The 127977-nt window shown below is 32.9% G+C and overlaps 21 protein-coding genes, 3 long non-coding RNA genes and 1 other non-coding gene across 32 annotated transcripts; 11 read left to right on the top strand and 14 right to left on the bottom strand.

Moving 5' to 3' along the window:
- Nucleotides 1–2097: 2097 nt before the first annotated feature.
- On the top strand, nucleotides 2098–2932 carry LOC108835964 (uncharacterized). Its single transcript, XR_001947041.2, has 2 exons — nucleotides 2098–2663; nucleotides 2746–2932. It is a non-coding gene; the product is annotated as an uncharacterized LOC108835964 (long non-coding RNA).
- Nucleotides 2933–7274: 4342 nt separating this feature from the next.
- On the top strand, nucleotides 7275–8606 carry LOC130507866 (uncharacterized). The gene is made up of 3 exons (XR_008942472.1): nucleotides 7275–7537; nucleotides 7736–7861; nucleotides 8325–8606. It is a non-coding gene; the product is annotated as an uncharacterized LOC130507866 (long non-coding RNA).
- A 1769-nt stretch (nucleotides 8607–10375) lies between these two features.
- LOC130507889 (pectinesterase inhibitor 2-like) lies at nucleotides 10376–11675 on the top strand. Its single transcript, XM_057002609.1, has 2 exons — nucleotides 10376–10712; nucleotides 11240–11675. Exons 1-2 carry the CDS (start codon nucleotides 10527–10529, stop codon nucleotides 11582–11584), a joined length of 531 nt encoding a protein of 176 aa, XP_056858589.1. The 5' UTR covers nucleotides 10376–10526; the 3' UTR covers nucleotides 11585–11675.
- A 2182-nt stretch (nucleotides 11676–13857) lies between these two features.
- Nucleotides 13858–15401, bottom strand: LOC108841332 (uncharacterized). Of its 3 annotated transcripts, XR_001948104.2 has the most exons (6): nucleotides 14906–15401; nucleotides 14683–14829; nucleotides 14424–14584; nucleotides 14256–14336; nucleotides 14106–14182; nucleotides 13858–14013 (listed from the first exon to the last, which is right to left on the bottom strand). It is a non-coding gene; the product is annotated as an uncharacterized LOC108841332 (long non-coding RNA). The 3 variants fall into 3 exon arrangements; XR_008937966.1 differs by having other exon boundaries at nucleotides 14308–14336; nucleotides 14424–14829; XR_008937964.1 differs by having other exon boundaries at nucleotides 14424–14829.
- A 15233-nt stretch (nucleotides 15402–30634) lies between these two features.
- Nucleotides 30635–31808, top strand: LOC130507888 (uncharacterized). The gene is made up of 2 exons (XM_057002608.1): nucleotides 30635–30863; nucleotides 31435–31808. Exons 1-2 carry the CDS (start codon nucleotides 30666–30668, stop codon nucleotides 31780–31782), a joined length of 546 nt encoding a protein of 181 aa, XP_056858588.1. The 5' UTR covers nucleotides 30635–30665; the 3' UTR covers nucleotides 31783–31808.
- Nucleotides 31809–33555: 1747 nt separating this feature from the next.
- LOC108840911 (uncharacterized) lies at nucleotides 33556–34455 on the bottom strand. The gene has a single exon (XM_018613713.2). It carries the CDS (start codon nucleotides 34123–34125, stop codon nucleotides 33841–33843), a length of 285 nt encoding a protein of 94 aa, XP_018469215.1. The 5' UTR covers nucleotides 34126–34455; the 3' UTR covers nucleotides 33556–33840.
- Nucleotides 34456–36868: 2413 nt separating this feature from the next.
- LOC108818421 (ACT domain-containing protein ACR4) lies at nucleotides 36869–39465 on the bottom strand. 2 transcript variants are annotated; one of them, XM_018591391.2, is made up of 7 exons: nucleotides 39231–39465; nucleotides 38817–38889; nucleotides 38668–38713; nucleotides 38457–38571; nucleotides 38317–38384; nucleotides 37523–38242; nucleotides 36869–37451 (listed from the first exon to the last, which is right to left on the bottom strand). In XM_018591391.2, exons 1-7 carry the CDS (start codon nucleotides 39232–39234, stop codon nucleotides 37095–37097), a joined length of 1383 nt encoding a protein of 460 aa, XP_018446893.1. In that variant the 5' UTR covers nucleotides 39235–39465; the 3' UTR covers nucleotides 36869–37094. The 2 variants fall into 2 exon arrangements, with proteins under 2 accessions (XP_018446893.1, XP_018446902.1); XM_018591400.2 differs by having other exon boundaries at nucleotides 39323–39454.
- Nucleotides 39466–43509: 4044 nt separating this feature from the next.
- On the bottom strand, nucleotides 43510–45932 carry LOC108832149 (uncharacterized). Its single transcript, XM_018605648.2, has 9 exons — nucleotides 45783–45932; nucleotides 45026–45299; nucleotides 44846–44936; nucleotides 44648–44772; nucleotides 44487–44568; nucleotides 44294–44399; nucleotides 44053–44210; nucleotides 43848–43962; nucleotides 43510–43764 (listed from the first exon to the last, which is right to left on the bottom strand). The coding sequence occupies exons 1-9, from the start codon at nucleotides 45930–45932 to the stop codon at nucleotides 43510–43512; spliced, it is 1356 nt and encodes a 451-aa protein (XP_018461150.2).
- A 9791-nt stretch (nucleotides 45933–55723) lies between these two features.
- LOC108843399 (uncharacterized) lies at nucleotides 55724–57877 on the top strand. Its single transcript, XM_018616591.2, has 6 exons — nucleotides 55724–56253; nucleotides 56614–56720; nucleotides 56812–56909; nucleotides 57245–57441; nucleotides 57527–57585; nucleotides 57663–57877. Exons 1-6 carry the CDS (start codon nucleotides 55794–55796, stop codon nucleotides 57705–57707), a joined length of 966 nt encoding a protein of 321 aa, XP_018472093.1. The 5' UTR covers nucleotides 55724–55793; the 3' UTR covers nucleotides 57708–57877.
- Nucleotides 57878–57932: 55 nt separating this feature from the next.
- LOC108843400 (transcription factor BIM2) lies at nucleotides 57933–59868 on the bottom strand. Of its 2 annotated transcripts, none has more exons than XM_018616592.2 (7): nucleotides 59676–59868; nucleotides 59441–59528; nucleotides 59164–59233; nucleotides 58984–59079; nucleotides 58498–58850; nucleotides 58293–58401; nucleotides 57933–58206 (listed from the first exon to the last, which is right to left on the bottom strand). In XM_018616592.2, the coding sequence occupies exons 1-7, from the start codon at nucleotides 59770–59772 to the stop codon at nucleotides 58093–58095; spliced, it is 927 nt and encodes a 308-aa protein (XP_018472094.1). In that variant the 5' UTR covers nucleotides 59773–59868; the 3' UTR covers nucleotides 57933–58092. The 2 variants fall into 2 exon arrangements, with proteins under 2 accessions (XP_018472094.1, XP_018472095.1); XM_018616593.2 differs by having other exon boundaries at nucleotides 59441–59525; nucleotides 59676–59867.
- A 517-nt stretch (nucleotides 59869–60385) lies between these two features.
- TRNAM-CAU (transfer RNA methionine (anticodon CAU)) lies at nucleotides 60386–60457 on the bottom strand. Its single transcript has one exon. It is a non-coding gene; the product is annotated as a tRNA-Met (tRNA).
- A 227-nt stretch (nucleotides 60458–60684) lies between these two features.
- LOC108835972 (pentatricopeptide repeat-containing protein At1g68980, mitochondrial) lies at nucleotides 60685–62773 on the bottom strand. Its single transcript, XM_018609185.2, has one exon. It carries the CDS (start codon nucleotides 62615–62617, stop codon nucleotides 60782–60784), a length of 1836 nt encoding a protein of 611 aa, XP_018464687.2. The 5' UTR covers nucleotides 62618–62773; the 3' UTR covers nucleotides 60685–60781.
- Nucleotides 62774–67576: 4803 nt separating this feature from the next.
- LOC108832160 (F-box protein At1g11270-like) lies at nucleotides 67577–68785 on the bottom strand. Its single transcript, XM_018605658.1, has one exon. It carries the CDS (start codon nucleotides 68783–68785, stop codon nucleotides 67577–67579), a length of 1209 nt encoding a protein of 402 aa, XP_018461160.1.
- A 512-nt stretch (nucleotides 68786–69297) lies between these two features.
- Nucleotides 69298–69992, top strand: LOC108832168 (uncharacterized). The gene is made up of 2 exons (XM_018605669.2): nucleotides 69298–69544; nucleotides 69734–69992. Exons 1-2 carry the CDS (start codon nucleotides 69428–69430, stop codon nucleotides 69869–69871), a joined length of 255 nt encoding a protein of 84 aa, XP_018461171.1. The 5' UTR covers nucleotides 69298–69427; the 3' UTR covers nucleotides 69872–69992.
- Nucleotides 69993–70758: 766 nt separating this feature from the next.
- Nucleotides 70759–71739, bottom strand: LOC108832177 (F-box/LRR-repeat/kelch-repeat protein At1g09650-like). Its single transcript, XM_018605677.2, has one exon. The coding sequence runs from the start codon at nucleotides 71737–71739 to the stop codon at nucleotides 70759–70761; it is 981 nt and encodes a 326-aa protein (XP_018461179.2).
- A 1026-nt stretch (nucleotides 71740–72765) lies between these two features.
- On the top strand, nucleotides 72766–74284 carry LOC108832186 (uncharacterized). Of its 2 annotated transcripts, none has more exons than XM_018605685.2 (2): nucleotides 72766–72882; nucleotides 73992–74284. In XM_018605685.2, exons 1-2 carry the CDS (start codon nucleotides 72766–72768, stop codon nucleotides 74127–74129), a joined length of 255 nt encoding a protein of 84 aa, XP_018461187.1. In that variant the 3' UTR covers nucleotides 74130–74284. The 2 variants fall into 2 exon arrangements, 1 of the variants encoding a protein (XP_018461187.1); XR_008942526.1 differs by lacking the exon at nucleotides 72766–72882 and adding an exon at nucleotides 73072–73899 and having other exon boundaries at nucleotides 73992–74108.
- Nucleotides 74285–75004: 720 nt separating this feature from the next.
- LOC108832198 (F-box/LRR-repeat/kelch-repeat protein At1g09650-like) lies at nucleotides 75005–76210 on the bottom strand. Its single transcript, XM_018605695.1, has one exon. The coding sequence runs from the start codon at nucleotides 76208–76210 to the stop codon at nucleotides 75005–75007; it is 1206 nt and encodes a 401-aa protein (XP_018461197.1).
- Nucleotides 76211–80938: 4728 nt separating this feature from the next.
- On the top strand, nucleotides 80939–84160 carry LOC130508485 (uncharacterized). Its single transcript, XM_057004022.1, has 6 exons — nucleotides 80939–80958; nucleotides 82574–82861; nucleotides 83311–83363; nucleotides 83524–83765; nucleotides 83871–83889; nucleotides 84075–84160. Exons 1-6 carry the CDS (start codon nucleotides 80939–80941, stop codon nucleotides 84158–84160), a joined length of 708 nt encoding a protein of 235 aa, XP_056860002.1.
- Nucleotides 82492–86407, top strand: LOC108841945 (cytochrome P450 71B26-like). Of its 2 annotated transcripts, none has more exons than XM_057003966.1 (5): nucleotides 82492–82856; nucleotides 83482–83765; nucleotides 84075–84325; nucleotides 84785–85365; nucleotides 85661–86407. In XM_057003966.1, exons 3-5 carry the CDS (start codon nucleotides 84214–84216, stop codon nucleotides 86273–86275), a joined length of 1308 nt encoding a protein of 435 aa, XP_056859946.1. In that variant the 5' UTR covers nucleotides 82492–82856; nucleotides 83482–83765; nucleotides 84075–84213; the 3' UTR covers nucleotides 86276–86407. The 2 variants fall into 2 exon arrangements, with proteins under 2 accessions (XP_056859946.1, XP_056859947.1); XM_057003967.1 differs by having other exon boundaries at nucleotides 83524–83765.
- A 401-nt stretch (nucleotides 86408–86808) lies between these two features.
- Nucleotides 86809–88023, bottom strand: LOC108841946 (protein BOBBER 2-like). The gene is made up of 2 exons (XM_018614732.2): nucleotides 87608–88023; nucleotides 86809–87462 (listed from the first exon to the last, which is right to left on the bottom strand). Exons 1-2 carry the CDS (start codon nucleotides 87936–87938, stop codon nucleotides 86951–86953), a joined length of 843 nt encoding a protein of 280 aa, XP_018470234.1. The 5' UTR covers nucleotides 87939–88023; the 3' UTR covers nucleotides 86809–86950.
- A 557-nt stretch (nucleotides 88024–88580) lies between these two features.
- Nucleotides 88581–90509, bottom strand: LOC108842001 (putative F-box protein At3g23950). The gene is made up of 2 exons (XM_018614801.2): nucleotides 90387–90509; nucleotides 88581–90056 (listed from the first exon to the last, which is right to left on the bottom strand). The coding sequence occupies exon 2, from the start codon at nucleotides 90020–90022 to the stop codon at nucleotides 88682–88684; it is 1341 nt and encodes a 446-aa protein (XP_018470303.1). The 5' UTR covers nucleotides 90023–90056; nucleotides 90387–90509; the 3' UTR covers nucleotides 88581–88681.
- Nucleotides 90510–96371: 5862 nt separating this feature from the next.
- On the top strand, nucleotides 96372–98838 carry LOC108832207 (exportin-2-like). Its single transcript, XM_018605703.1, has 2 exons — nucleotides 96372–98366; nucleotides 98611–98838. Exons 1-2 carry the CDS (start codon nucleotides 96372–96374, stop codon nucleotides 98836–98838), a joined length of 2223 nt encoding a protein of 740 aa, XP_018461205.1.
- A 181-nt stretch (nucleotides 98839–99019) lies between these two features.
- LOC108839794 (putative pentatricopeptide repeat-containing protein At1g68930) lies at nucleotides 99020–101867 on the bottom strand. The gene has a single exon (XM_018612567.2). It carries the CDS (start codon nucleotides 101834–101836, stop codon nucleotides 99602–99604), a length of 2235 nt encoding a protein of 744 aa, XP_018468069.1. The 5' UTR covers nucleotides 101837–101867; the 3' UTR covers nucleotides 99020–99601.
- Nucleotides 101868–102637: 770 nt separating this feature from the next.
- On the top strand, nucleotides 102638–103120 carry LOC108832408 (uncharacterized). The gene has a single exon (XM_018605896.2). It carries the CDS (start codon nucleotides 102638–102640, stop codon nucleotides 103118–103120), a length of 483 nt encoding a protein of 160 aa, XP_018461398.2.
- A 5166-nt stretch (nucleotides 103121–108286) lies between these two features.
- On the bottom strand, nucleotides 108287–110917 carry LOC108818265 (transcription factor bHLH49). Of its 2 annotated transcripts, XM_018591178.2 has the most exons (8): nucleotides 110584–110917; nucleotides 109628–110355; nucleotides 109367–109561; nucleotides 109210–109275; nucleotides 109079–109147; nucleotides 108738–108986; nucleotides 108548–108644; nucleotides 108287–108463 (listed from the first exon to the last, which is right to left on the bottom strand). In XM_018591178.2, the coding sequence occupies exons 2-8, from the start codon at nucleotides 110258–110260 to the stop codon at nucleotides 108426–108428; spliced, it is 1347 nt and encodes a 448-aa protein (XP_018446680.2). In that variant the 5' UTR covers nucleotides 110261–110355; nucleotides 110584–110917; the 3' UTR covers nucleotides 108287–108425. The 2 variants fall into 2 exon arrangements, with proteins under 2 accessions (XP_018446680.2, XP_056852015.1); XM_056996035.1 differs by having other exon boundaries at nucleotides 109628–110917.
- Nucleotides 110918–127977: the final 17060 nt, after the last annotated feature.

Consider the following 127977-nt stretch of genomic DNA (forward strand, 5'->3'; position numbering starts at 1 on the left):
GAAGTGGTTTTTAATCATATGAGAAAATATATTGATAAAGAAAATAATTATATAACTTAATATACATATTATGTTATTTAAGATTATATTTTAAAAGAAATAAATTATTTTTTAATCCAACATTATTTTTTTGGGAAATTTCCTTTTTATGAATACATAATATTAATTTTCGTTTTTAAAATAATAAATGTTTCTTTGATAAATGTTTTCTTTTATTATATATGTTATTTGGAAATAATATAAAAAGGAAAAAATATAAAAGTTGATAATAGAAATTAGTTTTTTTTTTTTCATTAATGGTAGCTATGTAATTAACCATCGTAAAAGTTAACGTGAACGCGACACATATGAAACTAACTTATCAAATAATATTATACAGATTTTAAAACAAAAATTTATTAGTACTGTAGATTTTATTTTTAACCATTATTTCAAAATAAATTTGATTTAATTAATATAAAATTAAGATGTTTTTAAAACATATTTAAAATATATGTATATATTTAAAATTATAATATTAGATATATTTTAATCTGTTTATTTTGGTTAAATATATTAAATCAATTATATATAATTAATAAAACTGATATAAAATTAATAATTATCAAAAATTAAAACTAAACAATATTTATAAAATTTGTAGATATATAAGAAACTAATGATTTTAAGTTTAAGTTTTTTAATTTTTTAAAAATTGTAGAAAATTATGAAAATTTAAAATAATAAAAAATTATAGTTATAAAATATAATTAAATAAGATTTCGAAATTAGTAATTTTCATGTTTGTATATATTCATTTTAATGAGGATCTATGTGTTATTATCATATTCTAAAAAGTTTACCAAAAATATAAATCAACATAAATGTAATGTATGAGTTATTGTCATATTTTAAAAAGTTTACCAAAAATAAAAATTAACATTAAATATAATTGTCCATGTCATATTAATCTATAAGAAATGTCATCAATTTTAGTAGCCATGCCATATTATTTTTGTGAGAATGATTATAGAGAAAACATGTGGCAAAATCACTTCTCAAATATAGTTTAGGGGATTTTGACATCCCCAATTGTAAGGATAATTATTTTCTTGTCGAATGAATTTTCTACTTTTCGAAGTATTCTAAAATTCCTAGAATGGGAAATCTAGACACTAGAACGTCTACATGAAGTAGAAATTGCATTCACGATATATTTTTCATGGTTCTACCCAAGGTGCTTTCTACATATAATTTTCTTTTTGCGAAATTTAAAGAAGGTTCAGTTAATAAAATATTCTAAAATTATTCCAACTTCCTAAAACGTGTTAATCGATTTGCCTTGTGAAAATATCAAAAATGTTTTTTCCTTTTAATTAAACATTTTTTTTTAAAAAAATCCTTTTTATTAAACTTTTTAATAAAACTTAAAACTTTTAATTTTAAAGTTTCTAAAACGTTTGTAAAAATAAAAATACTTTGTAAGATGTTTTTAATAAAAAAATAAAATTTTGTAAACTTTATAAAAATAAAATTTATGACATTTTTTAATAAAATACTAAATAAACTTTATAAAAAAATTACAAAGTTTTATTTGTTAAAAAGTTTAAATCGTTTGTAAATCTTTAGTTTTATTAAAAAAATATTAAAAATAAATTTAATTTTTTTTTTTTGCTTTTAATTAATCTTTTAAAAATTGAATTAAAATTTTAAGTTGTGTTTAATCTGTTTAATTTCATTAATCAAATGTTAGTTTTGGAATTATGGAAAAGTTATACTAAATGAACAACTCAAATATCTTTATATATAAAGTTTGGCTTTTTTTTCTCCTTGGAGGGATTAATCCCACGTGTCACTTTCATTTTACAAATTTATTGCTTTCTTTTTTTGTTTTCTAATGGGCTTAGACAAGATTCTTTTGGCCCGTGCCACCTTCATGTCGTTCGAGCTTCTCAACTGACTTCGAGGTCATGGCAGCGTAACGGTTGTCGATTTGATCCACTCAACAATCTGTTGGGTTCTTATTGTGTTTTCAATACAGGCCCAAAATTAATATGTTTCTCCATTTTCTATAAGAGAGATGCTGAACAGAACAGCCGTTAGCATCTAGACCTCACCGCCTCTGATTTACGTTAGCGTAACGGCAGCAGTTCTCATTCACTCACCCCATTAAACAAAGCATTTCGTCATTTACTCACCACTCCACCCACTCTGTCTCATTGAATCAGCCCACCCTCTTCCAAGGTAATGGATTGAAGCTCCACCTATAAATTATTTTGTTGTCTGCGATGAACAGCCTCATCCTTATGAAATCCGAAATAACAAGCTTTGTCAAGCACCAATTCAAACAATGGCAACTTCGTACATGCCCGTCTGATGGCAAAAGGCTGCGAGCTTATGGATGTCATCAAAGAGGCAGTGTAGTTGAATCCAACACTGTCCACTTAGTTGTTGTAGTCGTTAAGGCAGAGATCATCCGTGAGATCATCCGTTGATGGGTCTGCAATAAGTAGTGCCTCATCAAGAGAAGAAGAAAAGGAAAATGTAGATCATTCAGATGAGGTCTCAGTAAGTAATGCAAGTGACATGAACACAGAATAGGTAGAAGAGTACGAAGCCTGTGTTTACATCACAATCAAAGCTTTACCAGATGGGACTTGCGAGCTTAGACGCGGCAGCTTCAGGTAAAAGAAAGAAATAACATTACCCTTACTCTTGCTAAGAAAGGCTTTAAAACAAACAATTGACAACATTTGCATTTTGTAGTGGAGAGAGGTTTGGAGAGACGAATGCAACATTGTGGTGGGAAGAGAGCAAAGTTCGGATTTAGCAGCAGTACTTGTGATGCTATCTGCAAGAATCTTACTCAGCAAAACCAAACACTTTTTTAAACAAATGTTTTAGTTGGAGAGTATCTATACATTAGTGGAAATAACGGCTCTGAGATAATGAATGTGGTTTCTTAATAGGCTAGATCCCTTCTTTTCATCTTTCTTCGTTGTTTTGAGCTTTCTTCAAATCTTTGCATGAGTTGTCTGTAAATGATGTAGATAGGTCTAATTGCAAATGTTTTCTTAATAAGTTTAAATATTAATTTTTGGTGATAAAAAGTAGTATTTGATTTCTTAATAAGCCAACTTTATTAGTTAAGATTTACTACTTAACTACAGTTGCTTAATTGATCGTAGTTAAGACCCAAATAATTATCGCACCCTGCGTTACAAAACTAGAAACAATCAAACGAAAAAAATTTAACTCTTTAATTAAATTAACTAGATCTTGACCCGTGCGACCGCACGGGTATTAATTTTTAGTTTTAGTTTTTATTTATTTATACTAAATAGTATATTTGTAATATTTGATCGTTTTATATTGACTAAGGTAGGGGTGAATATTTGGGTCTCCACTCGAATTCGGTTAAAATTTATTCGGATTTGAGTTTTTTTTAGTTTAAAGATTCTAACTCTATTCGAGTATTTATAACCTTTGGTTCCGGTTTGATTCAGATCTTTGCGGATTTGATAACCCGTTTAAACTATTTTTAAATTTTCAAAATTTATATATCTTTAAATTTCTCTAAATCTAAAGCCAAAGTACCTAAATTAAAAATTAAAAATAGGTTTAACTTGAATATTTGGATGAAGAATAAATATATATTTTAAGTATTTTTGATGCTTTGATTATTGTTTATCTACTTTAAATGTTAACTTTTGATTATTTTTTATATTTCAAATATTTTAAACAACTTAAAATAGCTTATATCTTAGATATTAATTCGAAAAATAGCTAACATATTAAAGTATATAAATATGATTTAAATACATTCGAATATCCAAAATATTTCGTTCGGATAAGGTTTGGTTATGGTTCTCTAGATACCAAGTTTGGATATTATCTAGTTTCGGTTTAAATTTGCTACTACTTTTTTCGTTCAGATTTTTTAAATGAAAAATTGATATTATAATTTCCAGAATTGTTTGTCTAATAAAAACATTTTTTTTTGAATTTGACATTGATTTAATGGAGAAGTTAATGAAGTGTATTAAATTCAAATTCAATTTTGGAAAACACATTAATCTAAGTGGAAAAGACAAAACATTAAAATAGGAAGTGTCATTTAATTATGTATTTAATTTAAATATAATTTTGGAAAATACATTAATCTAAGTGGAAAAGACAGCATTAAAATAGGAAGTATTATTTAATGTCAGTGGCATACCATTGTAATTAAAAGTGAAAACTAAGGGGTATTTTATATGGGTACTTCTCTTTTAATAATATAGATGAATAACACAAAGTATTGGTACACAATAAATTAACTTAGTCAAAATTCCCTTTTAATTTCACATCCACGCCTGATATGTAACATTTGCATTTCCACGAGTATGAAAATTGAATCATCCCACACAATACTACAGTATTACAAATCAGATTAACCCACCAAGAACTCCCTCAAGACATGCAAAGTGATATCATCTCTAGAGTGACGCAATGGTCAAAAACCACCATCCTTCGTGTTATGTCAATACTGGCTGAAGCTGCAATTTTTTTACAAGAATATGACAAAACCATGGACTATCTATCGAAGTGCATCTCTAGCAACGTATGATGATCTAACAATAAAATTTTTGATAGCCAGGAACTAAAAAAGTACATTATGTCTAAGGCATTCAAAGATATTTTTTAAGAAAATGCAGCTGTGAGCTTCCATCATCTACAAAACTCAGCAAAAGGTTCATATGTTGATGCAATTTACCTATGCGGTATAACCATACTATACAAGGAAGAGAAAGGCGATATGAGTTAAAAAAACATCATTGCATGGAATACGATATGAGTTAAAAAAAACTCGAGTGTTACTTCACCACTCTACAAGCAACAAAGGCGACAATATCGTGGCATCCAAACAACGTTAACAAGAGATGTGACGAGTGCTATTAAATTCGTCTTCTTCATTTGAGATGCAACCCATAAATTTTATATCTTAAGATAATGCTTCTTTAGACTTCTTCATATATGTAATACACATAAAATATATTAGTGGATTTATGTTCGTCACAACAGAAAAGTATTATCAATCTGCTACCTTAACGATTTTTGTCTATGTCTGTTTTCTCAAATATATATATTTCGTAATTTTCACATTTCCACTGTATATCTATATTATTAAAACTGAAGTACAAAATCGGAGTGTTTGGAGACATGAATTACAGTTAAAAATAAGGTTTGTTTGGAAACATTGATAATAATATTAAATGAGAATTGTTTGGAAACAAAAATATCAGTATATTTACTTCCTTTTATTTACACTTTTAGTCATTGCATTTATAAAAAATTAGGTATTTTCTTTTTGTAATTTTTTATTTACAGATTTTACCACCACATTTAAAATCAATTTAAATTAATTAATTATAATTCCAAACTTATCTAAACAAATTGATGTCTCCATATATTAATCATTATTAATATGTAAAATTACTATTAAAAAATATTTCACTTATTTTGGCCAAACACATAAAATTATATATATTTTTATTTTTTACAAAATCAGTTAGGCATAAACATTCGGATACCCATTTAGGTACGAGTCGTTTCTTTCGGGTATAGATTTTTTGGGTTTTGAAATTTCCTTTTAGTACTTCCTTTTTGTGTTTTTTATTTATAGATTCTACCATTGCATTTAAAATCAATTTAAATTAATTAATTAAAATTTCAAAAATTATCTAAACAAATCGATATTCATCTATTGATCATTATTAATATTGTAAAAATATTAGTAAATAAAAAATTTCTATTTAACTTCATTTAGCCAAACACATAAAAATATTTTCTATTTGTTTACAAAATTAGTTAGGCATATACATTCATGTATCTATTTAGGTACGGGTCGTTTCTTTCGGGTATATATTTTTTGGGTTTTGATATTTCTTTTTAGGTACTTCCTTTTTGTATTTTTTATTTACAGATTCTACCACGGTATTTCAAATCAATTTAAATCCATTAATTACAATTCCAAAACTTATCGAAACAAATCGATATTCATATATTGATCATTATTAATATTTTACAAATATTACTGAATAAAATTTTATATTTCATTTAATTTAGCCAAACACATAAAATATTTTTTATTTGTTTACGGAATCCGTTAGAAATAAATATTTGGGTACCCATTTAGGTACTGGTCAATTTTTTCGGGTATGGATTTTTTTGGTTTTGATATTAGGCCACGTTTGGATATAAATTTATGTGTAAGTTTCAAATTGAATCCCCCGGGTCTGTATGAATTTTGTTCTGATATATAAGAAACTAAAAATATTCAAATAACGAAAGTATTTGAAAATGATTTATATTTGAACAAAAAATAATGGCTGCACATAACAAAAAATCAATATAAAAGTACTGTACTTTTTGCATTCAAAATCATTTTTTTAACAACAAACTACACAAATATGTTTATTTGTATAAAAAATGAATTACAATTTAAATATTTAATTAATATATAAATATGTCATATTGTTTAAATAAATTATCAATATAAAAGTATTATACATTTGTGTTCTAAAATTACTTATTTTAACAACAAGTCAAATAAATATATTTATTAGAGAGAGAATAAAACAAAGCCAAAAGCACATAGTTTACCAGAGAAACTCTATATGTCGAACTTATTATAAAGAAGATTTTAGTAAGATAAATACATTCAAAAATTACAAACAGATAATATATCTCATAAAAGTGAAATATAATATCCGCCCTTTCAAGGGCGGGTCAAAATCTAGTATGCTATTATTATTCATAATAGTTAAACTAGAAACTCAATACATGTCCACTACGAAGACTTTCTTCAACTTCCATGAAACGATCAATCACACTATCAAAAGATGGCCGCATTGACACAAATAGCAACAAAATCTCCAGAAAAAATTACAAAATGATTAAAACAAATGTCTAACGAGGAGAGATTGAAGAGTGGTATTTCGTTATTTATATCTCCATATGATCGATACATGTATTGCTTTCTAAGATACCGTTGAAAAAATGTTCTAGATTATAAAACTATAGCCACACCATATCAATATTGGCCAAACCCGTGCTACAACATTATAGCTCCTAGTCTTTATATATAAAAGAGCCTTTTAATCCCTCCTGGGGCGTTCACCTCAGCATCCACGTCACAAATTCGATTCACGTAGGTGCGACACGTGTCCTTTATCTCTCAACGCATCGTTTCATTTAATCGTCGGTTTGGGCTTTCATGGCGTAATTTCTCTGATTGGGCTCCGATGTCGTGATATCCGTTCGGCCTGCTAAGATGATGACGCCTCTGAATCGAATACGAGAAGATCAACGTCTTCGTGCGGCGGCGAGACGGTGACCTTTGTGCTTCTTCTCACAACCAGAAACTGTCTGATTTATGACATCCTCTTTAATCCCGTTGATTCTATCCCCCACGATCTGTCTTTAAAGCATTCTTTGAATTGAGAGGCGGTGTGGTTTCGGTATAAATATATGTAAAGACAAGCTAAAATTTTGAAACGCAGTGGCGAGCTAATGGGTATAGACAAGCTCGCTTTAGATTTCAGTTTTGTTTGTCGACTTTGTTTCAGTTTGTCTTTTTTATTACCAAAGTTTTAATTCTAAAGCTTTTGTTTATCTGATAAAGTTTATTTCAAAATCTTTCGTTTATGAGCGATGAATCGATTTTTCTGTCAATTTGTTGACCTGTTGATTATCAATCTTTTTTAATTTGCAGGGCTAATTATTTGACTTGTGTATTGTTCTCGGATAGACAAATCGCTTGATTTTAAGGAAGTTGGGAGAGTTGTAGTTCAGTTGGAAAGGGAGGATGTGACTTTACTCAATCCTGCCGTTGCTTCAAGTAAGATCACTTCACAGTTTTGTTCTTTCTTGGCATGTCTCCAACTTCTGTAGTTTGTGTTTCTTATTTTGTTACCATAACTGATCAGTTGAACTTAGCTTCTGGTTATGTGTATACCTGACTAAACGTAAGAAGTTAGTCTTCATCCACCCAGAAAATACTAACATGGATGGGACTTGCTTTCTGTTTTTTAGACTGGTTGTGTTGTTAATATATCTCTTAAGTGATCAATTTGTTGCTGTATCCATATTTCCTCTGAATGTTGTCTGCTATTTATCCGGTGTCTAATAGAACTAATAGGAACATGAGTTGGGAATTCTCTTCTGGTCTCTGATATGAACTTCCAAGGTCTAAAAAGGATTTGTGGCCATTAGTTAATCTCATCATTTTTTCGTTAAATGTTTTAAGATTTTTACCAAGCTTTTTAAAGTTCTCAAGATTTGTGGTGACCTCTTATTACAAGAAAGAAAAGCAAAGAAAACAGCATTACAAAAAACAGGAGGAGAAGGAAAAGTTGAGCTGAAAAGCAGAGATGGAGAAGAGGAAGGAGCCCGATAGGTGATAGAGAGAAGTTAATATCATCATTATCACTCAATATTTAAACTTTTTCAATCAATTATTACAAGTGCAATTATCCCCAGAGCTTGATATGCAAAAGAAGCTGTTAATTTATTTTGTACATGTTGATCTTACGCATTCGGAACGTGTGCAAGTTTTAGCATTTACAGTTTGCAAGATGTTAACATAGTTTGTACATATCGTTCTTATGCATTTAGAGCTTTCGGTTAGATGTGAGTTGTGGCACTTATCTGATTTCTGACACAACACAATTCTTTTATACTTTTTGGAATAACTGTTTTGAACAAAGCCAACTTTGCGAAAATATTACGACTATGATCATTGTTAGCCTTCTTAATATCTAAACTTTTTTTGGTATCAGTAACACCTAAACTTACTATTTTAATTAAAACACTTACTTTAAAAAACTATGTTCATTTTAATACCTGAATTATCCTCATTTTAATAATAAGTTTTAAACGAACCTAATAAATGTTTAAAACATAAATAAAAAATCTTTTAAAAAAATTATCTTTACTTTTAAGTTTGGATAATTTTAATTTTTATAATATTAGTTGCAGTTTTAGTTTTAGATTTTGTTTTTTTTTTGGATTTTAAAAATAATTTAATTATTCTATTCAGAGTTAAGAGTCAAGTTTTCTAAATGTTAAAATACTATCAGATATTTAGTTATTTTATTCTTAAACATGAAATAAATTTTTAAATTTAAGATTTTGTTTTGAATTTTAGAGATTTTTAAAGTTTTGCTTTAAGCTTATTAATATTTGATTAAAATTATCATAGTTTGAGAATTAAACTGAAAACGTTATAAAAGTAAGTTTATTCAAATGCAGCTTAGATTAAGTGATTAATTTGATTTTCAATATATTTAAAACTCAAACAAACATGTATAGTCTTAAATAATAATGATCACTTTTAAAAAATTATATAGTCAACCTAACTTAAATATAGATTTTCAGTTAGAATGGATCACTCCGCACTCCATATTACTTATAATTTCTCTAAAAACAATTTAAATATTAAATCTAACTGTTACTTTAGTTAAACTAAACTAAATATTAAAAAAACAATATAATAGTCTTCAATAATTTTTTTATAATTAATAAATTTGCAACTTTAAAATAAATAGTTAAATAATGGATAAGTTGTTTTAATAAAAAATATAAAAGTTAGTTTTAATGTCAGTTAAAATAAATTAACATTTTAATTAAATTCTATTATTTGCTATCCGCCCGTAGGGCGGGCCTTTTCTAGTGATATTATAAAATGGTATCCGTATTTAAAAGAAAAAAATATGATATTATACTAAAGGGAAAACCATACTGCTTTTTTGTTCTGTTTTGGAAAATTTCCCTAAATTCAATTACTTATCCTATGGAATCTCAAAAACATTAAACATTGTAATCTAAGAGTTTAACCGACTTTTAAAATAATTAATATCTGTTGGATTATAATTTTTGGGAAAACTATGACAGAGTACTTCGCGAAATAATTATGATGTTTAGGACAATGAATTTTTGTGGAATGATTCTCCTTTGAATGTTGAACATTGATTTTCTTAAAATAGAACTAAATATATGTAGATCATAAGATACCAATTACGGCTTGACCAAGATTGACCAAGAAAAACAATTAAAACAATCATTAGTACGCACAGATCCAAATCTTGATATATTTATAACTAATTAATTTAAAAACGTATCCTATGGAATCTCAAAACATTAAACACTGTAATCTGTTGGATTGATAATTTTTGGGAAAATTATAACAGAATCCTTTGCGAGTTAATTAGGATGTTTAAGACAATGCTTTTTTGTGGAATGATTCTTTTTGAATGCTGAAATTTAATTTTCTTAAAACAGAACAAAATATTTGCAAATCATAAAGATACCAATTACGGTTTGACCTTGACTAAGAAAAAGAGTAAAAATAATCAAGGTGATATCCAGCGAGATGACTAAAGTTCCTGAAATTTATATTGTTTCCTTCTATCCATAATTCTAATGTATATATAAAGACACTTAAGTAGAACAACAATATGAATCCTAACAATAGAGGTTGAGGGAAATAAATTCTCTAGCAAGTCATGACTTCTTCCTCTAATTGTTTCTTTTTTGTTTCATTGGTAGTCTTGTTACTATTTTTCTTGGGATCTACTTTGACCATGGCTTCAACAAAAGACATTGATTCCATATGCAACTCTGTCGGGAACAAAAACTTCTGCCAGCAAACGCTCACAGCGTATCCTCCCGCTGTCTCTGCAACTAACATAGTATTACTATTTAACCCCTCATTTTATTTTCTATCTTGATCCAACAATTCTATATATTGTTTGTTTCCGATTTAATATTACACCAATTTCATTTTCTGTCTAATTAATGGGTCCTATTGTTTCAACGGCAATCAGAACGAGAAAATCCTACAAATAAATCATAAAATGGGTAATTAACTGTTTTGCAGTCTTATGTTTTAGATTCCAGTTTTCTTTGTGTTGGGAGGAGATGAAAGGATGTTAGGCTTTACGATTCATGTTAATCTATGAGGATTCAAAATTTTAGTATTTGATAAATTCATTGATTTTACTGTTATGAAATCTAACATATTTGCTTATTTATTAAGTTAATTAATTTCTTAACAAGCGTATGGGAGCAAATGTGTATGGGAAAACGTTAAGAGATTTATTTTTTAAATAAAGCTATATAAATACATAATCAGTATTATGGAAAACAATTTGTAACATAATTATTATTCCTGAAAAACTACAATTCTCAGCAAAATTGTGTTTTTTTCTAAATATAGGCCAAACTTGTGAAAGCCACACTGGACCTTGGAATGACCGAGGCTAAAAAAAGGGCAGGTTTTGTTGCCGGATTGGAAAAAGAGCCTACATTTAAGAAATACTTTAAGATGTGCAATGAATCCTATACCTCAATAGTGCTGAATTTTAGAAGTGCTCGACTAGAAATCGAGGATAACGATTCAGAGACTGCAAGCTATGATATAGCTGTTAGTTATGACGATACAAATATTGTGAAGGATACAATCGGCAAGAACACTGACAAGGCCTCAAAGAGTCTCATGGAGATGACATTAGTTATGGAGGATTTCATTAATATAGCTTTTGTTGCCGTCGACAAAATATGACGCAATTATTGAAATTTTTATGGTACTCAAATCCCAAAATATGATATTTAAACTTGAAATATAAATATAAAGTTCAATTCTGATTAATAAAATGCAGCATATCAGCATTATTGGTATATATTGAATGTTTACGCGAAACTCATATAAACATGCATGTGTTATTTTCTTGCTTAGTTTTCTCTCTTGCGGTTTATCTTCAAACCTTAAAATTGACATAGCAGTTTAACGTTAACCCTACAACAGAGGTAAGAATCAATAGGGGATCCAAAGAAAGGAGTAACATAGAAATTAAGAAAAAATATATATGAACTGCTCCAAACAAAATAATGTGAAGGGGATACTTTTGACAAGAAAAAAATGTTACAAATAATCCAGTTGTTTCAGAAACCACTCATATCTATCACACACACTATGAGAGATCAACGGAAAGTGGCCAGTAAGTTACATCAAACAACACAAGGCTCGTTAATACAAAATACAAATATTTTTGGCTCAATTTTTTTTTGTTTCTTGCGAATTTATATGAATATTGGCCTCTTCACTGAAAAAAGCTAAATGCATCTATATATATATATATATATATACTAGGGGTTTGCAGGCGCTACGCGCCGGTTTTACTAATATTAATATGGTTTAACTATGGTTTTATATTTTAGAATATTTTTGTACAGTATTTTTATAAAGAAAATATGTCCCAATGATATTTAGAGGTATATTAATTTGATTGTGGTCTTTGCATAGTTATTATAAAATAAATTTAAGATTAAATACATGCATGACACTTTAAGTTTAAATATATGCATGACCATTTGAAAGTGTAATAGTCTAATTGTTTATCATTTATTTGAAAATTATAAATTTTAATTATGATATAAGATTAATTTATAAATGTGCATCATCATACAATAATCATTTGGAATCAGATGAACTCTTATTTTTCATACTTATCAGCTTTATATTTCTTAGCCACAACTAATTTCCTATCTTCTTCTTGTTTTTAATTTCATAATTTGTCTGCAACATATTAGACTATTAGCCTTATTTGGTCACAAAGTTTGTTGTGACATTGATTGTTTTCCAAATCATGGAATAAACAATAATACATCTTACTGTGAAGCAGGGGGGGTCTTGAAAGAAGTGGGGCTCCAAACAAATGAAAAAATGGGGACCTCTAGCATATTTGAAAATAGAAAAATTATGGGTAAACTAACCCTTTTTTTTAAACAAAATAGAAGAAGAAAAATATAATTCTCACACAAAAAGCTAAAAGGATCGTAAACGTGGGAAGATAAAAGGTTTCTAAATCTTAATTTTATGTAGCTCTCACTAAATTTTGGTCTCTAATACGATTTTTCTTACTGTCATTTTATTTTATTACATGTATATTTTTGATTTAAGAAAAAACTGGAGCCTTTAAATAACGGGGATCTAAGGTCCATGTTTCAAATGGCTCTCTTCAGGGACGCCCCTATTGTGAAGACATATAACCGATATTGAATACTATTTCCTTATTATTGGTTTTGATCACCAATTATCTCATTTTCTCTTCGCAATATGTCTTGCTTACGTTACAAAAGGAAAACATTTGCAAGTTAAGTAGCTTTGAAAATGGTTTATTATATTTGTGTGGGTGGATGGGTCACTTTTCAATGAAAACCAACACGCCTGCCACATTTTAGTTTCTTAAAATCGGAGTGAAAAGTGTTCTGGATAGTTATGTGGGTAAGGATACAATATGGTTTGATCGGATTAAACTCGATTCAATAATATAGAAATTTAAAAATAAAGATAGTAAATATAATACATAATTAACATATTATACATATCATATATAATAAATTATACATATAAACTATTTTTTATGTGGTTAGTTTATATATTTTTGATAGTTTTAATATTTTATAAAGTTCAATAACTTTGAGATCCAATCATACTACTTGACCGGTTCATCTTCTAACCAGTTATTAAATCTAACATTTTACATGATTGTTTATGGTTGAACTTGATATTACCATATGGTCGGTCCGGTTTTAAAACATTACAACTTTGCATATATCTAGGTATTTCTTTGGTTAAAGGATGATAAAATCTAACATGGAATCTAATTTAAGATCAAAATAAACATAAAAAGGATACTTTGATAAATACCCTATTTATTATTTAATTTTTGAAATTCCACCTTCCCTTTTCTTTTTGAAAAATACCCTTTTTAATATGTGCTAACTGGTAAGACATTTTAGTCCTAATTTTAATAACAATTAAAAACTATGAAGAGCTAAATTTTATATTTGAATATATTATTGTTTGAAATTGAAATATGTTTGAGATACATACAAAATAGTATATAATAGTTTCAACTGATCTGCCTAAAACTTCAACCACTGCATTGTAGACCACATCATCCTCCACAGAAACTTGATTCATGTAACCTGAGATCATCGATATAGAACATACAACTTATCATCTTTCATTATTTCAAACAGTCTTGTTTTTGTGAATGAATCAAGTAGAGAATTATTACTACTCCTTAATCTCAAGGTCATCATCAAACGGCAGAGAATTTGATGATGATGAGATGTTTTAATCTTTCTTCCCGCTCTGCAAGTCATTAGCAAAAGTCAGTAACTCAACACTTCTGTCTTGCTGCAGAAACATTCAATATTTAACTCACCAATTCTAAGGTGAAAAGGGGGTAAGAAGATAACTTTGATATTCTCACTTACTCTATATATTCTTCTTTGTCGATAAAAACCTGAAAGAAGTAACAAGTGACTGGAGGTAAGTAATAATTTGCAGAGGTGAAATGGTTTCATTTTGGACGTTAGCACATAGAAAAAACCTTGTGTTGTCCAGTTTCCAGTTAAGGAATTATTTTCTTCGTTCCTCTGTGTGCTGCCTCAAGCATGAGATAAGAACCAAACTCTGGTTTGACTTGTCTGACTCTGGTTGGTTCTCTGATCTAGTGTCCATGTAGATAGGTAAATGTGCCTTAAAAATGAGCTGCACATATCATAGTGAATTGCACAAAAAGTTAGAGTTTTGAAGTATGTATATGTTTAAAGGTTAAAACAGCAGAGAAATGCATAAGCATGACTGACTCAGCTTAGGATCTTTGGCTTGTGAGCCTAATGCTTGTCTTCTTGAGTCGGTGCTTCCAAGCTAGCTAATAAAGTTTCAGTCAATGGCTGTATGGAATCAGAGGCAACACGTTCTCTGTCAATCTCCAGATTTTTCAGCTTCTCCTTCTGTAAAGATCATTACCAATTGACCCAACAATGACTACTTAAAATTTATTGACTACTTACCAAAAAAAAAGCTTACATATTTTGAAAAGCTTTTAGCTTTTCTGCATAGCTTCATGCTACACACAAAATCATTCTCAATGATAAGAAGTGATCAGTATTGATCAGCAGGGGGCCGTAACACAAACAAACCCCGAAACCACCAAGTGATGTCCTCCCTCCAAGTGATTTCCTTCTGCTGCCATTAATGGCTGAAGCTGCGGCCATGGAAATTTTCTTATCTTCAACGGTGGCGTTTCTCTTATGCGTAATACCCATCAGCCCTCTGTTTTTTCTCTCCGCACTCGCCGATATGCTTCCTCTTATGGAAGAAGCTGACCGGAGGAAACAGAGGCGGTTTTTCTTACACGGCATTTTCGAGTTAGCTGACTGCCGATTTTCCTGACAAATTATGGTGAAAAAATCATGTACCAACTGAGCCAATGAAAAACACGACGAAAGTATCAGCGGATTAGGGTTCGTCTTCTTCTCAGGCGAAACTCTGATTCAATCGTAACGTAACGGAAAAATCTTGAACCGATGTGGGCCAGGTAATTGCATAAAGAGATTATCTTACCTCGTAATATCACTTGTTTCTATGGCCCTACAACAACCCATTAAGAATAGTTTTCGAAAGTATGTTTTTAATGATGGGACAGGTAAGATAAAAAAAGCCAACTTTTAATAAAGTAGGCTTTTTTTATCTCTTTGGGGGAAAAATGCCATGTGGCATTTTCTTTTTAATAATTAAAATATTTTTTCAACTTAAATTTAATGAATTTTGGTATTAATTGTGAAATAAATGGGGGGAGAGGAGGTTAAACTTTTCTTTTTAATAATTAAAATATTTTCTCAACTTAAATTTAATGAATTTTGGTATTAATTGTGAAATAAATGGGGAGGGAGAGAAGGTTAAACTTTTCTATATATATACTAATAAAGTAGGTTTTTTTATCTCTTTGGGGGAAAATGCCATGTGATATTTTCTTTTTAATAATTAAACTATTTTTTCAACTTAAATTTAATAAATTTTGGTATTAATTGTGAAATAAATGGGGAGAGAGGAGATTAAACTTTTCTTTTTAATAATTAAAATATTTTCTCAACTTAAATTTAATGAATTTTGGTATTAATTGTGAAATAAATAGGGGGGAGGGGAGGTTAAACTTTTCTTGATATTACATTGTACATCAAGAGTTTGAGTTAGATGACTCCAATATAAAAAGTCTAATATCAACAGATCATATTAGTATAGAATACTTAAAATATATTAAAATATCTTTTCATTCTCAATCCAACTATTCAAACAAAACTAATTTATATGTTAATTTTAAGTATTTTGATATATGCTATTCAAGTTTATATGTAATATATTATTTTATTTATTGATTTTGATAAATTTAAAAAGATTTGTGATTTAAAGTATACTACATGAATTTTAAAATTAAAAAAATAATTTAAATGGGTTATCTTAACCCGAACCAAACCTGTAAAGATCTGAACCGAACTCGAACCAAAATTTAAAAATACCCAAATGGATCAGAAATCTTTGAACCCAAAAACTCAAAACCCGAAAAAATCCGAACTGAACCCTGAATGGGTACCCGAACGTCCATCCCTACTGATGTTATATTTAATTTAGATGCTTTCCATCCAATTAATTATTCAAACCAGTATGTACTATGTAATATATTATTTTGTTTACTGATTTTGAAAAAATTAAAATAGGACAAATCTCTAAAATATCACTTTTTAAGTTTTTATCACAAAAATAGCATTCAAAAAATAAAATGACCAAAATAGCACCTTTTTGTTTTGAAAATTTTTATTTTTATTTTTTATTTTTAAAAATTTGAATACATTCCTAAAATCCAACCCCTTAACTCTAAACCTTAAGTCTTAGATTAATTAACCCAATGGTTATAAATGCATATTTACCCTTCAATAAAACTTCTTTTGGTCATTTTCTTCCTTGTGATGCTATTTTTGTGACAAAAATTGATTTTGTGCTATTTTTGTTTTTTTCTCTTAAATATACAACATCAATTTTAAAAATTTAAAAATAATTTAAAGGGGTTATCTTAACCTGAAGCAAAGATCCGAACCGAACTCGAAACGAAATTTAAAAATACTCAAATAGGTTAGAAATCTTTGAACCCAAAAATCTAAAACCCGAATAAATCCAAACGAACCCTGAATGGGTATCCGAACGTCCATCCCTACTGATATTATATTTAATTTACATGTTTGCCATCCAATTAATTATTCAAACCAGTATGATAAATAAAATACTTTTATAGGAATATTTATTTGATTTTTTTAGAATAATTAAAATAATCTTATAATATTAGATTCGACTGCTGTGTATTTAGTGGTTAAGTACGTTTAATAAGTTGCTCATCTTAATTTATTAAATCCAAAGTAATTTATGCTGGTTAGCTTAACTGGAAATTTAGGAGTATCTTCTATACTAATAAAGTAGGTTTTTTTATCTCTTTGGGGAAAAAAATGTCATGTGGCATTTTCTTTTTAATAATTAAAATATTTTTTCAACTTAAATTTAATGAATTTTGGTATTAATTGTGAAATAAATGGGGGGGGGGGGTGAGAGGAGGTTAAACTTTTCTTTTTAATAATTAAAATATTTTCTCAACTTAAATTTAATGAATTTTGGTATTAATTGTGAAATAAATGGGGGGAGGGGAGGTTAAACTTTTCTATACTAATAAAGTAGGTTTTTTTATCTCCTTGGAAGAAAAAATGCCATGTGACATTTTCTTTTTAATAATAAAATATTTTTTCAACTTAAATTTAATGAAATTTGGTATTAATTGTGAAATAAATGGGGGGAGAGGAGGTTAAACTTTTCTTTTTAATAATTAAAATATTTTCTCAACTTAAATTTAATGTATTTTGATATTAATTGTGAAATAAATGGGGGGAGGGGAGGTTAAACTTTTCTTGATACATGTCCAAGCGTTTATAAGAGTGTTTTGAATCTGACCTAGATCCGTAATTGAACTGATAAATCTGTGACCCAATAGAAATCCAGTTTGGGTTTTATTGCAGCACTGGTTGAACCAATAGATAATTTTTATTTTTACTATTTTTAGTTTAAATTATATTTTGAAATTATTTTTTATATTCTAAATTTCTAATTAAAATTTTGAAATTTCAGTTTTATTATCGTCTTCCTCTTCTTCTACACTATAATTTACGTTTGCAAAAAAAATGAGTCATGATTGTGCTTGAGCTGCACGTCTGTAAAACAGACTGAAGCACGATGAGACTTATTATTCTCCTACACTACAATTTACTTTGGCAAGAAAGGTGAGTAAATAATTTTTTTATTTAATTTAATTTAATACAAATCATTACATTTTTTATTTACAGATCAAAAAAAAAATCATATGATCATATGAATTACAAAACAGAGTTTGGATTGTTGAAGAAGAAAAACCTGGCGAGATTGATTATAATAACTTAGAGAATGCTCTTATTGAAAAATATCCCAAAAATGATGAAGTGACAAATTTAGAAAAAAAATTGTTGGTAAGTTTTAAAATTTAGAGAAAACCAAAATTAGTTGATGTGATCTAGTGTTAGTTTATTTTTGTTATTGACAATTTATTACAATAATGTTTTAATTCTGTTTTATTTTAGATTGGAAAAATATCTTGATTTTTAAGATGTCATAATTCTTATGTTACAACTTTTTTAAATAGTCTAAACTATTTCTTAATATTTTGTATGTACACTTAAAATTCTTAACTTTAGTTTTTATATATATTTGTTTTCATAGCTAATATATTATTATATAATAAAACTAATTTATTTATTAACCCGCAATTCATCTGCGGTTAATCCAATGATCCAGTGATTAAATAAATCATTTGATTCAGTGTCCGGATCGGGTTTCAAAACATTGGTTTATAGGATTTTTTTGTATTTGATGTTGACGATGGAGAATATAGCCTCTGCAATTCTCCTTCTTTAACGCAATCGACGTAATCATTCATATAATCAATCCAAAAATCACATTCATCTCACCATCTCCTATTGAATGCTTCTTTAGTTCCTACTTTCTCAGTTTCATTGTATATGTATAGATGGTGTGAGAGTTCGGACGTTACTCCCTTTACTTTTTCCAATTCAATCATTGTCGAATTTCCAGTTTCATTGCTCTGAGTTAAAGACAAATCAGTGTAGAGATGTTCAAACTAGGCTACAACAATTTTGGCAAGCTTGAGATGTTAAGAAAGGAGAAAGATATTGGGGTTGATATGTTGTTGATTAATAGGAAGGTACACCGATTTCTTATTTCAGTTTACCAGTTAATGATCGCTTATTTTTAAAGTAGCAGTTTTCTTATGCTTCATCTCCTTTTTCAGGTGGTCATTCTACATGTGTTAATCAACTTTTCCAGGTTTAACACTTTTAAATATTTCTTGAAATAAAACTCAGTCTATGACACGAGTTTTTAAGGTTCCAACTAAAAAAACTTTTTTACGACTATTAATTTTTATTCTATTTTTATTAAATCGATTATTAACAACTACTTATGCTATTTTACTTTGAACTACATAACTTCAAACAAAATAATATATTACGGTCGCTAATCATTATAAAAAAATCAGAAAATATTTTCATTTACATATTTTCTTTACTAAGACCATATAATAAATTATAAATTTAAGTAAGAAAAAAACATATAAATCCGGCGCGTAGCGTCGGAATATCACTAGTATGTTATAAAACTCATGCAGATATGTAGTAAGTCTCCAATAAAACTCAGGGTCTTTATACAAGAAATTATTTCCTTACTTATTTTCATTTATGTTGATGTTTTCTGTTGTGTATCTAATCTATTAAAACTGAAGTACAATTTAGAATTAACCCTAAATTTTCCTCAATATTTACCTCTTTATGCCACTGGTATTAAACACAGAGTTTTACCTTTTTTGTAAACCGGCATTAATGTTTTGACGTGTGCATGATTACAAACTAATTATAAACCACATAATATCATTACTAAAACCACGTGATTACAAACCAATTATAAACCACTTGATTAAAAAATTACAAAACCATTACTAAACAATTATTAAATTATAACATTACAATTCCAATTTCCTACGTATTGTTGTATGGCATTCCTAAAACACAAAACATCGAAGCTAAATTGTTACCTGACCTCTTAGTTCATATTCGTCTACTGAATGAATAGTCAATAGAGACACTCCTACAAAGCTTTACATATGAGCAAGACATTACCGGGTTAATGAAGCCTGAAAATATAAATAGTTAGATCATAAGTTATACCATTATTAATCAAAATTTTGCAATTCAAAATCAACTCTAACTAAAAAAAATACGATTCTATCACTTTGAATAATTTAATTCAAAAACAAAATCTATTCCTATCTATCTTATTAAAACAGAATCATTATGTTGGACCTAACATTTATTTTGTAAGTTTTTAAATTAAATACACCTTCATACTTTATAGTTAAACCTACATTAAATCACTAATGTTCCTTTCTTTATACTACTATCCATGTTTCAAAACAATATACTTATTTCTTTATACTACTATCAATGTTTCCAAACAATATATTTTTATACTACTATCAATGTTTCCAAACAATACAATAATTAATCTTAGTTATTTTATATCCATCATTTTCTCTTTAAAATTTTGTAGACACGTCATAATTTCATAAGTTACAAAATAATGAATTTTAAAATTTGGATTATAAGATTACAAATTATGAAACTGTTACAATTTAAATCAAATTAGATTACATATCGGTCATCCATCAGTTCAATCGGTTAGTCTCGGGTTTTAGTGATTTTTTAATATGAATATTTTAAAAACCTAAATTAGATTGTTAGATCTCCGGATTAACCGGTATAATCACAATCGGGTTGAATTTAAAAACACTGATTTAAATGCAAAAATATTTTAAATACACAATCTTTAAAAGTTACCAAAATATTTGTTAAGTTATTAATGAAATTTTCATCGTAAAATATTCCGCGCTTCAAAAGCGCGGGTCAAGATCTAGTGTTAATTAAAGAGTGTGTATTTAAAGAGTGTGTATTTAAAGAGTGTGTATTTAAAGAGTGTGTATTTAAAATATACTGGTACTGATTTTGGTAATTTTTAAAGAGTGTGTATTTAAAGAGTGTGTATTTAAAATACACCTTCAAATAGGACTCTATTTTAATAGAGTAGATACTTTAAAGCATCGATGGTTTTAATATATGATAACTGTTATTAGTAAATACTAAGGTATATATTTAATATTAGTAGATTAAGGATAAGTGGAAATAACAGAAATGTTAATTAATAGATAAGTCCCAACATTTTCAATAGGCCCAAAAAAATTATGCCAAGGTAATTTCAAATAGGACTCTATTTTAATAGAGTAGATTTCAACTTTCTGAACCAGCAAACATTCTTCAACCAGAGTAAACATCCAAAGCAGTTTGAAATCTGCAAAGGTCAACAGTTGAAATTATACTCTTTCAAAAATTAATGTGTGACTGTAAATATTTTAGGAGGATATGCGTAGAGTGATATGCTTTTCACATTATTGGGTAAGAGGTATATATAGGTAGTTAGTAAAGAGTAGGGTAAATTCCATATAATTATTTTTGATTAAGGTGTCGTGATTTGTTAGAATTAAAAGCGAATATACTATTTGATTTTACTCCAAAACTATTGTTTGTTATAAAGTTAACAATATCACATGAATTTACGTATTTAGTATTTACTGATTAGATATTAAACGTGATTTACAAGATAAGAAACCAAAAAGAATCTTGTGGTATTTGATTGGTACCCTAATGGTTATGATTATTCTTTAAATATAGGAATAGATTTTGGAAGGTAAAACCGATTAGGAAATTAATAAGATCGTATTTTTTTTTAGATTGTTATGATGTTATGGTGATTCCTTAAATACTAGATCTTGACCCGCGCTTTTGAAGCCCGGAATATTTTACGATGAAAAATTTCATTAATAACTTAACAAATATTTTGGTAACTTTTAAAGATTGTGTATTTAAAATATTTTTGCATTTAAATCAGTGTTTTAAATTCAACCCGATTGTGATTATACCGGTTAATCCGGAGATCTAACAATCTAATTTAGGTTTTTAAAATATACATATTAAAAAAATCACTAAAACCCGAGACTAACCGATTGAACTGATGGATGACCGATATGTAATCTAATTGGATTTAAATTGTAACAGTTTCATAATTTGTAATCTTATAATCCAAATTTTAAAATTCATTATTTTGTAACTTATGAAATTATAACGTTTCTACAAAATTTTAAAGAGAAAATGATGGATATAAAATAACTAAGATTAATTATTGTATTGTTTGGAAACATTGATAGTAGTATATAAAATATATTGTTTGGAAACATTGATAGTAGTATAAAGAAATAAGTATATTGTTTGGAAACATGGATAGTAATATAAAGAAAGGAACATTAGTGATTTAATGTAGGTTTAACTATAAAGTATAAAAGTGTATTTAATTTAAAAACTTACAAAATAAATATTAGGTCCAACAGAATGTTTCTGTTTTAATAAGATAGATTTCTGTTATTTCCACTTATCCTTAATCTACTAATATTAAATATATACCTTAGTATTTACTAATAACAGTTATCATATATTAAAACCATCGATGCTTTAAAGTAAGATTGATAATTTAGAACTATACTTGGCATATCTCATTTATTGGAGATATCAATACAATACTTCTTCTCGACATATGTTTCGCATTTGTCCTATGCGTTTCAAACTTTTTCCAACTATTGTTAATCATCTCAGCATCCATTGATAGACTTATACTTCTTCAACTAAGTCTTATTCAAAATCGACATAAGACTAACTTATTAATATTGATAGACATATTTCTTTAACTAATTGATGATGACACTATCAATAGACATATTTCTCTTTCCCATTTCTTTCCCCTTATGTTTATATGGTGATATACCTACATAAGATACCATGTTACTCGATCTATTTTTAAAAATAGAACATAAATCGATAGTAAAATTAAATCAAAATATAATAAATATTTCTAACTATATTCCATTGTAATTCAAAATAAATACAGATTTAAAAAATAGAAACAGAATTAAGAATGATTATTATGGCTAATTGATCGTATTAAATCGTTAAAAAGATAAAATTTAAACAATTATAATTGATGTCACCGGAAATTATGAAAATGTAAACAATTATATTGATTGATAATTACAGTTCTGAATATACTTGGAATCTCAAAAATTATACTAATTTGTTGTTACCAAATCTAAAATATATTCGGTTATGAAATCGTAAATCTAAACAAAACAAATCCAATTCAAATTTTCATATGTTAGATATTTTAAGAAAAATCCAATTCAAATCTCTTATTAATCATTTAAGAAAAATATTGTACAAATAAAAACATAAATATGACTAAAAACAAAAATAGAGAAATAAAATTTCTAAACAAATGTAAAACAAAAAACATATCCGCCCTTGAAAGGGCGGGTAATAATCTAGTTAAATTTATGCAAAGGATGTTTGATTTTTTTTATTTCTTTCCAGATATTCATTTCAATAAGATTGATATTCAGTTGATTTCTACAAGTCTATGCATTCTCTATTGTCATTTAAAACCATCTCGAATTTAAAATAAACTGATTTTGAGGCAAGTAAAACTCAAACATCTAAACTAAAGCCAGGGTTCTTCAATCTAATAACTTATTCTACATTGTCCTACTTTTCTTTTACATTACATATTAGTTATTGACAGAGATGGTTTAACTAACCGAATTATAAGTCTGTTTTCCCGTCAAGGTAGTTGTCTTCTAGAGCAGCTTGATACTGGTACTTGGTTTTCTCCACGTCCAATACCATGCCAGATGTTTAAAAGTGTTAGTAGCATAATATGATGATTGTATCAAAAAGATATCAGATTTATAAAACTTACGAGATAATAAGTGTGCCCTTCCTTTTCTATCTAATCTATTAACACTGTTTCACATAACTCTTTGCTTCACCATATCTCTGCTTCAGCTTTACTATATCTCACTTCTGTCCCCTGTCCCTCTGTTTCTTCATAAAGAATAGTTGGTCTCCTTTACTAATACAACATGTTTTTTCAAATATGTACCCAGTTAAAAATGATAAATATCAGGCCCAGTTTAATTTATCATTCTGGGCTTTGCTAATTTAATCACCAGTTTCTTGATTTTTGTTTTGTTTTTTGGATACCTTTTATTAGTTTTTATTATTATTGTTTAATAACTCTAAAATTATAACTTTAAAATGTACTTAAAATCACAAAAAAATTATTATAATTTTATAAAAAACACACTACTAAAATTTTATAAAAAAACACAATCTAAACTTAATACTCAAATATTTTCACATTTTAATGTTTATGTTACCAAGTAAAATTAAAGTTTTACAAAAACAAAAGAATACATCATCATTTTTAAAATATGACACTGAAGAAACTGACCAAGATAGATCAATCTCAAAATCAATTAACCATGAAACAGTGACATGAAAATGTTTAACATATATTCATTTAGAACATACACCCGCACAGGCGTGCGGGTCCAAAATCTAGTTTGCTATTATCTTTGTGAGTTAAAGTCGAGTTTAAACAAACTAGTGGGACACTAACTTTAGTTCATGGAAATTAATTCCTCAAAATAAAATGAAATAAAAAGCAAAAAAAGGATACCCAATTAGATTTTAATAAACTGTCGCGAATTGTAAACACGCAAAGTTCAAAAAGCAATGTTATAACAAACTTCAAAAACAACAACGACTTCTTAAACCACCTATTGAGACAATCAGCCTGATTATGTAGATGCTCCGTAACCTCCACAAGCCAAATCAACTATTTCAACTCAGTTGATGAATACGAGTACGTCGTCGTTGCAGAATCCATGTATGAAGGGAAATGTCAAATGTGTGAGGCGGTAGTTCACCGCATATATAGTTCACTTCCAAAATACAATGTGGATGTTGAACGGACGGTCACATTCCAAGAGAACTTTCCAACTCATGGAACTTTAGGGGCACTGCATCTTACGGATTAGTGCAACATTTTACGCACTACAATAAGAAGTTATCATCCTTTCTTACTTATTTTTTGTTTTTTTTTTACTTTGTTCCTCGAGAACTAACATATGATGATTAGTAAAGCAAATAGACCTTATGGTTCAAAACTCAATCATTGCAAGCCCTCATACTGAACAACGCTGGCTTTTGGCATATAGTTCATGCTATAATCCACCCCTAAAAGGGCAGAGACGACATGTGTACTCATGCTGCTCTTTATGCATTCCCATTTCAACGAGTGTGAAAGCCGTGGGGAAACTGAACTTTACATTTTGACATGCATGGAACCTTAAGCATATTCTCCTTGTGTAGCAAAAAAAGTTCCCTACATTACTGCAATTTTTGCTCGACAACGGCTTCTGAAGACTCTTTCACAATTTTGCGACGCTTTCAAGAAACCTGATTTGTGATGCTTCCATGGCCTGAACCAGTTCATGCTTCTATCTTTTTTTTTCCCTAACCAGTTCAGAAAGATTCTTGTAGAGGATGGATGCTGGCCTTCCTTGAAAACATTGTAGAGGATGGATGCTGGCTTTGACCCTGTGGATATTGTTGACGTATCTTATGCGCTGCCCCGTCTCCTCTGGTCTATTTACATTTTTCAGTTTTCTCATGCAAACAAAATTACTGTAGGTTTCTAAACAATCTAAGAAGTTTTGCCCTGAAGCCATACTATTTATCCGGACTCTTCTGATGGCTGCTTCAGAAAAAAAGTTATCACCATTTGAGGAATCTGAGGTACATTTGTTTTTATATTGTGCCTATGACAAGAATCTCAAGATGCACATAGGCAAGTGTTGTTACTAAGCTTCTGACGAGTTGTTGTGTATCGTGTTACAGTTTTATCATTTCATGGAGCTAAGAACTCTGACTCCATTCATGTGCATACAAGACGACGTAAAATGAGGTTGCGCCATTAAACTTCTTAAACATAATGGATCAGCCAGAAGACTCTCCATATTTCAGCTCTCAGGTCTATCGTCTCTTTTGTCGTTTGGTGATGAAATAAAAGATCCCACAAACTCTTAGGGAGAAGTTAGAAGATGCCGAGGAGCATCACAAGCAACGAACACCACTAGCTATGCGTAAACAAAAGCCAGTAGCCATCAGAATGGTCAATCCCAAATTTGAAGAGAAGTAAGTCTGACTCTCTCTTCCTCCCCGTTTCATTCACTTATCTCAATTAGTTTGTACTTACAGAGACCACGCTGGGATGATCATTATAATTGGTTTATATATATTTGTTGTTGCAGCTTTGCCAAAGGCAGGGATTACGATCCAGACAAGTACCGTTCAGACGAAAAAGTTGAAGAAGAAGCTAAATGAGCGATGTGAAAGCAAAAACAGCTACGTCATGAGTGATGTGAAAGCTATTGGACAAAATAAAGAGAACAAAATACATTTGAAAAACTTCTCTTTTATTATTGACACTTTTTACAGAAGATAATATTGTCACTTATATAGATTTCTAAAGTAACCGTAAGAAACTACTCATGACTTTTCCCACAAGTCACGACTTTACAAAGCACCCGTTAAGTTTACATAGACTCTATATTAATTATGTAAATTAGACTAAATTCAATTATAAACTAACAAAAGCAAAAGAAAAGGCTGTGCACGAGCAAGAGAGGGCAGAGAAACATGGCAAGAATTTGGCTTTCCTTCAAGAGCAAGAACATGCTTTCAAATCTGGACAACTTGGTAAAGGCAAGGGCAGCAAGAAGAGAAACCGTCAGATACCAGTCAGTATCAACTACCTATTTTGTTCTTCTATTTTTTATGTTTTTTTTTCTTTTTAGACGTACCTCGCAATATTGTGTTGGATAATTGAGAAAAACTAATCTACGTTCCTAAGAATTCAAGAAAAAGAAAAAGCTTGATGCTTAAAATAACATGGTTTTTGGGGAGTGTTAGGGTTAAAACTTGTCCTTAATGCGAGCAAATAAGCTTAAATTTTTCTAATTTTTGATTTCCTGAATGACTCTAACTTCTTGATGTTCCGTCCGGGGGGTGTGTATTTCAGAACAGCTCGTTTGTAAGCTGCCTGTACGGCTGTACCTCATGTGGCAGGATAGATAAACCGCGACTAAGAGCATCTCCATTGGTGAACTCCCTCTTGGGGTTCACCTTTTCAATTTTTAATTATTAAATTTTTTAATTTTTTTTTTTGATTTTTTTTCTTAAAAAAATTTAAAAAAAATAGACCAATTGTGGGCCACCACGATATGTGGGGCCCACGCTACAGTGATGAACCTCAGGAAAGAGGGGTTCACCGGGAAGAACTTTGCAAGAGAGAGGTTCACAAGATTTGCTTATTTTAATATATTTTTTTTTGGAAAACGTGTGAATGCCCCTTAAGAGTTCTCAATGCAGATACTCTAACAGACTAACAGGAATCCCTAAACCTCGAAGCAATGATGCCATGTCAATGCAATTTAGATATTTCTATAGGCTTTGATATTCGTTTTCGTTTTATTTCCGTTATTTGGTCCATATCCATCTTGAAAATCCAAGTACTCGTTATAAGTCGTCTGGAAGTCCTATAGCGCACGACTAACAGTAAGTCTTTTCATAAGTTTTCCAGATCTGAAAACTCTGCATATCCAAAAACGTTCAAATGACATAAAATAGAGAAAATGAATGGAAGATTAGATAAATCTACCTTTATAGAACACACAAAAATACATATCTAAAATTAATAGATCTACCTTTAAATGAGTGGAAGATGAGAACCATGTGATAAAAAACCTTCAAAACAAGATAAATTAGTGAGAAAGACATGAGACAAAAACAATAAATTGATATAAAGCTTGGTGTCTATAAGTTCAAAATGATTAGAGAGAGGTTGGAGAGTTTTAGAATGATGAACATTACATTTTTGTTGCAGCCATTTGAGAGGAGTAGAAAAAATGTGTAATTTTTTTTATATAGGGAGACAAAAAAATATAATTAAATTAAATATTTTCGATTCATAAGACTTTCAAGTAAGTCTTCTGAATAGAAGACTTCCTAGACGACTTCAATATTTTTAGCGGAAAACTAAAATATTTTAGGGCGAAAATATTTGGACGACTTACATATAAGTCATCTGGTTTAAATTATTCACCAAATTACTTACAAGTTAGCCGTCTAGACCCTAAACATAATCCCTAAAATTAACTAACTAACTAAACAATTCTTAAAATAAAATTAATCTTAAAAAGTGTTTATTATACCCAGAAATAGGTAAAACTTTAATTTTTCAAAAAAACATTCAAACTTTCCAAAATCTAACCCTAATAATACATAAAATACTGCAACATATGTTGTCAAACCCTATAATAAAAAATATTATGATTAACTATTTTCACTCATCTATGTTGAAAATAATTCACTTTTATTGTATCTTAATTTATATCACTTATAACATATATTAATTACATGATTTTAATTTTTCACTTATCAAAAATTGTTTTACAAAATTTATAAATTATTTTTAATCAACTATAACAGACGACTTTCAAGTTGTCTAACCAAGACTTACTAGGCTTATAAACATAAAAACAAATTCAGTTTTTTTGTTTGGTCACAAGGGGTTCGTTGTAATTTGAATAATCTTTTGGGTTACTTTTGCATTTGATTCACGTTTAGGTACACTTTTGCATTTGATATCAAGTTGAGAGTCATATTTGAAATATTTTCCTAAAAATAATAACAATAAACTAAAATAAAACAGTGAAAAAAATAACTTCTATAATATTATTCATAATTTATGTATTAAAAATCACAAATGTAAAATATTAAATACTAAATAAAAACCAACACATGAAAAAAAAAATTCCAACACCTAAAATATATTAAATTAAATTTTATAGATAACTTTTAAAAGTTTAATATCTATATTACTTATGTATATTTTACATTTTAATTTTGGAAGATAAATATGATTAATATAAAAATTATCTTTTAAGAAGATTTGGTTTGAAATTTTAATTTTAGAAGATAAATATGATAAATATAGAAAATATATTTTTACATAAGTGAAATAGAAGTTATCCAAATATATATATAATTGTAAGTGTAAAAATAAACAAGCTCATGAGTCAACTCATGTTTATCAAAGATCGTTCATATAACTCATGATCTAATTTAAGCTCGATCAATAAACTCATTTATTAAATGACTCTAAAATATAGAAATCATGTTAATGGAAAAACGAGTTGAGCTGAGTTAACTCATGAACTATAGCTAATTTTGACACCCCCAATTGTAAGGATAATTATTTTCTTGTCGAATGAAGTTTCTACTTTTACGAAGTATTCTAAAATTCATAGAATGCGAAATCTAAACACTACTCGAACGTCTACACGAGGTAGAAATTGCATTCACGATATATTTTTCATGGTTCTACACAAGGTGCTTTCTACATATAATTTTTTGCGAAAATTAAGGAAGTTTCAGTTAATAAAATATTCTAAAATTATTCTAACTTCCTAAAACGTATTAATCGATCTGCCTTGTGAAAATATCAAAAAATGTTTTTTCCTTTTAATTAAACTTTTTTAAAAAAAAAAATCCTTTTATTAAACTTTTTAATAAAACTCAAACCTTTTTATTTTAAAGTTTCTAAAACATTTGTAAAAATAAAAATACTTTGTAAGATGTTTTTAATAAAAATAAAACTTTGTAAACTTTATAAAAATAAAAATTTATGAATTTATTTTAATAAAATACTGAATAAACTTTATAAAAATTACAAAGTTTTATTTGTTAAAAAGTTTAATCGTTTGTAAGTCTTTAGTTTTATTAAAAAAATATTAAAAATAAATATAAATTTTTAATATTTAAATTATTTTTTGCTTTTTATTTAACTTTTAAATTTGAATTAAAGTTTTAAGTTGTTTTTAATCTGTTTAATTTCATTAATCAAATATTAGCTTTGAAATTATGGAAAAGTTATACTACATGAATAACTCAAATATGATATTATACTAAAGGAAAAACCATACTGTTTTTTGTTCCGTTTTGGGAAATTTCCCTAAATTCAATTACTTATCCTATGGAATCTCAAAACATTAAACATTGTATCTAAAAGTTTAACCGACTTTTAAAAAAATTAATATCTGTTGGATTATAATTTTTGGGAAAACTATGACAGAGAACTTCGCGAAATAATTATGATGTTTAGGACAATGAATTTTTGTGGAATAATTCTCCTTTGAATGTTGAACATTAATTTTCTTAAAATAGAACTAAATACTGTATATGTAGATCATAAGATACCAATTACGGCTTGACCAAGATTGACCAAGAAAGAAAATTAAAACAATCATTACTCATTAGTGCGGACGCACAGATCCAAATCTTGATATATTTATAACTAATTAATTTAAAATTATCCTATGGAATCTCAAAACATTAAACACTGTAATCTAAAATTTTAATTTAAAAATATTTGCAAATCATAAAGACCAATTACGGTTTGACCTTGACTAAGAAAAAGAGTAAAAATAATTAAGGTGATATCCACGAGATGACTAAAGTTCCTGAAATTTATATTGTTGCCTTATATCCACAATTTTAATGTATATATAAAGACACTTAAGTAGAACAACAATATGAATACTAACAATAGAGGTTAAGGCAAAAAAATTCTCTAGCAAGTCATGACTTCTTCCTCTAATTGTTTCTTTCTTATTTCATTGGTAGTCTCGTTACTATTTTTCTTAGAATCTACTTTGAGCATGGCCTCAACAAAAGACGTTATTGATTCCATATGCAATGATTCTTTTCTCCGCCACAACAAAACGTTTTGCGTGGAAACGCTCACAGCGTATCCTCCCGTTGTCTCTGCAACTAACACGGTATATTACCATCTAATCATTTATTTTCTATCTTGATCCAGCAATTATTTTGTTTTTAATTTGATATTTCACCAAAAAAATTAAATTCAAAATATTTAAATTTCTTTGTCTATAAGTTATGGGTCTTATTGTTTTAACCGGAAACAAATAAAAACTAAGAGAAAATCCTACCAACAAATCATAAAGTAGGTAATCAACTATTTTGCAGTCTTGTGTTTTAGATTCCAGTTATCCTTTTGTTGGGAGGATATGAAAATAATGTTATGGTTTAAGATTCATGTTAATATATGAGGGTTCAAAATTTTAGTATTGGATAAACACATTTATTTTACTGGTATGAAATCTGTCATATTTGCTTATTTATTAAGTAATAATTTTATTAACTAGCGTGTTGGATAAAAAGTGTACGGAACATCATTAAGAGTTTTATTTTGTAAATGAAGCAATGTAATTGTAAATATGTAATTACTATTTTGGCAAAAAAAATTGTAGCATAACTATTATTCCTAAAAAAAACTATTATTCCTGAAAAACTACAATTCTTAATAAAACTGTGTGTTTTAATATATAGGTCAAACTTGTGAAAGCTGCAGTCGACCTTGGAATGATCCATGCTAAAAAAACGGCAAGTTTCGTGGCCGGTTTGGAAAAAGAGCCTACATTTAAGAAATATTTTAAGATGTGCAATGAATCCTATATCTCAATAGTGGGAAATTTTAGAAGTGCTCGATTAGAACTTGACGACAGTGAATCAATAGACACTGCAAGCTCTGATATCTTGGTTAGTTTGGACAATACACAAATGGTGAAGGATACAATCGGCAAGAACACTGACAAGGCCTCAAAGAGGCTCATCGAGATGACATTAGTTATGGAGGAATTCATTGCTATAGGTTTTGGAGCCGTCAACCAAATATAAGGAAATTGTTGAACTTTTCATGTGCTCAAATCCAAAAATATAACGTTTAAATTTAAAATATAAATATAAATTCTGATTAGTAAATGCAGTATATCAGCATTATTGGTAATATTAATTGTTTATGTAAAACTCGTATAAACATGCCTGTGTTATTTCTTGCTTAGTTTGCTCTCTAGCGGTTTAACATCAACTCTACAACAGAGGTTCGAAACAATAGGGGATCCCAAAAAGGAGAAACATAGAAATTAAAAAATATATATAGTGAAATGCTCAAGAAAAAATAATGTGAAGGGAATACTTTGACAGGAAAAATGTTACAAATAGATACAAATAATCCGGTTGTTTCAAAATTCCATTGATATATATCACACAAAACTATGATAGATCACGGAAAGTGGTAAGTACGTTTCTTTGTCAAAAAAAAAAAAAGTGGTAAGTACGTTACATCAAACATAAGGCTCGTTAATATGAAATACAAATATTTCTGTTCAGAATTTCTTTTTTTGTGAATTTATATGAGTGTTGGCCTCTTTCACGTAAAAGCTAAACGCATTGGTTATAAAAGTCATGCAGATATGGTTTTTTTTTTTCTTTTGAAAAAGGGCTTTCTATTAAAAACTGAAAAAGAAAATACATAAGCCCAGCAGACAGTGTTTAGAGTTAACAATTAAACCCAATAAGAGACCCGAACCCATAAGGCACAGTTAGAGATAAGACTCATCAAGGAAAAGAGAGATGAAGCTAGTAACGCCGATGGAAGTGGGAGAGTCGGATGATTTACGCGTTCTAGAGAGCAAACATCTCCGTTGAGAGCTTCACTGATGTATCACGGATCGACGCTATCCTGTTCTTGATGGGTAGCTTTAACAGAGATTTGCAAGGAGTCGATTGAACGGAAGGAGTTCCTATGGAGGCGAGAATTGCGTTCCGACCAGAAAGTGTAAATCACACTTTGCCAGGAGAGGACGATGAGAGTTTTGCGCGCCCGGGAACCGTGCTGCTGCTGCATGTCCACAAGGGTTTGATTTCATGCAGATATGTTATACGTTTCCAAGAGCTATTTCATTGCTCATTTTCATTTATGTTGTCGTTTTCTGTTGTGTACTATCTTTGTGGTACCCAGTCCCTACTTACTTAGGTGTGATTTGCTATGCTGGTTCAAGAATATACAAAGAACATTGAGTTTAAGAACTCCTCATACTTTTTTATTATTGTACTATTGAGTTTAAGAACATTGAGTTTGATTTATTACATACCAGTGGTGGAATCAGAAATTTTTTATACCAAGGTAAAAAAAGAATTCTCAAAAACATAATTTACAGACCAATGAAAAATATAAATTGTAACTTTATTTTTCAATGTTTTGTAATAAATTTAGTGAAATTATATTTTTTATGGGGTCAAATTTTATATTTTAATTGGATCAATATTTTTTCTTAAACAAAACAAATATATTTTAAAAAATAGTGCCGTCAGCTGACTCCATTTCAATTTCACTACCTCCACCCCTGCATGTAACCCAGACGTTGGTGTCACAGACTCACATGCTTGTGGACACGATGATATGTGGTCCGTGCAACAAAGAAAAACAACAAAAACAGATACTTGATGTACAAGCCAATATAGCCTTCTATCTCCCCCCAATCAACCTAACTACTGTATAAGGGGACGGGGTCGTCTTGTTCTTCTTCTTGGTACTCACATGCTTTGTAAAATCCATGGATAAAAATAAACTTTGGGAAACATTGTGCGTCATTGGACAAGGATACTTGATGCTCAATAAGAAAATATTAAAACATATTAGTGTATGTGTACATATATATATTAATAAATGATGTTAAGAAAACCAAAAGGTCGAGAGAGGACATGACGAGATCCTCAGCACCTTTGTGAAAATGTAAATCTGAATAGAGACAAACGATGAGATTATTTGAATCTAGATGGTGAAGGATTCAAATAAAATCCACGTTATAAAAAGAAAGTAACGATGACTTGATTCCAAGAACATTGTCATTGCAAGAAATAAAATAAAGCCTAAGAGATTGGAAAGAGCAAGAGTCAGCGAGAGGTGGTGGTTGGATTAGGTTGAAGCACTGAAGTAGGGACGAGTGGGGACAATAGTGGGATTGGATCTGTGCTGTTTTGACATAACGCAGACGTGGAGACGCCGGTCGTAGAAGGAGGAGCTTCCTTAGAAGGAGGAGGTCTTGGTGGTAATAAGAGAGGACATGGAGCTCGTCTCTGCAGCCGACAGCTTAGAGATCGCCGGAAAACGCAGTCGTCGTTATGAACACTCATCTCAAAACCCGGAAACGGATCTCCTTTACGCCCTGCTTCCTCCATTTTGATTCTTGTTTCTTGTTTCTTGTTTCTTGGTTCTTGGTTCTTGGTTCTTGGTTCTTGGTTCTTGGTTCTTGATTCTTGATTTTTGACTCTTGTTTCTTGATTCTTGTTTCTTGATAATAACCAAGTTTTTTGGGTGTTTGGATTTGCGATATTGATATTGATATTGGTGTTTGTTTTTTTTGTTGGCTTTCAAAATCTCTTTTTAAAGAGGAAGAAGATTGGTTGCTTAGCTTAAGGATTTCTAAAGAGTAATAAGTTGAATGGATAACAATAACAACTGATAAAATCATTTTCCAAAATAAACAAAAAGGTAAAAAAAATAGAAATCGGGTGAAAGTGTGGTGGTTGTGTGCTGTGTATTGGCTCAATATGGCAAACAGCAAAGAATCAATTAGAACTGGTCAACGGTCAAGAGTTTGGATAGGTATGATATCTAATTATATAACATCATCTATTAATATTATGTTATGTTTAGTGTGTTTTCTTTTTTTTGTATACTAGATGATAACCCGCGCCATGCGCGGGGTGAGTTTTTTAAAATATGTTGTATTGAAATATTACAATTAGAATGCATGTTGTTATCAAGATTTTTTTTTACATTTGATTTGGGGTGAACATTTGGATACCATTTGGTTCAGTTTGGTTTGGTTCGGTTCACTTATGTTTCGATTTTTTGTGAGTTCGATCCGGTTCGGATCTGCAGGTTCGGTTTGGGTTTAGACTCAGATAACTCATTTTATTTTAAAAAAATAAAATTCGTATATACTTTAAATTTTTCAAAATATAAAAAAAAATTATTTATAACATATAAATGTGTATAATGCAAGCTAAAATTCTTAAACTTAACATAAAATTTGGTTAGCTTCAATATTCGGATAAAAAATCAATAGATATTTGAAGTATTGGTATTTTGAATATCATTTAACTATTTTAATCATGTATTTTTAACTATTTGTAAATATTTTTAAGTATTTTGGACAACTTAATAACATTTTATATATTTTATATATTCTTTTAGATATTAAATTCTAAAAATAATTAATATATTTAAGTATATAAATCTGGTTTCGATATATTCGATATCCCAAATATTTCGTTTCGGATCAGGTTCCGTTCTAAAAAATATCATCTTAATAACATCTTACAATTTTTGGTAATTTATAGACGTTTTAAAAAATTTAAAATATAACATATATGAAAAATCTATTTTTTTAAAATATGTTTAAGTGATTATTTTATAATATTAATTAAAATAAAATGTAGAGGATACAAATTTTTTTATCAAATATTTTGATTTGTAATCATTAATTATCATATATACGTTAATCATATTAGGTAATTTCGTAGCTTTTATTTAAGGAAATAAACTTACGTAGATTTTATTTAAGGAAAGAATTTAAGACTACTAATTAATATGATAATTAGTTTAATAAAAAGTATAATATATATTTATATGGACCAACATATTTTTCTAAGGATTTCTGAAAATCATCCTAGTGATGACACGTGGCTACAAAACATGTTGTAATGTTCCAGGATTAATATATAGGGGATGTTAAGTTTAGTCTTATAGATGATGATTAATATTAGCATTAGGAAGGCGTTATCGTCGCTGTTGTAAACATATGGCCGCGTAGGCTGTGTATTTCTTAGCTAATTCTTCTTAAGAATACTCATCGTGTTTTAGTTAAATATATCACGTAATTTTAGATGTTTTAATATTAAATCATTCATATTAAGCGTACAATACAAAAACCATAAGGCTTATTTTGTTGTTGGGAAGATCTTACAAGTACAGATGATAAAATGATTAAGTGTAACGCTTATAAAATTAAAAATCTGAAGACAATCACTGAAACTTAAAAGGATTTCCTCTGCGATGAAGTATCCTCCACCAACACAGAACAGAAAGCTATGTATCGAGATTGAGAACAAGGGAAGAGAGATGAGTCACATGATACTAATATGTTTGTTTAGTATTTATGCTATAGTGCAAATTAAAAAAGAAATGTAACATGTAAATTTAACAATGGATGTGAAAAAAAAAGTGCGGTGTTGACATATGGAAAAAAATATTGAGTCTCGTTTGTGGTGGGGAGGTTTCACTTTTTTTGTTTGGTCTCCTCTCCATGTGACTCACGAATCTTACTACACACACATCATCGACATAGTTTCAGTAAACACGCTCCCATAAAGTTTTCAGTGACAATATCTCCACAGTCCACACCCTCACATGCCCCTTTTCTTATATGTTTTTATATTTGTGTTTGTCTCAACATGGTAATCTTTATATATTTTGTTAAACTTCCAATTCAAAACCAGTTTTCAATAAGTAGTTTGTATGGTTTGATAAGCTATCCCATACCTCTTTTGTGGGCTCCATATATGAGCATGCCGCATCCAAATTAAATAAAAGTCTCTTAGAATCATTGATCTTCATATAACCAAGTGATGAGCATTAGTTGTGATGTTCTACATTTTATCTGCACGTCGTTGTCTTGTCCCTCTTAACCTTCTTTTTACATTTTTTTTAACTTCTATTAATATTTTCACTATATATGCTCCAAACTGAAGCAAAAATACAAAACTACCATATGAAAAGATACATGTTATAATTATGAAATTTGTCAAAAAAAAAAAAAAACAAATTTGTCACCCACCACAATTCTGTCATTATTTTCATTAAGGTCATGTAGACTTTCATATTTGACATAAACATTTTAGGCTGCAACATCTGAAGAAGATTCAATGGAGATGATTATGAGAAGTTGATAATATATACAGAAGAGTGGAGGTTATAACACTTGAATCTTTAGTCATGCCCTACCCAACGTTGGATCCTAGACCAAGAACTAAGCTTATATCTGGTGAAAAAATATTTACAGATTCTTCTCAACTTTAAAGAAGCAATTAAAGAAAAAAAACTAGATGAGACTTAAGCTCACAGCCTAAGCTAACATGTTCCTTCAAGAGTAGGACCGAACCAAGCCAAAGTTGACAAAAGATTTCGATTTGAAGAGACCCCCAAAGAGAAACCTGGTTGGAGATTCTTGTGAAGAAGGTTTCTGTCTCTGTTGATGTTGTTCTTCAGGGTTGTTCTTGACTTTGAGTATAGTCTGGCCAATGGTCTTTCTTATGGCATCTATAGTCTTGGCATCAATAGAGTAACCAGACGCATCGCTGACATAGAACGTGTTCAGAGCTTTGCCTCCTTTGGTTTTAACTTCAGCTCTCGTAACCGTTAGACTGTTCTCACGGAATATGCGGGTCACGTTTGATAACAACCCTACTCTATCCGTAGTACACAGCTCCAACTTCAACCCCTATCAAAGAACAAGCATCTTCAGTAACAGTTACAGAAACTATATATATGATGTTTATTTTTTGTTAATACCTCAGATACTCTTCTGTTGATAGCTGCTTCAAGACACTGTATGACTCTTTGCTTCTCAGCCTCTGACTTCACAGGGGAACCATCTATATGTCTCACGTAATACTCCTGATACGCCTCTGTGCCTTCACTATCAACGCTTCCATGGAAGACAACATACTGCATATCAGTCAAAGTGCAGACAGTGTCAAACAGAAGCTTCGGTCTGTCTTTACACCTAACAGTGACCACCGAGTAATCCTTATCAAGCCAGTTATCAACGCAAACATCCGGTCTCTGCCTCTCATCTTGAACCGAGGAGGACTCATCGTCCACCGCCGTCGCAAGGTGCTCGTAGTCTCTGTCTTCAAACATCATCTGGTGAAGCCTCCTGTCAGTGTGAACCTCACCGTGAGACAGAACAGTTTTGGCTTCCTTAGGTGTGTTGCTGCTTCCCTTGAGCACGTTCCTGAGAAGGTTCTTGATCCGAGAGAGCCTCTCCGGGTCGGAGATAGCGCACCCGGTCGAGTCGTCAGTCACCTGCATCACAGCGGCTGCTCTGGTGTTGTGCGTCCAGACCTCTGCGTTTAGGACGCTGCATTTGAGATGGGTCAGGACAGCTGTCAGCTCAGAGAGGAGACCTGGTCTGTCACAGCCGGTTAGCTCGATGACAGTGCTGTCTGTTGATGGTGTGACACCGACGGTTCTCATGGAAGTGGAGAAACAAGCTTCAGGACCAAGAGACTGAGAAAGTAATACTCATTAGACTCATATAAGATGAAGAGAACCAAATCTTGCTTTTTTTTTTTTAAACTTACTTTTTGGATATAGTCTAGAACAACTTCGTCTGTGACTTTGTTACCATCTTGGTCAGTGACGTTAAATACTGCCAAGTGCAGAGAAACACATGAGACTCAATTCTTCCTTGTAAAGAGAGGACTGAGAAAGTGAAGCATACCATCCATGAACCAACCACCATCAGAGGAGATGTAAGCTTTGGTGATAGTGAGGTTGAGATCAGTGAGGATTTGCACAACTTCAAGAAGAATCCCATATTCATTTGCACTGTCCACCTGAGAAACATCACCAAGCAGAGAATATGTGTGAGAAAAAAGAAAAAAAAAACTATAGACTATACAAAACCACAAGATGAGAGGAAAAGAAAGTACCCTTATCACAGTAGCGTTCTTGCAGGAGTCATTATCAATCACAACCCTAAATAAACAAACAAAAACAGAGGTTTAATCCAAAAACAGAGATTTATTGTTAAAAATTATAAAAAAAAAGTAGCAGAAACAAGTTGTAAAAGTGATGATACCTGGGTGGGTTCATTCTTCTAATGAGCTTCTCATACTCATCATCCATATCCTGTGAAAAACTCATGCTAACATCTGCAAAATAAAAAAAAGAACAGTTACAGATTCCATTAAAAAACCAAAACTTTCAGAAAACCCATAAAGTCCCTTCTGTTAAAACCTATTTGCAAAAAGAGAAAAAAAAAATTCTCTGTTTTCTTCTAGAAGAAAGAGAGAGACCACTAACAGATTTGCAGGTCAAAAAATAAAGAAGAGAGATCCCACCGACATCAAATCCTAAAAACTAACTTCTGAGGAGAGAAACCCAGAAAAAAAAATAGCCACTAAAGGAAAGTTCTTAGCCCAAAACAAGAAACTAAAACGAGTCAAACAACAAGAGAAGAAGAAGAAGAAAAAAAAAAAGAAGGAGACTTTACCCATAATCGTTACTTTTTAGGGGTTATGAATCTCGAGAAAAAAGCTAAAGTAAGTTTCAGTGAGTTCCGAAGAGGAGAAGAAGGAGAAAGACCTGTATATATATAATGGCCAACCCACAAGATCTTTTCACTCTCTGCAAACTCTCTTTTTTATTTTTTTAATATTAAATTAATCAAAGAGACACGATTCTCCCATAAACGAGCAACTCACACAGAGAGACAATTAATCGGAAAAAAAAAAAGGAAATAAAGCTCACTGTTTCTTGTTATACGGTGAAAGAGAAGGGAAAGAAAAGATGGGTGAACTGTAACTCTCCGCGTATGCTAGCCACGTGCGGTCTGATTACGCTAATGTGCGCGTATGAGTTATCATGTTAAATATCATTTTTTAACCATGTGATGGATAGATGAATTACTGACAAGGTCTCATCTAATCTCTGTCACCCGAACTTCTCGGAGCGGAAGTGAAAAAAAATTAAATCAATTTTACCGTTTCGAGTTTTAAGCCGATTCTCTGATTCTAAAGATTCATTGAAGATATTGTTGCATCGTATACTTGAGATTCTTATGCAAAAGAAATGATATGATTCCATCTTTAATTATGTAACAAAATCTATGTATTCCATCTTTAATCGAATATTTAAAATATAGAATGTGCCATAAAATCAGCCAAGAATATTTACTTTTTCAATACTACTTGTGCAACAGAAGAAATAATATATAAGTTTATTTCCATTTAAAAATCAGGAAATGGAAAACTGCAAATGTTTTTTTTTTAAGAACGGCCATATGGGAATAGTGTTACCGTATTAAGTTATTGTGTAACTGTTGTCAAAAAAAAAAAAGTTATTGTGTAACAATTGTTTTCCTTATGTAAGAAATTACAGGAGATTCGGAAAAAGTGTAACATATATGAAATTTATAGTAAACCCGCGCCCTTAAATTTATGGGGAATTGGATTGTACAACCATCAAACAAATGTTAATTCACCTCATAGCTAAAATCTCTAGATCATCTATATATCAACTCCACAATATAAAAAGTAGCCATATTACCCCTTAGTTGTGACCTGTGTAACCTGCTGAGAAATATATATTAAAATAAATATTAAATAAACAATATGATAAATTGTGGCTATTATTGATACACATCTCTTTTCTTCTTCTTCCTCTTTTCACTAAATCTTTGTTTCTTTTTGGTACGTACAAACACACACCATTTTATCTCAAAGAAAGGAAGAAACAAAGATTCATGACTTACGAAATTGAATTTGGAGGAGAAGATGGCACCATAGAGAATAAGGTGACATCATACTTTTTACTCTGTTTTTGTTTTTGCCTATACTATGTTTCTGTTTTTATTTTTATATTGTGTTTATGTTTCTGTTTTATACTCTGTTACTGTTACTGTTTCTGTTTCTTACTATGTTTTTGTTTTTGTTTTAGTGTTCCAATGATAAAAAATAACGACAAACGGACCGGTAGAAGAATCGTTGTGTCGGAAAAAAAGAAAGGAGACAAAGATGATCTTTACATGGTAGTGAAGAATAACGACGGTGAACAAAGTGGAGGTGTATCAGCACGTTTGAAAAAAGAAGAATTGAAGAAGATGAACTCGTCGTCTATACTATATTCAGTCAACGAAATAGTATATTATATATTCTTTAGTGAAGTTATTTATGCAAGGGTACCATACTATTCGTGACATATTTCTATACTATTTTATAAACATGTAATAATCTGGTTATTATCAATATTTCTCAGCAGAAGAAAATTGTTTATATTTTGGATGTGGGTTGATATTTCCGGGTTAGGGTATAGTTTTATCATCTAAGTTGAGTTTCACTAACTCATCCTGAATTATTAAACGAGTCCGTACACTTTAAAAGTACTATACTATATGCACCATGTAGTATAGTATTATGAACCTAGTGAATGTCATTATTCGAAAACGGGGAAAACTGTTTATATCTCGGATTTGGGTTGACATTTCCAAGTTAGGGTTTAGTGTTATTATCTGGGTGGGGGTTTTACTAACTCACCCTCATTACTCTATTACTTGTATTAGTGATATGAACTCATTTATGTCGTCATGTCAGTCTATTCTATTCAATAATATAGCAGTACAACATCCATATAACCTTGCTACTAAAGTCCTCTGAATTGTTGAATGAGAACTAAAGTTTAGTTCTCCGTACCTCTAAAAGTACTATACTATATCTATTATGTAGTATAGTATTATAAACCTGGTGAATGTCATTATTTGAAAACGGAGAAAACTGTTTATATCTCGGATGTGGGTTGACATTTCCAGGTTAGGGTTTAGTGTTATCATCTGGGTGGGGGTTTCACTAACTCACTCTTGTATACTATTTTGTTTATATGGAATAGAACACTCCGGTTGACTGTGTGAAGTATGAATAGTGTACGATAAATATTGGCCACATTTCATTTTGTTGACATCATATGTATGTGCTTAATTTACCATATATTATTTTGCTACATCATCTCCAATAACAGAGAGGAATTTAAGCAAAAAAAAAAATGGGTTGACTTCATAAACCATCGTGTCACCTCTTTCTTCTTTTGGTACTGGCAACTTGCACATGTAGAGGATATAACCGGATAATATGAGACACAAATGATAGTTTCTTAATTATGTCAACATCAATTTTGATTATTAAGCAAATAAGCCCTAAATTTATAAACTTGTTAAAACATACCCTGAAAGTACATAATCAATATGGATAGATACGACTTTTGTCTATGTTAAACGGTGAGGATTTATTTAATAATGCAATTAAACAAGTGTAGTTAAGAAAACGTACGTACTGGTGTTACATATATACAACGTACGTTCAATAGTTTCATCTAAAGATTCTGTGGATGTAGTGGAATTAATTATAATCAAGATTCAAGACTGAAGCAATGTTATTGCTACACGTAAATGTGGGAGAGAGGTAGATGAGATATAAAAAGCATATCATAAGTTCATAACGTGAAAATATAACGCTTACAGTGAGTAAACAGGGAGGAAACGTACTCTTTGTTTTTACAAAAAGGGGTACATTCGTTACGTACTATTGACCGTACCATCCATATCTCTTTCCCAATATTCCCATCAAAATTATTACTTTTATTTATTTTTGTCCACGAATTATTTTTATTTTTTATAAAACGCTCCGTTAATATATCATCAATCTATATTCTTACTCTATTATTGGTACATATACCATATTATAAGTAAATGAGTTTTGAAATCCCCCAGCATTTTCCGTGTTCTTCAACAACCGAAACTATCGAATTTAGTTATGTGTGAATTTTACACACACCATTTGTGTTCCATTTTTTTCTTTTTAAAAAGATTAATAATTAAATACTATTATTTCATAGACTTTGGACTATGTGTTTTGTGTACTATATACACTGATTGCTTATCATAATTAATTAAAAACCTTATTATGTATATAATAATACTACAAAGATTACTTCATAACAACAATATAAAATACGTGAGATACAAACCGATTTTCTCTTATCATTAATACTTGAAAACAAAACTAATCGACGGTGGTAAAATATAAGAATTTAAATGGCTTTTGAGACATTTGAAAAGGAGTAAGCAAGTAGTAACCAGAGTTAGAAAGTGACCAGAGGAATGGGTTTAGACAATAAAGCCAAAAGGAAACAAGCAGCGGCCAGCTGAATTAAATGGAGGGCTTGGGTTTTAGATGCAAGTCACATGGTTAGGCAAAAGCGTCGTGCTGCATCAGCCGGGTCTAGGGATCTGCTGAGGCCGCACCTACCTTTCTCTTACCGTGTTCCTTCTAATTACCATCTTAATTTTCTCTATTTATCCCACGTTCTTGACATCTCCAAGTTAGTAATGCCTCACTTTGATATATCAATCGTCATTTATCTCAAAATTGACATATTCTCCTCGATAAGAATTGGAGGTCATTGAATCTCTAGATATCTTTTTTATCTCTGAAATATCTGTTACTAGGGTCGACCCGCCCTTCGGGCGGGATGTTTATTATGTTCTGAAATTCATAACTTTAATTTTTTATAGTATTAAACAATCTTACGCATTATAATTTTACGTTTTATCATTGGCTGTAAAAAACTATTAAATAAATTATTTAAAAAAAACGAAAAGAAATCAAAATCACTCGGAGAAGCACTATTAAACAATCTTATGCATGATAAATTTGATCGTGTATGATCGGCTGTAAAGGTTCGCAAAGTAAAATAACTAAAAATGGAAAAACAAACAAAAATCACTTTTGATAAGCAATATAGTCCACAAACATTTGCACCCTTGTTTTCACAACACACGGAATACTCACATTGTTTTCCAATTCATCGACTGGCAACCGACCATGATCCTTAGCAACATGCGTTATCGTGAATGTCTTATGATGCTGGGTGAAGTTGTACGCGTTGACTCTCACCTGGAAAGTGTAGGTCCTTCCCTCCATTTCTGCAATAAACTGTGGTATCATCGTCTCCTCAGGGTTCACCCCGTCTGCAGCCTGGTTACCAAAAACAAAACAGAGTTGAGAATCGCATCAAACGTGTGAACAGAGTCATGCATGTAAACAGGGATGTATTATACCAGCATCTGTGCAGCTTCGCTTGCTCTGAGGCTATGCAGCTTCGTCAGTACCCCGTCAAACCAAACGAATGTTCCCTCGGCAGTATCATCAGATATTGCCATCTCCACACGATAGCTATACGAATGCAGCAGAGGCAATGTCAAAAAAAAAAAAAAAACAGTCAAATGTATAGTGAAGTTATGTATCCAGGAAAACGCTACTTACCGAAGGGTTCCAACAGCGTGGGAGTTATTACACCTCTCACACGTAAAAGCGGAGACAGTCTGCTTCAATTTCTTGCTGCATACAGAGCAAGCCACATAACACCACCCCTTGTCCAGATCAACACGATCAACCCTCCCGGTGCACAGGAAATCAATCTCCTGCATCGCGTTGGCAATAATTAAATACATAGCGGAGTGCATGAACCATTAAATCTGATGAAACGAAAACCAAGGTACATCACCTGAGAGGCAGCAGAAACGATAAAACCGTTTAGCTCAGCAATGGTCATTGTCTCTACCTTCGCATACGACCTCAACAGCGGGGCGACTGACTGCAGTCCAGTGTCCCTGCTCACCAACCTTACGCATACAATAGTGATTAGCCAACTAAATATGCAAACGACCACTCACACGTTTAATAAAATACCAACTTACTGGTAAAATCGGTTACTCCCTGCAATAGTATTCTTATCAAAGTACACGTGTGTTCCTGATGTTGCATTCAGAAACAAACGACCTACACATAACACCAGAATATATGTACAGAAGTGCTATCGCGCTACATGGTATCACACATTTCAAGGGCATTGCAATACCTCCAACCATCTTTGGATTGATGATGGTAGCAACAATAACCCTCGGGTCATCACGGATAGCCTCTAGTTGCCTATGAAAGGCAACAGCCTGAGAGTCAAACAAACTTAGAGTGACAGTCTCCTCACTGCACATACCAAAAATAGATCGTGAGTAGAATACCCAAGCCACAATATATAGCAAAACATAATGTCAGTTACCTCTCCAGCTTCACAGTCACCATAACCCGGTTCTTCTCCTCCGGAGGGTCTGAAACGGTGCTTCTCACACTAACCAGTTCACCAATGACGTCTACAAAAATAAAAAAATAAGATAGTAAAGAATGTATGACTCAGTGTTTTCTGTATCATTCGATCATAATATCAACATAAGAACTATACCTGGCAACTGAGTGTTACTGTTGGCTAAGCCAATCATCTCAGACTGGTTACGGAACCGGAATGCTTCTTCTGGCAAAGGAGAGACAGGTTCCGCCAACTCCTCGAAAGAGGTGTTCTCATTGAACCGGATCATCAACGGGGAGTCAGTGAGTCGGAAGTTTTGGGCACATCTGGAGACATCAAATCCAGAGACAGAGAACACGGTTCCAGCCGTGAGTCTTTCACGGTGCTTGGGAAGAAGGCTAAAACCAATAACAGCTTGCATCATGGCACCCTGAGAAACATTAAAAATCAATATGTCATAACCAACGATCCGAAAAATATAGCCAAACAAAATGAATCAATATAGCCAAGCAAAATGAATCAATATAGCCAAGCAAAATGAATCGGACAAAACACGACCTCAACTTAATAAACAAAACCAAAAAAAGAAGGAAAACAAAAAAAAAAACAGATCGACCAGAAAACAATTGTCAAGAAAAAAAAAACAGATCGATCAGAAAACAAAAATCAGACATGTATCGGACAACAACAATATAGTCGAACATAATACAGAGCATAGTAAATCGGAAAAACAACAGCAATAGAGTAGCACAACAATATAAATCGGACAAATCTCGGCTTCATCTTCCTAAACAATATGGATAATATGAATAAAGAGCGATCGGAAAATAGAAATAAAATAAAGAACGGTCGGACATTCAAACAGAATATATCGGACAGATTGATACTTGAAGATAGAGGAAAGAATAATTACATTGACGTCCACCATCACCAAATCCATCCACATGAGCTCCCCACCACGCTTGATGTTCCGAGCTTCCCAGAACCTCAGGAGCCTAGCTTCGACAACCTTTGAGCATCGACCGGACTTAAGGTCAGAGAAAAACAGATTACAGTTAGCCATAGCGAGAGGGCAAAAACACGTGAGATATACGATTTAGAGAGGAAGAGCAGAGAGATATAGAAAACGCGACCAAAATAGAGGAAGCTTGTGTATATTTATACCCGATTCGACGACTGGAAGATTCATCTGGAGAGGTCGTAATCACCATTAAAGACAAAGGGTTAAAGTGGAAGTTACACGACGCCGCCGTTACGAATCTCAAACGCCATCGCCACAGCTACACCGCCGCATCGATGAAACCGAAGACCAACATCGATGAAACCGAAGACATTCATGGTAGATACCGAAGACTTCTTTTTAGGTTTCGTTTTTCTTAATTACTATAAAACAACTTAGGGCCAGACAACGTGACGAAGCCCAACGTGAGCCCAGTAAGAGTATTTGTGTGTAATTAAATGAATCGATGAATTAAATGACGAAGCCCAACATGAGCAATTAAATGAATCTGACGTGTCAAGCAAAGAAGGCTCCTGTTTCCAGGCTGGAATCTGATGTGGCACAATATGGAGAGAGTCAAGTGAATTATATATAAATAGATTACTAGAATGTTAGCACTTATCTACACCAGCCGTTTCATTTAATTTTATTTTCCGTAAATTACTAAGAGCCTTCTTGAATATTAGAAGACTGAAACTAATATGAAAAAATTAATATGAAGCTGTAAACAACTAATAACACTTTTCAAATAATATTAAGGAGATATTTTTAGAAAAGTGTTGCATGAGAAAACATTAAAATGTTTATTATTATCTTACAAATACTCTATGGTTTAACATGTATGAGGTAAATAAAGATCACGTTAGGTAACATGTTAAAGATTGATTTCACTCATGTCCTGGGAAAAAAAAAAACAGTACTATTTATTAAAAGAATCAGTCGACAAAAATTTTGATTTTTTCTTTTAGCATTGCATCAAGCTCTCGTTGGCAAGCCCGACTCAAAGATAAGCTACCAAGACCATCGATTAAAGCATCTGATTTTAAAAGGCATATTTTAGCTATATTATTTATTATGGTTATAGATAAATAAAATTCATAAGGTTTTTAGTTAAAATAATTTTTGATGTATATTTTAGTTATGATATTTTGAAAGAATTATGTTTAAATACTCCCTCCGTTTCAGTTTATTTGTCGTTTTAGACTTATCCACACATATTAATAAAACATCTGATTTTATACATTTCCAAGATAAAAATACAATTACCTATACACCTAACCACATTTCAACCAATAGAAAAATTAACTGGGGAATCTTATTAATAAATTTTGCATTGAAATTCCAAAATGACACTTATTTTGAAACGAAAAATTTCTCCTAGAACGACATTTAATCTGAAACGGAGGGAGTATCAAAAAGATAAAATATGGTATGCATTCAGACATAATTGATTAATATTTATTTATAGACTTAAAACTTTTAGAAATTCATACCATAAAATTTTTAAAAGGCCTATCAAGTTAGATGACATGCTATAAATTTTTAAAATAGCTGAATTTGTTATCAATTTATATAATTATGAATGAAATATATGACTGCATAAATTCAATGAATGATTTTTCAGGAAAAAAAAATAAAATTATTTTTAAACACTAAATTTACATATATTATAAAGATTATATTGTTTAATACAAATTTAAGTTATTTTATATATGTTAAAATGATTTTATATCATTAGCTTTTATTTATTGTAATTATAGATAAAATTTTATTAAATAGCATAATTCTAAATTGGCTTAGGCAAATATAAATCGTTAGACCAACAATACGTGAATCGTAACTATCAAGTAAGTTAAATTTTCTATCAATTACAAACGACATATGCAGGTGTACTTGGTCTCGAATCTTGCTTTATGTCCATGTGGATGCAGATTAAGAGGTATTTGGCAATATGTTCTTGGTGAGTCTAATTATTTAGACATGTCAATCGGGTAAGCCAATTCTTATCGAATGTATGTTCTCGTAGTAAATTTGGGTTCTCTCTTTTGTGGCAAGCATTTTTGTACCGAATCTGATGTTCTCCTAGTTAGTTGATTTGTGTTCGTTATATCAGTTCCAGCTTAGTTTAGCTAAAGTATTCTCTCTTTTGTGGCAAGCATTTTTGTACCGAATCTGATGTTCTCCTAGTTAGTTGATTTGTGTTCGTTATATCAGTTCCAGCTTAGTTTAGCTAAAGTATGTTTAGCTTCTTTTCATTTCTCTGTTTCTATTTTTCTATGTCCTTCAGTAAAAAAATTGAAAATTGGTAATTAAGTTTAACATTTTTACCAAAAAATGATATAAACATTAAAACGTCTGAATTGTTTAATAAGAATTTGGAAATTGCCAATTCAATTTTGTTACACACTTACATGGTGTAAGATCGACATTTAAAGAATGAGCAGGTTTATGGATCCATAATCTCTTGTCATTACAAAAATCTTAATTTGTATACTATTTCTACTACTATTTTTTGAACAGTACAATTCTCATATACATCGAGTCAATCAAGACACTAAATTATTGGTGTATCTATCTTCAGAATTTGATCGAGTCCTTTAATACCTTTACTGTGTAAATGACAGATATATGTGCCGGCATTGTCGCAATTCAGTACAACACATGGTTAATGCAATAATTCTACTATGATTGGCTTTTATTGCTAGGAAATGGATTAACGGAGAGATGAAATAGTGATATACTGTAGCAACTGTATTATACACTGTATAAAGTACTATCTATAAACCATGTTTGTGTGTGTGTTCGAGGTCGTTGGTCCAAAAGGTTGCTTTCGACGATAGCAGACAAGGGTTTAGCTATAACAAGGATGAGATTTATATGAATATACTTTTTTTTTTGGGCAACATATATGAATATACTTTTATAATGTACATAAAGATATATAAAAACTACGTTTGTCCGAATCGAAGTGATGTGAAGGTGACCATGTTCATTATAAATTCGTGGTTTTGTCTTGTCGAGATTCAAGCGCGGGGCTCTATATAGCTACACACGTAGATGGACTAGTCATTACTTAGTCACCAACTTGGATTTTTTTTGTGCATTGACCCACTCGCAACTCGCCATTTAGATTAGTAGTTTTTATGAAGGCATGCAGTTTCCCGATATTATTTTAACGGTAGAAGAAACGCAACATGTTTTTTTTTGGAGGGTAAATATATTTTTTGGTTTATCATAAGGGGCAGCAAAAAGGGTTTATCTCACGGAATGAAGGAGCAAAAACACTTGTGGCCGACCTATGCAGCATAATTTTTTTTTTTTTTTTTTGTAACTGACCTATGCAGCATAATTTCAAGCGAATTCATGGAAGTGCGTCTCTTAGGAACGGCAGTAGTCAAATTATGCAAATACTATAAAATACTTGTTTATACACTGTAATAAGAGTCGTTTTTTGTTGGTAATATTAATATTTACTGATCAAATGTAAAGTTTATGTTATAACTTCCAATTGTTTAATCCTCTATTCATAACATATTTTTAAAAGGACAATTTGCTGATAGTCACTCACTCATATATATATTTTTGCGACATATCAAAATTATACAACCAATATTTGTAAATACAAATAATTAGAGTATCAATTTTGTGCTGCTAAAAAAACTATAAAATAAAGTGGCGATAAAAAATTTAGAAAAGATGAGGGTAAATATATTTTAGGTGTAAATGTTAAATAGAAATATTTTTTTATATTAACAATTTAGAACATTTTAGGTCTTTGATTTATGTTTATTGGAGTTGAACTTTTAGACCAAAATTTACAGTTTAATTGGTTTTTGCATTGGGAAAATTTCACTTTACACGTTTACTTTTTATACATGGACATTTTCAAAAATACCTAGGTATTAGGTTTCACTAAGGAGGCAAAACACATTTATACCATTACTTTATAAATATAAAAATATAAATAATTATTTAAACAAACAACAAAAAAGTAAAAAAAATAACTTTTTATAGTTTTTGGATTATAGCATTTCAAATTCAAACTTTTGAATATTTTTTTTTTGTTTTTTACAATTTTCTATTTTTAAATTTTTTTTTATTTTTGAAATTATTTTTAAAATTGAAAAAATTATTTTAAGTATTTATATATTTATTAAAATTCTAAACCATACCCTCTAAAATTCTACCTCAAATCTTAATTTTAAGTCTATATTGATTAACTGTATAGTTATAAGTGTCTATTTACTCTTTTAAAAGCAAAAATAAATATGGTTAAAAGTAAAAATGAAAATATATACTAAGAAATTGGTAGTGTATGCAATTTTCATTTTGCATTCTTATTTAAGATTACTTTTCTTAGCGATTTGTTATGTAATTGAACATGTGATAATTTCATATAAGAAATATTTCAAACTTTACCACTTTATTTATTTTTAGTAGTGAATGTGATACATTCAAAAGTGTCCGACAACAGTTTTCATGAAGTGTTATCATATTCGTTATAACATATACATTAATTAATCAAAACCGGCATATATGAGTTATCTAGTATGGTCCCCAACCCTAAGGCTGGGTCATATCAGATCATAGCCTTTTAAGCCTACGGGATCCACCGGATTCTTGGTTCAGTATCAGTTAGTTTTAACTCAAATACACTAATTTGTAATTAAATTTAACCTGTGATTAACTACTAAATAACTGTCTTCCGTTACACAATAATCTGCTTAAGCAATTAAGCTATTAAATAATCTGAGTCAACGGTCAACTACATAGAGACACGCCACCCCTCTCTTTCCTTTACCTAAGCTACATCAAATAGCTTCTTTACTAACTAACTAACATAGGTTCTTACTAGATCAAGCTTTCTCAAATTGCAGTAGCTAAGAAACTAATGATTTGTTAAACACCCAATTGTTTAAAACAAAAAGGTTGTTAGTGTGTTTGATTTAATAAATATACATAAATTTTAAACAAAAATTTGTGATTTTATTTAGAATTCCTGTTCATATAGAAATTTAAATATAACTGCAAAATAACTATAATTTTAAAAATGAACTTAAATAAAAAGTAACTTAAGAAATGTAATTATAAGCTTCCATGATTTGCGGCATATACTTGATATTTGTTCGAGTTATTTCTGGTTTATTATTTTTTAAAATTAGTTTATGTTTTCTTTGTATAAAGTGGGAACTAGCGGAATAATTAAAGCGAAGTTGCATGTTGTTAGAAAAAAAAAATTAAAGCGAAGTTGCACGCGACGTGAGGCAGACTCGTGAGTCAGATTGTCATGTGGAGACAGAGTGGCAGTCACGCACGTGTCACGTGTCTTTCATTTAATTTAAACACTTCAGGCACTTTTTAACTGTTTTTCTTCCACAAGTTACTATTTAAAATCTCCTTCGTTTGAACGTATATTTTTATATAAAAATCGTAATTGCAGGATAATACACGATTGCTGAAAAGGAAAAGAGAGAAAAAAGGAAAGAAAATGATTTATCGAGAAAGAAAACATTCGTTAAAATAATAATAAATAATCCTGAAATAAGGGAGAGAGAGAAGTCTCTTGGAGAAAAGGAAGGGACGTCGAAACCAGAGCAGAGGTCCACGTCAGACGGAGCTGTAAAAGTTTGAGGATCTGACTTTTGCTAACGTGCACACTATCTTCCCCGTTAAAACTTTTTGTCTGGTTAGTAAAATAATATTTGTCTGTATTGAAAAGTTTCCTGTAATCAGTGTGTTGTATAATGAACCGAAGGCTTATGTATTATTCAACTCTGAAATGTTCCTTTCTCATCACCTTTGACATGTACGTAGCTTTAATGGATAAACGTGATCACTACGTGAGATCATTGTCCATGCTTAAACCTTTATTTATTAAGAGTCACCTCATGACGTAGTTGATTTTTCTCAAAATGTAACCAACCAGCCTAATACCAAACAGTTCATGAAAACAACACACCTTTATCGGGACTTTGTCCATGGCCTAACTTGTTGGTTGCCAGAGAGGGTCTTGCTTAGAAGCTGGTCAGATATATGTTTAGGACCGGCAAATGTTTGATCTTAGAGAATTATTATCATAAAAAAGTTAGCAACTCAACTATTTTTTTTTAAGTATGTGTATATCTCATTTAAAATGTCTCAGGTTCAAATCTGATTTAAGAGTTTTTTTTTTCTTCCAAAAATCAAAAACAAATATATGAGGCAAGAATATATATTATATATTCATGTCCAGAGCCAGTTTTGATTGAATCTTTTAGATGAAAATGTAACTATATCAACTACTCTCTCCGTTTCGAATTATATGTCGTTTTGGAGCAAAATTTTCGTTTCAAAATAAGTGTCGTTTTATGATTTCAATGCAAAATTTATTGACTTTTTAATCTAATTTATTTTTCTATTGGTTGAAATCTAATTAGGTGTATTGGTAATGATGTTTTTATCTAGTAAATATACAAAATTAAATGTTTTATTAATCTTGTGCTAAAGTCTAGAACGACAAATAAATTGAAACGGATGGAGTATATTTTAGCAAAAAAATGTAATTATATTTCCACAAAGTTACATAAAGATAATCCGCCACAACAAACAAATGAAACATCACATGTATATTTTGAAAATTGAACTAGATTTAAATGTGTTTTATACCAAAGATGTAATTTAATTTGTCAAGTTTGGCAACATATAAATAAATAGTCAGACAAAAAATGGCATGAAAACGTATAAGATAGGAACGACAAAGTAAAAGACTGCTAAAATTGAAGCATACATACCAAAAATGTAGCAATCAGAAAAGATTTGGATAAATCTCCAAAGGGATGGGCAACTTGGCTCCCTTCACAATCTGACATCCACCAAAAACCTATCAAGAACGGTCCACCTATCACCCACTGTATACATCTTTAAACTCTATTTCAAATTTATTTCATATTATTACAGATGTAGGCTAATTATAGAAACTATAATATACGTTTACACGAATTAACACGATGTTATCAATATACGAAAGAGTCAAATATAGTTTGGCGGAGAAAATTGAAATGGTCCCGTGTGTGGGGGGGGGGGGGGGGGGGGTAGAGAGTGGTCTCTGGCAGCTTACAAAGATTAGACCACACCCTAAAGTAAGGCAGTACCGCAGTAACCATATATTCTTTCGTACCTTTCACTCTCACCATCTATCTTTTCTTCTATTCCCATGTACCCCAAGGTCCCCAACACTGCTTTCTTATTATGGTATTTTCACTCAAAATCATAATCTATTTTTGGGTTCGCTTGGTAACAGTACTCGGCCGAGTTTTGTTACGGGAACAGACAAGCAATATTGGTACACTGATACTGTTTTATGTAACGTTAATCCTTTTTGTTTCTGGTTAGGGATTACCCCTCAAACCCTTTGTTGTTGTGGTCGTTAACCACAACTAATACGTGTGCGTATTTTTTCTGTGTTGTTATCCTCATGCTATCATATAAACAAGGAGATACATTTTTTTTGGTAAAATCACAAGGAGATACTTATTAAGTTAATGAAATAGCAACACAGTAGAAACACTGAAATTTGGTTGTAAGATATTTATTCTGCTTATTGGTTTAGATTATTTGAGGTTTGTACGTAGCACAAAAATCAACTTAGAGAATATGATCATCATAAGATATTGTGGTGGTAAACATATATATTTGTAGAACTTTGTCATAAAAATGGTAGAAAATTCGCAATACTATATGTTAAACTTAAAGTTAAACGGACGCTTATGGCACAACCTTGATAAACCTAAACCAAACGTAAAAATAAAACTGGACTAGTCGTTCAACCAACCTAATTTTTTCATAGGTCAGGATGTGACATTTCAAGTATAAATAATGATATTAACATTGTAAAACTCTAGAATTTTGTAGTTTTTAGGGTCGGTTTCAACTTAAATATCTATGATGTCTCGAGTCAGCAGCCAGCTCTACACCCACTTATGGTAAATCAGCTGAATTGTATGCTTTATTCATCGTGATACATCATAATATGTAATGAGCTTGAATTAGTATTATAAATTTATAATATGCTTTAATGTTCTCGTATATAAGTACCATATTTTTATCCAATAGACTTGCAGTATTTGAATACAAATTTCAGATCACTGTCCACATGAAATCCCCTTAATTAGAAATCTGGCCATCAAATCAAAATTACAAAATTGATGCATGGCAAGTCACTAAATCTAAATAATATATGTTGAATTGGGTGGCAAAGACGATTCTGAATATACTCTCACGAAACCACGAATGCGAAAGGCTCATCACTCAAGCCGCAGCGTATCCATCTGGAGGCAGAGCAACAACATCCACCACAACAACACCTGCCTCCCGCCTGCCACCATCTTCGAGTTCATCGACAGGGACACTCGCAACATCATAACTTCTCGTCGGTTACTCGGTTTGAAAGGCAGCTTCCACAACTTAATGACGCTATGGTTTAGATAATCCCAATTATTTACATCCATTACTTACTGTTTCTCTTGTTTTTTCCTCTTTTCTTGCCAGGAAATCAGATTTTCCTTTTTACTCTGTAAAGTTGAACTTTTCATTTTTCAATGATATTACACCACCACGAGTGCGAAAGCATCGAAAGTCCACGTTTCGTCCAAAATGCGCAACATTATGTGACAAATACTAAGTGGTAGCATAGCTGTAACGCAAATGCTAAATTCAAGAGGCATAAGGTGTCATAACTTTTTTTTCTTTTAATCTCAACGCAATGCAAACCTTGCTATTTTTGAATGTTTCCAGCTTACACTTGGGCTTTTCCTCTAACCCAATCCGCTCCCAGGATGTTCTTATACCCAACACTCCTAACGTACGTACGTAGACAACATGTACAACTGTACAAGACAAGAACCCAATGAAGCAACTATCCCAAGGATGAAATTCAGATTTATTTGGAAAAAGTGAAAAAATCTTTTTGGAAAACATTAATCTTTATCCCTCTGACGTTCCAAAACACGCATGAGAAAAATGGATATACAGTAAAACCTCTATAAATTAATAATGTTGGAACTTTAAAATTTTATTAATTTATAGAAATATTTTGTTTATAAAATAATAAAATATTTTATTTTACCGTATATAACATTATTTACATTTGAAAATTTTGACTTTCATTTTTTATTATATTATATGGTGTATATTTTATGTTTCATATAATTGTTATGTGGTTTTCGATATAGTTTTACTAAATATTATCAAGTATACTAAAATGTTAAGAAAAAAATAGAGGTATTTTCATTGTGAATATAAAACCAACAATGTAATGTTTAATTTGTACCTATATAAAAAATATATAGATAAATTATTAATTTATGATTTTAATGGGACTATATATTTACATGGGAGTTTTAAAAATATTATTATCTTTTTATTTTATCGGTTTATATCATATTTTATACCGGCCCAAATTGGAACTGGTAAAATTTATTAATTTATCGAGATTATTAATTTATAGAGTATCAATTTACCGAGGTTCTACTGTAACTTCCAACTGTTTAATCCTCTATATTCTTTGTGATGAAACCATTATTTAACATTTTTGGGTTTAAAAAGTTTGTTACAAACTAATTGCCATTTTATAATTCTAATTTGTATATTTAATTAAATTTATTAAATAATAAATATTTTAATAGTAAATTAAAGATAAAATAAAACATTTAACTTTTAAAATTTGTGTGAAGAACAAGACATCTAATCCAAAAGGAAGAGTATCATTCAGTCAAACAAGTCAATTAAACCGTTTTATAAAGTGTTCTCAAAGCAAAAGTCTCTGGATGATCCAGAGGGTCTCTCGCCGTATTTGGCGGAACGTTCTCTTTAACATCGTCACTGACGCTTAATTAAAACAACAGATCGCCAAAAAAAAAAAAAAAAAAAATCTACGCCGAGAAAAAAATGGAGGATCTATGGAAGAGGGCGAAATCATTCGCGGAGGAAGCAGCGAAGAAGTCTCAAACCATAACCTTACAATCATCCTCCACCACCTTCGTCAACCTCGTCTCCGAGACGGCCAAGAAATCCAAGGAGTTCGCGATCGAAGCCTCCAAGAAGGCCGAGCAGATCAACGTCTCCGATTTCGTCTCCGAGACGGCGAAGAAGTCCAAGGAGTTCGCCGCCGAGGTGTCCACGAAGGCGGATCAGCTCAAGGTCGTCGCGATGAAGCAGGCGGATCAGATCCAGAACATGAAGTCCATTGCTGATATCATTCCGCCTCAGCTCGCGGCGTTTGGGTCCGGATCGGGATCTGGATCTGTTGTCTCGGAGGAGGAGTTGTTGAGCTTTGGGATCACGGATGATCTCAGAGAGTTTGTTAAGGGATTGACCTCTGATACGTTCAAGGCTTTCCCTGAACAAGGTATGGTTGCATTGATGAATGTGTTATGTTTAATGTGTATGGTGATGAATGTGTTATGGTGAATGTGTATGGTGATGGATGTGTTATGATGAATGTGTTATGATGAATGTGTTATGTTTAATGTGTATGGTGATGAATGTGTTATGGTGAATGTGTATGGTGATGGATGTGTTATGATGAATGTGTTATGATGAATGTGTTATGATGAATGTGTTTTGGTGAATGTGTTTTGGTGAATGTGTTATGATGAATGTGTTTTGGTGAATGTGTTTTGGTGAATGTGTTATGGTGAATGTGTTTTGGTGAATGTGTTATAGATGAATGTGTTTTGGTGAATGTGTTATGGTGAATGTGTTATAGATGAATCGTCGGAAGTTTCTGAATTGGGAACGACTGAGTCGAATGTAAGGAAGGATCTATCGGAGTGGCAGGAGAGACATGCTACTCTTGTTCTTGGCTCTGTCAAGGTATATACTACTACTCATCTCTCTTGTTTTGCATGTTCAAGATGTAGACTTTGTGTTTGATGTTTGCGTTTTGTGTTTATGTTGTTTGCAGCAAATTTCGAAGCTGAGGTATGAGTTATGCCCAAGAGTTATGAAAGAGAGGAGATTCTGGAGGATATACTTCACCTTAGTCAGCACTCATGTTGCACCGTAAGCCTCTCTCCACACATCTCTTGTAAAAAGTGTAGGCGCTTAAGTAAAGATTCGTTTTTTAAAAGAGTAGGCAACTTTAGTAGAATATTAAAGATTGAAGGCTGAGATTGAGAATCGTGTTAAGCGCATAGGAGGTAGTAAAGCTAGCTTTTGACCTGAATATTCATAAGACTGAGCACCGTTTTAAATAGTGTAGGCAACAATAGTAGAATAATAAAGGCTGAGATTTAGAATCATGGTAAAGTAGCTTATGACCTGTATATTCATAGGAATGAGCAATTAAGACATTTGATAAGTGAACTGAAACTTCTTTTTTTTGGGGGGGGGTTCAGGTATGAGAGGAAGTACATGGAGGAACTTAGGAACAAAGCAGAGAGTAAAGATGAAGAAGCTAAGAAGACACCAGGAGCTGGAGGGACAGAAACAGCTGAAAAGAATGTGACAAAGAATAGAACATCTACTGCATCCTCTGAGCAGGATCTCGATACATTCCTCTTGGGAGATCTAGAAGACAGCGACGAAGCTCCTGGTAAGACATTGAAACTTGTTGCTTCCCAAGTTTTAATTTTGGTCATAAATATTGATTTTATTTGTGTACCGTGATAACCTTGCAGATGATGGTGATGGTGAAGGAAGCCTAGATGATGATGATTTTGACAAGATTGGCAACTCCGTAAGCATTTCTTGCAAAAGATACTAACTAGTAGAAGGAACATCTTGGATTGTAATCTGCTTTCATGTGTTTTGCAGGATGTTGATGAAGAGAAAAAGAAAGAGACAACTGCAGCAAACTAGAAATATATATATATTATAGTTTTGTACAACCCACATGAGGGGAAGTTAACGATGATGGTATATGATCTTTGTCTCTTCATCAGTGTATAGCTTTTGCTTTAGCGAATATGCAAAAGAAGACGCATTTTATTCATTTGATTCGCATTTTATAAAGACCATACTTTTTTGTGGCTTGTCGTTGTAAGAAAAACTTGCAACTTTGGATAAATAGATGAATATCCAATCTTTTTCCTGAAATTATGTTTGTCTTTATAGCAGTAACATTGTAAATGAATAATGCAGAAGATGTTACAAACTCAAAACCACTAGATTCTACTAACCTAGAAGCCGAACAAATTTACACAAAAGAAAATATCTGTCAATACAATTATATATTCCAGAGCATCTAAGAGAAATGTGACAGTGTTTTCATCCGCTTATGAGAATGTTCAGAGTCTTCCTCAACGCTTGGATTCCTTGAACGTGTAGCGCCTTCATCAATATGAGATGATAATGGATTCTGCACTTGCACAAAATGTATCAAGATCATGATATATATAGTTCCTCTCTCACACTGAACATGAAGCATTTTCCAAAATTGAGAACCTTATTCGATGGATTGGCTCGCTTCCCAAGATCGATCTGCACAGAAAGCTTAGCATGGGACAGATCAATGCCTGCGTTCTGGAGTGCTTGTGTTAATGAGCTTAATAGCCTGTTAATTTCAGAAGCAACGTACACATTATTAATAAGAGGACAACACACACACACACACACACCTAGGTAAGAAAAAATCAAGGGTTTGACTCACTCATGCGAGTAGACAGTAGAGATGCTAATGGTTCCACCTTCAATAACCAGGTCGTCACTTAGGCCTAGCCCATGACCTGCTGCAGGACATTCATTATTATTATTAGATTGTTCACCCTGTACCAATGGATGGACTGGTAATCTCTTGTCATCTAACTCAGGTTGACTGGAGGCTAAAGCTCTTTCTTTAACAGATTCAACAGGGTTTTGCAGTTCTGCAACAGGTGCATGTGCAGAGGCAATAATAGCGTTCTCTTCAAACTTTCCATGAAATGGTATCACCGGAACAGATCCATTGTTTACTACAGCTACTGGATGGTTTGCTAAACTCTGAACTCGCCAGTGATTGTTCCTCTGCTCCAATCAAGATAACATAAAAATTAAGCTAGAAGTTTTTACAAAGACACTAAGCTGCAAAATTGTATTCAAAATCAAGGAGAATGGAAAACAGTCAGGGTAGTACTAAGTATGAGAAAGGGAGTTGTACCCAAGGTGTCAACTTAGTTGGTTCCTGACTCCATCCAGGATATGATCCTTCATACTTTTGCACCTTCTCTTGTAAATACTGGACATAATCTATCACCTAGAATTGAACATCTGTATTAGGGTAACATGGTCTAAGCTCAGGATTAACCTCGCATAAAAACATAACACATGAAGTAAGTACCTCTAAAAGAAAAGACGCAGTATCTCGTTTCTGTTCACTGTTGGGAATCAGCTCTCTCAATACCTGAAATCTGACAAAAGAGATTTATACATTCAGCACTTCACAAGATAGGCAAATATAGAAACATGGAGTGATATACTAAATCTTGATCAACACCACAACACTGAAACAGAGCAATTTTCTAATTCACTCCTGTATCATCTCAAAAGTTCACAAGATGAGCAGTAGCAAACTCTAAAGTTCGAAACTTTGAAACTGTGTTTGTATTCAAACATACCTTTCATTGATTTTGCTTCTTCTCCGCTGCTCCGTCACCGAGTGCTTAGACCGTATCGCACTAGCCTTATCACTCTCCTTCGCATCTGCTTCAAAATCAAAACACCGAATCAGAGGAATCGGATTCAAACCCAAGCTATTCCAAGACAAACCCATCTCGATTCGAATCGAAATAGCTCCAATTCAACCCAAAAATCGAAATGAAAATCCCACATAAAATTGGATCGGAGGATAACCTCTGCTCGCGGAAGAAGGACCTTCCCGTTTCGATCCCAAGTCCTCTTCTCCTCCTCCGTAATCTTCCTCCTCTTGGTTTCCTTTTCCGGTTCTCATCTTCGCCGGAGAATTACGACAGTGGTGGTGGCGCGTGACTGGAGACTCGTGAGCTCACCTCAAAAAGTGTTTATGGCCGTACGTTTCGACAAAGCGATGTTAATACCCGGTTTAAGCTGGGATAATTAACCGGGTAAGGTGTGACGACACGTGGGTTTCACGTGACGAGACGGGATTTCAACCAATCGGATTCAGGATAAAAGGCCATCATGTGATGCACGTGATCGCTTGTGATCTGTATAACAATGTTTTGTTTTTAATGGAACGGTAACATATGCGGATATGCCGCCCATGTTTGTATTACAAACATAGACTTTCACTTTATAGTTGAAAATTAAATTTGTGCCTATCTTCAACCATGAATGAAACATCTATTTTATGGATCATAACGATACATTTTTTTATAGTTAAATCATAAACCGAGCTATTAGTGAGTTGAAAAATAAAAAGGTACTAAAAAGGCTACGGGTCTTTATTTAATCGTTGGAGACGAAATGCCCTAGAGCTGGACAGAATGGATACAATACTAATATGGGCTTGATCAAAAAAAAAAATACTAATATGGGCTTGATGATGGTGGGCTTTCCAAACAGAAAATCCAGAAAAAAAGATTTATCAGAGCCAGGTTTCGATCCTGGGACCTGTGGGTTATGGGCCCACCACGCTTCCGCTGCGCCACTCTGATTTTTGATAATATAATAATATTATTATTTAATATTAGCAAACAACTATAACAATAGGAGACCTCAGCCGAACATTTTATGATAGTCCACCTGAGATCCAACCTGCTTTCAAGCAAGTTATCAGAAATGTCACATAAGAAAAATAATACGTAGTGAGGATTGTGATTCTGTTGATGATCATTCACATGAATCTATCGACTGAGCTCTACGACGAGCCACTATTAGAAAATGTAAAAGAATCTTCTTATTATATCATCTTTTCAGGGGCATACTATTAGTGTAATTTGGTATAAAAGAACAGAGAAGGTACAAAGTTAAAACAATATTCATGTGGTGATCCCAACCCAGTTCTTAAAGGCATCAAGAAACTCAATCTTCTTCATCTTCCTCTTCCTCAACTTCGGCAACCTAACCTTCTTCAGAGCCTCCATGAACACCGCCTTGTACCTCCACTTATCCACGAATATCTTCATCTCCCTACACTTCTCCACCACCTGCATCGCTGTCCCAAAGAACCCTCCCTTAACCAACGCATTCAAGAACGCATCCGCGAGACCATGGTCCAACTTCGTTCTCCCCTCCTCTTTGAACTCTTTCCACAACACCACAACCTCAAAGTACCTTCCGCAGCTCACGTATCCACCGATCAACGACAAGTACGTCTGTTGGTTCGGCTCGTACCGAAGAAACACCATCCTCCTAAACGTCCTCTTTGCATCTTCCACTCGCTTGGACTTACAAAAGGCGTGAATAATCGAGTTCCAATCGTGTGACTTCACTTCCACTCTCGTATCTTCAAGAACCTCCTCCACAAACTTTGCCATCAACTCTGGTCTCTGACTCTCGAGAAGTCCCGTCATGATTGTCAAGTAGCTCCCTTTCAAATCACTCACTCTCGTCATCTCTCTCATGTCCCTAAACAACGCAAGCGCAGACACAAAGTCCTGTTTTGTCATGGAAGCTTCGATCAAAGCTTCGTAAGTCTCCACATCTAGCTGAACAACTCCGGAGCTGCTGATCTCTGTAACAAGCTGAGTAGCTTCAGATGTTCTGTTCTCTTTGCAGTAAGCCTTCAAGATAGGTACATAAACACCGATCCCACCACATCCTCCCTGAGCATCCATCTCATCGAGTATACTCTTACCCGAAAACCCAAGATCAACACAAGCGTTAACGATACCAAACCCAACTGACTTGTCTGACTCAGTAGTACACAGAGACTCCTCCAGCTTGTGTGCTTCTATTATCAGTGTAGCTAAACTCTTCACCTTCTTACTCTCTATAAACCCTTTCACAATCTCACAATACGTTTCTTCACTGAAACTACAAAGACTTTGTAGTATAACATCGGAAACACTATCTAAATCACCAATCTTAACATAACCGCTTATCAAATTAGAGTAAAGAACTCTCTTATTACCATCCATCAAACTCTCAATCTCCTTTATCTTCTCTTTAAGTCCCTTTATCGCGTATAAATAGCCGAGAAACCCGAAGGTGGACTCGTCAGGCTTCACACCGATCACAGACATCAACTCAATCACACTCTCGGCATCGGGTAGAGACTCTAGATGCAGACAACACGCTTCGAGAGCAGCGTTACAAGCTTCCAGATTAGGTTTCATGTAATCAAGCTTCTCGTCCACTGCGACTCTGCAGCTCTCGTTAAAGAGTTTGAGAAAGGGAACTAAAGTGCCGGTTTCGCGGCACGTGTCGATGATTAAACTCCCCCAGAGATGGAACGGAACGAAGAATCTGTTTTTGAACATACACTTGATTAACGCCAAGGCGGGGGAGGCGGCTTTGGCGAGTTTCATGGATTGGAAGAGAGTGAGGAGAGTGTCGGATTCGAGAAGGGTTGGGTCTTTCTCGATGACGTAAGCGGCGGAGACGAATGCGCGTTTGAGTCTGTGTCTGAGGGGGGGAGTGGTGGTGTTGTCGAGGTGGAGGGAGGAGGATAAGTGGGTGATGAGGGAGTTGAGGAGAGGCTTGTCGGGGAGAGAGGAAGAGGCGGCGAAGGAGCGGAAGAGCTTCCATGCTTGATCGGTGTCGAGGGATTCAAAGGAGGATCTTTGGAGATGGGTTAGGGGTTTAGGCGAAGAAGAAGAAGAGGAGAAGGGTCTTCTTGTTCGTGGGAGTAAAGTTAGAGTTTTTCTCAACATTCAGAGATCAAAGGTATCGTCTTTGTCTCCGAGTAGACTCAAAGGAGGGGTTTTTGGAGATGGGTTTAGGGTTTTAATAAAGGAGAACATTGCAGACGGCAACGAAGAGAAGAGGCAAACAAGAATCCTCTTCCGCTGGAAACTGTGAACATGAGAAAGAAATTGATGGAATAAATATTTTCTTTACTTGTAATTTTTTTTTTGTAAACTAAATCTTGAATTAATGGAATAACTAGATTTTGACCCGCGGTTTCAAACCGCGAGATAATTTTTCGAAACAATCTAAATTTATTTGATATAAATTTATACTTTTTTATTGTATCTACATTTGGATGTTATAAATGAAACATTATATTGAGTACTTTGAAATCTGTCCCGACCCGCTGTTAAATCGACAAATTTTGTGGTCTCATATATAATCCGATTTAGTTTTTAATTAAAAAATATTTAAAGTTCCTATAAAACTCATAATAACAGCTAATACCCAGGATCTGGCTATCGGTTGAACTAATAGATGACCCAATATGCAATCCGGTTTGACTTAAATTATTATAGTTAAAGTATTCTAATATATATTCATGAATGTTTAGATGAATGATGGATATATAATAAAAGTGATGTTCCAATTTTAATACTATTTTTAGTCAAACTAAATTTTCATCTTGTTGTAAACGTAATGGATCAATATTTGAGAGGATGCATATTAAAAATGAAATATATTTGAGCATCAACCATTTATATACGTCTATTACAATTTACTGATTTATGTTTGTAAATATAATTTTTATTTATTTAGTAAATTTACTTTTGTTAGTCACATGTTATTAGATTTTTTTGATGTTTTGTTTATGACTTATGTTAAATTTAAAATTTAATTTCATTAATCGCATTAATTTTGATTTATATTTGTATTATATATTAATTTTATTTATATTTCTCTTATATATATATATATAATTATATTTTACAACTAATTAAACTATTGACATATACTCTCTTGCATCAATTTATGTTTTTCTGTAGTGTTTTATAATATAATTGTGTTAATATATTTGTTGAATTAGTTAATATTTGATAAATATATTGCATGCTATGTTCGTAAAAATATAAATAACAACATGTTTCATCGTATACTAAATATTAATAGTATCAAACTATTACTATTTTTATCACACAAATGTATATATATATCTAATTTTAATACTCTAAATATATGAATTATATTTTATATATTTAGTGAGGGTTTTGAAGAAATTGTTTTTTTTTTCATTTGGATTAATATATAGCTGTATATATACAAATTAATAGATATATATATCATTATTTATCACATTAATAGTTAAAATATAATTAATTTATTATTAAATTTCGTATTAATTAAATTATATTCATTAGTTTAAAAATAATAAATTAGTTAGTTAGCTCCTTAGTTTTAGGCATGATGTATATTTAATATTAATTAAGTTAAATATAACTAATTCAAAGTTACAAATAATTATTTTTCAAAAATAAAAAGATCAAATGATCATGTGGATTATAAATATATTAACAAAATTAGTTGATGTGATTTAACATTATTTTATTTTCTTATAATTTATTACAATTTATATATTACTTTTGGTTTATTTTTAATAAATTTTATCTTTAGTATTCACATTATACATTTAAATACACATATATTTTAAGTCTTGATATGTTTTTATTTTATATCATAACTCTTAACTTGTTTAAAATTGTTGAAAAAACTTGTTTTTAATATATTATGCATGTGGAATGATAATAAAAACAAAAAAAACAAAGTTAAGTATTTTTTTCAAATGTTTTTAAAACATAAAACGTTTCTTATATAAATTTTTAATCAAATCGATTTTCTTTTGCACGTATGTAGGAATAGGTTGCATATCGAATAATATCTCATTGTTAATAGATACTTATTAGATTAAAAAATATTATGTGATAATAATTAATGTATCTATTTTAGTTGGACTGTTATAACCTTTTTTATAGTCCAAAACATAGTCGATAAATATTGCTCATGTTTTAATAGTATTGATTATTCTTTCTTATTCAAATTAATTTTTTTTTTTGAAAAGGATTCAAAAATGATAAATGAGTACTCTATTTTACTATATTCAAATAATAACCTTGTGTTACACATATATGCTATTTAGAAATTTAAAATATTGATAAACAGCAGATTAGCAAAATAGAATAAACTAGAATATTAATAAAATGTTTACACATTATAAAAATATTTTTATCTAAATTGGTTAACTTTTATAAAATATATGCAAAATATAGTAACATATATGTTGTTGTTTTATAGTATATATTACTTAAAAATAAATGTTATAATAGATATTTTATTTAAAAATTAACTATATATATATATATTTATTAAAATATGTATTATTTATTTATAGCAAGAAATATTATTATATCATATACATATTATTGTATTACATATATATTTTTTCAAATTTATAATTTGAAAAATATTATCAAGCAAAAATAAAAGTCATCAATAAGAAAATTGAATATATTAATTTAAATCTGTTGAAAATATCATCTATATATTAAAAGAGAAATATTATAATTTTTTTATCTATGATGCGTGTTATAACTAGAATGATTCTTAGAATCATTAGAGAATTAAGTTAGTATATCTAAAAATATATTATATTTTTTATAAAATTAACTATAAATTAATTATCAATGTACAAAAATAATTTTATTCTTTCCTTAAATAAAAACTACAAAATTACCTAACCAATTAATGGTTTAAATAATAAAATTCTGTTAAAATTTATATCCTTTATTATTTTTGTTTAATTTTATATTATTAAAAAAATAAGCAATCATAAATATTATATAATCAAAATTTAGAATTTTCGTATATGTTACATTTAGATTTTTTTCAAATGACTTTAAATTACTATAACTTTTTAAAGTCTCACATTTAGAAAATGTGATCAATGGTGTAATTTTTTTGTTATAAAAATACAAATGATTATAAAATTATATGAATAGAAATTCTCATTTAATAGAAATTCATATTAAAAGTATATATTTTAATACTGTTTAAAAATAAATTATATACCATGTAAAATAAATATTTTAGTTCTAAAATTTGCATTGAAGAAGTATTGATAACTTAATATTTTAATTTTGCATTTTCCATTGAAATTTAAATATGATTTTAAATTATTCAAATATTTATTAAAATTACACATTGGAATTTATGTTTTCAGCTGTTTAATTTTTTTAAATAAAAATTACAAATTATCATACAAGCATATGAGTACGAAATTGTTTTTAATGGATAACTATATTAAAAGTGTATTATATATGCATGTTAATATCATTTAAATTTAACAATATACCATAGATAATATGTAAATATGATTTGATTTATTTAGCACAAAAGATTGTAAATAAAAAAGAGAGATTATTTTGATTTATGTATTCATTTAAAAAAAAAGAGCGGATGTGTTCATATATTTTGTTAAGGATATATATATTTTGTCTTACACGCATAGCCACATTATGTCTATGTTTTTAGGTATGATTCTCACAAATATTTGTTTTTTTTTTGTTTTGAACTTTTGATTCTCACGAGTTAAAATTGGATTTTGAACTAGTAAGAACAATAATGAACTTTAGGTTTTACGGATCCAAGAATTCAAAGTTTTTTGTTAGTCGAAAGAATTCAAAGTTTAGGTCACGTTTCCTAAACTCTTGTACGTTTCCCCGGTAGTGTCACCAAGCAAGGGGATAAAAGATGATCTAAATACTGAGTGGGTCAAGTAGATGATCTAAACTTTGGATATTTTTATATATGAATTTGACCAAACAAAAACAAGGCAAGGTATAGAGAACTTACTCATAAAACTGTGGTGATTATCTTCTATACCTTATAGACAATTATCTATACTATTAAAGTATAAGCATGTTTTGGATTTTTACTCTTTTTACCCCTATTGAATAACCTTTCATTTGTATTCATTAAGGGTATTCTGGATATTCTGCGCCAGTTTCTTCTTAATTATTTTTTGGTTTGTCATTAATCACCGGTTTCTTAATTTAATTTCGGCCTGCGATTATTTCTTTGTTTGATACTGCATCGATTATTTCCATGTTTGATATTGTTATTAACCACCGGTTTTCTAATTCTAAAATTATTAATTTTGAAAACAATCATTATCATTTAGAACGATTTTGAAAAATATAAATATATTTTACACAAATTTCCAACTTATGATCACCGAATTTGTCTTATCATTAGAAAAAATCACAATATTAAAAATACCGGGTTACAAACCGGTAATTCGTTCAACTGCAGGTCCGAGTCGGGTTTCAAAACACCGATCAAAACTATAAAACTGTTATATTGATTTATATTTAAAATATCTAATTCAAAATTAAAAACCTAAAAATACATGTACAATGTAGTTTTAACCGAACATAAACCCGGATATAAAACACATATATGAGACGGGTTATATAAATGCATATACAAGACGAATTATATAAATGTGATTATATAAAAATTTTCACCAAACATAAACCCGCGCTTTGAAAGCGCGGGTCAAAATCTAGTTGTATATTAAATTAACCTCATCTTATCACTGCCGGCTTTCTTGAACATTGGTCTATGCTTCAAAATATTTGAAGTCAAGTATACTAAACATATTGTAATATGTATAATAAATAAAATTAATATACAATATCTTATCCAGTGCGGGGTTTAACCGGTGACCATTAGAGAAATATTAGAAATAAATTAAAAAAAATACAGAAAAATAAAATTAAAGGAACGAAGATGAAGATTATTTCTTATCAATTTTCATAAGGAACAAATTTGTTTTATAAATGATAAAAATAATTAGAAATAGTAAAAAATGCATTATTTCTTGTATTCCTTGGTTACCAGTTATATATAAAAAGAATGCAATCAAATTAAAGGGTGACCAAGCTTTGGTAATAAGAAATACCGGGCGAACTAAACGGAGCCTTGAGAAACTTACTAAACGAATTTAACCGATAATTATATAGCACTAGCTTCTCCTCGCCGTCGCTGAAATCATAAAGCAATAACCTGTCGTCAGAAAGGGGTGTGATCGGTGGGACTGCGTAATGATATTCATATTCCATGCAAGTGAGAGTTGAACGGAGATTTATGGAGTAGGTATTGTCCCAAGTCATGTTGTCTTGATTGAACGACCATACGGTTTGTATCTCTCCCTTATACTCCGACAAGCATAGGCGGTTATTCAAGGTGCACATGGTGATGTGGTGAATTGTTGAGTAGGCGACAGGTAATTTTGTCACTACCGTAAAAGTTTCGGTGTGAAGATCGAATGATAAGAGTTGTTTTTCTAGGAGGGAGTCGATGAGCCAATGGAGGGATCCATGTGCGTGCACTGGGGGCATATTGTGTACTACTGGATCAGGGCATGAAACGACCACATCGTTCCAAGTGTTGTTGTTGCTGTCAAAAGAGAAAACCTCACATGTATTGTTATTTTGGTTGTCCCCATTTAAGTAGGTAGAGCTACACAACCAAACCAACTTGTATACCCCTGTCACATTGTCTTTACCGAATCCTAGTGCAGGGAATGACTTGATCTGCGGCACTTGACCCTCCTTACTGGCTATCAAAGTACGCTCGAAAAGGGCTTTAATACGTGCTTGACATCTCGACTCGGGGACTTTACGGTACCATCTTGTAGCGGGATTGATCACATACGTCAAGAAGGTTGAGTATAAGCAAGCGAGACCATCACAACTCCCCGAAGTAATTCGAATACCAAAACTAGTTACACGTGGAAATTTGAACGGCGAAGGATGGAGTTGGAGATGGTAAGTACTATGGTTCTCCAAGGAAAGTGATGTTGCTCCCACACTGAGTGTTCTAAGTGTGGCGGAAGCGTCATCGTCATCGTTGAATACTAAGACACTCAGGTTTCGAGATTTGTGCTGATGTCTGAGATGTCTGTCATGGAAAGTACGAGATTCGATTTGGCTTCTCCATGTTTTCGAAACAGCTTTCAATCTCAATAACGATTTCACAGCAAGTCTTATGAGAATCTCTTGCACCACATCTTGGGGTATATATACTTTCCAGCTCGGACTAATGATAACGTCGTCTCTCTTTCTTTTAGGCATATCGCCGTTCTTACAAAACACACGTACGTACGTATGATTGGAAGTTTTTTGGGTTTCGTCTTGTCGGTAGGGGAATGCTAATGTAAAACTATATGTTTACGTTCTTCATTGATTAGCAAAGAAGAGTATATATACATAATTGGCAATCTTTATCCTAGTAGAACTAAGCTAGCGTGTATAACAAGCAAGATTGATTATACTAATCCTTATTGTATTACATATATGTATGTTTTCAATTTTATAAATTTTAAAATATTATCAAGAAAAAATAAAAATCATAAATAAGTAAATTGAACATACTAATTTAAATCCGTTGAAATTTTTTTTTATATAATGCAGAGCACTAGCTTAGAATTAAGACAATTTCCTATTATATTTTCAAGTTGTTTTCCCTTTTTTTTTTTTGAAAAAGGCTGTTGTTTTCCCTTTTCCTTTGTTAAGAATGCATAATATCCTTTTTTCCTAAATTCTTTCCATTATGTAGTTTCCTTTTTTTGTGACAGATACGAAATTGATCTTTATGTTTATGGTTTAGGGTTTAAGGTCATTTATCTGTCACAAAAAGAACAAGAATTGTCTTCTCTCTCTTTTCTTTTTACCTGCGAATTTGTTTAGAAGAAGACGCTAAGAGAAAGAGACGACATGGGAGACCGAAACGTTCGTATGATGCTTCCCATGAGTGTCCAATGCAATAGATGCGGAAACTATATCTACAAGGGAACCAGATTCAATTCGCGTAAAGAAGACGTCATCGGCGAGGTATCTGAATACACTTTACTTTTAATTTGATTGCTTTCTTGCTTTATCTTAGTGTATAATGCCGATCATGCATATGCTTATGAATGTCATCTTGATGGTGAAAGAAGTTCATGATTTGAAACTTATCTTGAAAACGATTTGAACTCTTTTTACTAATTAAATAGTTTCTGTTTTTCTTTCGACGTGCAGACATATCTCGGGATTCAAATCTTTAGATTCTACTTCAGGTGCACCCACTGCGATGCAGAGCTGACAATGAAGACTGATCCAAAAAATTCAGATTGTATTGCAGAATCTGGGGCAACTCGTTATTCACCCTGGACTTAGATATAGCTTTTTGAGTTTTTTTTTTTGTCATGCATGATATCTATTTGCAATTTACGCTACATTATGGAATAATGCACAAGTTTAATAGAGCCCTGACACGATGGAAACATCAACTTTCTCTATGCGTTAACCTTGTATTTGTTTGGTCAACCACGCTCCCAGGCTCTCCAGGTTCTTTAAGATACATGAATTTATAAATGCTTTGACTTCTCTTTGTACTAAACTATCTCCAGGTTTTAGCTTTTAAGAGCAGGTTTATAATGTGAGTGTGTTCATAGATATTGTTAAGGATATATATATTTTGTCTTTCACATATCGCCACATAACGTCTATGTTTTTTTAGGTATGATTCTCACGACTTTTTGTTTTTGTTTTCAACTTTTGATTCTCACAAGCTAAAATTAGATTTTGAACTTTACTAGTCCAAAATCAGAAAGAACAATGAACTTTAGGTTTTATGGATCCAAGAATTCAATTTTTTTTTGTCCAAAGAATTCAAAGCTTAGGTCATGTTTCCTAAACTCTTGTACGTTTCCCCGGTATAGTGTTACCAAGCAACGGGATCAAAAGATGATCTGATCTGAGTGTTCAGTGGTAGATGATATATACTCTTCTTGAATTTTTTATAATACAAAATTGACCAAACAAGAACAAGGTAAGTTATAGAGAACTTACTTATAAAATTGTGGTGATTATCTTCTAAACCTAATAGACGTCAAATATTGTATATTGAATAAACCTCATCTTATCACTGCCTGCTTTCTTGAACATAGGTTTATCGCTTCAAAATATATTGTAATATGTATAGTAAAGTAAACCTAACATACAATATTTTATCCTATGCGGGTGTTCAAGCCTAGTATATATAAAAAAGGAATGCAATCAAATTAAAGAGTAACCAAGCTTTGGTAATAAGAAATACCGGGCGAACTAAATGGAACCTTGAAAAACTTACTAAATGAATTTAACCGATAATTATATAGCACTAGCTTCTCCTCGCAGTGGCTGAAATCATAAAGCAAAAACCTGTCGTCAGAAAGGGGTGTGATCGGTGGGACTGCGCAAAGATATTCAAATTCCATGCAAGAGAAAGTTGAACGGAGATTTATGGAGTAGGTATTGTCCCAAGTCATGTTGTCTTGATTGAACGACCATATGGTTTGTATCTCTCCCTCATATTCCGACAAGCATAGGCGGTTATTCAAGGTGAACATGGTGATGTGGTGAATTGTTGAGTAGGCAACAGGTAAGTTTGTCACTACCGTAAAAGTTTCGGTGTGAAGATCGAAAGATAAGAGTTGTGTTTCTAGGAGGGAGTCGATGAGCCAATGGAGGGATCCATGTGCGTGCACTGGGGACATATTGTGTATTACTGGATCAGGGCAAGAAACAACCACTTCGTTCCAAGTGTTGTTGTTGCTGTCGAAAGAGAAAACCTCACATGTATTGTTATTTTGGTTGTCCCCGTTTAAGTAGGTAGAGCTACACAACCAAACCAACTTGTATACCCCTGTGATATTGTCTTTACCGAATCCTAGTGAAGGGAACAACTTGATCTGCGGCACTTGGCGCGCCTTAATGGCTACAAAGTCACGCTCCAAAAGGGCTTTAACACGTGCTTGACATCTCGACTCGGGGACTTTACGGTACCATCTTGTAGCGGGATTGATCACATACGTCAAGAAGGTTGAGTATAAGCAAGCGAGACCATCACAACTCCCCGAAGTAATTCGAATACCAAAACTAGTTACACGTGGAAATTTGAACGGCGAAGGATGGAGTTGGAGATGGTAAGTACTATGGTTCTCCAAGAAAAGTGATGTTGCTCCCACACTGAGTGTTCTAAGTGTGGCGCGCGGAAGCGTCATTGTCATCGTTGAATACTAAGACACTCAGGTTTCGAGATTTGTGCTGATGTCTCAGATGTCTGTCATGGAAAGTACGAGATTCGATTTGGCTTCTCCATGTTTTCGAAACAGCTTTGAATCTCAATAACGATTTCACAGCAAGTCTTATGAGAATCTCTTGCACCACATCTTGGGGTATATATACTTTCCAGCTCGGACTAATGATAACGTCGTCTCTCTTTCTTTTTGGCATATCGCCGTTCTTACAAAACACACGTACGTACGTATGATTGGAAGTTTTTTGGGTTTCGTCTTGTCGGTAGGGGAATGCTAATGTAAAACTATATGTTTACGTTCTTCATTGATTAGCAAAGAAGAGTATATATACATAATTGGCAATCTTTATCCTAGTAGAACTAAGCTAGCGTGTATAACAAGCAAGATTGATTATACTAATCCTTATTGTATTACATATATGTATGTTTTTAAATTTATAATTTTTAAAATATTATCAAGAAAAAATAAAAATCATAAATAAGTAAATTGAACATACTAATTTAAATCCGTTGAAATTTTTTTATATAATGCAGAGCACTAGCTTAGAATTAAGTCAAATTTCTATTATATTTTCAAGTTGTTTTCCCTTTTCCTTTGTTAAGAATGCATAATATCCTTTTTCCTATATTCTTTCCATTATGTAGTTTCCTTTTTTGTGACAAATACGAAACTGATTTTATGTTTATGGTTTAGGGTTTAGGGTAATTTATCTGTCACAAAAAAGAACAAGAATTGTCTTCTCCCTCTTTTCTTTTTACCTGCGAATTTGTTTAGAAGAAGACGCTAAGACCATCTTTATTGATGTTCCTTAGCAAAGCCCTTATGAGGGAAAATGTGGGAATTGAGGAGGAAAAAAAAGAGAAAAGCCCTTATTTAAAGGCTGATCCTTATTTTTTACTGAACAAAAAAAAACAAAAAAACAAAAAATCCTTAGCTAAGGGACAAAGTCTAGTCCCTCTAATAATGATGCCCTAAGAGAAATAGACTGACATGGGAGACCGAAACGTTCGTATGATGCTTCCCATGAGTGTTCAATGCAATAGATGCGGAAACTATATCTACAAGGGAACCAGATTCAATTCGCGTAAAGAAGACGTCATCGGCGAGGTATCTGAGTACACTTTACTTTTAATTTGATTGCTTTCTTGCTTTATCTTAGTGTATAATGCCGATTGATGCAGAGAATATTTGGATATATTCCAAATATTATTATTTATTAATAGAATAATTATGTTAGGGTTTTAATGGTTTTCCTATTTTAAATTATACTAGGGTTTTCTAATTTTAGTGATTTATTATAAATAGGCATCCAAGCCTAAAGTTGTATGCAGTTTATGATGATTTAATAAAAGGAGTTTTCCAGAAGAGGTTTTGATAAACCACTGAGAAGAGTATTCTCAAACCCTAAAGAGGTTTTTATAAACCACTGTGAAGAGTATTCACAACCCCCTAAGAGCTTTTAATTAAGCACTGTGAAGAGTATTCACAAACCCTAGATTCGTGTATTCTTGGAATAAACGGATCTAGTTCTATCCCTAGAAGCTTCCGCTACATCAGTTGGTATCAGAGCCTGGTTCTTTTGATTTCTCAATCGAAGACGATTCTGGATGTCATGGTGAGTATGAGCATCTATCCTATCAGGGCTGCGTTCGTTAACTTCGTTTGATCAAGATTCGAGGACGAATCTTCTCCAACCCGGAGAAAATGATGCAGAGAATATTTGGATATATTCCAAATATTATTATTTATTAATAGAATAATTATGTTAGGGTTTTAATGGTTTTCCTATTTTAAATTATACTAGGGTTTTCTAATTTTAGTGATTTATTATAAATAGGCATCCAAGCCTAAAGTTGTATGCAGTTTATGATGATTTAATAAAAGGAGTTTTCCAGAAGAGGTTTTGATAAACCACTGAGAAGAGTATTCTCAAACCCTAAAGAGGTTTTTATAAACCACTGTGAAGAGTATTCACAACCCCCTAAGAGCTTTTAATTAAGCACTGTGAAGAGTATTCACAAACCCTAGATTCGTGTATTCTTGGAATAAACGGATCTAGTTCTATCCCTAGAAGCTTCCGCTACATCACCGATCATGCATATGCTTATGAATGTCATCTTGATGGTGAAAGAAGTTCATGATTTGAAACTTATCTTGAAAACGATTTGAACTCTTTTTACTAATTAAATAGTTTCTGGTTTTCTTTCGACGTGCAGACATATCTTGGGATTCAAATCTTTAGATTCTACTTCAGGTGCACCCATTGCGATGCAGAGCTGACAATGAAGACTGATCCAAAAAATTCAGATTGTATTGCAGAATCTGGGGCAACTCGTTATTCACCTTGGACTTAGATATAGCTTTTTGAGTTTTTTTTTTTCATGCATGATATCTATTTGCAATTTACGCTACATTATGGAATAATGCACAAGTTTAATAGAGCCCTGACACGATGGAAACATCAACTTTCTCTATGCGTTAACCTTGTATTTGTTTGGTCAACCACGCTCCCAGGCTCTCCAGGTTCTTTAAGATACATGAATTTATAAATGCTTTGACTTCTCTTTGTACTAAACTATCTCCAGGTTTTAGCTTTTAAGAGCAGGTTTATAATGCGAATGTGTTCATAGATATTGTTAAGGATATATATATTTTGTCTTTCACATATCGCCACATAACGTCTATGTTTTTTTAGGTATGATTCTCACGACTTTTTGTTTTTGTTTTCAACTTTTGATTCTCACAACTAAAATTAGATTTTGAACTTTACTAGTCCAAAATCAGAAAGAACAATGAACTTTAGGTTTTTATGGATCCAAGAATTCAATTTTTTTTTTTGTCGAAAGCATTCAAAGCTTAGGTCATGTTTCCTAAACTCTTGTACGTTTCCCCGGTATAGTGTTACCAAGCAACGGGATCAAAAGATGATCTGATCTGAGTGTTCAGTGGTAGATGATATATACTCTTCTTGAATTTTTTTTTTAATACAAAATTGACCAAACAAGAACAAGGTAAGTTATAGAAATTGTGGTGATTATCTTCTAAACCTAATAGACGTCAAATATTGTATACTGAATAAACCTCATCTTATCACTGCCTGCTTTCTTGAACATAGGTTTATCGCTTCAAAATATATTGTCATATGTATAGTAAAGTAAACCTAACATACAATAATTTATCCTATGCGGGTGTTCAAGCCTAGTATATATAAAAAAGGAATGCAATCAAATTAAAGAGTAACCAAGCTTTGGTAATAAGAAATACCGGGCGAACTAAATGGAACCTTGAAAAACTTACTAAATGAATTTAACCGATAATTATATAGCACTAGCTTCTCCTCGCAGTAGCTGAAATCATAAAGCAAAAACCTGTCGTCAGAAAGGAGTGTGATCGGTGGGACTGCGCAAAGATATTCAAATTCCATGCAAGAGAAAGTTGAACCGAGATTTATGGAGTAGGTATTGTCCCAAGTCATGTTGTCTTGATTGAACGACCATATGGTTTGTATCTCTCCCTCATACTCCGACAAGCATAGGCGGTTATTCAAGGTGAACATGGTGATGTGGTGAATTGTTGAGTAGGCAACAGGTAATTTTGTCCCTACCGTAAAAGTTTCGGTGTGAAGATCGAAAGATAACATTTGTGTTTCTAGGAGGGAGTCGATGAGCCAATGGAGGGATCCATGTGCGTGCACTGGGGGCATATGGTGTATTACGGGATCAGGGCAAGAAACAACCACATCGTACCAAGTATTGTTGTTGCTGTCGAAAGAGAAAACCTCGCATGTGTTGTTATTTTGGTCGTCCCCGTTTAAGTAGGTAGAGCTACACAACCAAACCAACTTGTATACCCCTGTGATATTGTCTTTACCGAATCCTAGTTCAGGGAACGACTTGATCTGCGGCACTTGGCGCGCCTTAATGGCTATAAAATCACGCTCCAAAAGGGCTTTAACACGTGCTTGACATCTCGACTCGGGGACTTTACGGTACCATCTTGTAGCCGGATTGATCACATACGTCAAGAAAGTTGAGTATAGGCAAACGAGACCATCACAACTCTCCGTAATTTGAATACCAGTACTAGTTACACATGAAAATTTGAACGTCGAAGGATGGAGTTGGAGATGGTAAGTACTATGGTTCTCTAAGGAAAGTGATGTTGCTCCCACACTCAGTGTTCTAAATGTGGCGGAAGCGGGATTGTCATCGTCGAATACTAAGACACTCAGGTTTCGAGATTTTTGCTGATGCCTCAGATGTCTGTCATGGAAAGTACGGGATTCGATTTCGGTTCTCCATGTTTTCGAAACAGCTTTGAATCTCAATAATGATTTCACGGCAAGTCTTATGAGAATCTCTTGCACCACATCTTGGGGTATATATACTTCCCAGCTCGGACTAATGATAACGTCGTCTCTCTTTCTTTTAGGCATATCGCCGTTCTTACAAAACACACGTACGTACGTGTATGATTGGAAGTTTTTTGGGTCTCGTCTTGTCGGTAGGGGAATGCTAATGTAAAACTATATGTTTACGCTCTTCATTAATTAGCAAAGCAGAGTATATATACATAATTGGCAATCCTTATCCTAGTAGAACTAAGGTAGCGTGTATAACAAGCAAGATTGATTATACTAATCCTTTTGTATTACATTTGTATGTTTTCAATTTTATAATTTTAAAAATATTATCAAGCAAAAATAAAAATCATCAGTTAGTGTTAAGCATTTTTCTTTAGATAACATATATTTTGAACATTTTTCATAATTATTTTTGTTATTATATTTATTGTACAATGCATAAGGTTTATATATATATATATATATATATATATATATATATATGTAGGTAATGGCTATTATTGAATTATTATATTACTTAAATAAATATTATAACCATTATTTTGGAAATATATATAAAATAATGCGTTAATATAGTTGATTTATTATTGATTGAAATGTTTTGTAGTATTTAAACATGTACAAATAAGTTCTATTTATTATCGTTGTTTTCTAAATTATTGAAATTTTTTAGTTTTTTTTAATTTTATCTTAATAATTTGAAAGAAAATTGTTAGAAATTATTAGAAAATGTGATCTAATATTTTATATTTTTTGGACACAAGATTAGTTGTATTGTTGTTTAGAAACAAGAATAGTATTATAAAAAGTATATTGTTGGAAATATGGATAATAGTATAAAGAAATGAATATTAGTGATTTAATGTAAGTGTAATTATAAAGAAAAATATATTTAATTTAAATTTTATAAAATAAATATTAAGTTCAACAAGATGTTTATGTTTCAATAAGATAAATGCATTAAAATATGCATTGATGTAATATTTTGAGAGCCTTTTTTATTACAAAAGTGTAGACCTTAAATATAAAGATTTTGTTTTGCCAAAAAGAGACACTGTGATTTTGCTCCTCTGGCACATGCCAAGAGCCGCCCCTGAATCCAACACATCTATAACGACCAACGTGAACCACATGTATGAGTCCGGATACTTTTGTCCCGTTGCCAATAGTACTTATCAGCAGTAGGCTATAGAGTCCAAATGATGTGCTATCTTCTGATATTTTGGTATTCTCATCTTCTTGTCATGTAGTTATTTCGCTTTCACTATTACTGATATTTTGTGTTCAGATTCTCTACAATAGATACGATTTCATTTTTTTCTATGTCTTCTATTATGGTGGGACAAATTATCCAGAGTTTTTTGGATATCCAGATCTGCAGATCTAGATTCGTCGGATCCTTACATTCAATATCTGAATCCTTATTTATGTTTTCCAAATATTCGGATTCTGAATATTCATTTAGATATCATATTATCCACGGATATCCATATTTAGATTCATAAAAATAAATTAATAAAAAATATTAAAATTTAGAATAATAAATAAAATAATATTTATGTATGATTATAAATATATATATATATATAATTTATAAATATATTTATATAATATTTTAAAATAATATAATATTATAAACTAATTTAAATGTAAATATATCAAATATAATTATTAATAAAAATTTATACGTAAAATATGAATGTGAATCGGGATAATTAGACATAAAAATCAAGATATTCAGATTCAGATTTGGTTTTAATAGATCCAAAACTTTTACTATCCGGATCCAGATTCGGACGCTTTGGATATTCTATTTTTTAGATCGGAACCGGAACAGATACGGGTTCGAATCAAGATCCAAGATAATAAGGGGTTAATGAGAGATAAATTTGGGTAGAATCTATGAATTTTAAAAGTTGGTAGATTATAAAAGTTATGTGGACTAAGAAAATATATATACACTGACTTACAAAATTTGATCATAACTTTTCTAGATTATTATTTGATGAGTTTACATTTTTTATTTTCTATCATTCGTTTTGTAAATTAAATATATGGATGGAATTTACTAGGGTTTTTAAATAAATAAATACTTAAAATTTAAAATAAAACTAGTTTCAAAATTTGAATTTAAAATAAAAAATTTTAAATTTAAAAAAATCGAAAATTTGGAATTTTTGTTTATAAAAGTTAGAATTCAAAACACTAAAATTTGAAATCAATAAAAAAATTTACGTTCTTTATTTTATATTTTTATTTAATGATAAAACAATAAAATTTAATTGTATGTTTAAAAGAAAATTATATAAAATATGATGAATTATAATTTTAGACATATTATTTGGGTTGAACGTGCTAAAGAAATTTGGCAATAATGATTATTTTGTTTTCTAGACTTTACTATCACATAGGTATGGGAAGGAGGGGGAGGGCAGTGTGATTATTGGTAAGTGAATTCCTATAAACTTTGGAAAATTTTGATATTCCATGGTTATTGGTTTTTGATTTTAAAAATCTTAATAGAATCTATTATTATTGGTTTAAGAATTTTTAAAATGCATTCAAATCCCTTGTTGTCAAAAAAGTTTTGTTTTTCTGTTGATTCTATAATTCGAAGTAAATCTAGTGCTCTTGATGAATTCTATTCATTTTTACTCATAAGACTCAACTTTCAAAATATCATATGTATCCATGTGATTTTCAAAATCCACACCTTAAATCCAAATTATATGTCCAAACTATAATTCATTAAATTTTATATATCTTTACATTTTGAATATATATTTATATTTACATTTTTATCATTTTTGGATATGTAATTATATTTATAAATATTAAAATTTTGAAAGTATTTTTTAAATAGTTTGAAAAAGCATTTCAAATTTTCAATAAAATTTAAAAATCAAAAAATATTTTATAAAAATTTCAAATGTAAAACATACAATTTGAAATTATAAAAAAATAATATATTAATTTTATTTTTATTATTTTATTACTATTTATATATTTATAAAGCAAGTTTGCCTCTTTAATGGAACCTCTTTTGGTAATTTGAAAATCTATAAAAATACATTTTCACAATTCACTAAATTTTAAAAATCTATCAACTCTTAAAATTCACAAACTTTATACAAATTCATCTTCCAATAACTCTTCCTTTATAAATCTCATGGATACACATGTGATGTTCAAAGTTATGTCTTATGAGTAAAAATATAGAGAATTCATTTTCCAATAATACTAGATTTAGTTAAAATTAGACAATCAGGTGAGGTCCATCACCTGATGTGTTATGTCCATCACCTGATGTGTTATGTCATCCGACAAACAAATTTTTCAATTTTTATTGAATTATAGTTTTTGGTGAATTATAGTTTGAAAAATGTAAAGATATATAAAATTTAATGAATTATTGTTTTGGATTTAGTTTTGGGCTCATTCCCAAATAGTCTCGTACTAATCAGAGTTGGATATCTCTTTATATATTAGACATTATTTGTCTAAACTTTCAATGTAAGACTTTGTTTACATTTACAGCATGAAGAAATAAATGAAAGAGAGGAGACACACATTTTTAGACTACATAGAAGAAAAATCAAAGATAGAAATAGAAACAGATGATGAAGTGGTGTGTAGTAAAAAATAATTTGATATATTATATAATTTATATCTTAAGAGTATGACTATGTCGATTACATTGTAGGTGATTGGTTGAGCTTTATCTCCTTGCTTTAGCTTTATTTATTTTTAAATCACTAAATTTTACTAATCATGTGGTAGCTTTATTTTTAGTAGTTAAAGTCTACATCAAATTTCTATATTTTTTTACCAATCGTGATTTAGCTTTATTTTTAAAGTTACAACAGAAAAATTAAAGCAAACTTTTTTCTTATGTATTTTAAATAAAAAATCTATAGCTTTCTTTTATAGGCTGTAGAAACTATAAATAAGAAAAAAATATCTATAATATCAAATAAATTAGAAAATAATAATTAAAAGCATCTATAAATATTTAATTTAATTTTGGGTGTTTTTAAAGTTATTTAAATATTTTAAATAACATAATTATTATTTACATATCACATTTTAAATAACAGTAAACTTTGATAATTTATAAAAAATATTAATATAAATTATTTAATTGATAAAATTTAACTATCTTGTATATACATTACATATTTTGTTTTAAAATATCTACAACATATAACTTACAACTACAACAAATTTAACTACATAAAAAGTCCCTGCAAAAAAAAAATCTACAGTAACAACTTTACAGCTACAATCAATTTACCTACAGCTTTACTTTTACATCTAAAGTTTTAGAGCCACAGTCGAACCAATCATCACCTTGTTTTTGTAAACCATATATATTTGGGCTGAAACCAACTAACCTTCCAAATCCAATAGATAGTATAAAAGTTGATTTTTTAATACTGATTTATTATGACATTATAACTATGAGAAAAATTAGATAAACGGTTCGACAACCGACAATACTTGAAACCTAAATTTTCTGTAATCTGCAAGAAATTACATAGTCTGGATGTAGAATTATTTAAATCTTAACCATTATGCTACAATGCTTCCACGTAAAAAAATTTAAATTACTGTTTTTTTATAAAGATTAAACGTTTAACTGGTAACCATTTCGGGAATACTAGGAACAAATAGGAAAATAATAGATGGAAATAAAATTATGGGAATGATGAGAAACGGTTATTCCATAATAAATTTAGTGAAGAACAAATTTGTTATTTAATTCTCTACAATAAAAAGAATGAGAAGGAATGAAAAAGAATGACTATTCCTTGTGAATGGTAAAATTTGTTAGGAACATTAAGGAATGCATTATTCATTTTCATTCCTTGATCACATGTTAGACCCTAAAATATAATTTATGCTTTGTCCCAAATCAATTCCAACCATCAAGATTACGATTGCTTTGTTAAACGTGGATTACATTGATCTAGTCATAATGGTGGTACTATTACCAAATTTTTGTTTATTGACATGCTTTCGTTCTGAATCTAAGCTCGTATTTCTGAAATTAAAAAAGTCTGACTACAACGGGTCAATGCCAAGCTTATTGATTACTAAACCTGATTTCTTTTTCCACTTGATACCCCATCTGTAGTTTACAGCAGCCAGTTAGCCCTATATTATCTCCCTAAACAAATGATCAAATAAATAAATAAAAGAAATTTTATATAAAGTGCAAGAGATTTCTTTAGCGAAAGTAGTGCTGGGCAAAAAATCCGAACCCGAAAAACCGAACCGGACCCGATCCGAAAAAGTAGCACCGAACCCGAATCGAAATTGATTAAATATCCGAACGGGTTCAAAATTTTGGTATTTAAAGAACCGAAACCGAACCCGATCCGAACCGAAATATTTTGGGTACCCGAATGTATCCGAAATAAATTTATATACTTAAATATATACATTATTTTATATATAATGTATATTAAAAATATTAAAAATATATAAGATACCTTTAAATTTTCCAAAATACTCGGAAAATATATGCAAATAGTCAAAAGTAAATGTTTAAAATAGGTAAAGTATACTGAAAACACCAAAATAGTAAATATCTATTGATTCTTTATCCAAATATTCAAAGAAAACCAATTTATATGTTAAATTAAGGTATTTTGACATATATGTTATGAAAATTTATATGTAATATATTATCTTTCTTATAGATTATGAAAATTTAAAGTATATAATGAATTTTGAAAATTTAAAAATATTTTAAATGGGTTATCCGAACCCGAACCGAACCCGGAAAGATCCGAACCGAACCCGAACCGAAATTTAAAAATATCCAAATAGGGCTGAAATCTTTGACCCCGAAAACCCGAAACCCGAATGGACTGAACCGAAACCAGAATGGGTACCCGAACGCCCAACCCTAAGCGAAAGCTCAAAAAATACAAATGGCTAACATTTGGCTTCTACTTCTCTCCCTAAGAGCATCTCCATCGATGATACTCTATGAACCCCTCTTTTTTCATTATTTTAATATTTTTTTTTCCGTTTGACTTTTATATTAAAAAAATATATATATTCGGACCAATCGTGGGCCGCCACGTGTCGTGGAGCCCGCGCTACAGTGACGAGGCGGGTTCACTGCAGTGAACCTCCAAGAGACATGTTTAAATCTGTGTAATATTTTAATATTTTTTTTTTTGAAAACCGTGTGAACCTCCCCTTTGAGCCTTCAATGGAGATGCTCTAAGAGCACTATTATCGGTGCATCTTAGGTTTGTCCTAAGCCATTATTTGGTAAAAAATAAATCAAAAATGTGTAATTAACCGAAGGACGTCCTTAACTAAGAAGTTTTTCTTCTCGTCCTTAAGTGGTACGTGTCATGCTGCGTATGGCCGACGCATCTCTCTTTCTTTGTGTTCGTCGTCTTCGGTTTTCTCTAGCCGGCGAATCTCTCTTGACAAAGCCGATAATCATACCGACGATGCTTCTCCCTCGACGGCGCATCTCCCTCGACGTAGCTTCTCCATAGACCGCACCTCTCTCTTCGTCTTCGCTTCTCTCTCGACGATTCTTCTCACCTTGATTTCGATCTCTTTGACTGCTGGATGCGATCTGTTTATCAGATACGTGGCGAGGACGTCTGCTTTGGAGTACGAGGATTTTAACTCGGCTAAGTCGCGTCTCCTTGAACGTGCTGAGAAGTTTGGTGAAATCTCTTGCAAGGTAAGGTACTTTTTTTTTACATCATAATAGAATAGAAGAAGAAGATGTGAAAGGTGTTTACTTTTTAGTTATAAACTGTGTAGCTTCTTTGATTTTGTTGGAACTCAATTGTAATTTTGTTTGTGGATTTGAACTTGGATTCGTGGAATTTTTGTTTGTGCTCTAATTTTCATTGTGCTTTGAACTTAAACCAAGCCATTATTGTACCTTACGTTCGTTTTGGTTGGTAACAAAAGGACAATCGTACTTTGTATTGATCTCTGTTTTCTCTTATCTTCTCTGCCTTATTTTTGTTGTTGTTGTTTTATGTATCAGTTGCAGGATCTACAGGACGAAAGCACATATTTTAGGTTTGATTAAATAGATGCTCTTCTGAGTTCTATGCACAGATTACTTTCTCTTTTTCTGTCTCTTTAAATATCCACACTTGTTTGTTCTACTGTGTTCCTATTAGGTACATGTTGTTGTATGCTCTCTGTGTTCCTATTAGGTATGAAATCATAGCCAGTTAATGTCTTGTGCCTCTTTCTTGGTTTGTATATGATGTTATGTGTCTCTGATACATTTTGGTGTTTGTGATCTATGTAATGTTGTCATTAGGTCTGTTTCTCTTATGATTTTGTAGTATTAGTGGACTCTCTCAATGGACCGTTTCCATGAATTATAGAGGGAAGGCCGGATGGAACAGGAGTTTTGTTATCAAATGAGCTATCGAAGCTCGACGTTCCTGTGAAGCTGCTGCTTGATTCAGCTGTGGCGTATAGCATGGACGAGGTGGACATGGTGTTTGTGGGAGCAGATGGAGTTGTAGAAAGTGGCGATGTTATCAACATGATGGGAATTTATCAAATGGCGCTAGTCGCGCACAGTATGAACAAGCCGGTCTATGTTGCAGCCGAGAGTTACAAGGTAATTTTGATTTGTTATCGAAGATCGAATAGAGCGAGAGAGTCTAGTTAATGATAATGAAAGCTGTTTTGTGTATGAATGTTTGTTATGTTCATTTCATTTAAGAGAAAAGATGGCCATGAATGTTTGTAGTTCTTAAGTATATAGTATTTGGCCTTTTGTTTAAGATATAACACAAGTCCCACCAATAATCTATAAATTTAGGAAAGTCCTTAGCTTTGATTCTAAACTTAAAAATATTAATAAAATATTCTAAGGACACATTAAGAAGTCCCACTGATAATGTTGCTCTAAACATCATTTTTCTAGTTCTCGTCGCTTTCAAACGCTCAAAGAAGATGAGCCACAGGAAACCACCTTCTCCTCGTGGCTTTCCGGAAACTTACACCAGATAGGAGACTTACAACATTAATCTCTATGGAATCTCTCAAAGAAGTATGGTCCTGTGATGTTTTTGAAGCTTGGAAAAGTCCCAACGGTCTTTCTTTCTTCCTCTGAAACAGCAAGACAAGCTCTAAAAGACCATGACCTCGCTTGTTGTGGCCGTCCTCGCTTAGCAGGTACTGTAAAAATCTCACAACACATCCTAAAGTCTTTGTATCTTTATTTAGAGCCGGTTCTGTACATAGGGAAGTTAAACATTAATGGTCTTAGACCCCTAATTATTTAGAGCCGGTTCTCACAAGTCACAACACATCCTATATACTCCCTCAGTTTCATATTTACTGTCGTTTTAGATTTCTACACACGGATTAAGAAATCATTTTATTTTGTATATTTTCAATATAAAAACACCATTACCCATATACATACTCATATTTCAACTAATAGTAATAAACATGAGAATAAAGTTAATAAATTCTGCATTGAAAATACTAAAACGACACTTATTTTACAACAAAAAAAATTCTACAACGACACTTAATATTAAACGGAATGAGTATATTGTTATACAGGAATTTAGACTAAAATCCTTATAAAGTTATTAGTTACTTCATGGATCATGTCTCACTCCTCAGGGCCAAGAGATCTCTCTTACAACTGTCTGGACATTAACTTCTCTCCTTTTGATGATTACTGGAAAGACATAAGGAAGCTCGCTGTTCAGGAGCTCTTTAGTACCAAGAGAGTTCACTCTATTCAACCCATCAAGGACGAGGAGGTCAAGAAACTGATCAACTCACTGGCTGAATCAGCATCTAAGAAAACTACGGTTAACTTGAACCGGAAGTTTCTTACTTTAACCATTAGTGTGCTATGTAGGGCAGCGTTTGGTGTGAGTTTTGAGGACACTGTACTTAGCAATAGTAAGTTATATAAGTTAGTACGTGAGGTATACGTAATGTTGGGATGCTTCTCTGCGTCGGACTATATTCCGTATGTTGGCTGGATCATCGACCGGTTCACTGGTTTACATGGGAGTAGAGTGAAAAGCGTGAAAGGCCTCGATGCTTTCTATGAGCAAATGTTTGATCTGCATAAAGAGGAAAAAGAGAAAGGGAGTGAAGACTTTGTGGATCTTCTCTTGAGGTTGGAGAGGGAAGAATATGTTGTTGGAAATGAAAATCTCACAAGAAATCATATCAAAGCAATATTGATGGTAATAAAACTATATAGTAAAATTCTGATTATACTATATAGTACTAGTTAATAGATATATATATTTTTAATATTTTCCTGAATAAAATCGAGAAATATTTTGATACGGTACTGTTTAGGTTTACATAGATCTTTTTAAAACAGTTATTTAATATTTTAGAGGTTTATAGAGGTTTAATGGTATTAGTTTCTCAGATGTTTGTTTATATGTTTTTGTAAATAGAACTTTCTTTTAGGACGCATAGGTTCTTGATTATACGGATTACAATAACATGTTATTTGTGATCTTGTTACAGAACGTTCTTCTAGCTGGAATCGACACTTCTTCAATTACAATGACATGGGCAATGGCTGAACTTGCTAGAAACCCTAGAGTGATGAAGAAGGTTCAGTCTGAAATCAGAAACCAAATGGGGAGCAGGTCAGTGATCAGCTTGGATGACACAGATCAACTAAAGTACCTAAAAATGGTGATCAAAGAAACATGGAGACTACATCCACCAGCACCTCTTCTGGTCCCAAAAGAAGTAATATCTGAATTTGAGGTCAATGGCTACGTGATCCAACCCAAGACATTGCTTCACGTGAACGTTTGGGCTATTGGGCGTGATCCTGAAACCTGGAAAGACCCTGATCTGTTTCTACCAGAAAGGTTTGTTGGTAGTAACATTGACACAAAAGGACAGAACTTTGAGTTGTTGCCGTTTGGAGGTGGTCGGAGAATCTGTGCAGCAATATACATGGGAACAACAATGGTGGAGTGTGGCCTTGCAAATATGTTGTATAATTTTGATTGGGAGTTACCAGAAGGCATGATGGTTGAAGATCTTGAAATGGAAGAAGCTCCTGGACTCACTGTGAGCAAGAAAAATGAGCTTCTACTTGTTCCTGTTAAGTACTTGGATCATTGATCACTTTAAGTAAGTTCTTAGTTTATTGTACCTTTTAATAAAAGGAAACCTCTTGTTCCTCAAAATGGTTGTACTAGACACTAGAGTATATATGCAACATGCAACATTTGTCACATGGAATTTTTTCGTTTACTGATGCTATTTCTACAACATTAGTGATGAATGCAGTCTCCATTCTCCATACACGTTAGACCATCATTATTGGTGTCTTCTCTCTCTCCCTTAACTAAGGGCTTTTTTTTTTTTGTTCGGTAGAGAGCAAGGGCTCGCCCTTAAATAAGAGTTTTCTCACTCTCTTTTTTCTCGGTCCCCGCGTTATTTCCCTTAAGGGCTTTGCTAAGGACTTCCCAATATTGATGCTCTTACATCGTTTGTATACTTTAGAGGGATTCACAGCTGATCATGGTAGATCAAGAACCACTAATACGCGAGCTGTAACATCTTGTCTCAATACTTGTCGCATTCTAGGGCCACATCAGATTCTTACTTCACACACACGAGACTTTTTAATCAAACCAGTTTTGAACACATAATTAATAAATAACAAGATAATTTTTTTTAACGAATCACAGCTGTCTTGAACAAAACCAAAAGGGTAGATTCAATCTGAAAGCCATAACAAGATGATAGTTCAAATACAAATTTGGCTTAAACAAGAAGAGAGAACAAGAAAGATCAGTTAAACTTTGCATTAGAGAAGTTCATCTCAGGATGCTGAGACATAAACTTCTTCATCATATCTTGCTTCTCTATCTCATCACTCGTTGGAAGTCCCATCTGCTTCTGCCTCTGATCAAACATCATCTTCTCAACGCTACTGCGAGTCTCCGGGTCCAGATCAGACAGTTTGCTGCTCTCTGGTTCAACCTTCTGAGTGTCAATCTCAGGCTCACCCTTCACACAGTACTTCCACCACTGCATCTGGTCCTGCTTTGTCAAGAGCACCGATATCACCTCTTGATCCTCGATGTTCCAGAAGCAGTCGTCAGGCTTGACAGCATTGAAGAACTCACCATCGATGAATGGATCTTGTCCTTTGAGACCAACTCTCAGACGGTTCTTCTTGATTTCACAGGTGACAGAGCGTGATTTGGTGCCGCTAGGCACTGGGATGGTGACGGTGACCTCCTGGAGATTCTGTGTCCATGAGTACTTCTCAAAATCAAGCCCATTGCCTTTGTTAGGAACTGCACCAAAAGAGACAACAAGTTAGTTTACATTAAGAGAAAATAAACAACTCAAGAATTAGTTCATATAAACTTTCTCCAAAACCCTAGTCCAATATAACAGCAGAATCAAACAAAACTCATCAATCAAGATCAAAGGGCTTACCAATGGGACTTGGTTTCTCTTCCTCCTTAGGCTTATCCACCTCCATGGGTTCCGTGGTCTTCAAGCTTTCCTTCTTTGGCTTCTCCACCTCCATGGGCTTCACGGTTTCCTTCTCCTTCTTCTTCTTCTCGACTTCACTCAATCTCTTCTTCGCGGCCTTAACAGCAGTTGCAATCTCTTTCTCAGCCGAGTCTTTCGACAAAAAGTCGCTCTCTTTCCCAATAAAGTCAAGAACTTTCTCCAAGAACCCTAGGGGGTTTGAAGGATCAAGACTTGCTGTGAACGGCAACGAGGGTCTCTTCTCCTCCTGCATCTCAGAGATTATGGCCATGGGTTCTCGTTAAGGTTTTAGGTTTTCTTTTGCTGATATAGTCAGAGGGGATTGAATATCAGAATGAAATTTTTGTAGTAGACAATGAAACAGAGACTTTAGTATTTATAGGGAGAAGCGATACACGCAAAAAGGAATGTTCGAGAAAAAGCCATAAACCTTTTCGAAAATTGTTTTGGATCTTTTTCTTTGATTTCCAAAATTCATAACTTTCCTTTTATCCAAATATATTTTCCTATTTATCTTTCTGTTAAATAATATGGAAATTTGCAATTGCCTATAAATAATTTATACAATTTATAAAATTTTAGTTTATTGTTTTTTAAGAGATTAAGATTAGTTTCTAGAAGTTGACAAAAAAAGATTAGTTTCTAGGAAACGGAATAAGATTTGAATTTTTTTTCCTATGTTTATTTAGAATGAAAAATCCTACTTGCATGACTTCGTTACAATGAAAATCCTACTTGCATGACTTCGTTACAGCAGCAGGGAACAAAACAAGATTAGAAACATGTTTACCTCTTCTTACCACCAATCAGAACCAGAGAGAGATAAAACATACAAAACGCACCATCCCAAGTCTTACCTAATTCAAGACACCAATCCTTTGCAGCTTTTATTTTATGTAACAAAAGAAAATGTTGAAAAGCAACCAAAAAAAAAAAACAGAAAGGTTGAAAACAAAGAAGCTTGAGAATGAAAATAAGAACCAACAATATCATCCTTGGTTTATTACTGTGTAGCTAGCTAGGTACAACTTGCAAAGACGGAACAAAGTGAAAAAGGCAGGGATGTTGCTCGAAGCAGAGTTTGTCTTCCTTGTAGACGACACCGTCTACTGCCATAGGGTCGTGGAAAACAAAAGGGTTATTTCCCGTGTAGACACCATCTTTACGAGTTACATAAGATATTGTATTTGCGAGAAGATTAAAAGATAGGAAACATTTGAGGTCTAAGTCCCATAGGTAGATGATGTGGATATCAAAACAGTTGACTGCCATTGGAACACAGTTAAGTGGAAGCCCTACGGATGCCATGTTGATTTCCCATGCCTTTTGCCAGTTCCAGGAATCAACATCGCACTTGAGCCTCCAAACCCTAACGTTATAGCTGCTCTTAACCTCTTGCAACAATCCAGCATCAACAAGCACAAAATATCCTTGTGAGGTGGTGCAAATCATCTTAGCCGATGGAGTGGGGGAAAAATACATGCCGAATCGTCGAGGCTCAATGCCTTGCATCGAGGCGGGTAGGGATATGACTCGAAGTTGATCCTCGTCATGATGATGAGCCTCGAAGAAATCATGGACAATAATAATACGACGGGAGTGATCAAGCCAGTGAAGTTTTCCATTCAAAGAAACGGGGTTGAATATGCCGAACATAGAAACACCGTAATGGACAGGACAGGAGACTTGTGTAACACTCCATTCACCTGTATCCGACGAAAAGATCTCAAAACTCCACTTGAGTGCTTCGATATGTAATCGAACCACCTTGTAAGCTAAGAGGGAACCATTGTGCATTCGGGTCACAAGTCCAGTAACACTGAAACCAGGAAAAAGGAATGTCAAATCCTGTGTCGAAGGAGGAGGAGGGAGTTGAATCCATTGTGGTAGCACAGGATTCCCAATGTAGTAACGCGTCTTCTTCATGTCCTTCTCATTGAGACGCAGCAAAACTAATCCATCAGCGCAAGCCGCAACCCTGATCTCTTCTTGAGCCAAAACACTTGCAAAGAAAGAATCACCAAGCGATGATGGTGATGGTAGATCGAGTTTCAACAACTCCAAACTAGAATGTTCCAATAAGAGATGGTGACCTCCGTGAAGGATGGAACAGTTGGAAGAAGAGGCTGCGTAGAAGTTCCTACGGTAGATATCGCGGAAGAATGCAGATTCCGTAAGCGATTTGTATTGTTTACACACCAACTTGAAACTAACGACACTTTTCGGCGGCAGTCTTGCGATTATGTCTATCACTACTTCCTCTGGAAGATCATCAGTACCACCTCTCTGCTTGTTGTTGCCATTATTTCCATTAGAATCAAAAAGGAAGGACGACACTGCCGAGGTGGCCACCATGACCGGGAGATGAGCGTTCAAGGACAAATATTCACTGTAAGTAAGAGAGAACATAAATGAGCAAATTCTCAGTTACTTAGTAACAGGAGCTATGTCCGAGAATCAAAGAGGTTGACTTGTCACTCACGACATAAACTATGAAAAACCTAACACCCCTAGAGAGCATTCATAATTGAAAGATCCATTCGATGCAGAAAAAAAGGAAAAAGAAAAAGACAAGGCTAGATCTGAAGAATTTAAACAACACAGAATGAAGAAAAATAGATAGATCGATGAGCTACCCCCAAAAAAACACAAAACCCCAACACAACACAAAAAAAAAAGATAAAACCATCAAAACTGAAAGCAATGAAGATAATCCTACCCGGCGTATTGTGTGGACTGCCAATTGTACCAATTTCTCCCGTCTCTCCAATTCTTAATTTTCCCTTTTGATTTTTTTTTTCAACCACATCCTATCTTTAACCAGTAATTGACAAAAAAAAATCCTAAATATTTTCTGAACCAAAATATCAATCTATACTATATAAAAGTTGAGGCTATAAGCCATTGAGGGCGTCCACATAGGATTTAGAACGATCAATTAAAATATGACACATCATTCTTTTAATTTATTATTTTTAAAACTGATAATATTTCCAATTTTTTAAAAATTAAATTGATAATATATATAACTTAAACTAACAAAATAAATATTAACATTTTACAGCTTAATTAAATAAATGGTAAGTGCTAGAGAAAATTGGAAAATCAAAATAGTTAAATTAGCAAATCGTATAACGACAAATCAGCAACATAATTTATTGATTTTAAAATGTTAATATTTCCAAAACAATATTTAAAAACGAAATTAATTTACATATGTAGCTTAAACTTAAAAATTAACATTTTACATCTTACTTACATATGCTAATTATTACATTAAAAAGGAAAAGAAAAAGAAAATATTAATATTAGCAAAATAAATATTTATTTTTAGGTATAACAAATACTTTTAGATTTTTTTTCTGTGTTTGTTAATGTAATTATTTTAAGTTAAATTACCATTTTTGTTATAAATTTAATTTGTTATTTTAAAAGTATCATTTATACAAGAAAATGGAAAACTCGATTATTAAAAATGGAAAACTAAATTTAAAGTCAATGAATAACAAAAAGTTAAACATCTGAAAAGGAAAAATCACTTAAATACACAATATATGAAGTATTTGGTAACTATAAATAATTGTCTAAAGCTTGAAAAAGTTTTCAAGTTTAACTTGAGGGGTGAGATATTGAAATATAAAAGTTGAGGTTATAAGCCATTGAAAACGTCCACATAGGATTTTAAACGACCAGTTAAAATATGACACACATCTTTAATTTATTATTTTAAAAAATGTTAGTATTTCCAATTTTTTAAAACGAAATTGATAATATATATAATTAAACTAACAAAATAAATATTAACATTTTACAGCTTAATTAAATAAATGGTAAATGTTAGAGAAAATTGGAAAATCAACATAGTTAAATTAACAAATTAAAAAACTCGACAAATCAGCAACATAATTTATTGATTTTTAAAATGTCAATATTTCCAAAAAATATTAAAAACGAAATTAATTTACATATATAGCTTAAACTTAAAAATTAACAGTTCACATCTTACTTATATATGCTAATTATTAAAGTAAAAAGGAAAATAAAAAGAAAATATTAATATTAGCAAAATAAATATTTATTTTTAGGTATAACAAATACTTTTAGATTTTTGTGTTAGTTAATGTATTATTTTAAGTTAATTTACCATTTTTGTTATAATTTAATTTTTTATTTTAAAAGTATCATTTATACAAGAAAATAGAAAACTAAATTTAAAGTCAATGAATAACAAAAAGTTAAACATCTGAAAAGGGAAAATCACTTAAATACAAAAGAAGAAACTTTTTAATATATGAAGTATTTGGTAACTATAAACAATTGTCTAAAGCTTGAAAAAGTTTTCAAGTTTAACTTGAGGGGAGTATTGAAAGAAAACGAGAGACTTACACAATGGTTGCTTCTTTGTTGATTTTTGATGATCTTAAAAAAAGTTTTACTAATAATGAAGTTCTTGCTAGAGTAGTTTACTTTTGGAAAGGATGTAACAAAAATTTTTCTGAGATCATCAACCTTTGGATACAATCACCCTTTTGTTACAAATAAGGTATAAAGAATTTTATTTATAAATTATCAATCCAAAACTTTATAAACAGTGTATATTGTTTGACACAAATTTTTACAGAGAGGAACAATCCACGCTTTCATACCAACTAATTGAATAGTATGAAGGAGATTTAAGGACTGATGTAATCTACATGATAAAGAACTTCTTGGTCATCAACAACAAAACAAGTTACAAGGTGACTTCTTACAAATTCTTAATTCAAATCATATTTTTAATTTGTTATTTCTAAAATTGTAAATATTCCAAGAAAATCGTTTAATATAAAATAAAATATAATTTGATATCAAATAAGGTAAATTTATAAAAACATAAATACTATATATAAGTTAACATAATCTATAATATTATTTTCGGAAGTAACAAATAAATAACAAAATAATAATAAATTTAAAAATAAAAGATTTCAAATCATTATAACTATATAAATTTAAATTTAAACTCATAATTTTCAAAGTTTCGGTTAAAGACTACATCACTGAAAAAATTCATAAATAACATATACTATATATAATTTGATTATATAAACCATTGAGAATTTCCATGCATTATTGCCAGACTACCAATCAAAATATGATAAATAGTTATTTTCGTTTATTAATTTTAAAAATATCAATATTACCAAAAATCATTTATTTCAAAATAAAATATAAATCAATATAAAATAAGATGAATTTACAAAAATATAAATACTATATATTAGTTAACATAGTATAATAGTTTTTCAAAATTAATAAATAAATAAATAAAATATTAGTTTAAAAATGAAAAACTTTCAAACAATTATAACTATATAAATCTAAATTTAAACTCATGATTTTCAAAGTTTAGGTTATATACTGTTTTAAATATTCATAAATAAATAACATGTACAATATATAATTTGATATTATAAATCATTGAGAATGTCTACATATTAAAAAAAAAAGAATGTCTACATATTATTTTAAAGCACCAAACAATGCCAAGATCGTTTTTTTAATTTTTCTATTTCTAAAAAGTTAATATTACGAAAACTTTTTATTTCAAAACAAAATATAAATAAATGTCAAATAATTTATATTATAAAATTAAAACCATCATGTATTATTTAACTTAATATAAAAAAATGTTCAAACATTAACATAAAAATAACAAAAAAATAATAATAATTAATTTTAAAATGCAATACTTTCGAACAACTATACCTATATAAAACTAAAAACATGATCTTTTAAAGTATAGGTTATATGCTACTGACAATATTCAAAAAATATATATTATATATTATTTGTTGCACAAAATAATTGAGAATGTCCACATATTATTTTAAAGCACCAAAAATATGCCAAATTACCTTTTAGATATCATCTTACAAAATTTCAAGACTTTCAAAAATGTTTCTTTCAACATAAAAAGGAAATAAATATTAGATTTAGTAAAAAAGAAAAATAATTAAAATCAGTTTGATTTTAAATATTTTAAATGATAAAAAAATAAGAATCTAAAGCAATTTTAATTACATACTGAAAACATATGATTTAAAAATTGATGCTATTTCCTAAAAAAAGAAGTCAATATTAAATTTAGTAAAAAATGAAAATAATGAAACAATAGAAAGTAAATCTTAGGATATATATTAGTTATAGTGTTCAAATATAATTAAAAATTCATGGCAATAATATAAAATATCAGCATTTTAATTTTATATTTAAATATTAAATGTCAGAAAATTATTTATCTCAAAGTAAAATAAAAATAAGATAAGGATAATTTTATAACAAAAGAAATGAAATTAAGCAAAAAAAAACTTATGTAAGGTCATATATTGTTAAACATGTAATTTATCTATGTGTTTTCAAATCGTTTATCTATGTTGTTTCAAACTGACTTTTATCAATCAAATGAATTAACATATTTATTTACTAATCAACAATTAAAATTTGAATAAAATTTTTACATAAATATTTTCAAGAATAATAATCAAAATATTCATTAAGCTAATCAAAAAAACATTTTTATGGAACAACCCTAAATATAATACTACCAGATATGCATTAAATAGAATTAAAAATGAATATTTCAATTACATATGCCAAAATATATAATAATTATAATTTTATTGTAAAATTTTGGTAAATACAAAGTAAAGTTAGATATGGTGCATCTGCATTAATTTTTGTATTTCCTTCAAATAGAAAGGTAGATAAAATATAATAAATAATTATTATAGTGTAATATTAATTAATATGAATATTACAGTTAATATAATTTTTAAGAATATTATTAAAAAATTTAAACACATTTATAAATATACAACAAATTTACATACACAGAATAAGATATTTTTTGGGTCAACAAGAAGATATCTAAATATTAGTTATTAAAATATACTTGTATAAAAGTCTGAATATGAAAAATAATAAAGCACACATTGAATAAAATTTCATATAAAATGCATATTATCTTAGTATTAGTATACAATGATACTAATTATTAATATAGATTCGCGCGTAGCGCGAATTGAAAATCTAGTACTATTAAAATAGATCATTAAGTTGGATCCAATTTGAACCTCGTTGATTTAAAAAAAAAACTATACACTACATAATTATATGTAAACTTTATAAGATAATAATGACTAATCACTAGATATAGACTATCAGTATCTACGTAACAACAACATATTAGATTTATTCAATATTATACTTTCATGATCTTCTTAACTAACATTCTAAAATCCGGCGAAATAAATTATTTTAAAATATTTTAAAATTTATTATATATATTAGATTTTTTAAAATATATAAGCAAAATAATATATTATACATAAATTTGAATAACATATGTTGAAATACCTAAATTATGTTAGATTTGAAAATATGGATAGATAATCAACCATGGAAATCTTTAAACAAATGTTAGGTGTTGAGATAAACGTGAATAAAAGAGACAGAGATAATCTAGAAATCAGCAAAATCTTAAAAGATAATCAAGAATCAAACTTTAATCTAAAAAGATGAGAAATGAAGTTTAGATCTGATAATCTCTGATAAGTGTTGATAAACGTCTGGTTGTCAAAAGATAAACTAGCGGTTTTTCCTTAAAACATTTATATAGGTCTCTTTTGATAAAAAAAAAAAAAAAAAACATTTATATAGGTCTTTACACTGGGTCAATCGCAGTTTTTATGAAACGCTGCGATATGAGAAAGTTGCGTTTGAGATCGCGCGGTGTGAGCCAAATTGCGTTTGGGCTTCATCTTCTTCCTCGGTTGACCTCCATCGCTGCAACTACGGCGCTTCCCCTGCGACCATGGCTGTGCTATGTTTCCGAGTTCGGGCTCTGTACTCTGCCACCGGACTCATATTCTCCGCCTCGCCGTCTCCTCTGTCCAAGCCTTGTCGTCACTCCGAGAGCTCGCATCGAGCAACACAGATTCTTCAAAGTGATCGGTTCAGCAAGCTAGGTTTGAAAGGTTGAAGATTGGTCGCCGAGAGCTTCGAATCGAGAGGATCAGGTTACGTGTTTTCGATGAATCAGAGCTTCACGGGTTGTGAACTGGAAGCATGGGTGTCGAGGGCATTGGATCGAGCAGACTGGTCTTCTCCAAGCGGTCACTTCACTGGGTTCGATCCAGAACAGCATGCTTGGCGTCGAGGCGAACGGATCGAGCAAACCGGAACACCTCGATCGAACACTTCATCTTCTTCGGTGGTCGTGAATTGCAGGAAGCTTCAACAGTGTTCTTTTTTTGACTTTGGTTCTTGATATTTTGAGAAGCTTAGACTTTGACCCCAAAACTTCTGATTTTGCATCCGAACCCCCGTGTATGCAATTTATACACATACAATTCCTAATCACACCTACATGCAATGTTGTTTATACACTAAAATGACTAAAATATGAATCATCTAATAACCTTGAATTTTTTTAAAACATAACTTGGGTTCATTTATTAATCGATTATTATATGATTAAATTTAATCACCAAACCTAAAATTCGTTTCCCTCTTTTTTTCTGATTCATCTCATCTCTCGAGCAAAACTTACGAACGCAAAATTCAAGAAAGGTGACTGATTCATCTCTTTCGAACAAAACTTGACGAACCCAGAATTCAGGAAAGGTGACTCTCTCACCGGTCGCAGATCAAGACTTGCATTATGGAGTCTTCTTCTCTATCCCCGCACATCAAGAGCGAGTTGAATGAAGCCATGATGATCATTGGTCAGAAAGGTTACCTAAAATCTTGGCCTACCTTTCTTCCCCGTATTATCTCTCAACTTAGGGCAGCCGTTTCGGATAAAGATTATGCATCCGTGAATGATATTCTTGGGACTGCTGATTCTATTTTCAAGAAGTTCAGGCAAACGTGCATGACCGATGATCAGATGAGTGATTTGAGTTATTGTCAAGATTTGTTTTCCGAACCTCTTATCGAAACATTCCGAGACACTGATTCGCTGCTTCAAACGAACTCTATCGTGAGCCACAAGTCGTTGATTCAGTCCCAAACATTGTGCCTCTCCATGTGCTTTTCACTCGGCTTTAAGTTCCTACCAGACTATTTCAAGAACAATGTGGATAGTATGATGTTGCTGTTTTCTAAGTACGTACAATCTTCTGCCAGTCCAGAACTGGAAGTGTTGAATGGTCTTAAATGTGCTCTCCTCGCTCTCATCAACCAGTATATAGAGAAGCATGAAAAAGACTGTGGGCGGTATGTCAGTGAGTTTGTGAGATTGATCTTCTCATTAGCCAAGGATAGCAGAGATGAGGTTGCTACATATGCTTTAATGTATCTTACAACTGTGAGCACAAGTAGTCATCACCATTACTTGTTTGGGGACAACAGTTCAATCAAGACATTATGTTTAGAAGCTGTGATTCCAAATGTCTTATTGAGGGTAGAAGAAGAAGAACTGTTCAACATGAACTACATGGAGTTTATACGTAGAGACATTGAGCTGAGTGGTGTAGACAACAGAAGAAGAATGGCTTGTGAGCTGTTGAGGGGACTTGCGACAAACTATGCTAGTCAAGTTGTATATGTAGTTTTACTTGAGTTACAGAAGCTTCATAGATCATTCTCAGAAAACAGAGCTGCACTGTGGAGAAATGAGGTTTGTGTAATCGACTTGGTGATCTCTGTGGGTGATATATCACCGGGTGATATTGTTCGGATGGCATTTCAGAAAATCATTCTCTCTCAGTTACATAGCTTTGACAACGGAAGTTATCCTATGCTAAAGGCAAGGTGCTTGAAGTTCCTAGCGGTGTTTTCTGCTGATATCCAAAAGCCAGTTGGAATCGAGTTGCTCAAGGACCTGGCCCGGTTGCTTCAAGCAGAGTCAAACGTGGTTCACTCATATGCTGCTAGCTGCATAGAAAAGCTACTACTAGTGAAGGAGGAAGGTGGAAAGAGCAGGTATGTTGCTCGTGACATAGATGAAGTTTTGATAATGAGGAACTTGTTTGATGCATTGAAGCTAGTAGAGTCTGAGGAAAATCCATTTGTCATGAAGTGCATAATGCGGGTCCTTAGTGTTGCCGAGATGAGTGCTGATGCTGCTACAAGTTACATTGTGCGTTTGACAGCTGTTCTCAATGAAGTTTGCAAACTTCCTAAAAACTCGGTTTTCAACCGGTACGTGTTTGAGTCAATCGCTTTACTACTTCGACGAGCCTATGAGAGAGACATACCTCCTACGTCTGCATTTGAAATGGTTCTGTTCCCAAGTGTCAAGATGATTTTGGACAGGAAACTGGAAGATTTCATGCCCTATGCACTTCAGCTTATGGCTCAGTTTATCGAGTTGAATAATGCATCCTCAGATGATATCATGGATATATGCTTGTTGCACGACTTGGATTCCAAAAATCTTGCGGGGCTAGTGCGTTTGATTCAGACCGTGTTGCCTATTGCACCTGAGAATTTTGATCATGTGTGGCCATATGCTCTGACGATATCCAAAAGACTAGTCTCATCTCCAAGGACTCAGAAGGAAGGTTTTGATCTTCTTTGTGTTGTTTTCAAGGAGCTCAGACCCACTAGGATTGACATGGAGCATGTATTGCCGGTTCTATTCCAACTCTATCAAGCTAACAAAACCATCAGGTTTCAGAAAGCTCTGCTACTCTTCTTCTCGCTTGTTGTGGTAGTTAAGGGACGAGGTTATCTAGAGGAGTATCAATTCACTCCAAGATAACTTGTTATTTGAGTTCTTGGATGCTGTCTGGATTCCAAGCTTGAAATCAATCATGGATTGGGAGACTCGGGAGATAAAATTAGCAGCTGTTGCAGCAACCAACGTGTTATATAGGTGACCTGAAGTATCATCAAAGTCTACAAGATGGGGGAAAATGCTTAACAGCATAATCACTTTGGTACTATGTCATCAGAGGTGTGCAGAAATCATAGAAGATGTTCACAACGCTATCAAGAAAGAAGATCATGCTGAGGGCATAAAGGATCCAAAGGAGCTACTAGTTTCTACTGTGTCTCATCTTTCCCGTCTTGCTAATCCTCCTGGTGTGTTGCAGATCATTATTGATGAGAATCTTGACCAGTCTAACAAACAAGACTGGGCTCAGATCTGCACTACTTACCAAGCAAGCGGTGGCTTGTAGAGGGGTCTGTCTAGATTATTGTTGGGTGTTGACATAAGCATAGCGAGTTTTTCTTCTGTATAGTGTATAACGGTTTGTTTAGAAACATGCTCTTGATACAAGAAAAAGTTTAGAAAGCATACATTTTGTTTTGCAACTCATTAACTGAAAGCAAATCGTGAATAAATGACGTTTTGAACTTATCATATACATTTACAAACCAGAGAATCATGTTTTACAACATTTGATTTTTGTCATTTCACTTCTTGAGCAACTTGTGTGTCTCTACTAGTACATGCAAGTATTAGTAAATTACATCAATCACCTCTCTTTGAGTTGCATGCTTTCCGTGAGTTGCAGACTCTTTTAACTTACAAACGGTAATAGATGCACTTGAACCCCAAGGGCGGAGATCTCATCCACCTTTTAAAGTAAACACTTCCATCTAGATCCGAGGCGTTACTAAAATGTTTACTTGAAAACAGAATTGAGCCAGCTTGATAGGATCATCTGAAAAATTCTGCATATGTTGAAGAGCTTGAACTCTTGCAGTACAGTTAGATGGTAGCAATTTCCTTTTCTTTACCCTTCTTTGACCAAAGACATGAAACAGTGGTTTATCATTCTATTCTAAGTCCAAATGCAACTCTATAACTTCACTAATAAATTATCTGGATCCGCCTTGTTGTAATATATTTGACCAATTCACCCAATTGGAGCTCAATGCAGTCAACTGAAGCATCACGTTGGCTCTCTGTGTCAGAAAATTCAAAGACGAAAACCCCTACCAGAAGTCTCCGCATGAGCAAGTTCCATCTTTAAAACGGTGGAACCTAACAGCATCTCTAACTATTATCTCTCTACCAGTGACGCTGGAGATATGTTTGGTTGCAGTGTGGCAATCCACACACACTCTTAGATTCTTCCCTACTCTGATAGGTAACCCTGAGGGTACAAATATTAATCCAAAAGCAATGGCGAGTCTTTCACTGTGATAGTTGAGCATCTTTATTTTTACTGCTTCCTCAACATCATGCTGAACAAAACTAGTATCCGGTTTATAACCATCATCTAAGATCATTTGGTTCAGTTCCTCGAGCTTAGCATATATCTGATCTAGGTATTGACTTGACTCGTCATCAGCTGAGAAGCTGTGCAACTTCCCTTTCCATTTGATCCAGCTCTGTCCAGGTTCTTTTCTCACTTTCTTCTCTCGCATCTCCCTCCTTAACTGCGCCACACAATCCCATCTTTCTTTAGAAGCATATATGCTTGATAACAAGGTGTAGCCAGCAGGATGATGAGGATCTAGCTCTATGAGTGATTCAGCCGCCCATTTGCCTATTTCCAAGTTACCTTTGTTTCTACACGCGCTGAGTAAAGTGGTCCAACCAACTGCATCCGGAGGAAAAGGCATCCCATTAATGAAACTCATTGCTTCCTCTAACCTTCCAGATCGACTAAAGAGATCAATCGTGCAAGAATAATGGCCATTGCTCGGTACTATTCCATATTCATTCGTCATTAACTCAAAATATCTCTGTCCTTTCTCTACTAATCCTGCCCTACTGCAAGCTGAGATAACACCGGTCAAAGTCACTCCATCAGGTTTTAGTCCTTCTTGTACCATTCTGTCAAACAGATCAATAGCCTCGTTGGCTCTTCCAAATTGGGCATACGCGGAAACCATTGCAGTCCAAGACACTTCATCCCTGAAACTCATCTCGTTGAACAGCCTAGCCGAATCATCAATATTTCCACATTTACCATACAGAGTCACCAGTGAGTTTGAGACGGTGACATAATCTATAAGGCCAGAAACTATAGTCTTCCCATGAAACTGGGAGCCTTCTTCTAAGCTAGCTATGTTGGCACACGCACTGATCGCTTGTCCCAGCGTATAATGATCTGGCTGAACCCCACTTCTTTCCATCTCAAGGAGCATTTTAACAGCTTCTTCAGCACGACCGGCCTGGCCATAACCCACAACCATAGCTGTCCAAGACACAACATTCTTCTGCTTCATCCCATCAAAAACAGTCTTTGCGTAGTCTATACACCTACACTTGCAATACATGTCAATGAGAGCACTACCCACGTATACGTTATCCTGAAAATTGGTCCTGATAATACAAGCATGGATCTTCCTCCCTTCCTTTATTGCTCCTAGTCCTCCACAAGCAGGTAGCACACTTCCAAACGTAAACTGATCCATCCTCAAGCCTTCCACTTTCATCTCTCCGAAAAACTCAATAGCCTCCTTCTCCAGTCCATTCTGAGCAAGCCCTTTGATCATAGCCGTCCAAGAAACCGAATCTTTCTCCATTTCTTGAAACAGCTCCTGCGCGTCTTTGACCATCCCACTCGCTAGAAGTCCTCCCATCAGTGAGTTGTACATAACCGTGTTCCTATCCTCTAAACCGTAGAAAACCTTCTTTGCGTCGGTGATGAAACCAACTTTCGCATACATATCCATCAACGCGCTCCCAACTAAAAGATAAGACTCAAACCCACGCTTCCTAACCTGCCCGTGAACTTGCTTCCCCAAACTAACACACCCATTGTCCGAACAAAGTTTCAGCATTGTCATCAAAGTAACTCTTGTCAAGTTAGCAGAACCTTCTTTCATCATCGTGTTGTAAGCCCTGACGGCCTCACCCAGCAGACCACTCAAGGAGTACCCGGAGATAAGCAAGTTCCAGGAGACGCCGTCGGCGCGGAAAGGAAGCTTCTTGAAGGTGCGTTCCATCTCCGAGAGGTGCCCGGATTGCGAGTGTGCCATGAGGAGACTGTTCCAGGAGTAGATGTTTGGCTGGGGAATTTCGTCGAACACTCGGCGAGCGTAAATGGAGTTTCTGATTTTCGCATACCCGTGGATGATTTTGTTGTGTAGGATTGTCTCTGGTGAGGGAAGAGATTTGATGATGTGGGCGTGGATCGTCTTCAGATGGCGGCTCTGGTTTCTACCTCCATGCTCAAGGCATTGCTTTATCTGAGCAGAGTAGTAGCTCGAAGCCATTGCCTTGTGTTCACCTTATTGTATAAACAACATAATGACATTAAAAAGCAGTAATATATGATGCCAAAAAAAAAAAACAGTAATATAATTTTGTCTTTTTGACAATAGTTTATTATCATATTATAAATTATTAAATTTAAAACGGATCAATATATAAAATTTAATTTTCAAAAGTTTCAGTTACACCACATCAAATATTTTTTCTAATTTTTTTTGGTAAAATATTTTTTTCATTTAATTACATAACTATGATAAATTCACTCTAATTCTCCTAATGTAAAAACAGGAATGAACCATAAATTAAACAATGAAAGAATGGAATTTTCATCGTATATTTTAGTTTAGCAAATCATAGGAAACATAATTTTCATCACATGTTATACAACAACGTATGCAGAAAAATATTAATTTACCAAAAAAATGATTCAAAACCATTTTAAATTTATTTTTATGTTTCTTCTCAAAAAGAAAAAGGGAAAATTCCTTAAAAATACACGGACTTAATTTTCTTTGCCAGAAAAATACACAAACTTTTTTGACTCCCCGAAAAATACACAGACTATTTTTGGTTGTTTGTAAAATACATCAACTTTTGAAATTCGAAGGTTTAACACATCGATTTTAACACTGTTAACTCTGTTTAACAGAGTGTTAAAATGCCGTTAAAGAGTTAATTGAACACGTGCTGGAGCTGTTAAAAACTCGGGCTCCTTCATAAAATCCCCAAATCAGAAGAACAAACCCTAATTTCGTTCTTGTCTTTATTTTTCTCTGAAATCTCCCAAATCGAATTAACAATCGATGGCTAAGAGTGAAAGCTCGAGTTCAGGTGCAAGGTCATACTATAAGAAGAAGTTCGATGGTCCCTTATGCTTCTGCAAGAAGAGATCGAGTATGGCGAAAGCATGGACAGATGACAATCCTGGTCGAAGGTTTTGGTTGTGTGATTCTCATGGGTTCGTGGAGTGGATTGATAAGGAGGAGCAAAATGATTGGCAGAAACAGAGTTTGTTGGAGGCCAGGGGAGTGATGGATCGTCAGAGAGAAGAAATCAAAAGTCTTCAGCAGTGTGTTAAGACAACTTCTCAACAAGCTACAACTGGAGATTCGACTGCATTATTGTTGGAGGAAGGGGACAGACTCGCAGAGGAGAAGAAAAAACTTGAAATTGCACTTATAACAGCAGTTGAAAAGGAGAAATTGGTAAGGCAATTCCTTGGTCTTTCGTGGGGAGGCTTCATTGTTGTCACAACCATCATTGTCTTTGGCATGCTGAAGAAGTAGTTCTGATTTGTGTCTTTGTTATCATGTTTCATTAGGATTTGTGTTTATGTTTCGGTTTGTCATGTTTCATTAGTGTCTGTGTTTTAGTTTGCATTTTCGATGGATGTGTGTTGGTTAATTATGGTTGTAGACGGTTGCTTCCTTTATCAATGAAGTTTATGTTGGTTGTTGTTACATTTTGTGTCTTCTTCCTGTATTCTGCCTTAAGAAAATATATCATAGATAATCTTAAAAAAACATCCAACATCGAACATGAGAAATGATAGAAGGTGATGAAGTTTAAAAAAACATTCAACCAAAAGAAGATCATCCTACAAAGTTTTAGAAGTGAGAAAAGCAAAGATCATCCTACAGAGTTTTAGAAGTGAGAAAAGCATAATACAAGATGATGATAAAGTGATAGAGCCTAAGAGTCTTGATGTTGTTGTTGAGAGCCTTGTGAATTCTGACCACTCACAGCAGTAGGTCCCCATACCTCAAAGACACGACCAGAGTAAGGACCAATATAGCAAGCAGGCTCTCTTGGAACAGGAGGCTCACACTCACGTCCACGACCTCGACCACGCCCTCTCCCTCGTCCTCGGGGACGGCCACGTCCTCTAGTAGTTGGAGCATTTGAAGGCTGTGGAGCTGTTGAAGGTTGTGGATCAATACAAGGCTGTGTGCTGACCGGATTTGGTGTGGACTGGCTTTGAGCATTCCTCTTCCTCTTTGGTGCATTTTGAATGCTCCAAGGATCATCCTTATCAAGAAAAGCATATATTAAGTTACATAGATACACATAAAAAAAAAATGCAAATCAACTTGTAACTAACCGGAGTCTTTCTTGGTCGTCCTCTTTTACGTTTAGGAAGTTCAGGAGCCGCTTGTAGAGTACAAGTTCCACAGTTATGGCCAGTTTGCTTACAGTTGCTACATGTCATCCTTCTTCCTTCTCTTGTGACCCTTGTTGGATTTGTCTTTGACTCATGTGCCTCCTTGATTCTATCATAATTCTTAGGACGTCCTGGCATCCTTCTTTTTTCAGGAATTTGAATAGGTGCTTTACCTGTCTTCTCCCACAATCTCTCTCCGTTGACAGGTCTTATGTTGTTCCTGTAAGTGTCTTGCCACCTTGATGTCAGATAGTAAGGATCAACAAAGCTAAAAAAAATACAAAGACAAAGATAATTAGAACCTAAATAGCAAAAAAAAAAAATACAAAGATTTGAGAGGATAGTATGAAGCTCACTCTTCAGGCTCTTTGTTATGCTCATTTATGACATAAATAGCATGCTGGCAAGGTATCCCCGTGATGTCCCATCGATTACAAGCACAATGCTTTTCTGGAAGACATACCTCGTAGCTACAATCGAACTCAGTGACTTCATATAAGCTTTCACTACTTTTAATGACTGTGCAGTGGTTACTTGCTCTGCGGTTTTGCTCAAAAATCTCCATGATGTTCGGTGGAAAGTGAGTCGAGCAGCCACTGTATTTCTCACGCCTTCGAGAGATACGCTTCATTGCAAGTCGCCTAATCTCCTCAAGCATGTTAATCAGTGGCAACTTACGAGCTTCCCTGATTGTTCTGTTGTAACTTTCTGAGAGGTTGTTGCAAACATCTTCGCATCGTGCATGTGGACTGAAAAACGCTCTACACCAAGTCTTCGGTTCTGTTTTCAGCAAGTCCACATGTGCTTTTACATCAAACACTTCTAAAGCATGCAAATTGAACTCATAATCACCTTTAGTGAAGCTGTATGCAATTGCCCAGAAATAATCTTCATACTCTGATGCTCCATAAACCTTCCTCCAATTTGCAAAAATGTGTCTAGCACAATGGCGATGCTCTGCGTGGGGAAGAAGGTCTGCAACAGCATTAATCAAACCTTTCTGCTTGTCGGACATGACAGTGAATCCATTTCCTAGCCCCAAATCCAAGTCAGACTTCAACTTATCAACAAACCAAGCCCATGATGCATTATCTTCCACTCTAACTATTGCCCAAGCTATAGGATAAATCCTATTATCCGCATCTCGTCCAACAGCTGCAAGAATCTCACCCTTTAACTCCCATTTCATAAACGCCCCATCAAGTCCAATAATAGGCCGGCAACAACGCTTCCATGTGTTCCTCAGAGTCTCAAAACAAATATAGAATCTATCAAAGACAAATTTACCATCTTCACGAGGAATAGTAACAATCTCAGTCTTGATATTATCATTTGAACGGTGAAGCTCCCTCTCATAATCCCACAGCTTAGCAAACTGTTCTCTCTGCGTTTCTATAACCAAATCTAAAGCCATTCTTCTTGCTTTCGTGCATATCCACTTCGAAACTGAGAGACTGTACCTCATCATTATCTCATCCTTGATGTCAGTCCACTTAATACTAGGCCTTCTTCTTGCTTCATCTTTATACAACCTTGCAATTGTACCCTGCTTCAACATCCTTGCTTTGCTACTCTTGAGATGGTTATGTTTATCTACATAAGACTTCACCATCCACTTTCCCTTTGGCTTCTCAACTGCGCAATAAATCTTCCAATCACAATTTTTTTTTGTACAAATGGCTCCCAGCTTTGTCTTCTCCCATCTACAAAGCTTCACATCAAAGTTTGTCTTCAGAACATATCGCAACAGCTGGTCTTTGAACTCCTCTCCACTCTTGAATGTCTGCATTAACCACAGGTAAGGAGGCTTCTCGTTGCTGTATCTTGTTCTCGAGATGTGTTTTTCCTGTCGATTGAAGTCTTCCCATTCATCGTCAGTGTCAGGAGCAGGAGCCGGACGTTCAACATCCCTTAACTGTCTCTCAGATTCTTCTTCTTCATCATCATTCGCTGCACCTCTAACTTCCTCATCACCATTAGCTTCACCTTGCACTTCCTCATCACAAATATCCCCAAAAAGTGACTGAATTGGAATATTATCTCCTCCGTCTTCGATGATTTCTTCCTCTACCTCATCGGCAGCATTTGACTGTTCTCCATTGTTCTGACCTTCATCATCTACATCATCTTCACTTCTGTCTTCTTCGTCTCTTTCTTCTTCGTGTCTGTCTTCTTCACGTCTCTCGTCTTCACCATCTTTCTCTACTTCTTCATCAACCCTTTCCACAACATTTTGCTCAACATAAATATCAACTCCACCTACTTTCACAGCCTCACTACACATCTGATTTATACAAGCATCTGAACTGAGTTCGGAAATCACTCTCAACAAATCCATCGTCTCTTGAGGAAGCTTGTACCAAACATGTTTCACAGACCCACCTGACCCATTATCTTCACAGAACCCTTCAAACATTGACCATGTCATGTAATCCGGATCAATTACAATATCTCTGTTGACAAATCCTCCCCGATAGGAAAAGCTGTTTTCTTTGCGCTCCATGGTGCCTCCATAGTGTAGAGAAACCTTCATTACCCCTTCACTACAATCGAATTTCAATAAAAATTGAATTAAAATCATAATCGATTTCAAAGCAATAAGAAGAAGAAGACCACGGTTTTGAAAATGAAATCACCTCATCTTCTTTATCTCTCTGATAACATGGAGATCGAAGCGAGTTTAGCCACTGAAGAAGAGAACAAGAAGAACACGGTTTGGAGAAGAAGAGATATCAGAACAAATTAGGGTGTTTGATTTTGGGCAGATATGAAATTAAGGTTTGTTTACAATCGATTTGGGGATTTTAGGATGAACCCAGATCTTTTCACGGGTCACGCACGTGTCTAATTAAAAAATTAACACCGTCTTAACATTCTGTTAAACAGAGTTAACACTGTCAAACCCGAAGTGTTAATCCTCCGGATTTCAAAAGTTGGTGTATTTTTTAAACAACCAAAAATAGTCTGTGTATTTTCCAGGGAGTCAAAAAAGTTTGTGTATTTTTCTGGCAAAGAAAATTAAGTCCGTGTATTTTTAAGGAATTTTTCCAAAGAAAAAAAAAATCTATTGTAAAGATAATTTAACTTCAATATCTTTTTTCTTGGACAACATTTTACTTCAATATCTTTGTAATGGAAGAGATGCTTGCGTTGACAAAAAAAAAGAGATGCTTGCAATGTTTTGTGATTGTTCACAGAAATTTTGTTTTTTTTTTTTTCGCACTAAAAGATGATTTTCATTGATAGATTCCCAGATGAGATACATATTTCATACACATAGCCAGCAGAAATCTAAATTCTCTGGAGTCAAGAGCCAGCAGAATTACTTGAATTCTCTGGAGCCAAAAGAAAATCTGAACAAACAAGGATTATAAGGCAGACCAATGAAAACCTATAACCATCAAACAAAGGCCAAGCAAATGGATCAAAAGCGGTAGGAGGAAGGAGATAAGCGCACACCACAAACAAACTTATTAGGGGAAGACTCTTATCCTTTTTTCAACAGCTCCGGAACAAACCCTGACGAACCACAGGAACCAACAGAGAACCATCCAGGAGGAAGAGGAACCAGTTTACCTCACAAGCCTCCACGGAAAAGTGCAAAGGGACAAAGCCCCCAATCCTTGAACCACGAGCCGGGAAATTCACCACACCGAACGGAATTCGTCCGTCGCAACCGAAGGCAACAAGGAAGCACAACCTGCCTACCACGATGGATCCACCACGAGAACCAAAAAACGAAACGCACAAAACAGACGCAAAGACCACAAGAGAGGAAGACAAGGACGGGAGAAAGAAGCCAGAACAAAGCCGGAAGAAGGCTTCGAGCAAGCTACCACCGACCACCACCACCACTCCAAGATCCGGTCTGAAGATCTAGACCTAGGTTTCCACTAGAACAACTTAAATCCACTTGCTCAGTTCCACACAACCAAACCTAAAAAACACACAGCCTACAATCGAAGAGAAATTAAAGAAAACTGGACCGGCGGTGGTGCTAACGGAGCAACCACGCGCCGGTCGTCGGAGCTCAAACCAGCGGCTTCTTCTTCCTCTGTTCAATGAGAGAGAAAGGAGAGAGAAAAGTAACGAGCGCCTTTTTGACAGAAATTTTGTTTATTTCAATGTTTTTGAAACATAAATTATCTAGCTACTGCAGAATTACACTATTCATCTGAAATACAAATGATGACGTTAAACTATTATTTTCTCACATTATCCTCAAAAATATTTTTGCAGATTTGAGAAAAAGGTTAGATAACTTATATAGAACTGTTTTGAACGGTTGGTGTTTTTACCCTTAACTGCTTAGTAGTACTAGTAGCTCGTATTCGTTAATAGTAACATCATTATAATACAGAACACAGTGAATTTAAAAAAAAAAAAGAGATTACAAGAATTTAATATTCTATCTAACAAGGAAGAAAATCTCATGGCTCAACCTTCATGTTTGAAGATGGAAGAGATGCTGTAACAAAAACAAAAGACAGGTTTAATAAAACAAAATATTTACTTTATGGTGAAAAAGGTACAAGAGGTTTCAGTTTCTCACCAGTAGCTGCTGCTGCTTCAGGGTCAGATGGGACATCACCAGCTCCATAGTTAATGTGTATCACATTTTGCAAATCACCTTCCCATCCATTTGTTTCCTATTTACACACATCAATCACCAAAAACATAATCAGATTATGATCTTGGGTTAGTTCATTCTCCAGATCCCAAACCCTTTATTACAACAATACCTGTCGCTTGTATCCACCATTCATAGGAGACAATGGAGAGCTAATAGTCCTTCCCACGCTTGAAAGGGTCTGCTGTTGCATGAATCCATGTGGTAGAGGAGGATACACCATCGACATGTTTTGCGTTGGAAACGGTGTTGCGGATGAAGAACCACCTCGTAGCTGAAGCTCTCTTACATCTTTGGCAAGAAGACCTTCAAGGTAAAAGTCCATTTGTGGGTTCACAGTTGCAAGCTTCATCGACAAGAACTGTTTAACCACAGAAGAGAAGCAAACGGATTACAACAAACAAACACACATAAGAGGACAAAACATAGTTTGGAATAAGGAAAACTTAGTACCTCGACTTGGCGTTGTAGTGATTGCACATAGTTTATGATTTCATCAAGCATAACCGCCTTTCCAGTAACCTGTAAACTCACAAGTCAAACACACATTCATCTTTCTGCATATCTAAAAAAAGACTTTATACCTTGTTGCAACCAGGTACAAGATCTTGAAGAAACTTCATCCTTTCACTGATTTTTTCTCTCCTCACCTATCATCACAAAAGTTACAAACAAGTGATTAGATCAGAACACTGGTAAGAAGAAACTGCTTCCAAGATAGGCTTTAAGAAAAAAATGTACTCTTTCTGCAAGACTATGGCTATTTGTAGCTTGGCCTCTACGTGCCCGGACATGAATGTACCCATCTTTTGGATCAGACGCTTGTTTCCCACTGTTTGTTTTGTTTCCAGGCGAGTTTGGACTTTGCTCCTTCTTATCACCACCATTGTTCTCTGCTTCTTCCTCAGATCTCTGTGATTGTTCTGCTTCAGAACTCTACAAAACAGAAACGTTAAAAGAAAACTAAGAGAACCAAAAAAGTGTATAACTTTAAATCTTCACCTGTCTGTTTCTTTTCCTCTTCTTTGAGTCAAACCCTTTGGAAGAGGTTTCTCCACCTTTCTGACCACTAGACTGAGTATCCTCAGATACATTTGGTTTACTACCTTGTTCACTACATCTAATAACATTATTGTGAGCTACACCACCAACATTCACTTCACTACTTGGACACTGCCCTTGAACAAACAAACCAACAGACTCCGGACTCCCAAGCGGTTGATTCACCATATCACTAAAGAGCGAGAACCTCGCCGCACGCTCTATGAACCCTGAATCAGCCGGGAACTGAGCCATGCTTGGAGGGAGGAAGCTACTCGCATTCGGCAAGAAAAGGCCGTTGCCTTTAGGAGGCAACAGGTTAGGCAGACTCCAATCCATACCACCCCTAAAGCAAGAAGAGGAAGAAGAACCGCCATAGCCCACAGCTTGAACATTTGTGGGATCATACCAAAGCGTTTGACCAAAGGAATCCATCATCTGAGATGGAGAACAAGACGCTGTGATCAGATTCTCTGTAGGGTATGAACCAAAGGGCGGCGCAGAAACAGGATTAGAGCCAGAGACTCGCCAATCTGCAGGATGATTATCATTCCTCTTCTCTCCTGAGAACTCTTCTTTCTCACTTGTATCCATCTCTTCTAGGATCAAAAACCACTAAAGACTAATAACACTTTCAACACAAACACAAACACTTTCGTCTCTAGAGATGCAGAGAAGGAACACTCCACCTTGTAAGAACAAGAACAGAGCTCAATCAATAGAAGCAAAAGTCTCGAACTTGATAGTATATTCCTTAAGGACACGACCGAACTTAAGGAAACTCAGAAGAGACCAGTCAGGGGAACAGAAAGGATCAAGCTTTTTAGGTACGAACCCCCCCAAAAAACAGAGCTTTGACAAACCCTAGACCAGATTTAAAGAAGGTAATGAAGTTAAAAGAGACAGGAGAAAGATACCCATTTTCAGAATCAGTACAAAGCTTCAAACTTTTTGCTCAATTTCTCACCAACAGAAGCTTTATAGAAATGGGTCCTTTTGGTCAGATAACAAACCCCTTTTTCTCTGTTCTTCAGCTGCAGAGAGAGAGAGAGAGAGAGAGAGAGAGGAGTGGCTTTTTTAGAAGAAAGGAACTGAAGAAGAAAAGAGAAAAAGAGTTCGCAAAAGGTTTAGACCCACGCTTGCATAAAAATAAGAGCTTTTTGATCATTAAACATGAACACCGCCATAGCCAAAGTATCCAAGCATTATAACTTTGCAGACTTGGTTTATTTTTTTTCTTTTTGTGAAAGGCTAGCTAGCTGGTTACTAATTTTAAAATTGGATGATAATAATTAAAAAATAAATATGGTTTAACACGTAATTATTCCAATTAGAGCAATCGGTTGATCAGTAACAAAAAAAAAAAAAATAGTGCAATCGGCTGACAGTGACAACTTTCGTTTTGGGCTTTCTTTTATCTTAAAAATCCTCGAAAACAGGCTTTCATGATTTCTTTTCTTGTTTTCATAATTAATAAATTTAGGTTTTGACCAACGAATAAAAAAATTTAGATTTGACTGGTGAAAATATTTCCTAAAATTCATCTGGCCTAAGCCTACTTTACAAAATTGTTGTTCTCTATTTTTTGTATATCACATTTATGGATCTTTACTGAGATAAACTATAACTACTCCTTTTGTTTTATATTAAGTGTCAATTTAACATTATTTGTTGCATAAAAAGTTATCATTTTATAATTTCAATAGAATTTATATTAATTTTCAGTTCAATATTAATTGTAAGATACATTAGTTTTATAAATAAATTTATTTATCTAAAATGTTATTGATTAAACTAATGATATTAATAAAAAACATAAATACATTTCATTCAGCTTTTAATATGTATTGAAAATATTTAAGTAACTCTTTATGTAAACGGAGGGAGTCATTTATTTTATTTTATAGTATATTTTAGTGTATTTTAAAAAAAAATGTTTAAATACAAAATAGAAATTAAAAAGAAAGATTTTTAATTTATAAATATTAAATTAATTTATTTGTTAGTTTCAATGCTACTGGACTATATTATTCCCTCTGTTTCATAATAAAGTGTATATTTTTAAAAAATGTTTAAATACAAAATAGAAATGAAAAGAAATGTTATTAATTTATAAATATTAAATTAATTTATTTGTTAGTTTCAATGCTACTAAACTATATTATTCCCTCTATTTCATAATAAAGTGTATTTTAAAAAAAATTGTTTAAATACAAAATAGAAATTAAAAGAAAATTCTTAATTTATAAATATTAAATTAATTTATTTGTTAGTTTCAATGCTACTAAACTATATTATTTCCTATGTTTCATAATAAGTATCAATCTAATTTTTTTTCTTGTTACACAAAAAATGTCATTTTACAATTTCAATGCAAATTATACTTATTTTCAACTGAATATTAATTGCAATTTGTACTGATTTTATAAATAATTTAATTTATCTTAGATATTATTGGTCAGAGATGTGTAATTAATAATAACTTACATATATTTCCGTTATTTTCTTAATTTATGTGAAAAGGTCAAAATTACATTTATATTAGAAACAGAGGAAGTATAATTTATAGAGTTCATATAATATATTTTAAAAATTAATTAAAATATAGAACTACTTCTAGTTTGAATAATAGAATAGTTTTCTTAAAGAAAATAAAATACAGAAAGTACCACTCTCTTACTAATAAACATGTATGGCCCTATAGTTTTACCATTATTATGAGCTTAATGTTTGACATACTTATTTTTGTGTCAGACATGTGCAGTTTCAATGTTGAATATGTTCATGTTTTCATATTAAAATGTTTTTCTGTGTATATAAAACTATAGGTTAAATCTCTCTATCGTCCAGTGTTTATATAAATATACGGTATATTGCTTGCGAATAATCATAACAATTATTGGTTTCATGTTCAATGTTTTGGATTTTGTACCGAATCATACGTAATTCTTAAACAAATGTGTTTTATTTTCATGCACGGATTGTTGCAGATTTGTTAAAGATAAAATAAAGTTATTTTTGTGTCTTTTGACCGCTTGCTTTCGCTAAAGAATAATTTTGCAGCTCAAGTCTAGTTGTAAACCGTACTACTGAGACTTACTAAAAGATTCATAGCAATTATAATAATATTCGATAAGAAAATAATATTTCAATATTGGACATATTGTTAGATCTTTTTTACTATTGCTTAGAATAGACTAATTATAGATGATCAAATTGTTACATTATGTCAGCATAGGCAACTTGAGACCCTTTATTCAAACAAAAATGATTCTCACGATCTTTGTTAGCCAAATAATCTACGAGATCTTCGTGGTAGATATAGAGGTCTTTAAGTTACAATTATTTTGTTGGCAAAACAATATTAATTTTTTTTTTTTGAACAACAAACAATATTAATTATAAGTTTGTTTTTAGGATGTTCTTTAAAAGAAAGTGTTTCTATTATGGATTTGGAGAAAATGCATTGAAGACACTAGCCAAACTGGCCTTGGCCAACATATACCGGTGAGAGAGAGAGAGAGCTGATAGCTCGTATGAAGTCATATCGAAGGAAGACTGGAGAAAATCCCAGACACATTAATTTCGAACTCTATCCAATTCGATCGGGTTTTAGGTATAGCAATAAGAACAATAATCTTGTGTTAAAAAAAAAAAGGTATAGCAATAATCCATATTTATGTTTGCGAAGGACTTATATGTTCTTCCATGGTTGTGTATGTGTTGATAAAATACGTGTGAGTAATTCGTTAACGGATTGATCATTTAGATGTTGGATGTATGAAGTTGCAACATCCCGCGTATTAGCAGTGGGCCTTCGAGTAACTCGTTACAAGAAGACAGTGGGCTTTCGAGAAGTCCATTACGAGAAATAGACTTAAAGTCTCAGCCCACTTCAGCTGTTCAGCCAAACATCTTGTCGTCTTCCTCGCAACAGAAAGCAGTCAAGACTCAACGGTCTTGTGCTCGCACGGTCAAGCCAGCTCACGTCCTCGCAGTATCAAACAAATTTGGATGCCTTGGATCGTGCGCTGTGGCTTGACCACGTCATGGTGTTGATAAGATTTGCAACTCTCTATATAAACGATGTAATAGCTTTGTAATCTTTCAAGCAAGAAATAACAAAAGTAAAGTTTTCTTCTTCACGAAAGTGCTCTGTTTCTTTCGATCTTTATGGTATCAGAGCACCAGGGATTACATCTTGGTGTCCATGGAGGCTACTGATCCTGTGTCTACGCCATCGCTGAGCATAGCTCAGTGTGTGACGTTGAAGCTCTCGTCTTCCAATTACTTACTATGGAAAACGCAGTTCGAATCCTTCCTTTCAAGTCAATCTCTGCTCGGTTTCGTTACGGGTGGAACTGTTCGGCCGGCGCCGACTGTCACTGTCCGTCAAGGTGAAGAGGACATTGAGCAAGCAAACCCGGAGTTCACGAAATGGATCCGCAAGGATCAACTTGTTATGGCATGGCTCTTTGGTTCTCTATCTGAAGACGCTCTCAGATCTGTGTATGGCCTCAGCTCTGCGCAGGAAGTTTGGTTCAGTCTCGGCAAAAAGTACAACCGAGTATCTGCTACAAGGAAGCTAGATCTCCAACGCAAAATCCAAGGTATGCAAAAGAACCAGAGATCTATGACGGAGTACCTAGGAGAAGTTAAAAGCGTTTGTGATCAGCTAGACTCAATAGGTTGTCCTGTGTCTGAGAATGAAATGATCTATGGAGCTTTAAGCGGTTTAGGCAAGGAGTATGAGTCTATCTGCACAGTTATTGAGCACTCTATGGATCTAGTTCCAGAGATGACGTTTGAAGATGCTGTTTTTAAGCTTGTAAACTTTGAGGACAAGCTTAAAGTGTACAACCAAGCCACTGAAGTTAATCCTCACATGGCTTTCAACGTTGGAAGAGGCTACTCTAACAACAGAGGTCGTGGAGGTTACTATCAGAGAGGCGGTTATCGAGGTCGTGGCAACAACTCTTACTCAACTAGAGGACGAGGGTTTCACCAACAGTTCTCTGGGAACAACTCAGGATCAGCGTCTGGCAACAACTCAGGGAGGACAACGTGTCAGATCTGCGGCAAGTTTGGCCACACTGCTGTTCGCTGTTACAGTCGCTTTGACCAGGCCTTTGCTCCTCCAGACAATGTGCACAACGCTCTCACTACGATGAAGCTCTCTGATCAAGAACAAGCTGCAGGTCATGACTGGTATCCAGACTCTGCTGCATCGGCTCACATCACCAACAGCAATGCGCAGCTGAGTTCATCTGAACCGTATCTTGGGAATGATCAGGTTATCGTTGGAAACGGAGACTACTTACCTATCACTCACATTGGATCGATTGCCTTACACACTCCACAAGGTACTCTTCCTCTTGATGATGTGTTAGTATGTCCCGGAATAACAAAATCTTTGCTGTCGGTTTCCAAGCTCACAGCAGATTATCCTTGTGAGATTACGTTTGACAATGAATCTGTTTTTGTTAAGGACAAGCAAACAAAACAGGTGATCACTCAAGGCAAAAGGCATAAAGATTTGTATCGGCTGAGGGATGCAAGGTTTAAAGCTTTCTACTCAACGAGGCAGAGAGCTACAAGTGTGGAGATTTGGCATAAGAGGCTGGGCCATCCCCACAAGGACATTCTTCAGTCATTAGCCAAGAATAAGTCAATAAGTCTGAATGCAGGCAGTAGTTTGAGTATGTGTGATGCGTGTCAGTTAGGCAAGAGTTGCAGACTTCCCTTTCTTCCTTCTGAACACTTTTCTAGTAAACCGTTGGAGCGGATTCATTGTGATTTGTGGGGTCCTAGCCCCGTTGTTTCTGCTCAAGGATTTAAATACTATGTTATCTTTGTTGACAATTTCTCAAGATTTACATGGTTTTACCCTTTGAAGTTAAAATCTGATTTCTTCTCTGTATTTGTTCGGTTTCAAAAGTTGGTTGAGACACAGTTGCAACACAAGATCTTACAATTTCAGTGTGATGGAGGCGGTGAGTTCATCAGCTCTCAGTTTCTGTCACATCTTGCAAATCACGGCATCAAGCAACTTGTGTCTTGCCCCCATACCCCTCAACAGAACGGACTCTCAGAGAGGAAGCACCGTCATATAACCGAGCTAGGAATCACAATGATGTACTGCAGTAAGGTTCCTCAAACCTTATGGGTTGAAGCTTTCTTTACAGCCACGTTTCTCAGTAACCTTCTGCCTTTATCAGTCTTACGCAATGGTCTGAGCTCCTACGAGAAACTCTTTGGTTCTGCTCCGGATTATACTTCTCTCCGGGCCTTTGGCTGCAAATGCTACCCCTACCTTAGGCCGTATATGAACAACAAGCTCGATCCTAAGTCTCTCGTCTGTGTATTTCTTGGCTACAACGAGAAATATAAAGGTTATCGATGCTATTATCCTCCAACAGGGAAAGTCTATATCAGTCGTCATGTCCTCTTTGATGAATCACACTTCCCTTATGCTGATGTCTACAGCTCTTATCATAAAACATCCGCCTCTGCACTGCTTCAAGCTTGGCGTCTGGTCAATCTTTCACCTCAGGATACGACATTGCCTCTGTCTAGTCCTGCTGATGAAGACCTCCCACCGGTTAGGTTGCCAGCAAATCCTCCCGTTGCAGCTCTCTCACCTATACAGAATGACGTTGTCTATCAGTCTCCACCTGCGTCGTCTTCCTCTGCCTCCAGTAGTGATCATTCTGATCATGACGAAGCTCCAGTTCTGGTTGAGCAACCTCCAGCACAACACTCCATGACTACTCGAGCTCGTGCTGGAATTGTAAAACCGAACCCAAAATATGCTCTCTTTACGGTGAAAGACAGTTATCCATATCCCCGAAGTCTTAAGGATGCTTTAAGTGATGAGGGCTGGAACAACGCCATGGGAGAAGAAATCACACACATGGTTGAAACCGAAACCTTTGAGTTAGTCCCTCCCTCACCAGAACAGAAACCTTTGAGTAATGGATGGGTCTACAAAGAAAAGCTTCACGCAGATGGTACTCATCACAAGCTTCGAGCTCGTCTAGTTGCTCGTGGCAATGAGCAAGAGGAAGGCATTGATTTCATTGAAACATTTAGTCCAGTGGTGCGAACTGCTACCATTAGGACAGTACTTCATGTTGCTGTCACTAAGAAGTGGAAGATTCGACAACTCGATGTTCAGAACGCCTTTCTACATGGTGATCTCAAGGAGACTGTTTACATGACTCAGCCACGTGGTTTTGAGGACCCTGAGAAACCTGATCATGTTTGGAAACTGAAGAAAGCGATTTATGGCCTTCGTCAAGCTCCTCGGGCGTGGTTCGATAAGTTCAGCAATTTTCTTATTGCTTTTGGCTTTCAGTGCAGCTTTCCTGACCCGTCTCTGTTCGTGTATCATCATGGGTCTAGTGTCATCTATCTTCTTCTTTATGTTGACGATATGATTCTCACCGGCAATGATGAAACGGTTGTGGAAAAGCTGCTTGATGCTCTGAATAGTGAGTTTTGGATGAAGGATATGGGAGCTATACACTATTTCTTGGGGATTCAGGTTCATCATCATGCTGGGGGCTTGTTCATGAATCAAACCAAGTATGCAACAGACTTGTTGGTGGCTGCAGGAATGAAAGACTGTGCTCCGATGCCCACTCCGTTGCCTATGAAACTCGATAATCTACCAGGTCAAGATGAGTTGTTTGCAGAACCTTCCTACTTCCGCAGTCTGGCTGGTAAGCTCCAATACCTAACACTTACTAGACCAGATTTGCAGTTTGCCGTCAACTACATTTGTCAAAAGATGCATCAGCCGAGTGTCTCCGACTTCAACCTTCTCAAACGCATCCTTCGTTATGTGAAAGGAACTCTGGAGAATGGAATAGACATAAAAGCTCAGACTCATTCAACGCTTGTCTGCTACAGCGACATCGACTGGGCCGGCTGCAAGGACACTCGGAGATCTACTGGTGGCTTCTGCACGTTCTTAGGCTCCAACCTGATTTCTTGGTCTGCAAAACGACACGACACCGTCTCCAAGTCTTCTACAGAGGCGGAATACAGAACAATGTCTCTTGCAGCGTCCGAAGTAGCTTGGATACAGAATCTTCTTCGTATCATGGGGCTGGAGCAGAAGATCATTCCGTTGCTATTATGTGATAACCTTTCTGCAGTTTGTCTCAGTGCTAATCCAATGTTTCACAAACGGACGAAGCATTTTGAGATCGACTATCACTATGTCCGTGAGAGAGTTGCTATGAAGAAACTTGAGGTGAAGCATATCTCTGCTTCTCTACAGATTGCTGATGTGTTCACAAAATCTCTGGCTCAGGATCCGTTCTTCAAGCTGCGCGCCAAACTCAGTGTTTCGCTTCCTCCCACTCTGAGTTTGAGGGGGAGTATTAGCAGTGGGCCTTCGAGTAACTCGTTACAAGAAGACAGTGGGCTTTCGAGAAGTCCATTACGAGAAATAGACTTAAAGTCTCAGCCCACTTCAGCTGTTCAGCCAAACATCTTGTCGTCTTCCTCGCAACAGAAAGCAGTCAAGACTCAACGGTCTTGTGCTCGCACGGTCAAGCCAGCTCACGTCCTCGCAGTATCAAACAAATTTGGATGCCTTGGATCGTGCGCTGTGGCTTGACCACGTCATGGTGTTGATAAGATTTGCAACTCTCTATATAAACGATGTAATAGCTTTGTAATCTTTCAAGCAAGAAATAACAAAAGTAAAGTTTTCTTCTTCACGAAAGTGCTCTGTTTCTTTCGATCTTTACCGCGAAGTGTTCATTAAGAACATATCAAAAGAAAATCTATAATTTTGTTGTGAATGTGTATATTATTAATGTTGAATATGAACTCCTTATATAGGGAGTTACAATGTCTGAAACCCTAATGGGCCGGTTACAAGATGGACCACTAATGGACCAAAGCCCAATAAGTATCTTTTGGATAAACATCCATCTGAACCAGTCGGTTCATAACACTTCCCCTGGATGTTGAATCCATCTTGAGTTCGCCAGATACCAAATCCTTTTTGGGCTCGTGATACACTTTACCAATTACTTGGTGTTGCCTCATTAAAACCTTATCAGGAAAACCCAGTGGGACAAAACCATGGTGAAGGAAAAAGAGTACAACATGTATCACTTCCCCTGATTTGTACCTCCGTATATGCTCCTGAGATTGGCGCATGAGTAGACTGGTGGGAATTTTATGGACGCCAAGTCTCTGAGCTGGTCTTCGTAATGTGCACGTCTTGGACTGATAGGAAGGTCTCATGGACGTGGTGCTGATGTAGACATGGTGAAGAAGCCGGTTGACATGTCTTTGGTTGGACTCGTACTTCTTCATATTTGTTTTCCAACGTGTGCATACTGCTTGTTTGGGAACTATCCATGTATGGATCCAATTTATAACCTGTATCATAATCAAAAACAAAACCAAGCAAACACATCTTTGGGTTTGGTTAGTATAAAATAATCTCAAACATTAGTAAAAGGATATTTCAATCCTGTCCCATTGCCTTTATATTTAGAAATAACATAAGCTTAGTTCAATGCTTATGTTCGGATGTGTGTAACAAACACATTAAGGCAAGGCGCCAATGGCACTTTTGGCAAGGGACATGTATGGCTTTATTTCCAATGCCTCATGGTTTGATCATTTAACAACATATATGATCATACTGCACTTTGAAATTATTTAGATGTATAGTATTAAGTTTAAACTTAACTATAGTTTCACTTGTGAATATTTACATCCGGATGTGCCTTGAGTTTTTTCTAGACCAAGGAAATATGTCTCTGTCCAATCTAGGATCAAAGGATCCGTGACCTATCTCAGATGGTCTCATGACCATGTTCCTTCTTAGAATAAAATGGGTCAGTACTCGGACCAAGTGAAAACCATTCGACCATGAGTCTTGCATTGGCTTGTATCCGGACTAAGGCACAACTTTCTTGTCGTCCTTATGACCAAATGGGTCTATGTACAGATATATAGACTATGGGACTATGTTACCATACAGTGGGGCGAGCCATAGACTTTATAGTAAGCATTTAGGGTCAATGAACCTTATAAGCTTTACATAACGGTTCATACCTATCGTTTTGACATCTTTAATCTATGCTTTATTTGATGCACAAGGATTTCATCTTTAAGTATATTTAAGATACTCACTTTGTAGTCCCAAACAATCTTTGTTTGTCCCAAATTTAATCTTTCCCAAAACATTCATTTCAATGCTTTCTTTAGATAGTCTTTTGGGAAGTGTCTCCAGAGGTTCCTAGGATATTTTCTTTAGATCAAAATATTCTTGTATACTCTAGTTCTCGAGAACTTTGTTGCATTAGACAACTCTATATCCTCTGAGACTTATATATATTTTCCAGTGGACTTATATAATCAGGCGGTTTACATCCTTGAACCGCAAGTATAAGTTTTTCTTATGTGCCAGACTTATCGAGGAATCTCAATGTTTGTTGCATCCACCATAAGGAGCTTATCTCCTTTTAATTGATTCCTGGTCTTTGTGATAATCCTTGTGCACATGACTATGCTTAATATTATGCATATGGTCGTGCCTTACATTAACTGTATCTCGCCATAGAAATTTCTTTCACAAAGACTGTTTTCTGTCCAACTGGTTTAACATCTAGAGGTGTCCGTACTTATGGGACCTATCCTCCCTTAACTCCACGTCTACTTTCTTATTTGATCTTAATCTCATATGTTTGAATGCATTCATGTGGACGTGGGTTTCATGATCCTCATTGATCTCATGATCTCAAGTGCTACATTGCGCATATTTTATCATTAGTTTCGAGTACTCGTTTGTTCTTTTGTGTCCTAGACATGACATATCTTATTGAGGTTTTATTATGTCCTTCAATACCCTGAAGCTTGGCGTCCCAAGCATCATTAGGTACCTTAGGTACAACCATATATTATGGTTTCCTCATTCGTGATCACTGTTTTAGTTTTGTACATGTACATTTTTGATTATGTCTAGGAGTCCCTCATCCACGGATTTGCACCTTTCTTTAATATCCGAGGGATCTTATCTTTAGAACTTATTGATCTAACTTGTTTAGATTCAGTAGCAGCTTGATTGTGTTCTCTTGAACATCAAATCTTATTTGGTGCATTCATAGCTGGTAGAAATGACTTAGTCATTCTATTCGGGTCATTGGAATCTGGCAATTGTAATAAGCTAGCTTCTGTATAAACTTTATGGACTTCTAGAACTCATTCTAGAGTCTGAGGATCTTGCCAATATAAGGATGTTTTGATTCCATATAATTTTCTATTATCCAGCTTCCCCTTAATGTTGGATGTTCGGATTCACTGAGGTGACTATCCGTGTACCTAGGCTTTAAACAACTTGTCCGTGGATAGCTCAAGGTATTTAGAAACGTGGGGAACTTATATAAAAACATATCCAACATCTATTCCCATCCTCTCATCTTATATTTCTGTGGTGGAGCGATAGAATTTATAAGTGGCACTTCTTTATGTGCTAAGATGAGGTGTGTCTGGCCTTTGACCCGTTTCAATCAATGGGATGGGTATCAATATTCATTTTTGTGTGTGTATGTCCATGTAGAATAAAATGTGGGTTTTTTTTTTATTCTTATCCTTCCCCCATGGACATATCATACATTCTTAAAATACTTTTAGAATGTGAATCATTTAAAGATATGTAGCCTTTTTAGGCGATTTTTTCTTTCTGTTCTTGTCCTTTCATTATGAATATTCGTGTCCTCATTGAGTCATGAGATGTTTTTCTACATTCTCTATGATCATATAATGTTAATCAAACCCTTTGGAACGTGAGCACTTTAATCTATATTCACTTGGACGTTTTGAAGTAACATGTTTTCCTTTATCTTTGGTTTAATCCAAATGGGATAAGTCTATCTTTGTTCTTGTGAACCCTTTGATGTTTCAATATTGTGTATGTCCATGTTACATGGAGTGATTAACACTTATCCCCATGGACATATCATATTTGAATACTTTTAGACGTGAGTTCACTTAGCTTTACCAAGACTTGTAGTCATTGCCATCATACAATCTTCTTTGGGCGGTTTCTCTTTAAAGAAACACTTTGTTTCTTTTGCCCATGGATTCATTATGAAACTATCCATTCATCAATTCTTAAGTCTTTCACTTATAAGAATGATTATTGTACACGTCCTCTCTTTGTGTACATAGCCTCAAATGTGAATACAATGCACACGACCTCTATATTGTACACGTCCTCTCTTTGTGTACCTTTGAGGCAATAGGATATTTGGTCATGGATTTTGTGTCTTAAGATGTCTGTGGTTTGATCCACTGTACATCATAAGGGTATTCACATGAATGGACGTTTTGTTTATGATATAAAAGCTTTCATTTATTGACTCTTTCAAAGATAGCAACCAAAGAAAGTGAATAATGTTTAAAGGAAAATAATAAGGTATGAAATAACTAAGTAAGAACACTAAGGGCTAGATGTCGAGTCAACATGTCTTACTCCATATGGTGATCTATTCTCTTATGCTTTGTTGGATCATCCTTTCTTGTGATCCATACGATCACACTTGTCATGATCCATGAGAACATCTTTGACAATTTTCCTTCATCTTTCCGAACCATCTTAGCTTTTCTTTTAAAGCTTTGCTGATAAAGAGTAGCTAGATACTTAGGAGTTCTGCATCTCTTAGCCAAATGGTTGTCCATTTCATAATTATTGCACAACTTAGACCATCCCCCATGTCCATATCCTCTCTTGACACGGTTGGTTTCTAGATCAGCCCTTTCGGCTGGTAGTGCATTAGCTGGTGGTAATGGAGTTGGCCTCGTAAACTCTCTTTCACTACTGTTCATTAGCATTCATGATTTTGCTCAGCTTGCAACAATATTGCTATTAGAGATGTATAGGTAGTGAAGCCCATTTCTCTATATTGTTGTAGTAACAATAAGTTGGTAGGGTGAAAGGTGGAGAATGTCTTTTCCAACATATCTTCATCAGTCACTACCTCACCACATAGTTTCATTTCGAAAACTATTTTGAGTAGGGCAAAGTTATATTCTTCCACAATTTTATAGTCTCGGAATCTGAGGTTGATCGATTCTCGTAAAGCTTTGGTATGTATAACCTCTTGGATACAATTTCTATTTTCTAGATCTGTCCAAAGCTTTGAGGAATCATCGGTCAGATATAGACTTTTGAGTTTTTCACAAATATGATGGCGAGTGTTCAGGAGTTCTCTTGCAATGCTATCATATGTGATGCATTCACTGAGTTCATCAGACTCAAGTGTGGTTTTAATATCTTGTGCCCATTGCACATATTGCAAGTAGTTTTCTCCTGAGATTATGATGGAGGAATTCGACATCTAAAATATTTAGTGTTTCTCTAGTTAGATCTTAGTAATATGTTCTGAGAGACTGATTTTAAAATCTAATTTTAGAGAAGTTTTCCATAAAATTCTATGAAATGGAAATTCCAAAAAAAAATTATATAAAAGGAAACTTTTTAAAAATGGAAACTTTCTAAAAATAGAAACTTTCTAAAAATGGAAAATTTCTAATTTTTGATTTGGTCTATCAACCAAATTAGGGTTTATACTATCGATTGGTTTAGGGATTTATAAACTGATTTGGTTTAATGTTTTCACAATTCGGATTTGGTTTTTATAAGTTTCATAATCCGGTTTAGATTAGGGTTTAATACAAAATTTTAATTTCATAAGTTTTATGGTTTGAATATTAATCGGTTCATTTTATAAAATCTAGCAACCTAACGATTTGATTTAAATCAAGCAAGAACAATAGTTCAACTTAGTTCAAATCGCAAACCTCAAATTTCATTTTATAAAATCGGTTTCAAGTTTTCAAAATATTAACCAAGTTCTATCAAGTAATCAAAAGAAGTTTGGATTTTGTTAACTTACCTTAAACTCGATCGATTTTGTTCCTTGGCTTCTCTTTAACCTCAATGGGTCTGACTTTGTTTTCCTTAAACAAATTGATCAAAGAGAAGTTAGTAATATGAAAAACAATCGGCTATAAACAAAATCGAAAGAGAAGTTTGCAGCCTTAGGTTTAGTTTCTGATTTTGACGGCGCGGCTTGTAGCTGTCGTAGAGAACGCGTCTGGTCACGGATTGAGGTGAGGTCTGCGGCGTTGGATTCTCCTCTTCAATAGCTTCAAATTGATATGTCGCACGTCTTCTGGATCGTTACGGTTTGGGAGAACGATCGATTTGAAGTTGAGTCAAAATTAGGGTTCTTGTGCAATTGACGGCGCGCACTAAAACAGAGCTTGGCGGGGCATCTGAGATCTGATCGACGCGAGGTTTGCGGCTATGGATTCTTCTCTTCAATATCTTCAAATTGGTATGTCGCACGTCGTCTGGATCGTTATGGTTTGAGAGAACGATCTATTTGAAGTTGCTTCAAAATTAGGGTTCTTGAGCAATTGACGGCGCGTACTAAAATAGAGCGTGCCGGCGCGTCTGAGATCGGATCCTCGCGAGGTTAGCGGCGATGGCTTCGTCTCGTCGAGATCTTCAGATTGATAGGTGGCTCGCCGTCTAGGTCATTATGGTTAGGGAGATATGACTGTTTTAAGATGCGGCTAGTTTTTAAGATTTTGGTGACCTACGAATTTTGCTAGGGTTTTGAGCTTAGCTCGTGCTGATAACGTGTTGTGAATGTGTATATTATTAATGTTGAATATGAACTCCTTATATAGGGAGTTACAATGTCTGAAACCCTAATGGGCCGGTTACAAGATGGACCACTAATGGACCAAAGCCCAATAAGTATCTTTTGGATAAACATCCATCTGAACCAGTCGGTTCATAACAAATTTCAAATATACAGTTGATTTTTCTCTCCAAAAAAAAAATTCCAGTCTTTAAGGGGTAGAGTATATTCTATTCAACTAAGAGTTTGAATTGATTTGTATTAATATGACAAATACACGGTTATTCAAACATGAATTTTAAAAAATATTTTAAAATAAAATGTTATTGAAAATTGTTATTTCACAAAACACACTAAATCTACTATTATTAAACATAATTTAAGTTGAAAATTTAAAGTGTTTTAAGTGTTTTTAGAGCGTTTGAGAATGATTTTTTAGTCATAAAATTAAAATCCAAATCTCATAATTTTAAATCAGATTCTATGGTTATTTAACAAAAATCACACTAAATTCCAAAATTCTCCTATAATCATCTAAAAACTCAACAAAAATAAAATCACTTCAAAATTTAAATTCAATACACCCCTTAGAGTTTTGAGGAGTAATTTATTTGAAGTTTTACTATTCATAATTTGAAGTTTCATCATTTTTTTTTTGCATTTGAGTTTGAGGGGTGTATTTAATTAAAAGTTTGAAGTGATTTGTATTATGACAAATCCACTGTCCACTGTTATTTAAACATGTATTTTAAAAAGCATTTTAAAATCTAATGTTATTGAACTTGTTATTTCATAAAACACTCTAAAATCCATTATTTAAACAAAATTTAAGTTTAAGATTTTAAAGAGTTAAAGTATTTTTAGAGTGTTTGAGAATATTTTTTTAGTTATAAAAATTAAAATTAAAATTTCATAATTTTAGATCAGTTTCTAAAGTTGTTTAACTTTAAAATAGATAATTTTTTTGAAAATATTCCTATCGAAAAGAAGTAGCTACAAGATATTCAAATCTCTAGAATCGGTATTACACTATCAAAATACAATGTTAAAAGCATCCTTCTACCGTCATACGAATATAATAGTACCTAATAATTCAAGCCTATCAATTATATTTTGGATATTCCAACGCTCCTTCGTATGATACCAATGAAGTGACAACGTTTCCCTCAGGTGCATTTATACTACTACTATCTCTTATAGCTTGCAATGAGGTCAAAGATCAAAGCAGACGCAAGATCAATTCTGCAAACTGCAACAATAAGAAATTATAATTGAATAAACAGGATATATATATATTATAATTCTTAACACCAGTGAACAAAATTTATTTAAAATTAGAAAATGAATTTAACAATCTACGCTCCTAATCCATCTATTGCGATGTCAAGAAAAAAGAAAAAAAAAATCCATCTATTGCAAGTTTCACAATAACTTACCTGATCAGTAACATCTGTCGCGCTTTCATTTCGAAACTCCATCCGAAAACTACCAATCAGTGCTCAAATTTACTTGCGTTTAGTTCCCTCTTTTAAAAGAACAACTTGGTGTATTTTATCAACTAGGTAAATGATTATTGGCTGAAATTGTTTGTTTATTCCTAACACAAATCCTTTGGTGATTTTGAACAAGTGTAAACGTATTAGCAACTACAGTAGAAGATGAAATAAGATATTAAACAAAGGAAGAGTAGATGGACGGTCCCGTTAGCGCAGAGATCGAGGTCATTATTAGTTGGCCTTGGGACTTGCAATTTCCAAAGACCTAAAAAAACCTTATTATAATGGAATCTCCAGCCCACACCTTCACTTTATAATCTCTTTTTCTTTTTTTGTTGCCCGAAAGTTTAACCTTATGCGGCAATCTCTTGTATATTTAAGAAGAAATATTTTTAAGGCTTTCCTTAAACGATTTTGGTGAGAATGCATGAGAAAACTCCATTCCACGTGTCACTTTATAAACGATTTTAAGAAAAACGGATCATTTAATTCTTAGTTTTCTTTCCTTATTTATTTCAATGACAAGAAACTTAACCATATTTTTTTCATGGTCGAACAGTTTCTGTTTACATTCTTTTTTCATACCTTTGACGTTAAACGACAAGAACAATCACAATAACAACATATAGTTTGAATTCCCATCTCAGCAATGGAATCTCCAGCCCACACCTTCACTTTACAATCTCTTTTTCTTTTTGTCAAACAAGGTTATAGAAAGAAGCTATATAGACGTACACTGCAAGAAAATCTTGAACTTCAGGTGAACTCGAGTTGATTTAGTTGAACTTCACGACATGGGTGGATTTTAGTTGAATTTCGTTGGCTTAGATCACATTGCATGATAATAATATCAAGCAGATGCTGTAAAACACATTGGTTTGTTTCCCGTTTAAGAGAACGTTGTGCATGTAAAGTTTTTTGTTCCATTTTAAGGAAGTCCCTTTTGGTTAGTAAATATAACATTGAATCAGTAAAAAAATATTAAATATTTGTATTGCTTACCAAGTCTCAAATCAGTAAAAAAATGTTAAATATCTAAGCTTCGAACTTATAAAATATCTATATATTTAACATAATCTAATTTTACATTTACTTTCTTATTTCCTTTCTTATTAGCAATAATATTGCAACTATATAAATTAAAACACTATAATTTTGTTATAAAAAAGCCAAAAAATAAATAAATGATAAATTAACCAGATTATAACAAATCTAACCTCAATAATATAAATTAAAACACTATATTGACTTTTCTATAAAATTGTTACATAGAAAAGTCAAAAAATAATAATAATAATCTCAAGTGCATTAAGTAATAAGTCTCCCATTATCATGCAAGAAAAATAAACTGACCATTACATAATAATCTCAAGTGCATTAAGTAATAAGTCTCCCATTATCATACTAAAATGACTTCTTATAGATCGCAGTGTAGAAATCGTAGGATATTTAATTTGTGAAAATATTCTTGGGTTCACCAACCAATGAGAATTTGTTATTTCATATGCAGATTTTTTCAAAAAAAGAAACAGAATATTTAAAATTTATTTTTTAAACAAAAAGATAAAAAGTAAATAAAAATAGTAGTAGCTGTAATTTTTTTTAATATTGTTAAAACCGTTCATACTAAATCCTAAACTCTAAACCATAAACACTAAACCCTAAATCCATGGGTAAACCCTAAATCCCTGAGTAAACCCTAAACCCTTGGGTAAATAGATATTTCAAGGGTTTAGAGTTTATCCAAGGGTTTAGGATTTATCCAAGGGTTTAGGGTTTACCCAAGGGTTTAGGGTTTAGTGTTTAGAGTTTAAGGTTTAGTATGAACAACTTTAATAATGTTAATTTTTTTTGCAATTAATACTATTTTTTATTTATTTTTATCCTTTTATTTTAGAAAACAAATTCTAAATATTCTATTTCCTTTTTTGAAAAAATCTGCATATGAAATAACTAATTCTCATTGGTTGGTGAACACCTATAGGTTCACTCTAGGGGTGAAACGAAGAAATATTCGAATTTGTGTACTCAAACTATGGTGGTCAATTGAGAGGGGTAATGGTAAGATTTTTTTTAATGAATATTAGTTATCCCTATTAGTAACTATGACAAAAAAAAATTATGTTTA

The sequence above is a fragment of the Raphanus sativus genome, chromosome 2 (genome assembly GCF_000801105.2).
Source record: "Raphanus sativus cultivar WK10039 chromosome 2, ASM80110v3, whole genome shotgun sequence".
NCBI classification, from domain to species: domain Eukaryota; kingdom Viridiplantae; phylum Streptophyta; class Magnoliopsida; order Brassicales; family Brassicaceae; genus Raphanus; species Raphanus sativus.

Bases quoted from the DNA above. Each gene is read 5' to 3' on its own strand.
- LOC130507889 (XM_057002609.1), top strand. From the start codon at position 10,527: ATGACTTCTTCCTCTAATTGTTTCTTTTTTGTTTCATTGGTAGTCTTG. The intron at 10,713-11,239 runs GTATTACTATTT...TTCTAAATATAG, and splicing joins CTGTCTCTGCAACTAACATA to GCCAAACTTGTGAAAGCCAC.
- LOC130507888 (XM_057002608.1), top strand. From the start codon at position 30,666: ATGACTTCTTCCTCTAATTGTTTCTTTCTTATTTCATTGGTAGTCTCG. The intron at 30,864-31,434 runs GTATATTACCAT...TTTAATATATAG, and splicing joins TTGTCTCTGCAACTAACACG to GTCAAACTTGTGAAAGCTGC.
- LOC108840911 (XM_018613713.2), bottom strand. From the start codon at position 34,125: ATGGAGGAAGCAGGGCGTAAAGGAGATCCGTTTCCGGGTTTTGAGATG.
- LOC108818421 (XM_018591391.2), bottom strand. The intron at 38,385-38,456 runs GTATGCTTCACT...TGCACTTGGCAG, and splicing joins TGGTGGTTGGTTCATGGATG to TATTTAACGTCACTGACCAA. The intron at 38,243-38,316 runs GTAAGTTTAAAA...TTACTTTCTCAG, and splicing joins TTCTAGACTATATCCAAAAA to TCTCTTGGTCCTGAAGCTTG.
- LOC108832149 (XM_018605648.2), bottom strand. From the start codon at position 45,932: ATGGCTAACTGTAATCTGTTTTTCTCTGACCTTAAGTCCGGTCGATGC. The intron at 45,300-45,782 runs GTAATTATTCTT...AATGTTTCTCAG, and splicing joins TGGTGATGGTGGACGTCAAT to GGTGCCATGATGCAAGCTGT. The intron at 44,773-44,845 runs GTAACTGACATT...TGGTATGTGCAG, and splicing joins GTGACTGTGAAGCTGGAGAG to TGAGGAGACTGTCACTCTAA.
- LOC108843399 (XM_018616591.2), top strand. From the start codon at position 55,794: ATGGAGGATCTATGGAAGAGGGCGAAATCATTCGCGGAGGAAGCAGCG. The intron at 56,254-56,613 runs GTATGGTTGCAT...AATGTGTTATAG, and splicing joins CAAGGCTTTCCCTGAACAAG to ATGAATCGTCGGAAGTTTCT. The intron at 56,721-56,811 runs GTATATACTACT...TGTTGTTTGCAG, and splicing joins TTGTTCTTGGCTCTGTCAAG to CAAATTTCGAAGCTGAGGTA.
- LOC108843400 (XM_018616592.2), bottom strand. From the start codon at position 59,772: ATGAGAACCGGAAAAGGAAACCAAGAGGAGGAAGATTACGGAGGAGGA. The intron at 59,080-59,163 runs GTACTTACTTCA...GTTCAATTCTAG, and splicing joins CTGCGTCTTTTCTTTTAGAG to GTGATAGATTATGTCCAGTA. The intron at 58,402-58,497 runs GTGAGTCAAACC...TGAAATTAACAG, and splicing joins TCTACTGTCTACTCGCATGA to GCTATTAAGCTCATTAACAC.
- LOC108835972 (XM_018609185.2), bottom strand. From the start codon at position 62,617: ATGTTGAGAAAAACTCTAACTTTACTCCCACGAACAAGAAGACCCTTC.
- LOC108832160 (XM_018605658.1), bottom strand. From the start codon at position 68,785: ATGCCTAAAAGAAAGAGAGACGACGTTATCATTAGTCCGAGCTGGAAA.
- LOC108832168 (XM_018605669.2), top strand. From the start codon at position 69,428: ATGGGAGACCGAAACGTTCGTATGATGCTTCCCATGAGTGTCCAATGC. The intron at 69,545-69,733 runs GTATCTGAATAC...TTCGACGTGCAG, and splicing joins AAGAAGACGTCATCGGCGAG to ACATATCTCGGGATTCAAAT.
- LOC108832177 (XM_018605677.2), bottom strand. From the start codon at position 71,739: ATGACGCTTCCGCGCGCCACACTTAGAACACTCAGTGTGGGAGCAACA.
- LOC108832186 (XM_018605685.2), top strand. From the start codon at position 72,766: ATGGGAGACCGAAACGTTCGTATGATGCTTCCCATGAGTGTTCAATGC. The intron at 72,883-73,991 runs GTATCTGAGTAC...TTCGACGTGCAG, and splicing joins AAGAAGACGTCATCGGCGAG to ACATATCTTGGGATTCAAAT.
- LOC108832198 (XM_018605695.1), bottom strand. From the start codon at position 76,210: ATGCCTAAAAGAAAGAGAGACGACGTTATCATTAGTCCGAGCTGGGAA.
- LOC130508485 (XM_057004022.1), top strand. From the start codon at position 80,939: ATGACTATTCCTTGTGAATG. The intron at 80,959-82,573 runs GTAAAATTTGTT...GGTTTTCTCTAG, and splicing joins ATGACTATTCCTTGTGAATG to CCGGCGAATCTCTCTTGACA. The intron at 82,862-83,310 runs GTACTTTTTTTT...TGTTCCTATTAG, and splicing joins GAAATCTCTTGCAAGGTAAG to GTACATGTTGTTGTATGCTC.
- LOC108841945 (XM_057003966.1), top strand. From the start codon at position 84,214: ATGTTTTTGAAGCTTGGAAAAGTCCCAACGGTCTTTCTTTCTTCCTCT. The intron at 84,326-84,784 runs GTACTGTAAAAA...CTCACTCCTCAG, and splicing joins TGGCCGTCCTCGCTTAGCAG to GGCCAAGAGATCTCTCTTAC. The intron at 85,366-85,660 runs GTAATAAAACTA...ATCTTGTTACAG, and splicing joins ATATCAAAGCAATATTGATG to AACGTTCTTCTAGCTGGAAT.
- LOC108841946 (XM_018614732.2), bottom strand. From the start codon at position 87,938: ATGGCCATAATCTCTGAGATGCAGGAGGAGAAGAGACCCTCGTTGCCG. The intron at 87,463-87,607 runs GTAAGCCCTTTG...CTTTTGGTGCAG, and splicing joins AGAGAAACCAAGTCCCATTG to TTCCTAACAAAGGCAATGGG.
- LOC108842001 (XM_018614801.2), bottom strand. From the start codon at position 90,022: ATGGTGGCCACCTCGGCAGTGTCGTCCTTCCTTTTTGATTCTAATGGA.
- LOC108832207 (XM_018605703.1), top strand. From the start codon at position 96,372: ATGGAGTCTTCTTCTCTATCCCCGCACATCAAGAGCGAGTTGAATGAA. The intron at 98,367-98,610 runs GTAGTTAAGGGA...CTATGTCATCAG, and splicing joins TCTTCTTCTCGCTTGTTGTG to AGGTGTGCAGAAATCATAGA.
- LOC108839794 (XM_018612567.2), bottom strand. From the start codon at position 101,836: ATGGCTTCGAGCTACTACTCTGCTCAGATAAAGCAATGCCTTGAGCAT.
- LOC108832408 (XM_018605896.2), top strand. From the start codon at position 102,638: ATGGCTAAGAGTGAAAGCTCGAGTTCAGGTGCAAGGTCATACTATAAG.
- LOC108818265 (XM_018591178.2), bottom strand. From the start codon at position 110,260: ATGGATACAAGTGAGAAAGAAGAGTTCTCAGGAGAGAAGAGGAATGAT. The intron at 109,562-109,627 runs GTGAAGATTTAA...TCTGTTTTGTAG, and splicing joins AGAGGAAAAGAAACAGACAG to AGTTCTGAAGCAGAACAATC. The intron at 108,645-108,737 runs GTATTGTTGTAA...GTGTGTAAATAG, and splicing joins ATGGTGGATACAAGCGACAG to GAAACAAATGGATGGGAAGG.